General features: G+C 42.5%; 1 protein-coding gene and 1 long non-coding RNA gene across 7 annotated transcripts; one reads left to right on the top strand and one right to left on the bottom strand.

Annotated features, from left to right (window-relative positions):
* Nucleotides 1-226: 226 nt before the first annotated feature.
* CDC42BPB (CDC42 binding protein kinase beta) lies at nt 227-96,220 on the bottom strand. 6 transcript variants are annotated; one of them, XM_081857930.1, is made up of 38 exons: nt 95,479-96,220; nt 69,737-69,828; nt 59,765-59,848; nt 58,102-58,197; nt 55,732-55,880; nt 52,141-52,234; nt 51,376-51,576; nt 50,375-50,623; nt 49,710-49,789; nt 48,286-48,452; nt 48,057-48,176; nt 45,331-45,464; nt 42,594-42,836; nt 41,669-41,779; nt 40,003-40,250; nt 39,710-39,815; nt 39,051-39,175; nt 37,685-37,790; nt 33,785-33,933; nt 32,192-32,286; nt 30,921-31,000; nt 28,048-28,098; nt 26,562-26,657; nt 26,058-26,132; nt 24,505-24,610; nt 23,894-24,030; nt 22,022-22,161; nt 21,465-21,546; nt 18,622-18,838; nt 17,621-17,683; nt 13,791-14,387; nt 9,793-9,890; nt 9,596-9,680; nt 8,957-9,077; nt 8,673-8,790; nt 6,109-6,214; nt 5,954-6,024; nt 227-2,208 (listed from the first exon to the last, which is right to left on the bottom strand). In XM_081857930.1, the coding sequence occupies exons 1-38, from the start codon at nt 95,654-95,656 to the stop codon at nt 2,077-2,079; spliced, it is 5,202 nt and encodes a 1,733-aa protein (XP_081714056.1). In that variant the 5' UTR covers nt 95,657-96,220; the 3' UTR covers nt 227-2,076. The 6 variants fall into 6 exon arrangements, with proteins under 6 accessions (XP_081714056.1, XP_081714057.1, XP_081714059.1 ...); XM_081857931.1 differs by having other exon boundaries at nt 8,957-9,074; XM_081857933.1 differs by lacking the exon at nt 26,058-26,132.
* On the top strand, nt 28,105-28,865 carry LOC309345088. The gene is made up of 2 exons (XR_014158001.1): nt 28,105-28,338; nt 28,487-28,865. It is a non-coding gene; the product is annotated as an uncharacterized lncRNA (long non-coding RNA).
* Nucleotides 96,221-121,896: the final 25,676 nt, after the last annotated feature.

Genomic DNA, 121,896 nt, shown 5'->3' with positions numbered 1-121,896 from the left:
AGCTGCAGGAAGCAACTTCAGGTGCTGATACATTTCTCGTCCTCAGAAGACCACTTAAGAGTTGCTGTTTGTATCGAGGTTGCGTATTTAGTTGGCTGAAGGTGAAACACAGAACACAGGGTTGTTCTTCCCCTTTCAAATCATGTCCTGGTGACTTTCAAATGAACCAGACAGGTATGAGAGGCCAATGCATGCTTGTCCAGAGAAGGAAGACAGGAGCTCCGGGTACTTTTTAAAACCTTCCTCTTCTGCTTTATTGACAAGTAAATTGTTCAAAAATGTTCTCACAATTCAATAATTACAAAGACTTCAGACTTACATTTAAAAAAAAAGGTGTAAAAACCAGAAAACCCCAAAAGCAGTAGTGTCCAGCTCAAATTGAGCTTCATTGATCAAGAGTCTGAGAAAAGAGCAAGTATTGTCAAACACTTAACGTAACAGGATTAAATGTTGACTAGAGCCACTTGATTTAAAACTAGGGATAAGTGCATGTCCTATACAGTGTTTCAGGAAAGAGTATTAGCCATTGGTATAGCATTAGCCCATAGAAACCAGATTTTTTTTTTTTTTAAACAATTGACATCCAACTGTCATCAAATTGGCACAGAAGGCACACTAATGTGACAATGACAAACTGGATATGCCAGCCACAGAATTAATTACACACGCATTTTTAAATGAAACATGATCACAATTCCCCCGCCCCCCGGGAAGGGGGTGTGGAGAGGTGGAGGTGGGGAAGAGGGAAAATTACTAAATGTATAATACATGGAAGCATGAGATTAAATATACACGCAATATGTCACCGCTGCACATGGGCCGTAGCAAAATATACAGGAGTGTGCTGTGCATTTTTCCTTTTTTCTCTACATGATCAATACTTTTGATTAGCAATCATGGGGTCTTCATGCAGGCGAGGATACAATGAACTGGGGAAGGTGGTGGTGGGGAGAAGATGAGGCACCCTCATATACACATCCTTCAACGTTTCCACTTTGGTTACCAATCAAGATAGACCGATGGTTTAAGTACTACTACACAATCCCTTTGCATAAGCAGCCTTCAAGGGAGCGATCCCAAGAGAACGCTCCCTAGCGTATTTTATTTTATTTTATCTTAATGTAGTGTATCTTTAACACTGGAACAAAAGCAAAACAAAAAGAGGAATTACAAGAATGTCCGCGAAGGTGGTAGCAGGAAAAGCAAAGTAAAACCTGTTTCACAGCAGTCTTTTTTTCTTTTCATCTTTTTTTTTAAAGCCCTGCCCCGGCTAATGATGAACTGAAGAGGTCTAAAAAAGCAGGGTAAGGATAAAATGTTACCGGCAATAGTTTTATGTACATGACTAAAAAGTTGGGAGAAGGACATTTACAAAGCTGAGAATGTATGTAATGGCTAAATAAGTTAAAAGGCCACAAACTAGAACCTCGGTTTTGAAGTTCCTGACATATTTCTACTGATGCTGGGAATGGCCCTACAGCTTCCTATCATTCTCCTAAAACTTGAAAAAACACACAACCAGAATATATTTAGAATATATTTAGCCAAGGATGCAACTAGCCTGCTTTTATAGCCTGCTTTTTACTTCACACTCAAAAGGACCATTTCCCCCCCCCTAAAAGGATTTCCTGTTAACGAGACATTACATCATCCTATAGAAAAATATTCCTGACACCGCACTGTAGTAAAAAAAACAACTACCAGCGACTCTTCTCTATTTTCTTTCCAACTTAAATATGAAGACTGTTTACCAAAAGCCTGTAGTGTATGTCACATTAATATCACGTCTGTGCAGAAATTGATCCACCATAGGGTTAAGAACAAACAGTTTTGCATAAAAAACAGTAACAACTTGATCCGTGTCGTAATAAAGAACTCGCTCCTCCTTTTTTTTATTCTCCCAAATCTAGACCTCTAACTATAGAATTTACTTTTGTGAAACACTAGAAATTCAGTATCAAGTCTTGGCACAGTTGCTGGAGACGGGCCTCCTGCTCTTGAATACTCGGTGGAGTAGCTGCTCCTGATGCCGATGGTCCTGAACAGGATTTGGGGAGGGAGGGGGGAGCCGTAGTGTTATGCATCACAGGTCGACTGGTCCAACCCGTCTAGCGTCAGCTGATTCCTATGTGGGGAGTTGGGACTTGGGGGCCCGCTTGGGTTCGAGCTGTTGGAAGGAGTCGAGTGTTTGGTAGAATCTGAGTCAGGCTGCAAAAAAAAAAAAGAAGGGGGGGGGAAATACTGCATGTCAAGCGCCTGAAACCATTAGGATGCTTCTGATGGGAGACAGAGGCAGTGCAGCAAGAGCTCCCGAAAGACCTGGGCCCAAATTGCACCTATTAGTGTGGACAACTGGCTGACAGTGTGATAAGAGGGAAGGGAGAAACAGGAAGAGGAGGAAGGATGAAAAGAAAGCCTGTCTTCTCAGCATAGTCCTATTGTGGAAGGCCTGCCAAGTGTGGTGTTCTCAGGGGCTGTCCGAGAGCAAATCTTCTGAGCCATTTAGATGGTCTTGGGGGAAATTTCCCAGAGTTTCTGGATTTGAGGGCAGGGGACCCTCAACCCAACCTGAGGAGAGCTTTGAAAGACTAGCCCGTCTCTACCATCTTCAGTCAGAAGACAGAGCTCATCATTTCCCAAGTCCTTGCACAGAGAGCATCCAGCCTGCTGTCTTGATAAACATGAAGCCAAAATGGGAGGAAAAGTGTCCTAGGAAGCGGCTGCAGAGGGAAAGAGAAACGGCGGGGTGAGGAGTGTTCAGCACAAACACCCTCCATAGATCCTTCTGTGCTTTATGCTGCAGCCTTCCTACTTTAGAAAGGTTTGAGGCAAAGTCAATTAAAAAGGCAGGCTTGGAACCTAAGACAAATCCTAAGCTCATGGAAGGAAAGTTTCCTGTCTCTTTCTCCCCCAGAACTCCATCCCACGTTGTTCAGGATGGTGCCCTGATGCTTCCAGAGAGGCTTCTCAAGGGTCACAGATTGCTGGAGAGGAGAGGAGAGGATGAGAAGCCTTCCTTCTGTTGTTTGAACTTCTCTCGGGGTCCAAGCCATGAATGTGATAAGCAGCAAATGTAGTTTGGGTCTCAGCTTGTTATGGAACTCCGATTAGTCTCTCTCTCTCTCTCTCTCTCTCTCTCTCTCTCTCTCCCTCTCTCTCTGGGGGGGGGCATAGCAGCACCTCTTTCATCCACAGGGAGAAAACATAATGGGCATACATTCACCCCCACAGGTGGGAAAGGAGTGGGGCAGGATTGGACAATATTAAAGGCAGTGTATCCATCTCTCTTCCTGCTCCTGACAGCAGCCTTGGATGGCTGTTTTACATTAAAAGCAACAACAGCAACACCCCACCACCACAAACCCCAGATAGGGGAAAGGATCACTCGGTTGTGAGTAGTGAGTAGCTTGGAAAAGCAGGGGCAAAGACCGTTATGTAAAACAGCAGATGAATTTGTCCACCGGTTATTTATGTTATGTCCCTAACAGGAAAAAAAAAAAGAAAAAAAAAGAAAGAAAGAAAAAAGAAAAAGAAAATGAAAAAGAAAAGAAAAGAAAAGAAAAGAAAAAGAAAAAAGAAACTGAAGGTTTCTGACTGCAAATGGTGTCAGGGAAGACACAAATGGCAGCCCAAAATGAGGAATTCACTGGACAGTCAGTTGCGCTTATCCAGCCAGTGTTATTTTCTAGATTTGTTGCTGATGGCTCTGTGGTGTAGCCCTTCCCTTTTCACTTCAGCCATTTGCTTGGACATTTTCCCAGCATTTTGGAATGCAGTTAGCTCTTTGCAAAGTACAGCAGAACTGTTGCTGCGCCAGCCCATTTAATTGGGGGAAGAAGAATTTATATTTAGCCAACAGATTAAAAGGCGTTATCACTGAGAGATACCATCAGCAAGGTTTTGCTGTGGGTGTAAACAGCAACTTCAGACAATCATTTAGGCAAGATCTGTTAAGGGAGAGCTGTGGCAAGGCAAGGAGCCACCAAGCAAAATGACCCCGAGTTTCACAACACAATGTTGATATACAGGCAATAGCTCACATGCTCTGATCTTAACTATTGTAAGGATAAACTGAAAATGCCACCTCAAAACCTGACACTTATGGCAACCTGCTGGGCAATTCTTAGGGCTGCAGCTGCAAGCTTTGCCTCTTATTTGGGTCGCCAGGATGGAGTCTGCAGCCGTGTGGTTTCTGCAGTCCTCATGGGGCAAAATCAACAGAATGCTGACCCAAGGTGCAGATGGCAGAAATTTAAAAAAACAACAACCACACACCAGTGACAGCCCACAGCCCAAAGGGTGCTGGATCTTTCCACAAATGCGGCTCTCTCTAGTGCAGTATTCAGTAGGAAAGTGGCAAGGGTCAACAGATATTTGGGGAGTTTTTAGTAGATGCTTTGAAGCTCACTTTCACCCTTTCATATGCACCTTCCCGACACATGCTTCTTTCCCCCATGACACCCACCAGGCACTATTGTATATTTAAAGGTCTTTTTTATTCCACCTCTCTCAAAACTGGAAGCGCCTCCATTAATGGAAGGAACAGGTGGGAAGGAATAGGAGGGTGAGGGAAGCAGATGACAAACATGACCCTCAGAGCCTGATGCAACTGGACTGCCTCGTCCGCCATGGGCAAACTGGAACATAAGATGCCAGCTCCTGCTCCAGCCTGTCTGTTTTGCTTTGAGCATGACATTTGTGGCGTACCCTGCATTTTATAAATACTATAAAGCACTTTCATGACTACAGTTGAAAACTGACATATAAATATACTACCTTAAATTTTGTTTACTATTGGCCGTTACTTTAGTCCCCAATGGCTCCTTCACTAACAAAGAGGCTACAATCACTACATATTCATAAAACAGCCTCGTCACTGCCACTGCTAACAGCGCTAGAGGGTATCGGAGGAGGAGGAGAAGGAGAAGAACAGATTTAAAAGCTGCAGGCTTCTTAAAAAGGTCCAGCCATCCAGCGACTGCTGTATTAGCATTCTATGATACAACTGCAAAAATAATTTTGCAAGAGATGGAAGGAAAGCATTTGTGCGAACCCACAAATTAGGAAACCAGTGCATGGCTATGTTTGCTCCTGATGTCAGTCTCAGAGACATCTTCCACTGGGAAAATTGTTTTCCTTTGATTAGAAAGGGCTGTAGCTAAGGGTAGAACACACACTTTGCATGCAGAAGGTCCCAGGTTCAATCCTTGGCAACTCCAAGCAGGGCTTGGAAAAACTTGACTGAATCCTGGAGAGCTACTGCCAATGAGTGCAGGTGATATAGAGCAGATTAGCCAATGGTCTCAGTCAGTACAAGGCAACCTTTTATGTTCCTTGTACATGTCATTAAAATCAGCCGTGGCAGCTCCTGGGTTTCGATGAATTAGGAACCAATTTCAAAAATGCAGTTGGTACTGTTTGATAACCTCTCTAATACTCCAGGAATGTTGCTAAAAGTTTATGCAAGGTGGCAGAACAACTTGCTGGCAAGAGTGCTCGGATAAGGAATCCAGGCTGTGTTCTTCTAAAGCAGGGCTTGCAAAACTTGGGTCTCCAGCTATTTTTGAACTACAGTTCCCATCCTCTGCTAGCTAGGGATGATGGGAGTTGTAGTCCAAAAACAGCTGGAGACCTAAGTTTGGGAAACACTGTTCTAAAGCTTATCACCTATTTTGGATCCTCAGTTATAAATGTTGCTAAGACACCCACAAAGTGTTTGAGCATGTGTTTCTTGGGAATCAGAGCTTTCAAGACATTTCTCCCTAGTATTTTGTAGTGAAGGAGTCTTCTAGAATCAAGATTCCTGAAGGTCTATGAAACCTGAGATCTGGCACTTGAGATATACACAAACAACCAAACAGCTGCTGTTTACGTAGAAGGCTCTTTTCCAGACTGCATAGAGAGCTATGCACCAATATGAGGAAACCAAAGGATGTCTACAGATAGATCTCACCTCTTTGTCAAACTCCTGGTCTGGATCAGACATACTCCTCAAGGGCATAGCTGCTCCTAGGTCACTGCCACCTGCAAAGCAAATATGTTTGAGACTCTCCACTCCGATAGGTTTACAAAACTGCAGGTTATAAATAGATCCATTTCTACTGTTACCTGAAGATGGCCACGAAATGTAGCTTTTGTTTCTCTGAGGTGCTTGGCGTGAAATGTTGGTGGTGGGAGGACAAGCCTTTTCATCTTGTGAAGGAGGTAAGACACTCTGCAGCAGAAATGTAGCCACAGACAATTAGACAAGACACTTTCAACGTTATTTTCTTTTTCAGTGAAACATTTAGCAGAGTTTTTTTAAAACACTGAAGGAATACTGCTTTCAGAGCTATTGTATGGTGGTATTTTTTACAATCTAAGCTTCGCTTGCTAAAGAGGGCCATTTAACACAAAGACACATCATTCAAATAACCGACAAGGGGGCAATTTATCCCTCTCCCCCCCCCCGCCTCCCAAAAAGCAAGCGAAACAAAACTGAGTCATCAGTCTAAGTTCCTTCCAAGTGCTGGAGGCAGGATAACAGAACTCACCAGTAAACCAGACTGTGTAAAAGAAAAGAATGGAGTTTGACTGCAGATCGTGCCTCAAGGTTTTTTCCAATTACAAACATATGAAAATTGTTTTTGAGCTATGGTATATTTGACACCTGGAACAGTAAATACTGCTTTCAAAGCATTCTCCAGTGAGCTTTCCCTTTGCCACCTGCTGTTGGAAGGACCATAATCTAGTCTGTGTAGGGGTTTAGCAGGACAACCTGCTAACTCGAGTGTAGGATTCAGAGCAGCAAGCACTAGTTTGTGTGTGTGTATATATATATATATATGCTTTCGTAGATTTTCACGGGTACAGGAATGCAGGTTTTGGTGTCCTCGGGTGTCTTCCCGTGTAAAAGTTGGGGTGTCTAGGCGACGTTTCGACGAGGTCTCACTCGTCATCTTCAGGCTGGTGCTTTCGGCTTCTTGTTACTGGAACAGAGCAGGATCTCAGTGTTTGAGTTCCTATAAATACTGTAGAGGGGGTGTGGTGTATAGCCTCCAATGTTCTGGGCAGAGAGGAAGTTCCCAGGTTAGTGTGCCTTTTCTTCTTTTGTTCCTTAATTACTTGAGAGATATCTTGAGTGATTTCTTGAGTGATATCCTGAGTACCACTTAGGTGGGTCATTAGGTGTGGATTAGTTGTTAAAGTCTTTGTGTCTTGACCTCTTGAACTTTGTGAAGAGTTTTCCTGAGAAGATGGCTGTACTGTACTTAGTTGTGCTCTGGCTTGGCTTCGTGTATACACAAGTCAGGCTGACACAAGCCACAGAACCACAGCTCGCCCCTATACACGAAGCCAAGCCAGAGCACAACTAAGTACAGTACAGCCATCTTCTCAGGAAAACTCTTCACAAAGTTCAAGAGGTCAAGACACAAAGACTTTAACAACTAATCCACACCTAATGACCCACCTAAGTGGTACTCAGGATATCACTCAAGAAATCACTCAAGATATCTCTCAAGTAATTAAGGAACAAAAGAAGAAAAGGCACACTAACCTGGGAACTTCCTCTCTGCCCAGAACATTGGAGGCTATACACCACACCCCCTCTACAGTATTTATAGGAACTCAAACACTGAGATCCTGCTCTGTTCCAGTAACAAGAAGCCGAAAGCACCAGCCTGAAGATGACGAGTGAGACCTCGTCGAAACGTCGCCTAGACACCCCAACTTTTACACGGGAAGACACCCGAGGACACCAAAACCTGCATATATATATATATATATATATATATATATATATATATATATATATATACACACAGGTTAGTAATTCCCTGCAAACTGCTAGTGCCCCCTCCCAACTTTTCTTTAATGTTGGCAGAGAGGCATAATGCCCACCGTCACCATCCAGTTCCTAAAGAGCTGCTCCTACCCTTGCTACAGAAGCAGAGGAGGGACAGGAAGAGGAGGAAAGCAGTGAGGAAGAATGGTCACTCTGGAGAAAGATTTCAGCAGAGATAGGGCTCATGTGATAGACGTGCTCAAAGCCTGTTGGAGGTGATATCAGAGCAGAATGTCGGGAGAGTGAAGGGGAAGGAAATTCGTTCTGTTATTTTAGACAAGACAAACAAGAAAAAGGAAGGAGGAGAGAATAGTTATTTAGAAAACACTATTGCACTCTTGGCAGTGATGCCTGCTTACTTTCAGTGCCGTGTGTGTGTGCTGGCATTCTCAAAGAGAGTTTTCACACAGCCTGCTCAGGCATCTGCCTCCCCTCCCCTTCCCCTCCTGGATAAGATTTGTCGCAGGGGTTGGGCTGGCATGCTTGCTCCTCTCACTATGGAAAGACCAGGGGGGTTCCTAGGAGATACAACCCCTTTTAAAAGGGAGTTTGATTTCCCAGGGTTAGAAGACATCCTACAACTGAATAACTATCCTGTCATTCGCATCACTCTACAGTGAAGCGAGCCGAAGAAAAGTAGGGAGAGAGCAGGCATGGCTAAGGCCTCCTCCTGATCCCTTCCAAGACATATATTAGCCCTGATTAAACATTGCAGCTGCCCCTTAGAAAATGAACAGCCGTTCTGCTCCAGCTATAAAGTTCTTCTGCCAGCTTGTTCCCAAGATTTGCGGGTTGTGGCTGAGCATAGGCCTGCCTATCTGCTTTCCCTAGGAACAAGAAGTTTTACCAGAGGGAGATCCATGAGCACTTGCATCCCATCTCCTGGTCCCATATGAGCCACGTGGTTGAAATTGGTCGGATTGGAAATCATTTTGGATCGGAGTTCAGGGTCTCGGAGCATCTCCCTAAACCAACAAAGACATTAAATGATGGGTTTGCAAAAGTAGAGTCTCCTTTACCACCAATTGCGGTGTGTGTGTGTGTGTGTGTGTGTGTGTGTGTGTGAGAGAGAGAGAGAGAGAGAGAGAGAGAGAGAGAGAGAGAGAGAGAAGAAAAAAAGTAAAGCCACACCTTCTTTGTTGTATTCTTTCTTCTTCGGGGACTTTAAAGACAAATCTTCTCTTGCTTCTGGTGCGAAGCATTTGCTTCTTGCTGTTGTCGGATGTCTCCGGCACGCTAAGGGCGGCTCCTGCTGTAACAAGACATAATGCAGCTTATACGGGTTCTTCCCCTCTTTAGTATATCCTCACAACAGAACAGCCCTGAGGCAGGTTAGGCAGAAGGTCTGTACAAGCCCTGCTGCAGTGAAGGAGACTCATGCAGGAGACCTTTGTGGAATCCTTAAGCTCTTTTTGCAGAGGAACCTAGGAATTTACAAAGCATCAGGTGGATTCTTTGCTGAGTGAGGCAGGGTTACAGCTCTCTCTTATCTGATCTACAGAGTTGTGCCCTGCATGCACACATGTGGGGAGTGTGGGCTAACCACATCCACTACCTGCATGCAGCCCCTAGAGGGCAGGCCGAGGCTGAATGTGGCCCTTGGGGCGAAGGAGGCTAGCCACCCATGGCTGCCTCTGTAATTTTTTACACATGGCTGTAATTTTACACAGACTCTACTTGCCTTCCTTGCATCACAAACACATTACAACCACTCTTCTTTATCCCTTTTCCTTTGTATGTCCCCACCCCACCCCGACCGAACGCACTAACCTGAAAACTTGTTCTTGAAATAGATCAGTCGAGGAGGTTCACAGTTAAGGAGATTCAGTGTGCCCATCACATTTAGGGGTCTGATCTGTTATGGAGACAAAGTAAGGGAAGCTTAAAATTCATCCTCAACACACTGCCAAGAAGTTTGCAGTAAACGAATAAGGCACTGTGTTTTACAGTACGGGCAAGCTACTTACCTTTCTTAAGCCGATAGTCTGAACCCATTCCATGGTGCTGACATTAAATACATCAACACCGTATTCACTGTAGACCGTTAAATAGAATGGACTGCAGCCTAGAGAGAAAATAGGAAAGCTGGTTATGGCTGCATACTTCTGAGATAAAACTGAGCACCATCATTATTTCAACTGTTACCGTTTCTCAAGCCATCTCTCAGGTCTAGTTCTCGCTGATATAAGTAAATGAAAAGGCATTGATTCTGGCAGTCAGCATATTAAGAACTCTTCTTCCTGACATTTAGCCTTTTGTGTGGGCAAGATTTATTGTAAAGGGAGCATTCCATCATGAGAACACCCTCCCCCTCCCATCCTGCATTGGTACAGCCTAGACAGATTCATATCTAGGTATTTGTCTATTTGAAACCCTTTTTATACCTCCCATCATTCTATATAGATTTTCAGCACAGTGTGCCATCAGTTATATTGCAACACAAATACAATGACAAAATAGATAAAACCATCAATGACAATAATAAAAAATGCACAAAAAATGAGCAGGTGGACAATTTTTTTTAAGGGGGCACAAAAAAGATAGCAATGTGGCTATACTATATACAATAGTTGGGGGACCAGTGCTGCGAAAGGCCTTTCCTCTGTTGCCACAGACCATACAGAAAAAAGGTCGTGAAGTAGGTTGTAGATCAGGCCTCTCTGGAGCAAGCAATTTTGTTGCAAGTATTTCATTATAGATCATCAGCAGTTTAAATCTGCAGGGTCCTTTCCAATAGCCCCTCTCCACCAGCCTGCAAGGCAGGTCACCCTTCCCATTTAAAGACAGAAAACGGAGGCTGGAAGATTTCTCCCAGGTCCAGCCTAACAATCCACCCTGCTATCTACCAGCTAGGCCTTCAAAGGGTTAATTCTTTGAAGATGGGAGGAGAGACTTATTTTTCCGAGAGAGACTGGAAGGCTACAGGAAAGCCAAGATTGCTTCAGAAGGTGCTTTTAAAGGCATAGTGCTAGATATGTCTAGCAACATATCTAGAACGAGAAAAATATGTAAAAAAAATCAGTTAGAGGTACACAGAGCTAGCTATGCTACACGCCTTCATTTCTGCCTTTTAGGGAAAATACAGCCCTTTGCCTGAGTAGGTGTTTTGATTTACGGCTTCCAAACCCCAGCTGGCTACGACACACTTTCTGGGAGATGCATTTGACTTGCTTTCTGCTGTATAAAAGACACCTGCAAAGAAGAACAAGACTGACAAGTCCTTTTACACGGTAGCAAGGCAGAAATACCTATTCCACTGGCAAGATTATCTGCGTAAATACAGAGGAATAAGGAAAGATGTGGGCAGGGCTGTCACTTCCAAGAGGCAAACTAAGGGAAAGCGAAAGGGCACCCCCTGGGCTCTCCGCCTCAGCCCCTCTGCCATGCCTTGCTCCAAGGAAGGGTCAAGGGGGACCTTCATCAGAGGAAGGCATTCTGGGTATGTCATAAAGTTTAAACAGAATTTCCAACTGCTCTGGAAGAAAGAAAAGGGGGGGGGAGAAGCGAGGAGGAGGAGGAGTGTGGCATAATCTCTTCTGCTGCACCTGGTAGTGAGGGGAATAGAAAGGACATTGCACTCAGTCTCTGAATGAGGATGAGGTGAACTCCAGAAGCTATGGGGTTTCCCCAAAGGGAAGTGTGGTGTGCTATGGTCATAGGAAGTTGCCTATACAAGAAAACCCCTTTCAGAAGTGATTCAGAGGAAACACAGCAGACCATTTCTCCCAACGCGTGGTTGGGTCCCTCGTGAAAAAGAGCCCTCCCCCATAGTTCTACTGTGCAATGGTCTTTACCAATGGTCTTTCAAAATGGAGCGCCTGATAGCAACAGCTCTCCTATTCCCCCCCCCCCCGCCTCCAGCTGGAACCATCACAGCTAGCAGTTACTGCAGGGATGGCACTTTTGTTAAGGACAAGCTCCTGTGCCTTAAATCGTTGAATGAATGAGATGTGCACCAGTTGAAGTATTTCTCATTATTGGAAAAGGTATAGCTGCTGCAGCTATGTTTACCATACAGCTGCTTAAAGCACAGAAGACTCAGGTGGTGCTGTTTTTTTAAGGGAGAAAAAGGAAAAGACGTGGCAAGTCTAAGCCACTCTTTGATTTTGCTGACATTTCTTAAACGTTTCAATGTTTCATCCCCCCCCCCCCGAATAACTTCCGCTTTCTTTCCCAGATCGCAGCTGGGAGGGCAAGCAAATGGCAAGAGAACAAGCCCAGACAGGACTAAGCATGCCATAAAAAAGGTCCACGGACAAGGCTAACAAAGGTTTGCAAAAATGTGGGAGGTCAGGGAGTACCCCCTCTGTGCACTAGCACTATCAACACAACAGGGTACACATTCACACAGTATAGTGATTAGGAGAAGATGGGTTAACAATCTGCCTTTTAGAACAAGACATTTGAAAAGGTCAGTCAGATTTTTTAGGGAGTACACATTTACACACTAAACTACTGGTTATCAACATGAGAAGTACATGTTTTAGGAGGTGGCTCATATCTTACAATTAAGCCTTTACTAGGACAAGAGGCAGTATGTCTGATTGTCAGAACTTAAGAGCAACCACCTATTCCAACTGCCCATCTCACAGAAAAGCATTTTGCTCTAGCTTGTTAAAGCCCATGTATTGGAAGCACAGAATCTGGCCCTGGCCCTTTTCTTGTCATTGGCTTTGCAGCTAAACCAAGGAGAAGCTTGGACAGTGCAAGTGGAACACAATTATTACCAACTTATATTGAAGGTTGTTTGTGTTTTATAACATGTCAAATCATGAAGTCTGATTGCTATACTCTGATATAAGGAAATGATCTACAAGGAGGATGTGAAGAAAAGTAGATGGAAGCTTTCTGTATTTTAAAGATTAATACAGTGGTACCTCTGGTTACAAACTTAATTCATTCTGGAGGTCCATTCTTAACCTGAAACCATTCTTAACCTGAGGGACCACTTTAGTTAATGGGGCCTCCTGCTGTGGCCACGCGATTTCTATTTTCATCCTGGGGTAAAGTTCTTAACCTGAGGTACTACTTCCGGGTTAGTGGAGTCTGTAACCCGAAGTGTTTGTAACCCGAAGTGTTTGTAACCCGAAGTGTTTGTAACCCAAGAAACCACTGTATAGGGTAACCTGTCTTTTGTACTCACCTAAAAGCTAAAAGCTCATGAGCAGAATTATCATTACGAAACTAACAAAAATGAGGTAAAGCAAAGTGGTGGAATTTACATTGCTATTACGGAATTAATTAATAATTAAATTTGTTAGTTGCTTTATTGTGCCAAGAGCAACCCAAAATGACCCACAAACAGACAGACAGACAACATACATATTACTGACAATGTACTCCAAAACTCCAGATGACCCCACTCAGAAGTTTTATTTTGATGCCAAACAGCCGGGGAATGAAATTGAAGGCTCCACATGGCTGAGGAGAACTTCCCAAGCATCACCCTCTGGAAATGACCATAAAAGAAGGACCACAAAGCAGTGCCATCCACCCCTCTCAGTGGTATTAAAAGCCACTGAGAGGTCGAGGAGAATTAACGGGGCCACATTTCCTATCTCTCTTCTGACACAGGTCATCACACAGGGCAACCAAAGCAGTTTCTGCGCCAAAACCAGGCCTAAACCCCCCACTGAAATGAATCTAGAAAATCAGTTTCCTCCAAGAGCACCTGGATTTGGTCTGTGAACACCTGCTTAAGAACCTTGCCCAAGAAGAGGAGATTGGGAACTGGCCGGTAATGAAGGTTTCCTCTCACCCAGCCACCTAGCAGCTGGTATGTAGAGCAATACAGCCTTCACTTAGCTGTCATAATTAGTAGGCACTGAAAGCCCTATTCAACATGTATAGGTCCATCAAAAACAATGGTGGTATAGCGCGATTTAAAACTATGATGGTTAAAACAGTTATTTGCCAATTATTTTTCAGACAAGTGAAGCAGCAACAGAAAAAAACATATACATACTACAGGCAGCAGGAGTTGCAGGCCACATTAGCTCTTGCATGCGTGACCTTCGACCTTGCGCATCAACGTATACTCCCAAAAGGCTGAAGCAAAGCAGGTATTCCTCATTGCTGAGCTCCACAGCACAAAGGGCATCAAGAGGCTGTTGTGAGAGGAATGCAAGCGATGGGTCATTGGAATTTACCAGGTTTATAGATTGTCCATCACCCTGGATGTTCAACAGAGAGAAACCAGATGGGTAGCCAACACAAAGCCTGTCTTTGAACACTGTCATCCACTGTATGCTGCCAGGTGCCTGGATTTCACTGAACTTTTTATGGAAAGGTTTAGTCCTATGAATTTCATAGCACAGAACCTGCCGTTTGACTGCCACAAACAAACTTGTTGAAGAGCTCTTCTTCAGTGTCCCAGTTGTAATGAACTGGCAGCCTTTAGTTTCAGGAAGCTTAACATCAAGACTGCCTTCAGATCCATCCAGAGAGGACCAGGGATACAAGTGAACGTGATGATTCCGGCCACAGATAAGGATAATGATTTTCTCTTTGGGAGCCAGCTCTATCTGGTAGACCTTCTTGCAGTCAGCAGCTCGGATGATCACTGTGAAAACAACAGGTCAATGTGAGTAAGTGATAGGAGTGCAGATAGGCGGAGCCATTTTAAGTGTCAGCAATGTAATTACTTAGGATATATGCATATCTCCATAGTGATAGCAGCCTTCCTCAATCTGATGCCCTCTGGATGTTGTGGTCTACAACACTCACCAGTTCCATGTAGCATGGCCCATGGATAGTGATGATGGGTGTTCTAGTCCTCAACTTTTGGAGGGCCACGGGTTATGGCAGGCTGATGGTAGGAAGACATAGTTTTGACCCAGTCCCACTCTCAACTTTCCCTTAAAACTGTACACCAATATTGCAATATTACAGAGAAAGAATATTTTGACCTCTAAAAAAAAATGCAATTTCCATGGACCACTGGTATGTTTTAAACATACAAAGCAGGAGGTACATACTCTCATCTTTTAACAATAAGGTATAACCAAACTGTGTCAAATGGTCCTATATTTCCCTTTCTGGATTAGCCCATTCAATCCAGTATTTTTGTAGGTAACATAGTACTATGCTGTCCACCATAAATTAGTTAGTGGCCTTCCAATCAATCATCCCTGATGTAGAATGAACATATTTTTAAGGTACCCAGCGCCAACAGACAAAACCTTCCTATTTTCTTATATCCAGGGAAACGCCAAGTGCACTTTACATTATATTTTAAAGGTCAACACACATAAGTTATTATTCTATTAATAACTCATTTTTTATAAAGGAAAGGTTTTTCATTATTAATGAACAAATAGAACGGGGAAGAAAGATAATTCTTTGACCCAGTTGAAGGGGTCTGACAGCAGGCATACACACTGAGTGCAGAAAAAGTGAAGACTGAAAGATAGGATGGAGTTCAACATTACACTGAGCATTACTTCAAATAAAATATTCTGCAATTACAATATATGAAATACTAAAACTGGCCAGATGCAATGTGAATGTCAGTGAATCCCATGAAAGCTAAATGCAGCAATTTAGGTCTGAACTATTTGTACCATTCTGAACATATATTCTAGTAATGCAAACATTGGGAAGAGCATTCCCCAAATGGGGAGCCACGGAAGAAAAGGCCTGTTCTTGTGTTGACACCCTCCAGACCCCTTGTGCAGGAGGCACACAAATAAAGGCCCCAGATTATGATTGCAGAGTCTAGGTCAGTTCATAGGGGGAGAGCTGGTCCTTGAGGTATTGAGGTCCTAAGCCATTTACAGCTTTATAGGTCAAAACCAGCACTTTGAATTGGATCCAAAAACTAATCAGCAGTCAGTACAGTTGGGTCAGGATCTGCAACCACCTGATCTCTGCTCAAGAAGGGGAGATTGGCAACTGGCTGGTAGTTACTTAAATTTTCCAGATCCATGAGGAGTTTCTTGAAGAGTGGTTTTATCACTGCTGCCTTTAAGCAGGAGGGACCACCCACTCGCAGGGAGGCATTAATCACCTCCACGGCCCAGCCAACTGTCCCCTCCCTGTTAGTTTTTATCAGTCAAGAAGGACTGATAAAATCTTCCTTTGTTAACAGCTAACAAAATTATAGCCACTTCTTCACAGTGACTGAGCTATAAGGTAACTTTCTGGTTTTTCTTACTCTCTCTGTCTAGCATTATAAATTCTGCCATAACTTTCATTCTGCTGGTTCTGTTTTTTGTACAACTCATTTCCTTGATAACAGAAGCAAACCTATACAATTCCATAGCAGCAGTAGCATGACACTGCTATTGTTCAGTTTAATCACATGCAGAGAAGCCAGAACGGTTCTCTTGAGCGAGGCTCAGGAAAGTATTCTACTTTTCTTTGGTAGAGAGAAAAATGTGATAAGAGTTTATACTTTGCTATTCATTAGTTTGCCAGAAAACATGGTGCATCATACAATTATTTTCCTCAGGGGCATGCAAGGTGCATACATAAACACACTCTCACTAATTAATTCTAGTATTTAATGAGACTGTTAGAATAAGGAGAGTCACAATGACATGCAGAATATGGCCACAAGATGTACCCATAAAATTAAAATAAAATAAAATTGCCTCTAACCAGGGAAGAATAGATACTGATGTCTATAGACTAGTTATTCACTTGAGATAGTCAGTTTTCTGAAAGGTCGTTGACAAGCCATAAAGATTTTTCACTTCTACTGTAATAAATGAGAGCATGAGAGGAGAAATATTTGTCTGAAAATCACCACTGCCTTCAGACAGCCAAGTGAGAGAAAAGAATCATTATTCCTGTAACCCAGAGAAAATTGTACCTGTTTCCAATTACTCAAGTCTATCAAGAGTGTAGATGGAGCAAACAGCCCGCAAATTTCACTGACATTTAACATGCTTTCAAAAGTCATGTTTACTCCATGGCACTAGCAATCAATGCTGGGTGAACTCAGCAGAGATGGCCTGGACAACTTGTGACTCACAAAAACAACAACATACGGCTGACATCTATGGTTTCACAAAGGGCTCAATAAATCTTCTGGTTTTGCTGCCTGCCTGAGATTACAAAAATGGTGTGTGAGAGCAATACCTGGCAGGTCAAAATATAGTAGGTGTTGATGGGCATGGTGCAGGCCTCCATTAAAGTCTTTATCACCACCACTTCATTCCCCTTTCACCGGGTGATATGTGTGTGTGCTCTATTTGCTATAATATGTAGCAATAAAGCAGGTCTGCAAACTTTTAAAACTTTTGCAATGAAACCCGGCATGGCAAACATGCCCAGTGTTAGCACTAGAGTCGATCACAGTTACATTCTTAAACTGTATTACGCTCCTGCATATTTTGGTTTCAGTGCTAGCATGAGCATGGAAGTGTGCAGAAAGAGGCAAAATAGTAGATACCTTTTCTGGCCCCTCTTTCATAGCCGAAAGGTCATCTGTGCAAACTGTATGGGGAATCCCTGGATGATCATTCTTCTAGGGTGTCAGCTGCCAGGGGCATGTGAATGCTTAGTACTGCAGGAGCGCCTTTGCATTTAGGGAGTTTGGAAATGCACTGTAAGGGACTTCTAAGGTGTCTATAGGGAACTGCAAACAGTCCTTACCTGCCTTCAGTGGTAAGATGACCAATGAGATTCTCTTCTGCCAAAAAGGCAACTGAGAGTGACCAGCTTTTGTCTGATAAACAAGTTTTCTGTACAGGATGGACTGCTGTGTAACCAACTTTAAAATGGAACTTTTAAGTGATGGGGTTCAATAATAATAATAATAAAGCTGATTGTAGAAAGAACTTCACTTACCATCACGGGTCACGTCTACAACATAGAGGCCTTCTTCAGCACCAATTGCTATTCTATCTCGATCTAATGGTAGTAGGGAGAGGGGGAGGAAACCGCTATTAATATAAACAGGTTTGAAAATTGCGGGCTTCTGCTGTTGTAATGGAAGGGACCCATTTGATAGTGATAGTGAGCTGGAGGGACTTCACAACTGTACCGGCTCCCCAATTTATTTCTGGGCACCAATGAAAAGAAATTATTCTAACCTTTAAAATCTCCAGTGGCCAGTCTATCTAATGGAACTAACATTTCTGTACCAGACTCCATGGACACAGAAGTCACTAGAGGATGTTCTACTCTAAATTCCTTCTCTAATTTAAATTGGTGGGGAGAAGGCTTTTTTCTGTAGCAGTGCCCTCCCCCTTTACTAGGCTGGTCTCATCTTCACTTTCTGAAGCAAGGAAGAAATTTCTATCCCAGCAAGCATTCAGAGGGTGAAGAGGATTATTGTTTTAACCAGCCTGGCAATTTACATTGCTACAGCTATACGCTCTATGGTTTTAAGCTGCTCTTAATATTGCATCTTATTTATTGCTCCAAAACTGTTTTTTTATGTGGTGCCATTGTGATAATTTTGGTAGCTGCCCTGAGGCCCATTGTCCAAGAGGCAGGCTATAAATATGAAAATAAATAATACCCCCAAATGAGAAGGCCTGTGGGGAAAATATGCACAATTGCATTTTAAGGCATCATTAGTGTATGAGCTAGCTGTTTTTCCTTAAGCCAAAAAGCAATGGGCATAAGAATAAGACGATTCATTCAAGCACTGCAGATGCCTACTGCAAACAGAGTTAATCATAATTAGCTTTTAAAAATCAATTAGTAAATTTCACACTACTAAGCTTCTCTGGGCACATATGCAGATGAGGAAAAATGCACGAGGATGGCAGCACAGGCAACACATTAGCTCCATCTGCAGCTGTAACAGCAAACATTCAAATGTCTCATTATATTCAACATACCTATAATAGTAGCAGCTAAACTGGCTTTAATGAGAGGAAGTGTGCTATCATAGGCTTCCTGTGGAATATGTACAACTTGGTTTTTGAGTTTATTTTTGTGCAGAATAGATTGCAGCCCCTCTAGGATTCCAACCCACTTTCGCTTCTCGTTCTCATTTTCTGTTAGGATCAGCAGAGAGCAGGTCTTTGAAGGCGAGCCTAAGAGAGAAGCTGTCACCTTGACAGCAAGAGGAAGCAAGATGAAAATATTCAAGTGAAATTTGCTGCCTCTCTATTGCCGGAGAAATACATTGGCTAAAGTAAGTGGCAAATACATCACTCGCAACGGCTTCGTAAAAGTGACAACTTCAATATACACAAGCCCTTCCAGTTCCTCTTAAAGTCTTATGTGTAAAATCCTGTTTCGTGAAACCCTCCGTCTTCCTAACATTTCCCTTAGTACAATGATTTGGCAATCTTTGCAGAATCCATTTTAATGCTGAGCTAAATTCTCACATTTACAGTATTTCGTGAAGTGGATGTTGTTTGTCCACACTGTATTACTTTCAGCATGATGCACGTTTAGGGGGATGATGTGCATTATCTTGTCCCACAACCTTGCATTTCTATCTAAAATGTGATCATTAGAAATATTCTCAAGAATTTACATTCAATGGGGCCAGTGTCATTTCTTGGCAATGCAATCCAAATCCTGGCTGGGGAGAGGCAGTGGCAAAGTTGCATCTGCTGCTCAAAAGATGGTGGCGGGAGCAGGCAAATCACTTCAGAGGTGGGGCTTGGCCAGCCCCACTGCTGTCACATGATAACACCAGCTTGCTCATATGATTGGGGAAACAGCTGGGAGAAAAATGTTAATCTTTGTCTAGAGCCTCATTCCTTATTTCCACTGCTTGGCTGGTATGTTGTGCTCCCCAGAACATTAGGAAGTGGGCCAAAAGCAGCTGGGGGAACAGACTGCACACTTCTGAAAGAGAAACAGTAAAAAAGGCATGTTTCTTGACACTATGCATACTGACTGGAGAATATGAATAGTGCCTGGACAATGCACAAAATGCTATTGAAACAGGCACATTTCCAAGGGGCCTCTTGGAGATTATGGATACTGATCAAGAAATGTCCACAATTCCTTCTTCGTGGATGTATTATGAGGCCTGGTGGCACGATGGCCACCTGCATTAATCGTTCAACTTACATTACCCCTAACATGCTTACTATAAAAAGGTATGAAAGTCCCAACTGTGTTATGACCCAAAGCAAACAAATGAAAGGTTGGTAACATCTGTAGTACCTATGATAACTAGTTGTTGCTAGGGAGGTATATGTAGGTATAGGTCCATTCAATCAATGTATAGGAATCGTTAATGACAAGAGATGCAGTCCCATACAGCAGAGATGGGGAACTGTTGGTCCTCCAGATGTTTTGAATAAAAAAATTCCTTCCAGTAGCACCTTAAAGACCAACTAAGTTAGTTCTTGGTATGAGCTTTCGTGTGCATGCACACTTCTTCAGATACACTGAAATAGAAGTCACCAGACCCTTCTATATAGTGAGAAGGTGGGGAGGGGTATTACTCAGGAGGGTGGTGGGAATGGGTGATTGGCAGATAGCTGTGATGAGCCTGTTGACGACTCTTAACGACTGCAATAGGTCTTACAGGAAAAAGCAAGGGGTGAGAAGGTGAAAAATGGCTTTGTCATGTATAATGAGATAAGAATCCAATGTCTTTGTTCAGACCAGGTCTCTCCATGGTTTTAAGTTTGGTAATAAGTTGCAATTCAGCAGCTTCTCTTTCCAGTCTATTTCTGAAATTCCTTTGTAATAGAACAGCTACTTTGAGATCTTGTATAGAATGTCCTGGGAGATTGAAGTGTTCTCCTACTGGTTTCTCTGTCTTGTGATTGAAGTGTTCTCCTTACTGGTTTCCCTCCTGAGTAATACCCCTCCCCACCTTCTCACTATATAGAAGGGTCTGGTGACTTCTGTTTCAGTGTATATTTTAATACGCTTTTTAAAATTCTTTGTTTATTTGCTCTTTAAAAAGGTGGCCCTTATATGCCAGTTGTCAAAAATTACAATTGCAAGGAAGGGACAGTTAGTTTAGACGCCTACCTGCTACTAGGCAATGCACCCTGCTAATTTATTAGACAAGGACAACAGCCTAGTCTAATGCATGTGTATGGTAGAGTTGTGCAAACCAGGGGTGGGAAATCTTTTTCTGCATTCCCTCAGGGGTAATCTGTTGGGGACCACATACTGGTGTTGATATGGCCAGAGCCCAATATGAGCAGGGACACCCTTTTTCTCTCCCCTCTTCCAGAAGGTTGCTGGGGAAGGAACATGTATCTTTTGCTAGAAGTCTGAAATGCTTGTTTTCAAAGGGATTCTCTTTCCTCCCATGGCTTCATTAATTTCAGCATTCCCACCCCTCCCTTTTTTCCTCTTCTCACTCTCTTCATCTCCCTTGGTGCTCCTTCATTCATATGAAATTAGGGCAGGGCGCTGCAGGTTGCCCACCTCTAGCATAAACCACCTTAATATATTTCAGCAGCGTCCCATTTTTTTTTTTTTTTTTTTGCCAGATACGAGCACTTAATTTTAGTATCTGAAAACACAAATTATTCATATAAAAATTGAATTGTAAACACACAGCCTGTCCTTCACAGATCAGTTACAGCGAATTTATTAATCTTCAAGAAGTGTCCCTCTACCTACATGTTAAATGGATATTTTAAAACTGAGATTTATACTAGGGACAGACAATACAACTATTTATCAGTCATTCACTGAAGCAAGGTATGAGAATAAGAGGTTGCAGTAAAATAAAAGCCGTATTTGAACATACCCTAAATATGCAAGGAATATCTTTGCGGGTTGCATGTATAACATCCGATGCTAGGACAGAGCTCACACAAAAATCTTCATCTCTGGTAAGAAACCAAATAATTCAAGTCATTGGCGTTGGATTTTACACTTATTTAAAAGTACAGCTAAAGCAAAAGCTGTCGGCCTCCTTTCCCTAGGACGTTAACACATGAACTGGTGTTAATACTTGGTTGTGCAGTTCAGGCAGACCCTGGGTACAGATAAGCTAGTTATAGCAACAAGGTAAAACATTAGGTTTTAGCAGGGAGAGCAGGTGAGGGAACAGACGAACACAGTAACAACATGTGCAAATCAAGGCTCACTCTAACGTCGTTTTGTAGACCAACATGGCCATTTTGTCAAATCGTTCCCTGAAATAACAAAGCACAGTACACTATTTTGATGAAAATTAAGGGGTTGTATGCCAATTTCTGATTGCTTAATTGTATCCCCAAAAAAAATCCCGCGTAAATTTACCATGCAAAGGGGGGGGGGGGGGATGGGGTTTATCACCAAAATGACTACACCAATACAAACCTGAGATCCAGGACTTGACTTGCAACCACTCCCGGCTGGGTGGATTTTCCCTCAGGTACATCATAGAGGAATAGTTTACAGTCACAGACAACTGCATAGGCCCGCTGCCATCCTTTCTTCACTCCTGTTGGCTTTGGAACCTGTAAATAAACAAATGCACACATACATCATTCACATCTTAGCAGATAAAGCAGACGCGGGACCCTTGAGGACATTTCCATGCGACATTTGACTCTGATTTTTAGTGCTGCAATTTTTGGTGCTATAATTTTTTTATTATAGTGCTACAATTTCTTGTAGAGAATATGAGTTCCATGAGCTTAGATGCATGTGCAAATGTACTGAGCATTATGCTGTAAACATGATGCGCTTATTGAAGGACCTATGACCTCCATGATGAACTCTGGAGTGCTATGGATCATGGAGCTATAAGAAACCAAACGGCATGCATAGTCATATGTGAATTCAAGCATGGAAATGCTAGTGTGTCTGGAAATATAGATAGGTAAAGAAACTCCAGGGAAGACAGATTTTTTTAAACATTCCTTTTTTACAAAACATTCCCCTTTTACAAAATTAACTTCAGGATGTGTGCACTTCAGCCTTGCAACTGGAAAATATCAAAGAGCGTAAGATGATGAGAACATTTATCTCTCCCATTTAAAGTTTGGCTAGAAACAAACCTCTCTCACCCAGAATTCTTTCTCAACTTTCAGTCTGTGGCAATCCAGCTGCCAGTTTCCAGAACTTTTTATCAAATCACCTGCTGTGCTCACTAGTATAAAGATTAGCACTAAGGGGATTACTATAAATTGTAAACAAAGCCTTGGGGCTTTATCATAATTTGGGAAGATGGATGGATAGAGAGAGAATGGGTTTTCGGGACAATTCTAGGGAAGATCCTCTTATGCAGTTTGCCCCTTCTAGCATGTCAGATACTAGTGCAGAAGATACTAAGCCGTACGCCAAAGGAAAAATATTTTTGTAATATACTAAGATAATCAAATGCCTTCCAGCTACTGCTGCTATAAAGAAGCAGTACGCTAAAATGACACAAGGCAAGATTGTGTGTTTTCTTCCCTTTAGCTTCTGCATAAAGTTTGTATTTTCAGTTGGACTTTTCAGCTTGGAATTCTAATGCCCCATCTTATGTGATATCAAACACACAGAGATTCTTTTCTCATATATACTTGTGCGTCTCTGAAAAGCAACAGTTATTTTTTACACTAGTCTGCTGCTTAGTTAAGTGACAAAGCTATTGACATGTGCATCTTTCCATCTAGCTTTGATGCAGGGTGGGCCTCACGAGTTCATGGAGCACACCACGATTACAGTACATTTTAGGAGATGCAATAGGAACCAAAAGCATACCAAAACCAACAGGAACCAAGAAACACAGATGATTTTGGTACACAGTGTTCTTTCGGTACCCTTGCTTCCTGTTTAACTAAACCAAATCCTTTTTTCTAATCTCTGCATTTTGCTGAAGTGGGGGTATGAAACCTGAAAGAAAGGTGATGTCTTTTTAAAGCAGTAAAGAATAAAATGTATTATATCTCTATGACGTGAAGTGCAGATTAAACAAACAAAGCCCTCCTTTCAGGTTTTATACCCCACCTGAGCAAAATGCAGTGAAGAAATAGTTACACAATATACTGTACTTTTTATTGTACACTTCCATGCTTGAAGATTATTATTTAATACGGCACTGAATGAATTAATTGAGTTTGTACCTAATAACCTATGCCAATCAAACTACTGGATTTTGGGGTAAAAACACAGTAGTGTTTTTAAAGATAGGTGGGATTCAATTAACACTACTGTTAGAATCATAATTCTCTCCCTGCCTCTGCTCCTGTATAATTTTCCTACCTTGACGTAGCCTTTGTAGGCTGTTCCTATGCCTCTTTGAACATCTACCCCAAGGGGTCTCTTGGCTTGCTCTGGAGGTATAGGGCAGACTTGTGGTGCGCTGTCCTTGCAGGAAACATGGCATGCAAATGAACACACTAAGAAAGAAAAGGTGAACTTGTCAAAGTTCTTTGCTGTTACACAATAAAACCTAAAGTTCAGTTAAAAATAAGGAGCACAGCATCATACAAGTACAGTGTATTGCTAGCATGAGGGTTTCTGATTAAAACAGTTGACACATGTGACTGATAACACAGCTTCAACTCTATGGGTCAAAATGGAATTGGAACCCCTGCAATCCTCTCTTAATGCCTCGCCCTTCCTGAAAATTTCATGGGCTCACATTAGTAACGTAAATAACCCGTTTCTGCAGCTGACCCTTCAAATATGGCGCAAATGACAATCACATTCAGCTCCTTTGCAGTCACTTTTAACTTCTATTTTAGATCACCCAGCCTTTTGCTTTAAAGAGGCATAGAACCATTTCCTTAGGGTAACTGTCTTGCTGCAATAAAGATGTAAAATTGATGCTGTTAAGTCTCTGAGTACTTAGAAGACTTAAGCCAACTTACCATCACAAGCGTAGCCCTGTCTAATCAATCCCACCATGAGAGAGGTGCAGTGGCTGCACTGAGTGGGGCTTGAAAAGGATTTGATACTGAGTTGATGAGCTTTAGGCTGGAATATAAATTCAGGGTAAATAACATTTTCAAAAGGTTAATAAAATGACAAGTAATTGTAAAATTGTATCAGTCGCAGAAGTTCCCACTTCAGTGGACCTTGATTTGAAGAGGTGGCCCTGGTTATGCCTTCATTTACTTGCAATGGAATTTCAGCAGGAACCATTACTCCTGAACTGTGTACTGAATATTATTATTATTATTATTATTATTATTATTATTATTATTATTATTATTATTTGGGCATCTTTTTGAAATAATACTCAATGCAACTTACAAAATGTTAAAAATATGTAGAGATCTAGCAGTTCAAATTCTCTCTTGTTAACTATAATACTTGTAGGAAGTAATGCTAAAAAATACACTTAGCTGCATGGTAGAAGGGCAACACAGTTCTGAGACTGGGACTCCCTTGCTCTGCCATTGGGAGATGATCTCACCACCTATATGAAGGCAGAGACGTTTGCCCTTATATAAGTGGCTTGGCTTAGTGCTACATCTGAACCTAGGCTACTGGTTGCTTTGACTTGTTCTAGATTTCAGCCAAGGTGTGCTTTGAGTTCCTGCTCATGGTTTGTCTGAGGGAGGCAAGCCACAGGCCCATGTTCAGATGCAACTCTATGCCATACCACGACTTAGCTAAGAAAGTGATAAGAATACTGCTAGGTCAAGCTAAATGCCCATCTAGTCCACCATCCTGTTCTTATAGCATCCAACCAGATGTCTGTGAAAAGCCCTATGGGAAGCTCTGAGTAGAGTGGAAGCAGCAGGACCAGGACAAGAGTGAAGTGATCAATATTTTTACTAAGCCTTGGTTTTGCTTAGTACACTGATCAAGTGTGTTGAAATTGGTTCTTTCACTGGTTTTTCAGCACTGAAAGCTCTCTCTCGGGGGGGGGGGGCATATTTGCTACCCACTCTTCATGGTGACGGGTGTGTAACAATTTTTAAATGAACACAGAAAATATACTGTGGTGGATTAGCATTGAATAAAGTTTTGCATCATGGCAAATTTTAACTATATGCAGACCAAGCAGACCAGAACTGCAACCTAAAGGAAATCTATTCCGGCACCCCAACAAAACTAAAGCAATGAGTAAGGACACCACACATAATAGCACAAGCCTGCACAACTTGCAGCCTACAAAATCATACACAGTTGATCTGCCCCATACTGGCTTGCTGTGTGTTTAACAACCCCATTGTTTTTACAGTTCCAAGGAGACAGCAGACCTGTTGGGCTGTTGGACACCTGGCAAATGGTCTGCATAAGGCTTTGTACACAGCTATGCAGGACCAATTTGAAATAATCCTAAGAGATGAAAATGACGAACTCAGACAAAATTAACATACAGATGGCTTATGAATGGGATATAATCATTTTCATATCTGCACCCCCCCCAAAAAAAAGCTCTAAGCAAAACAAGTCAACAAGTGCCCCCTACCTTTGGTACAGCTAGAGAAATGGACTGAATGGTGGGGGAAGGAGCAGCAGGCATCCTCTGAAGCCGATTTGGTTCCTGAATTGCAAAAAACTACAGTTGAGCAATTAAAGACTTCCAGGATCCAATATGCATTTGGTTTGGCAACAACTCGAGTATCTTTTTTGAAGGTGAGTAAGAGCCGATATCACAAAACGCAGCATTGTTCCAAATTTACTAGAAGCAGGTTTGCAGATCAAAAAGACTCATAGGAAAGCCTGCACTCTAGCAAGCAGCAGAAGGTAAACAAGGAAGAAGATGGAGCTCAGCGATACACAGGGACCCAGGGAAAGGGGAGCAAAACAAAAGGGAGCTCACAAAGCATGTACATTTAAACACTGACGCAAGTCAACACAGAAAGAAGCTGCGAGGAAAGAAAATGTTTTCTGATGGCTGTAAACATACATTTGTAAATTTAGGGCTCCCCAAAATGCTTTAATCTGGATTAATGAAACAACGGCGGCTTACTTCTTGCTGCTGCTGCTGCTCTGCAGTCACAACAGATGTCGATGGCGAGACCTCTGCTTTAGAACCCTGTGCCTCCTGCTCACTAACGGAATTTGTCTGCAAAGTGGGTTGGAGGAGAGGAGATAGTAAAGGAAGTTAGCTTCCAGCAATGGATCCCTGAGTAGCAGAACAAAACCAAGTTCACCTGGGGCACAAGAGCCTGTCTGCTCAGAAAATGCTTTGTGTAGAGCATTCTGCTGAGCTCTGTAATGTCAAGCTAGTTAACACCTACACTCTAAAAGGAAACCCTCCACCAACAAAGGCCACAGCTATATTAGATAAGTGAAGTTGGCTGATGCTGAAAACCCCCAAATTGTGAAGTTATCAGTTCATTCTGAGATTAAGGTAAAGTATTAATACATGGCCTTCAAATACCCTTTGAAGGTTACTTCTAACTCACTGTAGGAACAGACAAAATCAGATCTGCCTGGCAAGGACTTACCTCCATACAGCAGGTGTGTGATTGCACTGTGCTTGTGTGTTTTTGTCTCTCTGTATGCCCGTGTATGCACCCACCCAATCACCATAAAATAAGACTTACACAGTATCTACTTTGTTCATTATTGTTAAAGGCTCTTTAATGAGCATTAGATATGGAGACAGTACTAATGATTTCTGTATTTTAAAACAAAATGTTAAAAGATGAAATTTCTGGTGGGGAGGGGAGAACAAAACTGAAGACTTAGGAGGAAAATGCAGAAATGCACTATTATGTTGCATCTAAATTAAGGATAGAAAATGTTATAAAAATAACCCTTATTTTGCTGAACTACATGGCCTCCTCATTTAAGATTTAGAACTGGGTTAGGTAATTCACTTAACAAAAAGAAAACACTGTTCAGCAGCTAGAAGATGTAACACACACAAAATTTTATTCAAATTTTAAATGGGAAAATATAGTTATTAGTAGCTGCAGAGCTAAGGTGTATTTAGAAGAATCATTTTTTGACTCTTAGATAATGGGCCTTTAAAAAATGCTAATATTGTTACCAAAATGAAATTCCGCACTTTGGAGCTCTGAAATCTTACATAACAGAGCTAATCTTTAAAAATAATAGTCTTTTATAAGATACTGTTAGAGAAAGAAAGGTCTTAGAAAATACGTATGCTACAGTGGAGTCCATGTGCTGTTCGTCTTATAGCAGGTTTCAATGGAAACAGGAAAAGTTTTGGCCCTGTCACTATTCTGCTGTCCACAATACAAATTGCTCTAAAATGCATAAATCACCTTTAATACACATTGTAATTGCCACAGCAACTTCAAATGAGCAGTTTACAAGAGAACTCTTAGGAAATGAAGCTATTTCTATTTAGTCAGTTAATCTTCAGTATAATTTAATAAGCATGTATAAAGGAAACAAAAAAAAAAAAGGTCACTGGTTTAGGATGGCAATTTTACACATACAGGTTACAGATTAGGGAGGTAAAGCCATCAGCATGAACTTACTTCTTCCCAAAAGGCTAGCAGAGAAGATGAAGACGAGGAAGAAACATTGTCCTTGTTGTAATAGATATGAGAGGATAAAATTGATCACTTTTTACCCAGCAACAAACCATCAGAGCGGTTATTAGCAAACTAACTAGGTAAGTTAGTAACTGGCAAAGTTTGCAGACTGCAAAGGCAACATTTTCCTGATATTCCCAAACTGTGCATTAGCAATATTAAATATTCCTCATAATACATCTGAACAGTGTTTGCTGTCGAATACAACCAACAAAATGTTGCAGTTACAGATGGGTAGCCGTGTTGGTCTGCCATAGTCAAAACAAAATAAAAAAAATCCTTCCAGTAGCACCTTAAAGACCAACTAAGTTAGTTCTAGGTATGAGCTTTCGTGTGCATGCACACTTCTTCAGATACCATTAAATGTTGTCCGAGAAAACAGCAGCTCTGACTCGGTGAGTGGCCTTGGGAAAGTTCCTAGCACTCAGCCTCCTTTTCCCATCTGTAATACTGAAATATACTGATCTGTCTCAGCAGCTATTGCGAGGTCAAATGAGGTAAGGAACTCGAGAGTAAGTGCAACGTACAATAATAAACATGTCCTGCAGATGTATATAATGAAGGCAGATATTTGATCTTCATAAAAAATTCAACGCCTCACTATAAAGGGCTTTTAGATCTAACGTAGCAAAGATCTTTCTACTTCCCAGTTGTCGGTAACAGCTAAGGTTTGGCACAACTTGTGATTGCATTCTAGTTTGTTTTCGAAGAGGCTGCAGAGTGGGTGGAGAGCAGCACACAGCACATCCCTCTGAAACAGCAACAAACCAGCGCCCACTTTCTGTGAGATGCAAGCAGCCTCTCTACAAAGACTTGCAGCCAATTTATCTTTTCCCTGGCAACCAACATGCAGTTTGAAAAGGAAATAAGGAAAGCCAGGAAGTTGCAAGAATAGATATAATTGTAGTTCCAGGGATCGCATGTGAAATCGTAGACCCAAACTCCATACAGGTTTTTATCTGAGCTGGGTTGTGACACATATCCTCTCTGGGCTTTATGAAATTCCAGATGCAGATGACTAGGCACTTGCAAGTAAGTCATACATCCCCCAAGGAAAGCAAAGTGGCATACAGAATTAGTCATGTCAGGTTAAGCACTCTTGATTTCTACTGACTTGGGAGTTTGTTCTATAAAACATGCAGAGTGGAAGAGAATTAAAAATACTTTCATTAAGATTTCATTTTTCACCGTGAATATGATTGTGCTGAATTTGTAATATGACTCTACACTGCATTTATTATATTACTATTGTATCTTGTGACCTTCTCTAAGCTTTTGGCTTGCAACGCATGAATTATATGATCACTTGGTCTGATCAAGCAAGGCAATTGTTAGCATTCTTTTATCTGTTTGTGACGGTCATTCCAATCCCATTCCAATCAACAGATGAATTTCCATACAATAAAACAAATATGCAACCCATTAAGTATTGATAAGGACACTGAATAAAAACTGTGCTCAAGTATGTGTTTCTGACAAACACAGAATTCATTAGTTTAAGTAGGTGAATTTATCAAGAACAGAATATATATATATATATTTTTCCAGTGTCTAGCTACTAATCTTCAGTCACATCACCAAAAAGCTGAAGAAAGGGCCTATGTTTCCTGTCAGGCAAGCTGTAACTGACAGGTTTTGCAGTCTGCTTGGTCTGCTGGATAATTTAGTGGAGTAGCATAGCTTTGGGGATGTTCTTGTGATTTTATTTTTCTATAACCCATCTGTCTTTTAGTAACACTGTCATGTATCTCCTTTCCAACAGAGAGAAATAAATGAATGAATGGAGTTGAGGAACATGTGGGCCTCCAAATGCTGTTATAATACAACTGCCATGATATCGGCCCATTACCAAGGTTGCTGGGACTGATGGGAGTTGTAGTCTAACAACAGTTAACTACTGCTGTATGGGATGAAACACACACACACACACACACAGAGAGAGAGAGAGAGAGAGGGAGGGAGGGAGGGAGGGAGAGAGATGGGAGGTCTGAAAAATGGATAAAGGTGGGCTCTCCCTTTGTTTAGCCTTAATGGGAGGTGGGTTTAATAGACAGCTCAAGGGAGGTGAACAGAGGCTAAATAAGCACGTATATATTAATATTGTAGTAAGTGAGTCTGAGTTAGAAAGAGATGAACCAGTTTTTGAATGTAATTATCTGTATGCACTTTGTTGCATACACTGCTATGATATCCCCACTTACTTGCCTTTCCCCCTAAACTAAAAAGGCTCAAATGTAACCCTTGTAGGGGAGTTACACCAGCCCCTTGGTCATTGTGGCTGCACTCTTCTGAACCTTCCCCAGGTCTAGCAATATCCTTTTCAAGGTGAGACAACCGGAACTGTTAACAGTATTTCAAGTGCAGTCACACCATTGATTGATGAAATGGCATTATGACACGGGCAGTTTTATTTTCAATCCTTTCCCTAATAACCCCTAACATGGAATTCACTTTCCTCACGGGTGCCTTGACATCTTCACTGAACTATCCAATAAACACTAGCCCAGATCCCATTGGCATCTATGCAAAATTAGGATTTTTCTCCCCAATATGCTTAACTTTACACTTGCTGATGTTGAACTGCATTTGCCATTCTACTCCCCGTTCATTCTTTTGGAGATCCCTTTGGACCTCCTTTGGATTCCTTTTTGCAATTCTGATGGTATCATCAGAAAAACACAGCTACCTCACTTCTCACTCGTAACTTTATGTCATTTGTCAGTATAGATCCGGCTATCCTTCTTGCTCCACACTCCTTTTTAACATCCCAACTCACTATGTTTCCTGTGCAAAGGTTTAAGGGTGCTAATACTCACTCTGAAAGTCAGATCGTGAGCAAGAGGTGATGTATTGAAGTATTCAAAAATAGAATCCTGGAAGTCTGAAAGTTTGAGACCTGGAAAAAAAAAGCACAATTAATTAGTCATCATCCCGCTATTTTACGTTTTAAAATTTGCAACAATCATCATGGTGGTGAACAGTATTAAATAAAATTACATTCCTAAAACAACTACAAAGTGCATCACAAATTAGTAACTCAGAGTAAACCATCGGCATACCTGGATCACCCCTCTGGGAAAGCCTGGGTGAAAAGTTGAGTTTTGAGAAGGTGCTTTAATGCCAATACTGTAGGTCCCCGCCTGATGTTTGCTGGAAGCCTATTCCAAAGCCAGGCCTGAGCCTTGTCTGGAATGGGTCTAGATAATGTGTATCTTCCAAGAATGTCTGAATCTTGATCTCCTTCCCCCAAAACAGGGCATTTTCAACTAGTGGATAGCTGTCACAAACTGCTGGTATTGGGGTGACTTTTTTTTTTAAAGGAATGGCCATACCAAAGCCTCTTTAAGGGCAGTGGAGTCCACCCCCTTGTGTAAAGGCATGTAAATCACCTCCAGACCCAACCAGACATACCTTGCTGTCTTGATTTGATTAGTCATGAAGGACAGTGATTGAGAGGGCACTTAGCTGTATGCATAGCTGCAAGCACCTTGAGGTCTAATAATCTGAAACTGACCAAACAAAACAGGGCAAGATGTTGTACTGGCGGCCTGACTAGGAACTGTCATAGTCATGACATCAAGGTGAGTGAGTTCTATCCTCAAAGTGTCATGCAAACATGGCACAACAGACCTTTGAGGAATCCAGTGGTAATCCCTCCATGGACAACTGTTAGACCACCCTGTACAGTTCCACTGGGAGACTACTTGAGGATGCCATGGAGGCACAAGGTATGTTTGCTGTCCTCACAGCCGCACTGAGTAAGAATGATTATAACCAGTGCTCAGTCGACCTCAAAGTTATTTCTGCCACCTGTGTTCTAGTTGTCATCTGGCCTTTTTCATTGCTTCAGAGTCCCCAGAGTACCAGGAAGCTGTACAGTGACAGAGTAGCTGAAGAAGTGTGCATGCACACAAAAGCTTATACCCAGAACAAACTTAGTTGGTCTCTAAGGTGCTACTGGACATTTTTTAAAATTTTTATTTATTTTGACTGCATCAGACTATCACGGCTTCCTGCTTGAATCTAGTATCTACTGTCCATTCTACAGAAAGACAAGGACCTCAACAGGATTTAGTGTCTACGTTACCTGCATCTGTCCTGTATTTCTCTTCCAGCTTCTTTTTTAAAGCTTCAACTTCTTCCAAGAGTTCCCGATTTTTTGTTTCAGATTCCTTTAGTTTGCTAAATGGTGAAATGGAAACCTTGAAACATTTGGAACATAATAAAGCAAAACACTTTTCTTTGCCCTTGGGGGGCTCCAATGGATGTGGATTTGCTCAAGCTCTAGGCTGCTACAATGCCCAGTTTCAGAAAGAGAAGCCACGCGTCAGATGTACAAAACCAACTTCAAAAAAGCTTGCCAAAACTGTGACACTTCCTAACAACACGACACTTTCATGACCCATAATCCTGCACATGCTGGCTGGCTGGAGGAAGCCAGCTGCAAGTCTCTAACAGGGACAGAGATGCCCCAGGGCTTGCAGAAAATAACAACAGGCTAGCTAACCCCCCCCCTCCCCGCACTATGACAAAAGCCAATGCAAGAGCTCTAGGCTCAGGCTGCAGGGTTAGAATGCCTTGGCTTCCTGGCTGGAATTTGACCTAGGGTATCATGAGGAAGGAAATGACTGCTTGCTTGGCCACCTTTTTCCTCCGTCTCTCACAATCCCGATTCTTCCTCATACACAGGAAATTAGGAAAAGGGCTACTTCTTCCCTTGAAAGAGAAGCAGCCATTGTGGTGCAGGTGCTGATGGAAGTGATATGGGAAATGGTGTGGAGGTGTGGGGAGGTGAAAGGTGTACTGGGGAGGGGGGGTAGAAAATATGACTGGATGGGTTCTGCGCTCCATCCACCCATCATGACTTACAACTGAGAAATGAAAAGCAGGCCACAGAATTACATGCTTCTTTCCCCCAGCTTGTGTTGTGTGCAATTCTTCCTCCCTGCCCTTATGCTAATAGCCAAAAACCATGGCTAAGCGTTATGACCATACAAATGTTAACCATGACTAATGCTTGCCCATTTCAACCCCTGGTTTCAAAATGGTTGACATCCCTATAGTTAAAGCTTAAGAAGGTGCTGCAGGAAAAGCAGGGGAAGAAGGAGGAGGAACCCACATCTTGGCAATTTGCTTTCCAAATAGACTTAAGGGCATTAGCCAGCATCCAAAAAGTTATGCAAATTCACCAAAGGGCTTTGCACGGCCAGTGGGATTATTTTTTACTGTTGTTTCTAAGAGCGACAACCCCAATGGCAAATCCCAAACTGCTTTTCAAAGCTTCCCCAAGTTTGAAAGAGTTCCTCGCTTTCCCCTTGGGCAGGAAGGAACTAGTTGCATTGTTCTTTGGATCTAGGTCAACCTTCCCCAACCTCGTGCCTTCTAGACATTTTGGACTACAACTCACCCCTAGCCCAAACTGAACTGGCTGGGGATGACAGAGGCTGGTAGCCCAAAACACCTGGAGGGCACCAGGCTGGTTGAGGGCTAATCCAGGCCGCTATGCTTAAACTGTAATGCAAGGCAGAGGCCTCGGGCTGTTTATTTTGAGTTCTTAGACTCCCTGGCACATACACGTACTTTCAGAAATATGCATCAAAAAGTCAATTACATAAAGAATTACATGAATGCCATATTTTATATCAGAAAAGCAAAATTAAAGAATGATCTGAAACATTACCTTTCAAAGGACAGGTTGGCATCTTTAACCTTCCTTAACTCTTCCTGGACCAGCTGTTTGGCACGTATTTCGGCATCGAGAGCAGATTGCAGCTCCAACCTTGCTGACATATCCAACTTCTGACTACGTCTCACTTTCCAGAGTGGGTCCTATTGCAAAAAGCAATGGTTAATACTGCTAAAGAATTTATCACATGTGTTTAAATATTAAAAGCGATTAAAAAGCTTCAGTTGTATTCATCATCGTTAGTGAGGCTTGGGTGGAGGGGAGATGAGATCTTAAAAGGAAGACGGCATTCAGGGAAGAACAACATTTGTAATGCATTCCAACTTAAAAATTGGAGAGGTGGGGGTGGAGTGCAGCTGGAAAATGTAGCTGAAACACAAACCAAGCAGTTTTACATTGAGAGCAAGAGCTGACCAAAAAATCCCCAGAGAATGAATTGACCAAAATATTGCCCTTGAGGGCCCCTGATGGCCTGGCAGGATGGATGTAAATACAGAAACAAACAAAGCCAAGGAAAAGTTCAAAAATTTGCTTCAAAGGTGCTTCAAAGAGGCAATTATTGGATTGATGATTTGCCAAAATCCATTTCACTGTGGAACTATCTGCTATCCTTTGTAAACAAATAAAATCCCCATTTTCCCATTCTAGCCTTACATTTGACTTTTTTTTTCCTCATATTTTAATGTTTCTATACAGATTAGACTGTTACATTAGAGTCTCTAAAGAGCAACTGAGGCAGTAAACAATGACACTGTCCAAAGGAAACTAGATCTGGGACTCACCCTTCCCCTGGCTTCCAATAGGAGAAACAATTCCTCTCCCTGGGGCCAATTCAGCTGTAACAAGCAGCATGTTGAGAAGGGAGATGGGAATGGGCAAAGGCACCAGCTGTTTAAGCCAATCTATTTCCTGAGAAGGGCTGCTTCCTTCTGCTATTGATTGCCAAGGGCAACGCTCCATCCTCATTTGGAACTTTTCTAAGTTCCATGCTAGATACCATCCCATTCCTGCCTTCTAGAACTCACTGAATGATGTGATTCTTCATTTTCATTGATTCAAACTCTGTACACTCCTCTTCCTTAAAAAAAGGTAGCCCAAACTGGGTTGCATTAAATAAGTAAATACAATGAAAGATAGATAGAAGAACAGCCCAGTAATTTTCAAAAAAATACCCAAGGGGGGTGGGAATCTCAATTATAATGAGAACTGAAACAAGCCAAATATATGGTAACTGGTTCCAGAATCAATTCACAAATAATATACATTAGAATTAGGGAACGCAAAATGGATTCTCTTTGAGATGGCCACCAGTCTCAAAAAGGATATTGTAGCACAGGAAAAAGTGCAGAAAATAACAACTAGAATGATCAGGAGGCTGGGGCACCTTTGATATGAAGAAAGGCTATAGTGTTTGTGGGGAGGCTAGTTTAAAACGAAGTTACCTGGGGAAGGGGAACATGATAGATATTTATAGAATTGTGTATGGCATTGGGAAATCAGTAAGAGAAATTGCCCCCCCCCCAAAGCAGTACAGTACCAATTAAACTTATTGGCAGGAAATTCCATGCAGAAAAAAGGAAGCAGATCTTCACATGGTATATGAGTCATTTGTGGAACTTGGAGACACAAGATGTGGTGACTACCACTAGCTCAGCTGGCTTTTAGGTGAGTCTATCAATGACTACTAGTCACGATGGCTCCACATAACGTGAGACTGAATAGCAGCTGTTGGTGGAATATCAAAAGGAAAGGGCTATAGCTGCTAGTAGGCTGCTGAGGACTACTGGCCTGATCCAGCAAAGCAATTTTTTATGTTCTTATGGTGAATGTGGGAGGGAGGCTTTGGGGGAGGAATGGTCTGCCTTTTCTCTCTATATAACAAAAATATACGAATGTCATCATGCAGCCCCATGGGAAAATCTGTAGTGCAGCATCACAATTCTGAATTTGCACGAAGTCAGGATGGGATAGGGGAGCAACATCAAAGGCAGGTTGCACAACAACATTTGCCATGACGTGGGAGCAAAAAGGGAGGTACGATGAGAAGGGCATGGCTTCATAACTGGGTAGAAGCTGAAAAGGCCGCTTAGTAGTTGCAATGTGTGGGGATGAGGAATATGCAGGTGGTAACCATGAGGTGGAGGGATGTGGGTGGCGCTGTGGGTTAAACCACTGAGCCTAGGACTTGCCAATCAGAAGGTCGGCAGTTCGAATCCCCGCGATGGGGTGAGCTCCAGTTGCTCGGTCCCTGCTCCTGCCAACCTAGCAGTTCGAAAGCACGTCAAAAGTGCAAGTAGATAAATAGGTACCGCTCCGGCGGGAAGGTAAACGGCGTTTCCGTGTGCTGCTCTGGTTTGCCAGAAGTGGCTTATTCATGCTGGCCACATGACCCAGAAGCTGTACGCCAGCTCCCTTGGCCAATAAAGTGAGATGAGCGCCGCAACCCCAGAGTCGGTCACGACTGGACCTAATGGTCAGGGGACCCTTTACCTTTAACCATGGGGTGGGGTGTGTGCGGGGTGGAGACTACACAGAAGGAGGGGGAGGAGGGGTGGACATGAGACTGAAGATTAAAATGGATGCAAAGAAGGGCTGCAGAATAGAAGGGGGTTCAGAAATGGGGCTGAGAAGGTGAAAAGTGAGCATTGTAGTCGCCTAGGGTGGGAAGGGGACGCTATTGTTGGCTAATGTGTGGTGCAGGGGGTTGGCAATTGGAGCGAACGAGGAAACAAACCCTTAATCTGCTGATGGATGGCCACACCGACTCGACCCCGAACACACTGACCAGATGCTTGGAAGCTGTGGCTGGATGGTTTCGTGGGAGCTGATTGAAACTAAATCCTTCGAAGACAGAGGTCCTACGGATGGCATGGGGATGAGGGACCAACTCCCTTCTCTTGCGGGGGCCCAATTAGTGCCATTGCCTTCCGTTAAGAGTTTGGGTGTAATCCTTGACGACTCCCTTTCCATGGAGGCGCAAGTTACAGCAACAGCCAAGGCGAGATTTTTCCACCTTCGCCGCATTAAGCAGTTGGTCCCTTACCTTTCCCGCCCCGACTTGGCCACAGTGATACATGCGACGGTCATCTCCAGGCTTGACTACTGTAATTCGCTCTACGCGGGGCTGCCCTTGAAGCTGTCCCAGAAACTCCAGCGGGTACAGAATGCTGCAGCGAGGCTCCTCACGGGGTCTCTGCCATGGCAGCATATTCATCCAGTGCTTTTCAAGCTGCACTGGCTCCCGGTGGAGTACAGGGTCAGATTTAAGGTGCTGCTTTTTACCTTTAAAGCCCTTCACAGCCTAGTACCCTCGTAGCTACGGGACCGCCTCTCCCGGTATGCCCCACGGAGAGCCTCAAGGTCCATAAATAACAACACCCTAGTGGTCTCAGGCCCTAAGGAAGTTAGATTGGCTTCAACCAGAGCCAGGGCCTTTTCAACTCTGGCTCCGGCCTGGTGGAACGCTCTGCCTCATGAGACCAGGGCCCTGCAGGATCTGATTTCTTTCCGCAGGGCCTGTAAGACAGAGTTGTTCCGCATGGCCTTTGGCTTGCAGCCAATTTGATTCCCTCCCTCCCTCCCTCTCTTTTGTTTTTCTTTTCCTTCTCCTCCTGCGATGAGGCTACATTTTAATATTTTAATGTTCCATTATTTTAATGTTGTATTTTATTTTTGTTTTTAAGTTGTAATCATTCATCTTGTTTTTATTATTGCTTGTAAGCCGCTCTGAGCCCGGCCTTGGCTAGGGAGGGCGGGGTATAAATAAATTATTATTATTATTATTATTATTAATCATTTTTAAAATAACTTCTGGATTCATTGAAGATACACAAAATTGGAGGCCCCTCAAATTGTAAAGCTTTCCAGTTAACCAGTTAAGATATTCATGCTTACCAAAGTCCTTGATCCCAGACTGGAGCTTCTTAAAGATTCAAGTTCTTCTGTCATCTTAGAAGCTAAAGCTTGAAGATAGCCACGGGCATCTTTTTCATCACTCACCCTAGTGCACAATCATAAAGAGTCACTCCTTTATATTGATAAAGGACACAGGCACACACACATTCAATAGCATGTTATCACCCGTCTCAGTGTTCAAACCATAAAATGTTGCTTTTCTTGCATGAAAATTTTCAGGATTAAACTCAGCAGACACAGCCAGGGTAGTTTTCCCTACAACCATCCCAAGGTAGACCTATTCTAACACTCCTGCTGTGGAGATAATTAAGCAGCAAAGTTTATTGACAGGGGAAATTTGGAGTTTGTGATGACCTGTGAATTCCCATCTCTGAGGTACTAAGAATGGGCCAACCTTGTTTGATGAGAGCTACTCTTGATGGACAGGCAGGGTCATGTGAAGACCACTCCAAAGGGAATGAGCTTCCCCTTTAGTTCAAGGAATGTATTAAGAACCTGTAAACGGCCCAAAGCAATAATAAAATAACAATTTGCAACAACCACGAAAGAGCCTAACTGAGATATTGCTGCTTAACAGGCAGTGCTGGTCTGGGAGCAAAGGGAGAAACCGTTTTCTTTGATATTCTTAGCCCACTTGATAGCTCAGTCAGTAGAGCATGAGACTCAGTAGAGTATGAGGCAATCTCAGGGACATGGGTTCGAGTCCCACACTGGGCAAAAGATTCCATTGAAGGACTAGATGACCCTCATGGTCCCTTCCAACTCTACTATTCTCTGATTCTTTTGTGATTCAACAAAAGGAGCTCTTTCCATCAGATAAGACTGCCCTACCCTTAAGGAGAATGTAATTTGTGTTGAGATTATTCGTATGTGGTTGTTAGGAGCATTATAAACTCCTTTTGGAAAAGGCTGTGGCATAATGGTTTCAATCTTCCCCCTACATGTCTGTGTTATGATGTGATTTTTTAAAAAATCTTTGAAGGATCTACACTGCCTCATTTATAAGTCTGGCACAGGAATCATAAGGTTGACTTTAAAAAAGAAGAACTGAAACAAAGAACTGATGAACAGCCAGGCTGCAACCTTTTCATTTAATACAAATTAATTTTTAATGTATGACCTAGACATTCTCACTTTGGTGAAATCAGTTGACATAGAAGGTTAATAAAGTTCCTGTAAGGGTAATAAAAATGAGGGAGCCTGTGTGTATCAATCAATATTTGTGGCTGCATGTGATTTCTGAAGTGTATCATCTACAAGATGACACATTTCTGTTCTATGGGAGCCTTCCCTCTGCTAATACAGCACTAATTTATTTTTCAAAGGATCCTCAAAATGCACATACCACTGAATAATTTCTGCAATTTGAGCTTCCCAGTGGGCAACAGATTCCTTCTTTGCTGCCAAATCCTGAAGCTCATCTTCTAGCTGCCTGTTTTGTGATGTTAGTTTATCCACAAAGGAACAAAGCTGCAATGAGAAAATTAGAAGTTTTCATAACTGTAATTTAATGTAACTTTGAACCTCCTGCAGCAAATGCGTAAAACCGCCTGCAACATTTTGTTTTCCAAACAGTCAAATTAAGCCAGCCCAGTTAAGTGGCAAAGTATGTGTATAAGCAGCACTGAAGGCTTCTTCGGTTTTGATAACAGAGATTAAACACCCAGATTTTCACATTTGACATGGAATAGTCATACTTTCACACACAATTAAAACTACTGTATTATTTTTTTGAAAATTATTTGTAGCCTCTCTTGAATTAGGAGCAGGGCAGGGAACTCTAAAATGGTATTTGAATTATAGAAATAAAACATAAGATATCTTGGGCTAGCCAACGTGCCCTCCAGGTGTTGCTGAACTACAAATCCCATCATCCCTTACCATTTGCCATGCATGCTGGGGCTAATGGGAACTGAAGTCCATAGCATCTGGAGGAAGCCACGTGGGCGATTACTGTTGTATCTGATGAAAAACTGTGCTTCTTCACAGGTTATGACAATTTACCTTCTCATTTTCGGTTGTTATTTTCTTGTTATCTTCAAAGAGCATGGTTCTCTCTCGCTCATATTTCTCTTTCAGAGTTCCCACTGTTTCCTCCATCTCACTGTGCCTACAAGCGTGAAATAATATCATGTAAATGCCATTTCACAAAACAAAGAAACTATTGCTGCTTTTTATGGAGTTGAGTACATAAATCTTATTTAGTTTTTGGATGCCACATTATGTATAGTGACATTTTTTTTGGCGGGGGGGGGGAGGGGAATGTTTCCAAGAAAGCAGTTGTATACAGAACTTACTTCTCCCGTTTGGCCTTATCCAATTTATCTTTTAACATCATGATCTCTTTCTGCAGTGCTAGCTGATGGCTTTCTAAGTCATGCACCTCCTTTTTCACATTTTTTACTTCCAAGACATGGGATGCTTCTCGCCTGACCAGCTCCTCTTCGTAAAACAGGATTTTCTTCTCAAGCTCTGACTTCATTTTGGCCAGTTCCTGCTGATGCTCATGCATGGCCACGCCAGCAGCACGACCTCCCTGCTTTATCTGCACAAGAGCAGGGGGAAAAGCCACACAGACAACACAATACAGTACATTCAATATTAGAGACTTTAGTTTTGTTCAAAGTGACATAAAACACATTTCATCTCCTTAATACCAGAAGAGTTGATCATGAAGTATAAACACATGCATATTTATTTGTCTCTGCATAGCTTAGAGATCTCATTTGCTTCATCATAATCTCTCTGAAAGCCATGAACCGAGAGCAGACTGAAACATGCAGAAAACAGTCCACATCAGACTGCAGTGGGAAGGGGACTGCATGCTTCATTCATTTTGCCTTCATGTAGAAGACTAGCATGTCAAAGTGGAAAGGTTTTACTCTAGTCTCATAATCATGCTGACTTTCCACTTTCTTTAGAACCATGGAGCACACATGAACACACATTATTTGCATCCTGAAGAAGCACAGACCACTACTTAGACATCATTTTAGTTAGCTGTTCCCCATTTATTGAAACTATTTTTCCCAGCACCAGCCATTTGCAGGAGCCCCAATCTGAACATATTCTAGTGAGCATTTAAGGTCCCCATCCCTATTTTGCGGGCTGCCATCTGATTGGATTTCACTTTAATTCTGAGGATGTATTTTAATTGATTGCTTGATATTATGGTAATGTGTCATATATTTGATGTTAGCTGCTCCAAGCCTGGCTTTGGCCAGGGAGTGCAGGGTATAAATAAAATAATAATAATAATAATAATAATAATAATAATAATAATAATTACAGCCAACTTTCAAATGGTGTTTCCCTCCCTTTAATTACTCCTGCACTCCTGGGACTGAAGTGTTAAGAATGATAAAGTCTAAAGAAGTCAAACAACAGAGGCCCTGAAACATATAAGCAAATCTATTCACTGTGGTACAGATTTAGGGTTTTTGGGGGGTGGGGTGACTGTGTAAGAGGATACAGCAAATAAAATCTTGTCTGGGCTCTGTAAGAGGCTAATTCTGAGCTGGTACACATGAGAACAGCCTGCAGTGGTAGCCCCCATGCAGCTTAACATGTGCTATGTGAGGTTTTTTCCTGCACTACTCCAAACTTCCCAAGAAAAACCCATAACATGTATGGCAATCTAAAGGTCTACCAAAAAAAGAATAAAATAAAGTAGTCAAGCTGTGGTGAGGATGAGAAATGTGTCAATATCAATGGTTGCTTCTCACATTAAAATTGTGAGACAGGGAGGATTACTACCTATCCTGCCTAGATCCAAAAATATGTTGTTGGAATGCCCAATATACATTGAAGAACTAAATCTCGGGCCTTGCGCATTCTGGCAAGCTGTTTTTCGGAAGTGAATAAAGTTGCAACTGTCATGGGACACCCTGGAGATCTGGATTTCTATCCCTTGTCAAGTGAAGCTGTTCTTATATGGCTTAGATGCTTTTCAAATAATGTCACCTTTAGGGTCTCCAGTTCATTTTCAAGCTGCTTAGAGAAACTCTCACTGTGCTCTCGAAGCTTACGCTCTTTTGATGCCTCTGCTGCTGCGTCATCAAGTTGGGCTTCTAGCTATAAGAAGGAAAACAGGCCTGGTTATTGAAACCACTATAGCTTAACCCTTATTATTTTTATGACTAGAGCAGCTACAAAAAACAGAAAGGAAGACATATGCCCATCTTGAGGTTTACAATCTATATGACAAGGGTCACAGAAGAGGAGGAGTAGAAGATAAAAACAGTTTTGGAAGATGATATATTACCTTTTATTCCCAATCCTACCAACTTTCAGAAACTTCAAGGGAATACACACACACACACACACACACACACACACACATACGTATCTTTATAACCCATCCTCATGCCTATGACGACTTAACCATCTCGTGGAGGCCTGCACTATAATATTTTGTAGCCAACTAGGAGCCAGTTACTTTAAAAGGGGAAACATGGAATCCAAGATCAACAAGACAGATCTGGATAGCTAGGAAACTTCAGTATAAGGAAAGAATGACTGCGGCATTTAACTATAAATATAATAATTGACTGAAAAAAGTTAGTGCTTCTGGTTCTTTCATTGCTTGCTTTCTCTCCTTTACAGACAGACAAAGGGAAGGAGGGAGAGTAAGATGAAAACAGGAAGCCCAAATTATGGTCCAGAATGTGCTACTGTGATATAGCAGGAGTTTTAGCAAAGTGAATCCATGGAATAGCTGGCTCACACATTATGTTTCTCCACACAACTCCACAGGGCAGAGGGAGTGTGGAAGGACTGCATGAAGAAATAAACCAGCTGCTTGTATGTGTGGAACCCAGCCACAGTAACTATTTCAAGCTAAAATAGCAGCTGAAATCCATTATCCTCAAGTACCCTGCCGAGCTACCTCTTTTCTCGCTTTCTCAGATTTACGGATTTCCTGTCTCATGGAGTCAATTTTCTGCATGATCACTTCCACTTCTTCCTCTTTGTCACGGAGCTGTCGAGATAGTTTCTGCTTGTGGGAGCGCAAGTCTGCCATCCTCTCGTTCAGCTCTGAGAATTCCTGCATTGCTAGCTTTCTTTGTTGATGGGCGTCCTTTAGTTCTTTGGACTGTGCCTTTAATCTTTCAGATGCTTCAATGAGTTGCTGGTGAAAAGAAAGGTCCAAACAAGTGTTTAGAGATCGACACTCTTGAGCATGAAGTTCAATCTTATTGCAAAATCACATTTTGACAATATACGTCCTCATCTCCACCTCTCCCCATCCCTGCTCTCAAAATAATGACAGGCATTTTGGCAGTATATAAGCAGAAGTATTTATATATCACCACTCTGATATCCCAACGTACTGTATGCTTCAATCCTTCTCCCACCTTCCTCTGTTCTCCCTCCCCTTCTTTCATACATTCCCCCTTTCCTCCTCTGTCTCTCCTCATATCTCTTCAACCACTCTTCCCAGCATCATCTCATTACTTCTCTTCCTCTTTTGTCATCTCTGCTTCTTTCTGTTCGCCTTTTCTCCATCTCCCTTCTTCCCTACTCCTCCCTTTCCTCAATCGTACTCAACCTTTAAAAATAAATAAAAAATAAATATCAGGATAAATTCTTTTATCCCTGTGTGTGCTTCTGCTTTGCGGTGTTCACTTGCATGTGGTGGGGATCAGAGCCAGTCCCAGGGGCAAAAGGAGGTTATAAGCTGATGCTTAAGCTTCTGCTGAAATCCCTGGCAGAAGGACGGTCACTCCCACGAGCCAAAGGACACAAAAGGGTTAAACACCACAGGGAACAAGAGCTGATTACTGCTAGTGATTACCCTTTTTCTCTAGAGAGGACACCAGAAACCTGAGCAGCGCTTTAGCAATGCCACCCTCCCTCAAAGGGAAAAGGGGCTGTGAATAGCTTGGGGAGCCCTCAGACACAGCCTACTTCCATCAGCCCTTTAATTTTCTTGTGTTGCCTCTAGCCTTTGCAGTGTACGTCCAGGGTGGGAGGAATGCTTCTCTCTTTTATAGGGCTCAATTTTATTTTATTTTGCTTTAAAAAAAAACATACCCAAACCTTTTGTGCTTTATATTATTATTATTATTATTATTATTATTATTATTATTATTATTAAACATTGTGCATACAGTCTGGCACAGTCAATATGGACAGAATGGGACTGATACTGACACAATAACATATCAGTTCTGAGGGACATTCTTAGTGGAAAAGGTGCTACTGGTCAATCCCTCAAAAGTGCTTAGAAATTCTGCCCTATAAAGCCTTTTTCTCATCTTTTCCCCTTTATAATCCTTTTCTTTAAGTTATTATTTTACATATACAACATATCAACATTTATATTCCATTATAATACAGTCGACTCACAACTTACACAGGGCTTATGTTCTGGGGATTGTGTGTAAAGCCCAAATCACATACAGTATAGCCGGAACAGCCCCCACGCGAGCATCCCTACCTTCTCAGAAGCTTGTGCGTCAAATGGGTCTTGCCCCCTCCTCCCCATGCAAGGTGGAGAGCTTCAATTTACGTGCATTTAATTTCTGTGATTGCAGTTGCAAGTGCCTAACACTACAATTGCACAAGTTAAATGTGTGCAAGCTGCAAGTTGACTGTATTTCAAACCTAAACAAAGCCAGCACGCTTGTATTATGGAGAAAAAAATATTGTTCTGCTAAAGAAACAAAATTACTAATTTCATCTAACATTATTTAGATACTTGGGCATTACACCTGACCACAACCATTTATTTTTGCTGTATTCAGCAAAAGTATTCCATCTCATCTGAAACCTATCATGCCTTTGTTTTTGTTGCCTAAATCTGAGATGGTGGGTTAATTTTGACATAGCAGCAATTTCCCAAAGTTTCTCCATCCATTAAATGATGGATGTGTGTTAGCTGATCTCCATGATTTATGCTCCAACTGTATGCTCACTGAATCCAAACGTAATACTGAGATTCACGTGGGAAGAAAACAACGATATAAGCTGGATACATGCATTCACTGCATTGTTGGTGTGCAGCCAGCAGTCCCTACAACTATGCACCTACAGTAACTGCACCAAGTACCCTATTTGCAATGGGGGGGGGGCCTTCCCGAGTGGCAGGTGGTAACTGGTTTTTCCAATGAACAAGTTTAACTTGTGTCCCTGCCCAACTGTTTTGGGGGAGGGCTATAGCTCAGTGGCAGATGTTTCCAGATCCAATCTGCAGCATCTTCAGGTAGGGCTTGGGAGTCTAGTAGGGAGAAGAGCTGTCAGTCACTGAAGACAAGACTGATCTAGAGATACCAATGGTCAAATGTGGTGTAAAGGCTGCTTTCCCCTATGCTCCTACTACAGCACGTGTGGTCTAATGGATGAGGCGAACTGGATTTGGCTTCTGATTGTTCCCATGAAGCTTGGTAGCATGGACATGTCACTATTACTGAGCCTAGCTTATACTACAAAGTTGATGTAAAATGGGATAATTGCACGTATACTGTCCTGAACTCCATGAAGGAAGGACAGGATACAAGTATGACAAACAACAACTCTCTATATAGTGTGAGTTCCACATAATGTTCCACATTGCTGGCAATACCACCATTATACTTGCATTCCCTAGTCAACACCCACTTTGCTGGACAGAAGAATTTTACCTTATGGAGATCCTCTTTCTCTTGCCGAAATATCCTGCATTGCTTTTCAAGTCCTCTTAACTTGTGGGTGGAGTCTTCATGTTCCTGCCGCAGCGTCACTGCGTCTTCCAGTTGCCGCTCTAGCCTATTTGAGTCTATAGTTTTAAAAGGGAGGATTATTCCATAGCGTTTTTGCTCAGTTGGCATATGCAGCAGTTCTGCATTCTTCTCTGCCAAGAACAATTTACACTGGGTAGTTCAGAGCGAACTCATTCATTCTTCTCTCTAACATAACACACACTGGCAAAACCCCAAGTCCCATCATCACAGCTCAACATACACGGTGTCGACAAATACAAATAAAATCATAATTCTACCTCAGTCCCAGTACCAAAGAATTCCAAGTTCTGAAGGCAGAATAAATTATGCAACATAAGCATTCTTGCCATCTGCTTCTTTCAACAATACTGAACCTGCTTTCAATACTCATGTTTTCAAGGAATGATATCCAAAAAGCTATTTTAGATAAGACCACTGTGGCTTTGCTTGAACAACAGTCCCCATCATATCTCAAATTGTGCTTGAAAGTCCCATTGCTTTTGAAAGCAGCTTGTCACGTGACTTTTAAGTAGCTTTTAAGAGACACACACGTTCAAAACCCATTTGTGCATGCAGAGCTAGAGAAGAGGAAGGGCAAAGAAGAGGAAGGGCAAACATTAAGGTTAGGGTCAGATAAGCAGTACAGGTCATTTAAAGGAACAAGAAACTAGTTCAAGCAATGTAATCACAGCTCCCTGCCTACTCTAGTCAGCCTTAACCTCCCTACCACCAAAGAGATGTCTCCAATCATTGCTGACATATTTTCAAGTTTCCATGCTAGCACAATAGGGCTAGAAACCTTAAAGGAAAAAAGCGGGAGTGGGTATATAAAATGATGTCTCAGAAACTCAAAGTACAATTCATTTTTTCGAGTATAAGAGGGTGGACAGTTCTGGCAGAAGCAGAAGCCCCACTGGATTGCCCCTTTGGAAACTGTTATCTTTCCTTCCCCAATTTTAGCTGCCGCCTGTGAACAGATATAAGCAGGTTACATGATATTACTGTGGTCCTTTCTTTTCCTTTTAAAAGAAAAATTGGATCTTGAATATTCAAAGTAAAATAGAAGATTATAGCAGTGCTGGTTCTACGAACAAAACTTGCAGGTTTGTTGTCTGTGGGTAGCTGTGGGAAAATGTCAGCCCTCCCCCTGCCCCCAGTTCAGAAAATGGTTGATCCCTCAAATTCCATCCATCAGATTTTCACCCAAATTTACAACTATGGCTACTTCAACACAGCTAACTATAAACCAACAAAAAAACAAGTCCGTCCCCCCCCGCAAGTTGAGAGGTACCTCATGGGAGCAGGGAAAGGAAATGCCTCTATGGGGGGGAGAGAGAAACATGGCTACAAGTCTGACAAGTGTTTACTTGTCAGCAACAGCCACCCCTTAGTTTCTAATACTGCAATGTAGCCTATCCATTCAAAAGCAGCTACTTCAGGTAGGAGATTCAGTATTGTATGCAGCCATTTCTTCCACCTCTAGGGAATGTCTCCTCGCGAGGGCTTTGTTGAGCTGCTCAACCTCCCTGTCTAACAGCTGATATGCGGGGCAGCACAGCAGCAGCAGTTGCTTCCCTGCCCATCAGCTGATTGGCTCAGCAAGCCTCCGGGTTGCGAGGAGACCCTCTCTGGAGCCCAAAAGTAATGTCCTCTACAGGCTCTGGAGAGGGTCTCCTTGCAAGACAGGAAGTGCTCCCCATTTCCAGCTTCCACTTCCAGGTTCCCAGCACTGAGTGTGTACACGGTTGCACGCAAAGAGGTCATGCATAAATGGTGTACAATGGTGCCAATTAGCCTGGCCTGTGGATCTGACTTCGAGCCTCTGAGCGAAATGATATGTAAATTATAATTTAACGTTATTTATAAATTAAGATTAATTTAAGGTGTTGAATATATTCAATAACCTTTGATTGTTTTGTGTCCCTGTTAAGGTTGCACCTGGAGCAGGTTCTCCTACTGCCCTGATCTAGTTACCCTACTGTCTCGTAAAAAGAAACTTCAGGTGCATACCGTGGATACCTAATTACCAAACAAAAAGAGAGTCACCAGTTACGAAGGCATAACCCTATAAAACGGAGGGCTCTCAGAATGGTGAATGGATGCAGGACCACATCAAACAGCCACTTTCTCACATTTCCTCATAGCAGATGTAGACATCATAGCGAAATACTGTGCACTGCAGCTTAAAATTTTCCATATGAATGGCACTTGTACAAAGTTCAAAGCTTGCCCCTTTCTGGGAAAAAAATATTAGAAGAGGATATCCTGGGATTTTTATAGAAAGGATAGAAGTCAAAAGAATTATCTAAGTGAAGCCGTACAAATTGCCTTTTATTCTTGGCTCCCCAGTGGGAATAATCTGCTATCAAGTAAAGGAAGCTTTAGAAGAAAGATAAGCTTTTGTTCAAAAATCTAAATGCTGCTTAAGGTTGCACCTGCCACACTTTCCAAAGCTGTATCATAATGTAATATTTCATGCATTTCCACACTGAGCCATCTCGGTACTTGAGCTAAAGATCCAAAAGTAAAAAAGAATGAGGCTCACGTCTAATAGGCTGCTATGAGGATTAGCGCTTTACCACTGGACTTATTTTGTACTTTTTTTTGAGAACTAGAGAGAAACCTATTAAAACATGCCAGACACATACCTGCTATTTTGTTTTTCAAGCGCTCGATTTCCTCATTTAGCTTTTTTATTTCTTTATCCCGGTTTGTGTTTGCTGTTATGCGAGCAGAACCATGAAGGGACTGAACAGCCTGGGTAGATTCTTTAAATTGAACCGAAAGAACAAAGCAAAACAATTTGTTTAGTCCAACCTGAAAAACATTCTGTTGCTCCATTGCAAAGCAACATAAAAGGAAAGCGAGATGGCGTACCTTGCAACTTCCTGCTCAGCTCCAGCTTCTCCTGCTCCAACCTTCGTATTCTCCTTTCATATGCCTCTATTTGCAAGCTGTTGTCCAAGTCACGCTGCACATCCTCATCTTTGGTTATACCACTGGACTGCATGACACTCTTTAGCGAGCCTCTATCAGAAAAACAACTGGAAACCAGAAACATTGGAGAACACGTTTTAATCAATTTATGCTCAACCCTAAGTAGCAGTTTCCTGTTGGAAATTCAACAGAAGCAGAAACCTTGGAACAACTGTGAAGATTATATAACAGAGATCCTTGCTTCAGTACTATCTGAGCTGGCCTGTAAGTAAAATGGCAGCAATGTGCTGTGTGATCTGTTTTTTCTCACTCCAGCCAGCACAGGCTAGCTTATCGGGGAGGAAGCAGCAGCAGCAACTTTTAATTCAGGAGAGACTGGAAATGGAACAATGCTGCTGCTGTGACAATTCTCCCTTAAGTTTAAGAGTATGGACACACTACATTTTCCAGGAAGGGCAGGTAGACTGCCTTTGAAAGCTGAAGGAACCACAGCTCAGAGCAAACACTTTCCAATAAAAAGTATCAGGTTGAACTCCTAGAATCTCCAGCTGAAAGGATCTCTGCCCCAAAACTTGGAGAGCAACGGGCTAGGCAGAATGATGATCTGACTGAACCTCATATAAGCTCGTGTGCATCTATGATATCAGTCTGTCCAGGCCTTTCACCACTCCACACGCACTTTGATCCGCAAGAGAACAAACCACCTCCTCAACATTATTTTCAGTACAAAAACTGGCTTTAAAAAATATTCTGCAACTCGAACCACATGGAAAGCCAGTCTATTGCCCTTCTATTATCACAGCCAGTGCAGTATAGTGGGGAGAACCCAGACAGGGAAATCCTGGTTTAATTCCCTGATCAGCCTTGAAGCTCACTTCTAGGGAAGAAGTATGGTGCTGTTCAATTCACCTTGAGGCTGGAGACTGCAGATGATGGATTCTCTTTGTGTTTAGAACTACTGTTTGGGGCACCAGTTAAGTGATTACCCTGACAAAGTGCTCTCGCTCTCTATTTTACTGCTCAACTCCCTTTGTCCTCGTTCCCAATTTAAATTGTGCTTAAATATGCGGAAGTGTATTTGCTTTAATTTACCCTTTTACCTTACCTTGCCCCTTCCTCACTGCTGAATTGTAGATTTCAAGCTCCCTGGGGCAAAGACCTGTCTTCTGCTGCTCGGATTACTCTTTAAAGCACCATATCCAGTGATGGTGCTCATATAAATAAATCATAAGCAACAAAAAAGCACAGGAGCCCAAGACACTCAGGCCAAGCATTTTAAGCTGCAGTTGAATACGTTAAGAGAAAGGCAAATGACGAGATCTTAGTGTGCGGCTTTCCCATATGCATGAACTTTTTTCACCTACCTCTCAGTTGTGTAGGTAAAGCCAACGAACGGTAAATGCAGTCCAGAAAATCCAGTGTGAGAACCAGGTGGTATCATTTCCTGCACAAAAAGGAATGCAGGATGAAAACCAAGTTGAATCTGGAAGGACATGTTGGCTTTTTTGTCCCTCGCCTCAGGGACAGGGAACAGCGACCATGCTTCTACATCCACATGTATACTGTCCATCTCATGTAAAAAGGGCCATCATCATATAAATGTTATTTAGGAAGATTAAGTATTCAAATTTATTCATTTAAAGTAGGAATACTTCACTCTGGATTTTATCTGCCAGTGTTTTCACTATGCACCAAGGAAATATCAGTGAAATGTTCAACAATGGCAGATCAGTTTTTCTGAAAGCCTATCAGTTTTCGATCTCGCTGATGATCTACTGTAGTCACATGAGAACACACAGCCAATGGTAAGCACTGAATATGTTCTCAACTGCATTCAGTTCATGCAGAGGAAAGATGAGGCCCAAGAGAATTAACATTAACCGGGTGTGCACATTTGAACTGTGCACATTAGAACTGTCCCCAGAATCCCCTGGGACACACAGGAGTCCTGTCAGTGATGAAAAGGTTTGGTTCAAAGAAGCAAGTTTGAAAACTATTGCCTTTAAGAAGAAAATAAATAATCACTCACAGGGTTTCTTAATACATCGTCATCTACATCAAAGTTTGATGTGTCCGAAGGACTGCTAACTTCTGGAATGTAAGGTGCTTCTAAATTTCGGATATTGTCCCAATTTAGCCCTTCAAAAAATGCATGTGCCTTGAAGTCTTCTATTCCGTTCTGCCCCAGACGACGTTCCCTACTGCAAATAAGCCTCTGGATTAGGTCTTTTGCCTCTTCAGACACATCACTAACATGGGATGGAAACTGGAATCTCTCCTAAAGAAAACAGAACGGGGAGGGGAGACATTGTTTCAGACTTCTACAATGAGAAAAGGCTAGCTAGGGGACTGTTTTTGAATGGGCTTATGGTAAGTCAGAATGCAACGGAAAATGTTGTGGAAGTTTGAACAATAATAATAATTAGGGTTCACAAACTGTGCCTAAATTTGGTATCCAGCCATTATTTACACACCAGAATATAATTGTGTTTGAGCACACACAGTTTCCTTTCCATGGGAAGGAACCGCCCATCCATACCCACGCAGAATTAAGGACAAGGTCTTATAGAAGAGACAACAGAAGTTCTTCACAAATTAAACACTGACTCCACTTGCACTCCATACATTAGGGGCAGACAGACCTCATGCTTGCATAGTCTACTCCTGTGTATTTACTAGAACTATCTATCTATCTATCTACAGTGGATGCTCGGGTTGTGAATGTGATCCGTGAAGGAGGCACGTTTGCAACCCACAGCGCCGCGTCTGCGCATACACAGGTTGCGATTCAGTACTTCTGTGTATGCGCAAAGCGCAATTTAGTGTTTCTGCGCATGCGCCGAAACCCGGAAGTAACCCGTTCCGGTACTTCTGGGTTCGGCGCAGTGCGAAACCCGAAGCATCTGTAACCTGAGGTATGACTGTACTGCAAAAATCCCAAAGCTTCCAAAAACATGTAATTATTCAAGATATAATTAGTACATAAGAGGAATGAGCATTTTAGTGAATGCATAGTTAAATAGCTCTTACTTCATGATTCATAATCTTCCCGTAGGTTTCCACCAGCGACTCTGCATAGAAAGGTGTTTCACCATACAACATTTCGTACATGCAGACTCCCAGAGACCACCAGTCGCACTCAGGCCCGTATTTCCCCATGCCATCCTCCATTGCTTGCAGTATTTCAGGGGAAATATAATCAGGTGTGCCCACTGCAACTGAAGATTGCACCTTCAAAAAGTAAAATAAATACCTAAGTCTTAAGATTAATTCATCTACACACACTACCTAGCATGAGAGAGGGCTATGCATCCCTGTGTAATGAAACGTAATGGATTGGATTCTGGGAACCATAAGCAGTAAGGGATTTTCCCATTCTGTCTACTACTCCACCCGGAAGCCCCTTGTACCCCTGGAAAGTCTAGAGGATCAGGAACAATCCTCCTGAACAGTGTGGGATGGGGGTCAGGCAAAGGCACTTTGTGGGTGTGTAAGGGAGGCTTGCAGTTTTCAGGATCCAAGCCAATGTTGCTGAGTTAAGTTCTTAAAATCTTCATTTTGAGTGAACACCTTACCAAAGAAATCCTGGAAGCATGATGTTTTAAATTTCTATTTTGGCCAGCTTAGTGCATAAGGTTCTCCCCGAACCCCCGCCCCAAAATCTCTAGTTTTGTTTTCAGTTTTTACATACTGCATCCTCCCAAAAATGTACAGATTAACATGGAGCAATTACGCCACAAAAATGCACAAAGTTCCATTTGAAATAAGTAATCATAACATTTTATTGATACGTACAGTGCCATCTTCACTCATCTTCAAACACGATCCAAAGTCTGCCAGGCGTATATGGCCGTTCACATCCAATAAAACATTGTCAGGTTTTATATCCCTGATTTGAAAAGAAATTATTATTTTCATACAGTACACACATTAGGTCAAAGCACTAACTTCACTGAGCAGTTAGTAATCTAATTTAGAAATAAACCATATATTTTCTCCAGTAAAGCATTCTGTTTACCTGGCTATAAATGAAAATTATATATACCTCACTACAATTTTATGATGGTACTGGGCATTTAAAAATTGGTATGCAACAACCCACATTGGTTTGAAATATACCCAACTCGCCAATTTCATGGAAATATGTTAATGACATTTAACTAAATATGCAAATATGTAGACTACTGATTACTTTTGAGACATCCTCAACATTAAAGAAATTGCCTTTTCTGTATTTGGGTTAAGAAACCAGGTGTATGCTTCCCATACTTCATAATTCCGTGCGTAAGATAATTGCTTTTCATAGTTTTCTGAGGTGGAAGGTCAGAGCAGAAATGACTATATAAGTTTCCAATATGAAACTACTTTACTTTTCTTCAAAATTAAAGAGATAATGCAATTAATGGGGGGCGGGTAGTGTCACTTTCCACTTTCGCATCATATTGAGGCAACACTGATCAAGTGTTTCGCCTTCTGTTTACCAAAGATTTTTCTGGAACATGCATTGCTAACAGCAGTTCAACAATAAAAATGTACAATGTGTCCTTTGCCTTCCATTTCCTTCCCACAGGAAGGAAGGTGATTAACTATTGGAGAGTGTCAAAAACGAATTCTTCTGTTTTTTTTAAGCTCGTCTTGAACATGCAGGCACCGCCTTTCCTCACAACCACCACGCAAAAACAAGTTTCTTTTTAGTAAAATTAAATACAATCAACCTGGTAACAATGTTCTTGTTATACATCACATTACAGAGTCCCCTCCCCCATGGCATTTTACATTTGTTTACTCAGAAAACTTGACTTAAATGCCAATTTTCTAGCTAGCTCAATCCCAGGCAAAGTCCTCAAGTGATTTCCTGAGGTAGCAGTAATTTAGAAAGGTCATTAAAAGCCATGTTATGTTTTGCAAGATAAAAAATACTTTAATGACAAAATCATGGCACACACATCACAAAGAGATGCCAACACAACGACCAGAAGTGACTTTAAAAAAGGGTTAGACAAATTCATGGCGGATAAGTCTATCAATGGCTATCAGTCATGATGACTGTTATGTTACCAGGATCAGAGTCAGCATGCCTCTGAGTACAAGTTGCTGGGAAACAGCCATGCGAGAGAGATAGTTGCCCTCATGTCCTGCTGTGGGAAGTTGCCCTCATGGTATACTAAACTGTGTTTTAAATCATCCCAACATGAGCCATGCCAACAAAGGTCCGTATAGTAAAAGCCATGGTTTTCCCAGTAGTGATGTATGGAAGTGAGAGCTGGACCATAAAGAAGGCTGATTGCCGAAGAATTGATGCTTTTGAATTATGGTGCTGGAGGAGACTCTTGAGAGTCCCATGGACTGCAAGACGATCAAACATATCCATTCTTAAGGAAATCAGCCCTGAGTGCTCATTGGAAGGACAGATCCTGAAGTTGAGGCTCCAATACTTGGGCCACCTCATGAGAAGAGAAGACTCCCTGGAAAAGACCCTGATGTTGGGAAAGATGGAGGAGGGCACAAGGAGAAGGGGACGGCAGAGGACGAGATGGCTGGATAGCGTCTTCGAAGCTACAAACATGAGTCTGACCAAACTGCGGGAGGCAGTGGAAGACAGAAGTGCCTGGCGTGCTCTGGTCCATGGGGTCACGAAGAGTCGGACACGACTAAACGACTAAACAACAACAACATGAGTCTTGGAATTCAGGGTGCTCATAAGCATCTGGATGACCACTGTGGAAAACACGATGCTTTAATACCTTTTGTGTGATCCATGAACTTCCTATATCTCTCACATCCCCACCAGTGGTGGGGGTTTTTTTGCAATCACCTCAAACACACCGCCATGTTGAAATCTGTCTCATAAAAGAATTCAGAATGGGGGCAACTACCAAATGGCAGACTTGATTTTTGATGGCTGCCATGTTATACCAATGTACACTGAGCCACTTCCCAAAAGAAATTCCATATCCCAACAAGTACGACAGAAGAATAGACAATTGTGCAATTGCCCCAGATTGTAATTAATCCCTATTAGTTGTTCTGATATTCTTAAACTGTAATTAAGCATACAAACATGGAGTTTACTTATCAGTAAATATTGTTAGGCTTAAGCTGTGACATCAAAATACAGAGGAGTGAATAATCTTTATATATATGCCCCAAATTAGTTTGGTAACTTCCAACTCTTCATCTGTAACCCCAAATTATTATTTTTTAAATGGCCACATGGCCTCAGAATCTGTGGGTGTTTCTATTAATACAAAATATTAGCTGATCTGTAGTTTGAGCTTCCTTGCTCACTAATCATGTACTGATACACATTAAGAGGTTTCTAGATGAGACAACTTGACATTTCTGATGCCATGTTGTTAATTTTTCTTTCTTTCTTTTTCTGCATTGATTGTGTTCCAAATGCTATTATTTGCTGTTGTAAGAATAAAGCCATCAAAGCTCAAGAGCACTCTAGCTATCCCCCTCTGTTTCACATATTCAAGCTTTCTTCGTATCATGTACAATTTAACATTCTGGGTGTTCACCCCTTACTAAATGGGATCATTTTCTTATATGTGTAATTTTACAGTTGTGATTATTTGTGCCAAGCGCACACTGCAGACACTTCCACATAATGTCATCCTTCAGTGTGAGGCTCGCCTTAATTATATGCTTGTTTTTCTGCTTATTAATAATTGGGGAAAGAAATATTATTTAGAAGTGAATGAAATGCATATAAACAGTTGCAATCTGGAAGTGCATATAACGTGTTCTCGTCAGGCATACCTAATCTAATTCTCAGGATCAGAACATTCGTTTTGCTGAGTCGTAGCAGCTGCACAAAGTACAGATTGGCCAACATCTATAACGTATCACAAAATCCTCTCCCCTGGAGAAAGACTTGCAGCATTTTAAAATTTGAAGGTGTGTATTTTTTAAAGTAAGTTGGTGAATTACATTTTGACTGTTTAAATATAAAAGCTATGTTTTGGAAAGCTGAAAACATGGGACAAAAAGGACATGATCAACAACAGAACTGGTGGTGGAACCATTGCTATATATGTCTGGAAGAGTTGCTAACTCTTCTATCACTGTGAAGACAGGAAGGAAATAAAAAGCACCCCACAGGAGGGATATCATAGCTATTCCTGTTTTTACTACATCAATCTTATATTTATTTCTAATCTTCAGATGAACATGTCAATGCTTATGAAGCCAAAACTGTACCACTCAAAATAAGAAATATTTATCAGCAGACTTGGTGTAGCCACAATGTATAGAGATGTATAAAATGTTTGGTTGGAGGTGGGGGTTTTCTGTTTTAAGAAAATTGCTTACCCCTAAGTTGTAAGGGTTTCCTCCACAATGTTATTTATTTATTCACAACCAACAAGACAGAATCCTTACCTGTGCACATAATGTAGCTGATGAATGGAATGTATAGCAAGCACCATTTCCCCAATGTAGAACCTGGCCATATCTTCAGGAAGCTTGTCTTCAAACTTGCTAAGTAAGGTCAGTAAATCACCACCCACATAGTAGTCCATTACTAAGTACTGAATAAAAATGCAAAAACAAAATAAACAACATGGGTGAAAATCAATGCAGAATGCGATCCAACTGATCACATTCAGCAACTGCACAACCACAGCACAAAAGATGTGTCTGCAAAAAAAGGAGTCAAAGAGGCTGATGTCTTTAAATTATTACCATCCAATTTACTATAGGTTCTTCAACAGCAGGTCCTAGGGAGGGTTGCAACAATTTAAAATTCAGAATTAAAAGTTAAAGCAAATCAGAGCCATGGAAATAAAACACAGAAATATCGAAATGTATTTAAAATGTGCTTTTAAATTATTAAGTAATGCAGTTACAGGAAAGATGGAAAGTTAAGCTATTTCAAGCTTTCATACAGCCAGTTGCTAAAGTGGCCACAAGCCATCAAACATTTCTCTTCTGCAAGCTTCTGTGAAATATGGGAATGTGTGTGTGAGTGGCATGGTCCCAGCTCAAGAACTGAAGGAAGATGACATTAAGCTAAGCAGCTCTAAGTCTGGTCAGTTCTAGAAACCTACACTACCTTGAGTGCGACAGATGAAAGGTGGGATGCAAATGTAGCTGAATAAATTGATCAAATAGTTGAGTTATAATGAAGGTGCCTGACTTAATTGCATCCAGTGAAAGTTCTATTTATTAACTCACTGTAGGTAACTGAATAGCTTTCAGGAATATTTTAAGCATTTACACAGAAAATTGAGTGGCAATATTTTGCTATGAAAATAGATTCCAAGAGCTATGGTTATAGAGTTGTCCTTAAGACTTGTAAAATGATGCCTTGGAGACAATCTGCTGGGTCAGAAGTTTGGTATCATCAGTTCTTGACAGGCAGTTAACTCAAGAGAGAACAGCTTGAGAATATGGGTCAGCCAACAGTCAAAGATACTGACTGCTTGTCATGTAAGAATTCTGGGACTCTTGATCAATACTGACAAAAATGCTTTCTGGAATTTAAATGATTTTATTTAAACTTTTTTTTAAAAAAACACACATTGTTTTCTCTGTGCTTTCCTGTCTTCCAAACCACAGGATGATCAGCAAAGAAAGATTTTCAAAAAACAATACTTCAAATTAAAAGATACACAGAATAAAATTAAGTGCAGAAACTGCGCAAAGGTGAGAAGGGTTAATTTGATTTGGAAAACATAACTGTAAAAAAGTACAAGAAAATAAAAGGAAATCTGGCTACTCAATCATTTGGGTACAATAACTTTGACCAAGGTTCCCGAGAACTGCATCCATTTTGTATGGATAACGTTCCCTTGTCTGTGCATGTCTGTTCCTCAATAACTCTCTTCAAAGACACAAGCAAGGTAATTTTTTGGTGCAATTTCTCTGCAATAGCCCTTGGACAGTACAGCTGCCCCCTGCTGAGCCCAAGCCCTCCAAACATATGCAATGGCACTGCAAACCTAGGCATAGAATACTAAGAATAAATCCCTTTTAAGTAAGTGAGACTGGCTCCTGGAGAAGCATGCATAGGATTGCACTCTAAAGTTGGAGTTTTTCTGTGTTTTTTCTCAGAAATATTTCAGAGCTGTAACTTAACATTCTAAAAGCCACAGTTGGCCCTCAAATCAGTCGTGCCACCCTGGATTTGAGCAGAAGCCTTGGGATCTTGTGTATAAAATAACACATAATGCAACTGAGCCAAGGTAAATAACTAGAGAATAAAAGCATTTAATGAACAATCTAATTCAAGTTACAGATGGGTAGCCGTGTTGGTCTGCCATAGTCAAAACAAAACAAATTCCTTCCAGTAGCACCTTAAAGACCAACTAAGTCAGTTCTTGGTATGAGCTTTCGTGTGCATGCACACTTCTTCAGATACCCTTCCAGTAGCACCTTAAAGACCAACTAAGTCAGTTCTTGGTATGAGCTTTCGTGTGCATGCACACTTCTTCAGATACGTATCAGATTGGTATCTGAAGAAGTGTGCATGCACACGAAAGCTCATACCAAGAACTGACTTAGTTGGTCTTTAAGGTGCTACTGGAAGGAATCTAATTCAATTCACTCTAGCTCATTATGTTTAATGGCAAATCAACATATCAAAAGAGCAAAATAAAGTGTATATGAATGATGTAGGGAATCTGTTTTTCTTCCACAATAAAGACACAAGCAGGCAGGCAGATAATGCTCTAGATTCAAAAAAGATACCCAACTGAGAAACTAGGAGTCAATGCCCCATTCCTTTAAAGAATTGCAGTTTTCACATACCAAATAGTTTTCATCCTGAAAGGCATAGTGCAATGTAGTAATCCACTGACAGTCTCCATTCACCAAAACATCTCTTTCTTCTCGGAAACAAGCAGTCTAAAATGGGAAAGAGGAGTTCTTTTAAATATTTGACATCTTTGCAGAAAACACAGGTGCAAACACATGTTTACACCATTTCTGCAACACACCAATATTCATAGCAAGGAACCACTTACTACTTACAATATATCAAAATAACATTTCAAGACAAGTCCAAAAGGCTCAGTATCTTATTATATGAATATTTATAAACCACCAAATCATTAAAAAATTGCAGTGTAAAAGTTACATTTTTGTTGTACAAAGTCAAACATTTCTTTGATCACAAAACTCATTAACCATTCCCAACTGACCCATTTATACAATGGGTCTGTTATAGCTTCTTAACTAGTTCAGAATTTTTATTTCTATATTTATTTCCCTCAGAGGGCACATGAACACAGCAAAACCATTTATAAGCCACCCAGAGTGGCTGGGTATAAATATAACAATATAACAACAACAACAACAGTAGTAGTAGTAGTAGTAAGAAAAAGAAGTTGGCACCGTTCAACAGATAGCAAAACCAAGCCATACAGAGTAGGGAAGGAAATTATGTCATTTTCCTTTCAAACATCTGAACAAGCCATGGAACAGGGAAGTGACAGATTTCTAGCAGTAGCTAGGACTATATCTATGTGTGCAGAATAGAAACTATTCCCAGGACTTATTACATGAAAAATAAGTGGTAACTAAAGAACTGGAGAGCTATGAAACTCTAACGATTGATAAAGGTGGTATTGTACCAGAAACTGGATATGGTATCCCCACAATGCAATGCAGCATCCAGTCATATATATGTCTGTCCAATGAAAACTAGGCACTAGACTTGTATGTGAACTTTGCAACCAAATTTCCTTTATACTTCTGAGAGTTCTTGCTAAATGTCATATATGTCTTGTTATAAATTATCATTGTTTAGTTTTTTGCTAATGCATTCTTCACTGATTCTACTGTGATGCGTACTATGCTAAGATGCTTTATTCAGCACATTGTGTCCCCGTCTTTTTAAAAGTATGTAAAGGGTCTATTAAGGAATTTATAACATTTCTGAACCAAGTATTACATTTATTAAGGGAACAACACTGCTTCAGTATTTTCCTTTCACAAATACATTCTGATCTTTTTTAAGGAACTGAAAAAAATCCTCCCTCAATTAACTATCCACCTTGAAGACTTGACTTTCAAATTGCACAAACTTACATTCTTTGTCTTGAATAATGCATTTAGCATGTGGCTCTGTATGTCATAGCAACTGAAATCTGAAGCCTCCATGTAGCCTTTAACTTGGTTTTATAGTAAACAAAAATCTGGCCAATATAATTCATGGTAAAAAAAACTAGGGCAGACTGTCTGGTAAACGAATACACAGTATTGCTGAGAACAACAGATGCCTCGAAGGGACTGTCAGACTTGATTGCATTAAAGCAGCTCACTTTGGGGGGGGGGGGTTGCAGGGAGGAATCAAGCTCCTATATGCTCATGCAGTAATTCTTTCTAATCTGGCTGAAGTTCACTGTGATTTTCTTTAATGCCATTTTTTTTTTTAAAAAAGAAATATATGAATTGGAAATACTGCACTTACCTCTGCCCTTTTAAGCATTTCCCATTTATTTAGAATCTTCATTGCATAAATGCGTTCCGTGCACTTCAATTTAACAACTGCAACCTGGATTTAAAATTTTAAAAAAATGAAGTCAATGACATTTTAACAATTTTGAATGGATTGATAACTTCTGAAATGAAATACATTTTCTGATGAACAAAGTATATCACAATATGAATGTCATCTTACATTACACCCTACTGTAAATTTGGGGGAGATCAACATGCTACTGATAATCAGTTTCATATTTAAATAAGGACTACTAGGAAATATACACATGCAAACCTGCACATCCTTAGGGTAAACAGTGGGTCATGTGCCACCAAATACTTATGAACAAATAAATGGGAAGCCTTTTATATGAAGATGTGGGGGGACTGTACAGGCGACGACCATTTCAGGGGCGATCACCGATGTGGGTGCTTCTGGACCCAAAAGGAGGCTTAATGGGGTAGGGTATGCTTATACATGCTCCACCGACAAACGTCTGCACATTATTTACCAAAAATAGCAGTATTTGTTTACTATGGGATACATATTATTATGTCCTTCCATTCATGAAAGAGTCTTTGATTTAGTAGAAGTGTCCACTAACAGAAGACACCATTCTGGTTGGAATGGCATTACTTATTTTTATAACTGTAATTGTTTTCTTTGTTTTAATAACTGAACATTATATTGGCGAAGCCCACCATCTTATGGTGAAGGGTGTGAAGAATTCTTGTAAATAAATAATTGGGGGAGATTTGTGTGTGTGTGTGTGTGTCGATTCCCACTCCCCCCTGCTGTCCCCTGAACCACTTCCAGCAGGTTCTGGAAGGATTCCCAACCTATGGAATAGATTTTCGGGGTACAGGGGACTGCTATAGTGAGAAGGAATTGATGAAAATCATCTTCCCCTGCATTAGCAGAAGCATCTGTTGGATAAAAGTCCCTTCTGCAAACAGAAAAGCACAACTGGATCCAGCCCTATGTCTCTAGGCAGCAGGGGGGGCTGGATCTGGCCAGCAGGTAAGGTAGTTATTTCCACCGCCCTTTGTGGGCCAGCTGTAAAGCACCTGATATTGACAAGTGGCCTGTTTCTGCATGCACGGTTTGAAATCAAACCACACTGGCAAAGGCATAATTCACAAAGCACTGACGATTAGCTGCTCATTAGATCTTAAGAAACCACCTGGTTATTGTAGCTCGTGAAGCCTGGTACACAGCAATTTGCATAAGGTTTTGCAGGTACCTGCACACCTCCTTCTGGCTCAGCTGCACCTTTACCTGCACCACTCCTGATGTTATATATGACTTCAGGTGTAAGGCAGGTGGGCATGGCTTAGCCAAAATTCCCTTGGGGCCAAATGGGGAAGCCTGCAGGACCTAATTAGGTCCACCAGTTGGAAATTTCACACTGCTCCTCTAGTCAATAAGAAGTTTATGCAGAGTAACCACACAAAATAAGAGCTAGTACCCTAGAAGAAAACAAATTAGACACCAGTTTGAAGGGGGCCAAGTTAAACAAGTATTTGAAAGATATGCACATAATGACCTATATGTGAGTATTTAGTAACAACATGATTTTACTACAAGACCAATAGAAAACATCTGTCCAAGCTTAGGGTGCACACTCCTAATACAGATCTGCAACCTTTATCACTCTGTCATACACAGTTTAGGTGGCTGAAAGAGCCGTAGAGATTATGAACCTGTCCCCATTCTTCAGCAAGTGTCAGATTGGCAAAGCACTGGAAACTCCTAGATCCTAGGGCAGCATACAATTTTTAAATGCCCAAGATTTTTCCAGCTCCAGCTCCATGTTTGCAAATTGTACTTGAGAATTTTCTTTAACGCCATAGACTTGAGCACAAGCACAGAGAAGTTATTCTAGATTAATTCAATTATAATAAAAGTGATCACATACACCCCTCTAAGATGAGCAAAGCAGACAAAAGGTTAAGAGAAAAGCCAGTTGTGACCCACGGATTCAAATCTGGCCCTAAGCATAGACCTTGGATGCAAGGAAACATGTTTTATGTTAAGCACCTTGGTTTCTTTCTAAGATTCCTTTGCCTTTGTCTCAGAAGGAATGGTCAGCCTTTTGGTCAGCCTTTCTGGTCACAGCTAATGCTGATAGAGAATGGATTCAATAATTATTTGCCTTTGTCTTGGATTGCACAGCAAAGTCAGCATTGCTGGCTCTCCATCTCTTGCTTTATTCAAAATATGATTCCATTTAAAACTTAGTTACTAACCCAGGACTTAAAGGATGTTTCACTCATCTCTAACAGCTTTACTTAAAAGGCACCAGGAAGCAAGTGATGCAAGAGACTATGTTGGGTTAGAAGGCCAAATAAATATGACCTGAAATGTGGAAGTTCCCTATATTCCATAGCTCAATAAAAACAACTGTGGATGTCCTGTCACAAAAAGAGAAGAGACTGCTCTTCAATGAAATGCATTTTAGAGACACTTTGGTGGGTGGGGTCGGCGGAACCCTTTGGCTACAGCTAATGTATCATTCACAGGAAGTTGCCTTATACTGAGTCAGACCTACTGGTCCATCTAGCTCAGTATTGTCTACACTGACTGGCAGTGGCCCTCTGGGATTTCAGGCAGGAAGTCTCTCCCCAGGCCTACCAGGAGATGCTGAGGATTGAATGTGGGACCTTCTGCATGCAAGACAGATGTTCTACTACTCAGGGTAGCTCTGCCTCTAGCTACAGCCCTCCCCCAATGATGTTATTTCCTAGGCTAGTATCATCACTTCATCACTAAACAAAGTTAATTTTGGGAGAGAACACACACACTATCTTAAAATCTGGGCAGCTAAGTGGGAGACTCATTACAACACTGTAATGAGTCTTGGCACCTTGACAATTGCACGTTTTCTCGAAATCAGTGAAGCAAGCACTAGCAGGTTCTAAAGAGCAGTAGAAAGTAGGATTAGTTTAGCTTTCCACTACTGCTGACATACAACTATAAGCAGGGCTGCTTATTCTATGAAATTTCTAATACCAACTGCTTATCTGGTATACGACTGTTTTCTTTTTTAAAAATCTAGGTTTCATGGTTGCAGAGCTAAGTTCTAAAACACAGAAGCCACAACTGTGCATGCCAGTAGAAAACAACAAAATGCATTGAAATCCAAATACTACAATTCATAATAAAAAAGCTACTTAAAAGTTTCCAACTATATTCCTTTATCCTACCCTAGCCTTCCAAATTTATTCATTCAAATGTTTATACCCTGGCTTCCTGCCCCATATAACACTGTAACTCTACTGACTAGAATGCCATGATTCTAGAGTCCAGGACACCCAATCAGGATCACTGGACTTAGGAACTCAACTCTGTCTTTGAGACCAACAGTGGTGATCGGAGACCCTCTGAACCAGAGGATGTTAAGTTCAAGGCTGCTGGTGTGGATTCTATATCAACAGAGTCCATAGAACCAGAGCAGGGACCTTTGCATCTGAAGTTTTTCAACTAGTAGGCTGCAGTGCTTTTTTCCCTAGAAAAATGGGTGCCGCTACTCACCATGAGTTGTAAAAGTTAAGTGTCACACTTTTTAATCAGAGAGAGAGAGAGGTGTCAGTACTGTGTGCCCTTGAGTACCCCCCCCCCATTTAAAAGAAAAAACCACAGGAGCCGAAAACTGGAGGCAGAGGCCAAAGAATAATAGGTGACCTCTAGTCCTCATTGGAGCAATTTGCTCCATCGGAGCTCTCTGTGGTGCTGAAGCAACCAGGCTGCCTTGTTGGACCCCATGGACTCCTCTGGAGGACCAAAATACTGAGGAGCACCTCCGTCTGGCCTGCATGGCGGAACCCAATTCCAAATCTTCATTCAAACTCTTCCAGCAGTTCACTATAGATATTAAACAACATGGAAGACGTAACAGAATCCCATAGAGATTTCCTCAGGCCAAGGGAATGAGTAGAAGTTCGCTAGCACCACTTTCTGGAACAGCTTCTCCGGAAAAGAATGGAAGCACCATAAAACGTTTTTAAGTTCCAGCCCAGCCAGGCTATGCAGAAGGATGCCATAATCAATGACAAGCACTAACAGCCAACAAAACCAAGAAAGGCACACTCCCTACTGTCTGGTTTCTAGAGTAGGTCATGAAAGCTGTCTCTTTTCCAAAGCCAGACTTGAAGCCAGATTGAAATGGGTCTACATATCATCCAGAAAGGCCAAGAATTAAGCCTCAGTGTTTCTCTATTTTGCATTTTTAAAACTTTTGTTCCTGTTATATTGTCATGTTATACAGGCAGCCCGTTTACATACGTTCATTTGTGTGCGGACATGTATACATGCATCATGCTGAACTCAGAAACGTCATAAAGGTGTCAATGAAACATCACTAAAGGGGTGGGATAGGGTGCTTGTAGGCTTTTTCTACGGTTTCAATTATACATGATTTCACCGCCGTATGCATAACCCCTGTGTAAACAGGGGCTGCCTGTAACTGAGCATGCTGTATTGAGAAGCTTGCACTAGTGCATGCGGTGGGTCAGTAGTATATTCTTAATTCAGTCCTATGACCTAGCTGTTATACAAACTCTAACCCCCAAATTTGTGAGTTGTCCCCAGACAGCTCATATACTTTGTTAGGTGGCATTTATCTAGCTGAATGAGGAGTAACTCCTTTGTATTAAGATTATTGCCTATAAACCAATTGAGGAGCGTGGAATTATATCCCTCCTCGAACACACACAATTCCAACATAGGAAGACAAGAGAAGAAGTTACTGTAAGGGGTTGGGATAAGGGGTTATGCACAATAAGGTTTTAGGACCCAAGAGGTTAAAACAAAACAGAAATTGATGGATGCCCTATGCCTGTTTCAGCAGCAACAGCAAATGTAGCAGTACATCTTCCATAGCCACTGTCTAAATCTGGGCACTAGATCAGGCAGTCATTACTGCTTAGATTACATGAGGAATTTTCATCAGTATCTCATTCATGAAACTGTGATTGGGCACTTAAGGCATGATCTGCATGGTTCATTATCAGTTTTCTGGCCACTGAAAAGCAATCCAGAAAACACAAAAGCATTTTTAAATCTATCTTCATACTGAGAAAATGGAATAATGATTAGCTATACTGAACTATTGGATTTTTGCTCATATTAGGAATGTATTGTTGCAGAAGTGATAAATAACCTATACAGGCAGCTATCCCTTTATATGATTCCCTGTTCAATCCAATCTGCTGCTTGGTATTTTGAAAAATATACTATTTTTCACATATGCGTGTCATTAATCGTTTAAACTGACAACCAAGCTGCTGCCTGTACTTTGAATAAAATTCACTGTCTAGACTAAAATGTGCAAACAACAGCTACTAAGTGTCCTTTATTTGCTCACAAAATATATAAGAGTTCTTTTGGGGAGGAAAGAACCATTCTGCTCTTTATTCTATAGGGAAAAAATAGATTTGAAGTCATTTTTCCCTCTATGTGCCTGTCCATTTTGTGTGACACAATGGACTTATCAATACAAAGCAGTTGTGGCTTTTAAGGAAGTGGAACCATGGCTGCCCCACACAACCAAAAACCCAAATCCTCTCTGTACCAGAAAATAATGTTTAGAACTTAATGGGAGCAAGCCCAAATACTAGGTGTAAATTGAACATTGTGCTTTAATGTGAAGATCAGGCTGTATTGTTTAACACAGTTGACAAGAGGGGGTAGTTCTGTTTGTTGTTTTTCCTGCAACAAACTTTTGAGCGTTGAAACACTTAACATTTTCTTATGGCATAAAACAGGGACCAGATTGAACTATCAGTAGAAGCCAGCTCAAGGAATTCTGCTATTTCACTGTTGCTTCCTGCCACAACTCCCCCCAAATCTACTCTGAAGGGTCAGGAGAACCCCAGAACAGTGTTAGAAACTGGAGTAGAAAAGCTAGGAGCCAAATGGCTTCTGGGACCTGGGTGGTGGGCACCAAAACAGAATGCCTAGTAGCTGGGGGGGGGCGCGACACTTTTTATCTATTATTTTAGTAAGCATGGATTAATATGCAATTCACAAAAGTGATACATCTTTAATATCATATTTGTAGCCTAAATTGTTAATAGATGTTTAATTTGGTTTTCAAAACACTCTACTCTTTATTGTTAAACTCCTTAACATATTATCTATCCTTAACATATACTTCAAGGCTTCAAAGCGCATACATTTCATTAATCCTTGAGTGTCAGCCAAACACAAAAAATAGCACCCAGACCTTTTGAGGTGCTCACAAATGGAAAATCTTTAGGTGCAAAATGCATCTGGTGCCCTGCTAATTTCGATGCACTGCCCCAGAATAGTGTGTAGAGAGATGATGGAGGAAATTGTTCTGTCAGGCAAGCAGAAATGTTTGCACTGAAGGAATGACCTTTGTTACACTGAATTCTACCTTATGTATTTGAGGTGCTGCATGATTCTTTGTTTTAATATAATGAATTTGTTTGCCTTTACCATGAAATAATGAACACCAATAAACCTAAAATTAGCCTCAGTGGCTTATTTATTTAAAGAATTGTTCTGAAATATTTCTTGGGGGTGTGTGACATTAGCAACTGAAAAAGCCAACATGGGTACACTAACATTTTCATTAAATGCTTATCATACTAATACATATTAATTTTCGGCCTTTTTGAACAAGGTTATTTAATTAAGAAAGCTATATAATGTAAACTAGCACTTGCATAATCTAAAACTGGTCTGAGCATTTTCACAAACATGCTTTACTGTTCTACTGCATTTCAGAATATATCTAACTTGTATGTACTATATTTGGGGGAATCCTTAAAATACTTCTCAGGCTGAATAAATTTCTAATAAACTAAAACTATTTAAGATTCCATGGATTATAGATGTTAAGACAGCTTTCCAGATTAAAGATTAAAGTACAGCAAGAAAACCCGTCTTCCTGGGTTTGTGGACAGAACTTAAGTGCAGAGTTACAATGCAAAACCTCTTCCAATCAAGGAGAGGGATCAGTTGGAGGACTGTTCTGCCCCCCCCCCTCGGGTTAGGGAAGGTAAATCAAAACTATATGTTCTGCTATTTTAAAAATCTTATCATCAATAATAATAAAATAGGTAATCACTCTATTAATTAATGGAAACAACAGAAATGTAGAATAACAGGATGTTTTTCTCTGTTCCTTTCCTCAAATCGGAAGCCACTGAGAGAAAACACAAGGAGAAAAAGAACATATTTTGTTGCAAATGCTATATGAGAGACAAACACATACACCATATACAAGCCAGGAGCTGGTAAAGCTCTAAAATAGGATACACGAACTCCACCAAATTAGAACAGACAGCAACATCAGGAGCAAAAAACTGACCGATTGCTTCATTGATGGGTTCCTATTTAAATGAATTTGAAGCAAATCCTCTCTTTCCAGGACACATTCTACATACTGCATTATAAAAATAGACCATGCGATTATAAGCAGAAATAAAATATCTTGATAGTATAGGTAACTGTGGTCTCTTCTTAATATTTTCTCCTTTATCTAGTCTCTTTTCCAAAACACAGCACCACATATGTCACCTTCTACAGATGACCCAGAGGGTCCCATTCTAAAACACTATAGCACCTAAAGTTAGGTAAACACAGCCACTCTTCATCCACATGGCAGAAAGAGACCACTCCCTTATTGACCAATCAGAAGCCAAAGCAGCACATCATTACCTATACCTTTTCCTAAACATGCAATGAGCATGCACCTGGGCCTTTAACAGTCCTACATATTTACAAGACATGCGCCTGTCCTTTGCACTTTGATGTGGAGAACACCAAAGCAAAATCAGTATCATCATCACAGCAAACATGACTGTTGGGATGTGAGAACATGCATGCTGCTTAGCCACACCATATTAAGCAACATCATTCCACAACCCAAAATGCCATTTTATTAATTCAATAGTGCTGTAATCAATGGTTTCTAAACAAAGGCTTGAGCTTCCCATTCTGAGGATTATGTAAACTTTTTATCTAACAAATATACAATGTAATGGTCTGAATTAAAAGACAGAGTAATAGTTTATTTAGAACAGTGTCACTTAGAACAGGTTAAATAAGTTTGCAAAATGCTATAGAGGGAATCAAAAAATAAAATCCCTAGACTACTGAACCAAAGTATACTCTGAAGAGTATAATGGTCTCTCCTACAAACCACTAGAAGCGTGGAAGTGTAGCTCAGTGGTAGAGCATCTGCCTTGCATGAAGGGGGCCTCGGGTTCAATCCCCAGCCTCTCCAGGTTGGGGAGGAGAGGGCCCCTGTCTGAAACCCTGAAGAACCAATCAGTAAAGACAGGACTGAGCTGGATGGACTAGTGAGTCTGATTCAGTATAGGGCAGCCTCCTAAGTGTTCCCGAGGACTGGAAATGTCCCTTTATAAATTAAAGATCTGATTTGTCAGGGAACCAATACCATGCAATAAACAAAGGCTATTAACCAAAGGCTGGACTTCCAGTTCAGGGTCTAGGACTGGAAATACCACTGATATACAATTTTCAATTCTCTTTCCGTTCAGCTTGTGTTTCCAGAAATCAAGGATGCTGACGCAGGTCAATGATTAAATCTCCCATGGAAATATAATACCAATGCAAGAGATCCAGTTGCACGAGCAATGCCCTTTAGTTTAGAAGCAGCTCCGCATGCTTCCCTAGCAAGTGGTAGCTCCAACCACCTTCAAAACCAGCTTCTGGTGCATTGTAATGAGTTGCTATTGGGAAGGGGGTAGGAAATGAGAACTCCCAGTTCACATACACAAGCCTAGGAAGAACCTAAAGGGATTATGCAGTTGCAGCCAGATTCTGCTGATGAATCCAAAGAACACCCTGAACTCTTTTCAGCATGCAACATTCTCCCAGGATCCAGTACAATTAGTTAAGTGCTGTCTGAGAAGGCAGAAGTACTTGCCCAGACACCGAGATAGCCCTTTTACCAAAATAAATCTCACAGTATTGTATATGACTGAGAAGGCTCTTAAAACATTTATTCCACTCCCATTTATCATGGAAGCATACATTCCCTTGGATTTAACAGAATGCTATCTTCAAGACTAAACATTATGCGTTATGTCTCTTTACCATCACTTTGCTAATTTAGCTACTATTTTTAGATATGATTTCCAAAATCATGCCTCAATAGAAAATAATTAACAAATAATTCTCTACATTTTTCACACTATATCCCCATCAATAAAAGCTAACATTTTTTCCTGTGCACTTTTACAATTCAGATCACTAGCCGCTACAAACTTTTTGCCTCATGCTAGGCTAGCCGGAATTCCAACACATTATGGGTGGAGTCTCCTTCTTTGGAGGTCTTTAAGCAGAGGCTTGACAACCATATGTCAGGAGTGCTCTGATGGTGTTTCCTGCTTGGCAGGGGGTTGGACTCGATGGCCCTTGTGGTCTCTTCCAACTCTATGATTCTATGATTCTACCCAATAGTGTCATGGAAGCATCTTTGATCAACAAGTGGAAGGGAGGGGATTTTTTGCCTATTTCTCCTACTTCTTGCACATGCTGTCTTTCAACTCTCTGGAGCAGATTTTTAGGGTTGCAAGGAAAATCAGTGACAACTGTATTTATTCCTCTTCCATTAGTGGAGGCCTCCATTGGATCAAAAGCCCTTCCACAAAATGAAGGACCCAACTGGATTCAGTCCTATATGTATGAAGTGTTCACCCCTAGGCTATGGCAGCTATAGAGTTAAATATTCTAAAAGGGTGGGGGAATTGGTTTAATTTAGCAAACACAATAAAGATTCCTGAAGCACCTTAAAACCAAGCTATTTTATTGTGCCACAAGCTTTTGTGGTTTGGAGTTCACTTAGTCCAATGAACTAAAAATAGTTAAAAGAGAAACAGTTTGAAAGTAAAGCATGCAGTGTATTTACCAAAAACTTACAATAGACAATGTATCTAAAACTGAGCTCCAATGGCATCTTACCTCTCCAAATGCACCTCTCCCAATCACTTTTATGATTTCAAAGTCATCTCGATGAAGCTGCATTTCTTTCACCAGCTGAGTAAATGGTTTTGCTGTTGAAAATAAAGAGAAAATCACAAATAAAAGTCTGCATAATAGCCCAACCTTGCAAGTAATCCCACAAAGGTTACTGGAATGCCGTCTCACCTATACAGGTATTAGCAACCTATGGCATGTTATCACTAATTTGCAAAAGTTCCCCACCTGAACATCTTCTTTACCTGACACAAGTAACCAGTCACGCAGCTCTTTACAAGCTAACACTAGACAGTTTCAATCAGCATTTTTGTTTCTAATGTTACCTTGAATTAGAAATAGCAACAGAGGCTGCAGGGCCAAATCCAGACCTCTGAAGAGTAACACTTTGCCCCCCACCCCAGTTGTCTGCAGGATGTATTAAGGAAGTGATTGCTAACAGAGAGCTCTAGGAATGAAATTTGTTGAGTTCATGAGGAGTGGGGGAAACAAGCCTGACCTACTATCTTTTAATCTCTCACAAAAACTAGCTGCAGATCAGTGTTGTACAAAGACTAGTCAAATCAGTGTCCAGAAAAATTGCCTTAAAGCATTACATCAGTCACATAAAATACAGAATTAAGCAAATACTTTGAACATTTCAAGTTGTGCTTAAGAATAGGTTTATGCCCTTTCCCCTATTACAGATAGTCTATGTTCCAATAGGCATACGTTCACTCCCTCAGACAAACACACAAAAATAAGGTGCTAAGGGAAGTGTCAAAAATAAGGCAATAGCTATCCCTGGGTGTAGCAGAGAAGTCAGCAGCTTAGCCAACAGGTCTAGCATTCTCTGAGTGTCCTGTCAAAGTTCTCAATTCAAAAGCAATAATAGCACCACTATTATGACAACTGAACATATGCATTAAGTACAGCCCATTGTTTTTACCACAATGGCACTTGGCAAGAAATTTGCAATACAGACAACTAAGAAATTACAGGAAGATGCTAAGATCCAGCAACTGTTGCCGCCTGAGCATATTTCTCTCCCAGGCCTAATAGCCTACAGCAGGGGTGGCGAACCTTTTCTAGCTTGCTAGATCGGTATCATCCTACCAGTCAGGTCAAATTTGACAGATGGGTGGGGTTGCTGACCTGCCAATCACCTGATGTCAGCAGTGATTCCATATATCATGTGGTTGTAGCCAGTGCTAGTCCAACTCAGAACAGACCCACTGAAATTGATGAGCCTAAATTAGTCATGGGTCTCCTCTAAGCCGGACTGGCAAAAGGGATAAAATCCAATGTATTTATACTTCAAAATGAAGTTACTGCTGTGGACTCATCTTATTAAATACAAACAGATATCTTATTGGAGAGGCAGATGTACTCTGTGCATGCCATTTATTTCTGAGGCTCACAATTTTAATTTATCTCACTGTTTAATTTAAACTCCTTAGACTCTATTAAATGCTTTGACTAGATAGAATATTACGTGCAGTTTTTCCTTCTCAGTAAGCCAATTGACAAAAGCTTTGTATGACACCTTTTTGCAAACAAAACAAAACATCCCACCAGAAGATCTGGAGTCTCATGATAAGATAACTCATGTTATTAACTAACTCACTCTGCACTCCCCTCATATTTTCAGACATAGTCACATTTATTTAGGTGAATGAAAAGGGCCCCACAGACCAATTCTGCTGCTGCAACCCATACAGACAAGAAGAGCAGAGGAAAATGCAGGAACCGAAGGCTGCTGTGACTCATTCTCATTAATGCTAAGCCATGGCTTAACAGTACAGCTGAACCAGATCACTGTGGTCTGGTTCACAGTCAAAAAAAAAAATACTCTTCTTACAATGACTGGTAACATAGCTTTGAGTGGGTTTTTAAATACCTAGTGTCCTAGGGCAAATTATCCCCACCCCCTTTGAGCCGAAACAGTAAGTATGATAACATGTTCTTCAAGCTTTAGAATGGAGGTAAAACTTAGTGGAGCCTCCAAACATTATTGCAACACCATTTTAAAAGGTCAGGCTCTCTTGTGAGCCAGAAGGGTACTACTGGAATCAATGTAATTGCACAGATGATAATGTTGACTACTATATAAACTTATATACCACCCTTCATCCGAGGATCACAGAAGGGTTACAGTATAAAAACACAAAAATGGATAACAACAAACAGAACAATCACCCCTTCCACAAATGCAGTTTTAAAAGCCATAGATTGCTTAATTAGCCAAAGGCTTGGGAGAATAGAAATGCTATCTCCTGGACCTAAATATATGTGATGAAGGTGTCAGGCAAGCCTCCCTGGGGAGAGCATTCCACAAACGGGAAGCCACCATAGAAAAGGTCTCTTCTCTCCTTGCTACCCTCCTCAGCTCTTGTGGAGGAAGCAGACAGAGAAGGGCCTCAGAGGTTGCTCACAGATTCAGGGGCTGTTCATATGCAGTGCACAGTCATTCCTATTGAATTACCGTATTTTTCGCAGTATAGGACACACTTTTTCCCCTCCAAAAATGAAGGGGAAATGTGTGTGCGTCCTATGGGGCGAATGCAGGCTTTCACTGAAGCCTGGAGAGCGAGAGGCACCGACCCCTCTCGCTCTCCAGGCTTCAGGAAGCTATCCACAAGCCTTGGGAGCCCGGCGGGAGTTCCCACCGGGCTCCCAAGGCTTGCAGACAGCAGCCTGCAGCCCAAAACCCGGGGAGCGCAGCGGAGCGCATCCCGGGTTTCGGGCAGCTCTCCGCAAGCCTTGGGAGCCCGGTGGAAGTTCCCGCCGGGCTCCCAAGGCTTGCAGATAGCAGCCTGTTCTGGGGGCTGGGGTTGGGGGAAGCTCGGGCTTCCCCCACCCCAGCCCCGCGCCTGGGGGGGGGAGATAAAATTTTTTTTCTTTATCCCCCCCCAAAAAAACTAGGTGCGCCCTATGGGCTGGTGTGCCCTATAGGGTGAAAAATGCGGTAAATGTACATAGGAATAACATAACCTAGTGAAACATGCAACCTATCTTGAGACAGAGAGCAGTCTTTGCAAATAACTTTTAAAAAGAGTTTTGCAGTCAAGCCAGAGCTACATATGCAAGACTTTAGGAACTAGTGCAGGAACACATTAAGATTTTTACTGTGAAAACTGCTGTAAGAGAAGACTCTGGAGGCTGATAAGAATGCTGAACAGATACTGAGGCCATGGAATTAATTATTACTGGGGATAATACCTAAAGTTACAAGAGATTTCAGGGGGAAATATTTTCTGCTTTAACAATCAAAGAACAGAATGCTGCTTTATGCTTTGATTTCTACTGTTACCCCTTCAGAATACTCCAGATCACTGGCCAAGCCTCTTGTTTACATCATATTTTAGTGTGCTTTCTTTTTTAAGAATGTGGAACAGCAGCATCCACAGTATGCAAGATTAGATAGCTGGGTAGGTCTGAATGGGTCTGGCTGCTTCCCCAGGAAGGCATGCTTCAACAGCCTGTTCCATGATATTGCAGTTAATACTTTCCCCATCTGCACAGAGACTCACAAACCTGAAGGTCTTGCGCATGTGGTATTTTCCAGACACTAACTTGCCTCCTAATTAATGTAGTCTAGATCCTAATTAATTCAGCATAGAAGAGTGAGGTGGCAGGCTCTTGAAATGGTGGTATGAATTACACCACTCCAGAGTACAAGCAGAAGACATTTTCGAATACTTCATGGCATGAAAAACTCCCTGAAAACAGAAAACTAGTTCACTCCTCAGAAACAGAGCTAAAACATTTCCCCCTCATGAGCTTATTTACTTGCTGGGGGGGGGGGGGGGGAAGGGAGAGAGAAAAATGAAGAGATGCGGAAGTAGATTTAAAACGTTACCTTAAGTAGCAGTGCATTCTACAACCTGAAGATTCTGCCATTTCAAACTGCTGCATGTATAAGATCAAACTATAGGCAAATCATGATTTAGGACAGAAATCATTTTCCAAGGCATTTTTCCTAGACTTAATATGCAACAGTGATAGCCAACCCCTGCTCTTAACTGCCAGCATGTAGTTAATCAGTGGCATACTGACATTTTTTTCACATTTTCCCGTCAGCTTCAGCAGGAGACACCCATGGGCTGTTTTGCAGTACAGTACAGCCAAATTAGGATTTAAGGGACTAAGATATGGGATTATGTGTATCCTCCCTCTCTTTTGGTGTGTACAACCATCGTCAACTCAAGTTACAATGAAAGCATGTTCAGTTCAATGCTCATTTTATGAACCTTAGAATCTCAAATCTGGGTTCAATTTATCACATGTTACTTACTGCATGATAAGACTGGGTGATTTATCCCTCTTCACTTTCTACACCACACCATTTTATAAGTATCCATTATGTTCTCACTCAATTTTGTTCTAAGTATTTTTTTTTAAAAAAACCTTTCCTAATAAGGAAAACTAACCTTCTGATCATTTCCGCAAATGAAATGAGACCATCAGAAATGCACACTTATATTCTAATTAGGAAATACCATGCTGTTTACACAGTGATACAGAATGTTAAATTTGTAATGTTACTAAGTGGCCTGGATACAGCTACATACGGTACAAATTCAATCAAGCCTATCACACTGAAGAGATGTTAACTTTCCCTCTCCATACCCACACTCAGTGTGAGTAGGGTGTCTGTGTGTGTGTGTTACTGATCTGTACTGACAACACAGAAAAGGCTTAAAATACTTTTAAATTAATTAATAAAAGGAGAGCAAAGTTTCTCAAATTGTTCCCAACTTTGTCTGTCTTCCAAGTCATATCATTTCTGTAATCTATGTCATTGCAGTGACGTACCATACTTTATTGAACCATTTGTACTCAAAGTTATGCAAGTTCACCATTCAGCTAGTATTAATATTTGAGTGTTGATGCTGTAACCTAAAAGAATTTATAGAGGGCTCATTGGCATTCTACAAAGATTTTAACTTTTATTGTGGTTTCAGAAAGGCTGAAATGAGAGCATATTAGAGAACATATGCTATGAGGAAGTATCATGGAAACTAAATCAGAACAAAAGATATACAACTTTAATCTGAGTCTCCTTTCCAAGGGGAAAAAACCCACTCTTTGTAACCAACTCGAAAACTGAATCAGGATTTCCTGGATCTGTCACTGCATCAGTTTACATCCAAGCAACCAACATGCCTACCTTCAACAAATTGCATGCTGTCCGTGTGGCATTATAGATACTGTAGTGGTACCTCGAGTTACAAACGCCTCAGGTTACAAACTCTGCTAACCTGGAAGAGTTACCTTGAGTTGAGAACTTTGCCCCACGATGAGAACGGAAATTGTGTGCCGGTGGCGAGGCAGCAGCGGGAAGCCCCATTAGAGAAAGCACGCCTCTAGTTAAGAACAGTTTCAGGTTAAGAACGGACCTCCAGAATGAATTAAGTTCATAACTAGAGGTATCACTGTACTGAATGACCTCAGAATATCTTCAGAGTGAACTATAGACACATTCATGCTAATTAAGGAATTAATTAGTCCTTATAAATTTAAAATACTGTTTGAAAAGGAACCAAAAGAGATTTGCAAACAAGACTAAGGAAACCCTCACCAATGTTAGCACAGCTGTCTCAAGTGTGTGTGTGAGGGACAGTATTTTCAGTTGTTGTTTTTTTTAACTGATCATAGGAAATTTGCCTTATACCAGACCAAACTCTCTGTCCACCCTAGGGCACTACAGTGTATACAGATCTGCAGCAGTAACTTTTGCTTCTCTACCTGACCCTTTTAACTGGAGATGTCAGCAACTGAACACAAAAGGCCCCAGTTTCAAAGAAGCAGCTCTACAACTGAGCTAAGAGTGACTTTTCTAAATTCACATAGAGGAGGAGGAAAGTACTAAATTTTTTATATCCGGGTTGCCAAACCCTTAAATGAATTGTGTTTTGTGGGTATCAGAGGCATAGCGTGCCACTGACAATATACCTACTGCGTTGTAACTTGCCATATCCTGCTTTAGTTTAATAACCTATCTGATAAACAGTACATCTATACTCATTACTAGTAGCTTTCAAAGCTGTAGGGCAGGCAACTCTCCCTACAGAGGCACAGACAGCTGCCAAGGGAGGCTCAAGCTCCTGTGTATGTCAAAACACCAAACCTTATCTTGATTTATGCACTAGGGTTCAGCAGGAAGGCATGTAACATCTTTGCTCTACCCAGCACCTCCTGTATAGTGTACACCTATAGCACCTCCATGAGGCCTGGGGCTGTGAGGGACATAAAGAGCACCCACCTAGTGAAGAAGTCACGTGGGGGCAAACTTACAGCTGCTTCAACAGCCAGAATGGCATGTGCTGAAACAAAGGAATGGGGAACTTACCTTTGCCCTGCTGGTAGTGACTGTTGTATTGCTGTTTATTTTGTTGTGTTTTAGAGATATTGTAAGCTGCTACAAGAACTTCAGTTAAAAGGTGGGGTATAAATACTCCTAAATAAATAAATAAAGCAGCTGTTTTAAAGCTTTTGGTTTTGCACTTTAAGGTATGTTGTAAGTACGTGGAATACTGTTTCTGCACTTGTCATGACGAGAGAGAAAACAGCAAAATGAACCCTCAGTTGTCTCCAGCCACGACTGTTTGCTATGTCACTGTTTGCTATGAGGAGTGGCATCCTTGTGGTGAGGTTCACATCCCTTCAGACGCATCATCCAGTAAAACTTGCTGCATCAGTTCCAGCCACCACTTAGACAGCTCCCCAGACCAAGTTCTCAGTGCAGGCTGTGACACTCACCACACAAGTGCCCTGAATCGCCCAGGAAGACAGGGTGGGAGGCTTGTCTCCATGTGCTTTGGCAGAGACAGCACAATAAGCCTAGGATCTGACATTTGACTAATATTGAACAGTTCTTTTCTCTAATTAATGAAATCTGAGAACACTTCACTGATAGTCTCTTAATAATAATAAGGTATTTGGCATTCCTTCTGGACTGAACTGATGAGGAATTCTTATGTTGGTATTTTTTGTGAAATGTAACTTTAAATTAGAAACGAAATTAATATTACTTTTTGTAAGAGAGGGGAAAGAACTAAATAATTGCTAAACAGATTTTCTATAGTAGTTGGGAATTACAATACCACTGTCCTGTGCTATAAATATAACTGAGTTTCTGAACAGGTGGGTACTTTATGCTTACAATTCAGTAACACAGCACGATAAATCTGAAACTAGAAGTCAATGAGATTTGAGAATAATCCTCCTTAAAGGAGAAGTTTTCTTTAGAATGCCTGCTGGAAGTAAAAGCAGTTTTGTGTTTACTGTTGGGACACAGTCTAAAGATTTATTACTTAACTTATTTCCTACTAAACATAACTACCGAAGAGCAATGATCAGAGAACACATAGGTGTGGCACACCTTTCTGTTCACTGTACTTTCTCTTAATAAATGGCAATATACAACCAGACATCTTCAACTCTGTCCCACACCCTGTTTCATTTCCTTAGACAGAATTCTAACTGAAAGGTTTGTGAAAGTCAAACCTCTGCCTTGGGCAAAAATCCATGAAGACACATGAGAGGCACTCATTGCTGCTATTAGCTGTAATACTTGCAGTGATGAAAGCTATCCAAAGACTCCAATTGAGGACTTTTACATTTGTGATGAACGTTGGCCAAAAAAAAGAGTTTTACAAGACTTTTTGTTCATTTGTTTAGCAAACTGCAAGTTTCTACAAGGGTGGTGTCCCTTTCTGAGCGTGCTTGTTTGTCCACCATTCTCTGGCTTTTCATGCTAGCCTACCCTTAAGAAATGTTGCTGTTTTTATTGTACATTGCCTTAAGACAATTGTGCAGAAGGCAATTAATAAATTGATGGCAAATTATGTAGGGGTTACATTTTGGGGATTGCGCCTAAAGCCAAAATGGCATATAGTCAAAATACATCGGGCTCAATGCCAGTGGGGTTGTCAAAGTCATTTTTCCTGGAACTCTGGCCCCCTTTCCAATTTTTTACGTTTTTTTTTTTTTGCCACGCACATAAAGATGAATGTGCGTAAGTTAAATGTGTATAAATTGCTGCCCTACCATACAAGGCAACAGCCATAATACAAAAGACTCTGCTAGCAGCAACAGGTACAAAATAGGCCTGGGAGCACCTAAATCAGTGGTTTTCAACCAGCGTGCCGTTGCACCCTAGAGTACCTTAAATGATGGTTGGGGTGTCACGGACAACAATGGCCTCTGTCCCTCTTTCCTTCCCTCCCTCCTCTGATGCCCTCTTGCATCTCTGCCACCCAAAGGCTTACACAGCTGTTTGCTGCAGCAACCCTGGCTACAAGCTCCACAAGCGAATGGTGTCTCAGGAGCTGACCAGGGGGTGCCTACCAGACCCCTGTGGGACAGTGCGAGGCACCTTTCTTTGGGGAGGGGGCCCAGAGGACTCCCAAGGAGAGGGGAGAGGAGAGGAGGCTGAGGGAACACTCCACAAGGGAGGGTGTTTGAAAAAGATTGAAAGGCTGCCAGCTTTGCAGGCAAGGGGTGACATAAGTGGGCTCCTGAGCCCCACAGGGTGCTGAAAAATGTAGATGGTCAAGGGAGCCATAGACTCAAAAAGGCTGAAAACCTCTGACCTAAAGGACTGTCAGCTCCTGTACCACAGATGAGAGAAGGCCTGCTGTGTGTCCCACCTCACTCAGAAGTACAATCTTTGTGTGTGTGCTTTTCAGCTCCTATCTGTGTGATCTTTTCTCCCCCTGGTGCTTTTGTTTGATAGCTGGTGCTTGTTGTGCATTTGAACTTTATTATTGTAATTTTATGTTCTTTTGAGAACATTAGCCTTCTTAAGTGCTCCACTGAGTGAAAAAGCAGGACAGGAAATCATGAAATCACTAACTGTACAACCATGTGGGATGTTCTTCTAATAGTTCCATTTGTCCCACCTCAGTTTGACAATATCTATCTTCAAATCAATCTCACACCCTTCTCTCAATCCTTTGGAATCACCGTAGTTTTCTGATAGTAACCAGCTTTGTTTGTGAGCATCCTATTCCATTCCACCATCTGTCGAACTCAAGCATCAGGAATATAGGAAACTGCCTTATATTGAGCTTGGACCATTGGCCCAACTAGCTCAGCATTGTTGATACGCCAGGGTTTTAGTCAGAGGATATTCAACCTGGGACCTTCTGAATACAAGTCAAATGCTGCACAACTGAGTTACCGCCCTTTCCCAATTCTTAACAACTGTTAAAGGCTTTTACCCTGCTCCTACATTCATAAATCACCTTGAACCTGCATTAGTACCCTACAGAAGCTAACACATTACGTCCTCCAGGCCGTATGTGCTGGAAGAGATGTAACATTACGGGAATATTGCTACATCTATGAACATGTACTGATTTTTCAGGTTCAAGTCTTTGCAGGATTGTCTGAGATTGTTCAGGAAATAATTCTCCCTATTCCAGTGTAGGCATTCTTTGATGATGCAACAGCTAAAGTATAACATAAGGGCCTAGTGCAACTCCTTTTAGCAGTGGGATTAACAGAGAGAGTCAGGCACCGGAAATAAAAAGATTTCATGGAATACAAATGATGTTTCAGAATATCAAGTACTGACCATCCACCATTATTTTTTTAAAATACACATTGCAGTAAATATACAAGGGGATTAGCTAAACAAGACAACTTTTTTACATTTGGTTTTTATTTCTGGCTAGCAGTGGCGTAGCGTGGGTTGTCAGCACCCGGGGCAAGGCAAGTAATTTGCGCCCCCAACCCGTGGATTTGCGCCGCCTAACCCGTGGATTTGCGCCCCCTAACCCTAACTCCCAGATGTTGCACCCGGTGCGGCTGGCCCCCCCTGCACCCCCCACGCTACGCCACTGCTGGCTAGCAGAAACAATGAGAAAACAAAACCACAACTGGCACAAACTAGAGAGACTCTCTATTGTAAAGTGAACTGTAATGGGAACTCACAAAGTAAGACAATGACATTCATTTTGAACAGAAAAGTATCCTGAACAAATTATTCGGAATTGCTTAAGGGGTCTTGGTTCTTGTGAAAATGCCATTAAAAATAGTAATAATGCGGAGCTAAGCATAACTCTTTACAGGGCCCTGTGATGCATGCATTTACTCTACAAGTTGCCCTTCTCCTGATGAGGGCACAAGGACTGTATTTAAAAAGAAAAAGTGATGGCAACTCCAACACATTTCACTACAATGTGCAAGAGCCACAGAAAGTAGCTGAAAGACTTACTAAATTATAATACTGTTATTGCTTGTGCAATCAGAAGAAATGAAAACTTCTTTGTCTGAAGCTGTTCTGCAAACCTTGCTTAAGAGGGAATTTATGGTTAGCAACAAGCCATGGTTAAGCCAAAAGAGGTAAGGAATACTCCTGATCTCTTAACAATGGGTAACAAATGGAGAATATTCTGTTTTCACTAGTCCTTCGAATGGACAGAGAAGGGGATTCAGTGACTATTCTGTAACACACCTCTTTTGGGAACATTGCTAAAGTTCAAATATTTTCAGGAAGCATTATGAGACTTTTCTATTTCAGCAGGTTTTTAGCAGCTGGGATTAAGCCAGCAAAATTATGAGAGTTCACAAGTTCTGGATGCAGCTGGATTTTAATTGAATTGCAACGGGATACAATTACATGATTAATCTATTTCAAATTTACATACACAGAGGAGGAGAGAAGCAACATTTTCCATTGTCCTCTTTTGTTTTCCACAATTCCTTCTCCACAATGATCAGAAGGCAGCAAGAGCTTGTAGGATTCAACACTATTTGCATTTGTGTTTGTGCACTAGTCTCTTTAGAGCACCACTGATTTGCCCTAACGCTTGTTCTTAGTATACACATCATTCCTAGAAAAGCTCTACAGAACTTGAATATAGCTGAGCCATTCCTAAGTTCCTAGCTGCATGTTCCAGAAAACTTTTCACATTAAATTGGGTTTAGGAAAATGCAGCAAGAGAGCCATGAAACTAATGCTTAAGATTACTGCTCAGTTACTCTAAAAATGTGTGGATTAGGTAACTAGTATTTCCTGCCTTCCTACAGCGATACAGATACTCATTTGGGCGCAGCTCAGTGATAGATCATTGCTCTGCATGGAGAAGGTCCCAGGTTTGACCTCTAGCATTTCCAAGTAGGGCTAGGGAAAAACTCCACACTAAAACATACAGAATAATGGCAAGAAGGACCAATAGTCAGCTTACAACTTCCTATGTTCCTGTCCATGTACAAAGTGCTTCTCCCTTGTCCATTCAAAGAGTACTTTAGTTTGGCCAAGCTCTTCTTAGCATTTCTTGTGGACAGGGACTCACAAGTACATAAAAAAAGATTATTTTGCATTTGGAAGGGGGGAACCAGGTGTTAAGTTGATGGCAACACACAGGTTGTGCAATACTTATATATTCTGAGTTTTCTTAGTTTCTGCCTCCCGGGTGGCAATTCAAAAGAATGTCCACATGGAATTTCCAGAACCAAATGCCCTTTGTTGTCATGACTTCTTAAAATGAGATTTCATTCCTGTCCCCAATGAAAAACATGTTCTAAAGGTGTCACAACAAATTTGATGCTCTCAGTTCCAGTAATGATATTGTCTAGTTTCCAATCTAAGGGCTTTGGATTAATGAGTGATCTCATCTTATTTCAATTACGCTTTTCTTGGAAGTGTCTCCCTAGAAAGCTGGCTATGCATTTATCATTAAAAAACTGACCAGTTTCAGCTTTTCATAAGTGGATTAAGAAAAAGCTAAATTTCCAAACGCAGTATATTAACACTATCTGCAGCATTATAAAAAAATTCCTTCCAGTAGCACCTTAAAGACCAACTGAGTTAGTTCTAGGTATGAGCTTTCGTGTGCATGCACACTTCTTCAGATACTGTTGGTCTTTAAGGTGCTACTGGAAGGAATTTTTTTATTTTGTTTTGACCATGGCAGACCAACACGGCTACCTATCTGTAACTGCAGTATTATAGTATGTCATAGAAGGCTCAGTGTAGGGCTGCCATACACCTGGAATTCCCCAGACAAAGACAGGTTTCGTCTGGCAAAAATTGAATTCAGGCGAAATTTTCAAAAATTGGTTAAAATGTCCGAGGGAAACCCGGGCATATGGCAGTCCATATTGGAAGTCTTGTTGTTTTTTGCCAAATTTCCTAAAAATACAATAAAAACTTTTATTTATTTATTTATTTGAGATTTTGCTCAACATCTTTTGTGTCCGGATTTTCATTTTTTGAAATATAGCAACCCTAGCTCAATGTAGACAAAAAAACTATTCCTAGACAATACATATCATTAGAGTAGAATTAATTCAATTTATTCTACAAATTGTTATATCTAATGCAGCAATGTCCAAACGCGATTGACAGGTAGATCCCCAGGGTTTTGCAGGTCGATCACAGGAGTAAAAAAAGAGATTGCCCGGTTGCTCCTTAGCGAACTCGATGTCCCACCGCCAGCGCTATTTCCACTTGCTCAACAACTCTGGTATCTCCCCCCTAAAAAAAGCTCAACAACTATGGTAGATCACTGCCAGTTTTATTATACTCGGAGTAGATTAGTAGATTGCAGTCTCTATAGAGTTGGACATGCCTTATCTAGTGAATATATTATTGTGTCTACATTACATTCCTTATATGTAAAGAAGCTTTAAAGTGAACATTGTACAATTTTTCATCTTTCTCGCTCAAGAACCAGGAAGAATATGCATCCACAAGGATTTCAAGAGGCTGAGAGGGAGGATGCATCCACTCCTCTTCCCCCAACCAAGAAATAATCCATTATCTTCTACCAGCTGTCACCCACTTCAGTCTTCACCAAATGAGCATTTTTTGCAGCAGCCCCAGAGACCTAATGCATTTCAGGGCTTTCATTTTAACATATATTTTGCAGGTCTTAAACACACCTATGCACTTAACACTGGCACCTGCGGAGTGAAAGTGCATGCAATTTTAGAGATTTACAGTATTAAAAAATGGAACTGACTTTTTGGAATGTAAGCAGCAGGAGAGATTCTTAAAAAACAGGTTCACTATCCTAAAATAACTGTAACCAGAAAGAAACTTAATGTGTGCAATGTACCAAATGATCGGTTATTATTACTTATTATTATTATTAATTCGTTTTCTCAACTGCCCTTCACTATAAGGTCCGAGGGTGGGTTACAGCTACTGTATTTTAAAAATCAAAAATGTTGAAAGTGGCATCAAAATGGATAGACTCTTTTATGTAGGAGCAGCCAAGGACTTTTAGCAATGTCAAGATAATATAAAGCTGAATAATCGGATCCAACTGAACAGTAGAATGAAAATGAAGGGTGCTGGCTGCTGTTTTATACTCTTGCTCCAAGCACACAAAGAAGAAAGAACAAGAAGGGCACAGCAACAAATACTCCTGCAAGTTCCAGCATGACAGGTTACACTGCACCCATCCCATCTATGAACTGTAAAATAAATAAATTAATTAACTTATTAAGGCAAACATGGCATTAAGACTATTGTGCTGCCTCAAAAATGTCCAGTTCCACAGTAAAAATAGAATTAAACACGCCTGTATTTTAAATAAGTTGATCAGTTCTAAATTATAACACATTATCTAGGAGAGTACATTACTCCTTTATTTCTGTATTGCAGTACAAGATATTGCTATCTGAACTAGACTCTTTTTTAAAAGCTCTTGTAACCCATCAAGAGTCATTTTTCAATGATCTAAGGCCTATTTCTTCCAGCAAAACCACCTTACACTCTTGGGGGAAAAAGTAAGCAACAGTTTTCCAAGCCTAACGGAAACATGAGATAGGGCATACTCACAAAAAACACATATGAATATATATGAAAATTATTACATAGGGAAAAATGTACTTGTGCAACATTCAACGTACCAATCATCTAATTTAAACTGGATTGCCTCACCTGCATTTGCAGTGTAGCACACTAGACAATAACCGGGTATGCAATTTAAATGTTAAGCTGGCCATGGCACACGACCACAAAGGTACCGTAATTCTTAGTTAAATGTAATCCTGAGCTTTACATCTAACTAAGAATTACATCTAACTAAGCAGTATGAAAATGCCTTTTTAAATTATAACTGTTGCTAGCAAGAAATAGGTGTAGCTATCTGAACATGATCATTATAGCAAACTGTATCACTGCTTTCTTCACAGAATCGGTAATCACTGCTATTTTCCAAGAGGAATTAGCAAAATACAAGGGGAAATGAAGCAAATACTTTTATTTACACTTCTAGTCTTTTGACAAACATATAACTCAACCTTTGCCTATACACAGAGAAAAATCTAAGTTCTACTTTATTAATGGTGGGTAAGATCCAGAGTTCCATGAGTGGGACAATCCTCCTGAAAGCGTAAGGGGAAGTATTTTCATCAGTTCCTCCCCACAACCTCATGCCCCTGTAAAGCTGCTACAGAGAGTTGGGGGGCTCACCAGAACCATATGGGAGATGGAGTGGGAAGAACAAATTTACAAGCAGACTCCCTTCACCCTTCTCAGTTATTTTCATCTGCTGAAAGGATATTCTGTCCATTCCAGTGTGTATGTGTAATTTTACTAATATACTCCCAGTATATTTTGAAGCAGTGCTTCATTATAGGAATAACCTCACTGTACATAAAAATTTGACATTAATCAGATATAAGACATTTGATCATGTGTTCTTGCTTGTGATAATTTAATCATATCAGAAGAAGAAAGAATAGTGTTCAATCATCTGTTTATTCTCATTGTGTGACCTACTTCTTATTTAACTGTTTATACATTTTAAGACTTCACTGTTGAAAGTCTCTTGCAATCAGAGGAGAAATGTTCCTTTATAAACAGATCACCAATCTGAAATCACCCACACACCCATTTTGCAAATATCAGAGCAATAAAATAAAAAATAAATGTGAAATATAGACTAACAGTAAGTTTCCACAAGAAAGGATTTTGCAGCTTCATGTTCCCATCGGCTTTTAAAGGCATCCAAGCTGGTGACCATCACTACATCTTGTAGTAGTAAATTCTATAGTTTAACTACACTCTGTGTGACTTCCTATTCCTTGTGCTGAACCTTCCAGCATGATCCAGCGTATGAATCACCATAAAACATTTCCTTGGAAAAAAGTTTTGCAAACTTCAGAACTGAAATTTAATAAATAATAATACAGGTGGGCATTGTTTTTGTTTGTTATTATGGTTTGTACATATTTTTTGTTTTTATATTGTAAACCGCCCTGTGATCTTTGGATGAAGGGCAGTATAGAAATAATAATAATAATAATAATAATAATAATAATAATAATAATAGTGATTATGTTTTACGTAAAAATCCAACACAAATATTTATAATTAGAACTTTAACATATGATTTAAAATTAAATGTATAATGATATCAAAGTTATGTGATTGATATTCTGAGCTTTATCAGGCATTAGTTTAAGATGCTCCAAACACTATCTTAATAGTCTCCCTTTCTCACCACTTTAGTCTAGGGATTTCCTTCCTTATGAACAACACCAGCTAAATCTACCATGGTTATTGTGCAAACAACGCTAGTGGGGTTTAAAGAAGCACTGTGAAAGTTGAGATATATTGTTAAAAAGAAATAGATAGTGGAAGGGAAGACTAATGGCAATATAAAACAGAAGAAATGCGTAACTGAGAGGTAAACACGGATGATTGTCAGAGAGGCTGAAGGAAGTCCAAACAGAGTTAAATTTGTGAAAATCTGGATAAGATTTTAAATTTGTGTTGAAAATTACTAAAAATTATTTTTTAAAAAATAAATCTACCATGGTTATGTGCTGCTGTGCTTTCACTGGTTCCTATTACAAGAACGATAGATTTCCACAAGACATGGAAGCAACCATTTCTAATGTAGCTTGAAAATAAAATGATGATGGTTTTAGCATTTTGTTCACATTTATATACCACCACCATAATTGTCTCAGCAACATATGATATAAAGTTTGAATAATTATGTGAAGATAATAACTACATTGATGCATGTAAATAAGTATCGTCCAACATATTAAGTAAAAAGGTAATTTCTCAGACACAGATAATACTGATGGCACTTTGCCCCAAATCTCCTAATGACTGCCTCCAGGAGTTTCAAAAAGATATTACATCACACTAGAGATAAAACAGTGCTCTTCTGTATCCCATAGCAAAACTGACAAAGGGCCCAAAAGCACTTTCCCAATGGCACTGTCTGAACTTGGCCATGTAGATAGGACTGGAACCACTGTAGCACCATGCCTCCAATTCCCAGCCCATGGTCTATGTTGTCAATAGCTATGGAGAAGCTGGGGACCAAGGTCACCCTCCCCTTGTCCTGCAGGGTTTCAATCCCTACCCAGCCATGAAGTTCACTGGGTGACCTTGGGTCAGTCACCATTTCTAAGCCTAACCTATCACACAGGGTTGCTGTGAGGATGAAATGGCAAGGAGGAGAATCATGTACACCACCTTGAAACCCCAGTCATCTAAGCGTAAGGGCTGTAAGTGGGAGAACCACCATAAGATGGTGTAAGATGGAAATGACAGCCACAGCCTCATTTTACACCAACTATTATGTAAGCTTTGTTTAAATGTTTATGTTGTATGTTGATGGTTGAATCTTTTATGGCTATGTACTTACTTTCTGTTTCAAGCAAATTACTGACAATTACCGTATTTTTCGCTCTATAACACGCACATCGTTTTTAGAGGAGGAAAACAAGGGAAAAAACATTCTGAATGAAACAGTGGATGTATCATTTTTGTGCTTCATGCTGTGGCCACAGACATGTGATCCGATGGTGAATTTGGGGTGACCCAATGCAAAGATCCTGAGAATCCCTGTGGATCCATGCTTTGTAACCACGTTTTTGCACCACTGCAGCCCCAGGCAACAGTGGGTGTGTGATTTTGGGGGGGGCAGGCTGTAGCCATGGACATGCTATGTGCTCTGATGGTGAATTTGGGCTGACCCAATGCAAAGATCCTGAGAATCCCTGTGGATCCATGCTTTGTAACCACGTTTTTGCACCATTGCAGCCCCAGGCAACAGTGGGTACGTGATTTTTGGGGGCCAGGCTGTAGCCATGGACATGCTATGTGATCTGATGGTGAATTTGGGGTGACCTAATGCAAAGATCCTGAGGATCCATGTAGATCCATGCTTTGTAACCACATTTTTGCACCACTGCAGCCCCAGGCAACAGTGGGTGTGTGATTTGGGGGGGGGGGCAGGCTGTAGCCATGGACATGCTATGTGCTCTGATGGTGAATTTGAGGTGACCCAATGCAAAGATCCTGAGGATCCATGTGGATCCATGCTTTGTAACCACGTTTTTGCACCATTGCAGCCCTGTTTTTGCATCAGATCATTGCTATGTGATCTGATGGTGAATTTGGGATGACCCAATGCAAAGATCCTGAGGATCCATGTGGATCCGTGCTTTCGTTTTAAGTGGGGAGGGAAGGAAAAATATAGAAGGGACAAGGAGCACGAGAGGGGTGTGCGGAGAAGCAGCTGGCTAAGAATGCAGGAGAGGGGTTTAAGGGGGGGGGGAAGGAAGGCAAAAGTCCACCCACCCACTCAAGCCGGCCCTCTCTCTCTCTCATCTGCATGTTTTCCGCTGCCTGCCGAGTCCCCAGACGCAGCAGCAGCAGCACCGGAGCGGACGCTCTGCTTTCCTCTCTACTTGCCTGGAGGGGAGGGGTTGCCTGGAGGGGAGGGGATTTCACTGCTCTTTGTTCCGTCTGAGCAAACAGCAACTGAAACAGAACAGGGTGGGCAGTAAGACCCTGAGGCAAAATGCAGGAAAGCAGCAGCCTTCTCTCCTCCGTGACGGCACAATATGATTTTTGCCTGATTTTTGCCATGCATTTGGGACAAACGGCTCCAGGGACCACACATTCGCTCTATAACACACACAGACATTTCCCCTTACTTTTTAGGAGAAAAAATCTGCGTGTCATAGAGGGAAAAATACGGTACTTGAAATAAATGGGACCTGGGCTCTGTAACTCATACTCTTAGTTGTAAGCAGACTGGACTACTGCAGTGCTTTCTACCTATGGCTGCCTAGATCAGAAACAACAACTTGCATAAAACACAGCTGCCAAAATCCTGGGTCATGCTCAACAATCAATTATAGTGTGATGACTGTGTGTCCACGGTTACTTATACTTTTCAGAGCTCAATCTAAAGTGCTCGTACTCGTTTTTTAACTCCCTTCATGATCCAGAATAAGTTTACCCCCCAAGAACTGCCTTCACCTATCTGAACCAACCTACCTGAATCTTAAAGATGGCCTGCTCTCTATCCCATGAACTGGACAAAACTGAGGACAGGACCTTCTCAGTGATGGCACCACAACTCTTCCTGGAGAACTCTGATAGGGCTCCTCTCTTCCCAGTTTTAGGTGGGCTGTGAAAGTTTCTTTATTTAGACAGACATTTGATGTGCATGTTTTCTATTTTTACCTGTTCCAAGTGCTTTAAAAGTTAGCTTTGTTTCTGTTCATACCAGTTTTAAATTGGTTGTCTTTTATAATAATATTCCTAGAAACAATAGATTATTTTGGTTTGCCATTTCTGAGTACATTTTATGTAGGAAAGCAAGCCAAAATGGCCTCAAATTGCTACCTTTTAAAAAAAACTACTATTAACATAAGCCTCCAGACCATAATTTGAAACTATGGCATGAAATGAGCTTGCAAGCTATGGTTTGACGGTTAGCACTAACCATAATCTCATTTGGACATCACAACAAGCCTCAGTTAGAGAAAATGAAGGAGAAAAATCTGAGCTTCACAAAAAGTGAAACGGAACTATGGCTTACAGTGAACATGCAAGCTCAAAGACAGGAGATCATGATCACTTTGCTCCTCTTCCGGTCCTGCTGCTGCTTCTGTTGCTATCTCCTGTTGCACAGCTGTGTGTTCAGCTATGATTTGGCTTAGCAGTTCACCCAAACACAGGCTTATGGTCTGTCTCACTCCAGACAAGCCATCAGCTGCAAACAAGCTTTGATCTTAGGTTTACAGTTCATGGTTTGTCCAGAGAAAGTCCAACTATAAGCCCGAGAGTAGACAAAATGCTAAGCCACAAAACCATGGCTTGAATCACAGCAAAAGGAATACTGGGAGAGAAGCACAGCAGCCATGCTCTCCTCACACTGAACTCTCATACTATGCCATGGTCTTGTTTAGCACTGTGTGCAAATGAACTGTATTGTGAGAGGGAAGGAGGAAAACGATGGAGCAGGAAGGCACGTAGGGTACTCCCAATCTTCCAAATCATGGTTTGGATAATCAGAATGCAGCATCTAAACAGGCCAATGTATATGACACCTATAAAACCTCAACATACTGTCTTTTCTTGCTTTCTGTGGGTCAGAGTTTCAAACAAGAAATCTTCAAATACTAAACACATATGTTGCTGTAGATTTCCAAATTCTCTTAAATGGCTTAAATAGCAGTTGAACTTTCTGTGCTGGACAGATATTAAATAATGATGCTACACTTAGCTGTATCCTCCAAATAATGGAAGTGCAGATAACCCATCTCATCAAACTATTTTCTGTCCTTCAGCCATCCCCATTCATGTGTATGCCATTCCACCCCACCTCAACTTCCATGCTCCAATACACTCAGATGGTAAAATGAAACATTTTCATGCCTTCGAGTCAACCCTTGCAGAGTAAGAACAACGTAGAATCAAACTGTGCTTAGGCACTGTCCTTCCCCAAAGCACTTCATGCTCCATATTTTAACTTACACAGAAGAGCTCCGAGTTCCATGTGCATGCAGAGGCTACTCAAATCTTCAACATGAAAATAATACACACTCAAATCGTGTAATAGTTTATAAAACCAACCATCAGTTTACTCATCTTTTTTTTGAGTGCTACCACCTGTTCCAATATGCACTGGCTTGGAACCCATGCTACCTTTCTGCAAAAGGAAAGGTGCCTTCCATTCACATAAGGGACACCAACACAGAAAAGGCTCCAGCTGGCAGAAGGGGAGGGAATAATTTTTGCCAGTTTCCTTTTTTCCCTTGCAGCCACCTCCCATGCTATTCCAGAGGGCCCCTGTCCCAATCTCCCAGAGCAGATTTTCATGAAACTACAAAAGCAATTCTAACCTCAACTAACAAATTTAGAGCAATAATTGATATCTACATTCTGCTTCTCTGAACTAATAAAAATAGCTGTTGCTAGTCATACAACTGAACATACGAAGTTGTCCAGTATTGAATCAGACCATTCATTTAGTCCAATATTGACTAGTCCAACTAGCAGCAGCTCTCCAAGGTCTGAGGCAGGAATAATTCCCAATCCTGATAACCCTTCAGTTGTAGAATACCAAGGACTGGAACTGAAATCTTCTAAATGCAAAGTATTCTTCCACTAAGCTATAGCACTTCACTATTTGAAGTATCTTGGTCGCTGGCATCAACCATCTGAATTAATGTTCAACTATTTGCTAACTCTGGCAGAGTGAAACTAAAACTATATGTACCATTTAATAGGTGAAGTAATAGGTTATCAATAAGGTATTTCTTCTAAAAAGACCAAAGAGCTTTGCTAAGGGTTTGTGGCCTGTCACTAATAGTTGCATAGCAGAGTGTTGACAAATTTCAGGATGTTCAACAACTAGGAATTTCCTTGTTGTTTCCTTATAAGCACTAGAAGCCTAATGGGAGATGGCAAGTCACAGAAATAACTTGGGCCTTTAACAGAAATTTCTGTTTAGGTATTAGGATAATAGTTTGAAATGTACTTTTTTGTAATGGGCTTTAAACACATCCAGTTATCCTGTGTAGCACCAGATGGTGGTTCACACATGCATTTCAATTACTTAAAAAAAAAACTACTTTCATTCTGATGCTATAGTCTGCTAAACAAGGCAAATGTGGGTAGAAATGGGTGCTAAGGGTCACAATATGGGTCACTGCCCACATCAGAATTGAATCAGGATGTTGCACCGATGCAAGAGTTCAGGACAGTGTTAATTAACTACACACTAGAACATGATTTTTGTGTGTGGAAAAGCGGCATACAAATAAAATGAATGAATACCTCCAGTTCTTTCAATAACTGCAGTCTTTCTAAATGCTTCACAAGGAACTTTACAGTGCAGATAGTCAGTCTATAAAAAAGGGAACTCCGTGGTTCCTGCAGCAAGGAAGATGGAGTCATGGGTGGTCCTTATGCTTCTGTTCAGAGATTACTGCGGGAATAGCAGGAGGCAAGTAGAAGCTTTGTTATGCTGCTAGATCTGCCCCAGACTGCTGCAGGTTAGAAGACAAAGAACTCTCCTCTCTTTGCTGACATGATCAAACAAACAAAAAATTAAGATGTACTGACAGAATAGTATTCTTGGTTTAATGGGCTATTTAACCAGCCTTGTATTTAAACAGTAGCCTGGTAGTCACAAGTAACTAGAAATTCCATACAGACAAGTGAGTGGACTGGCAAAGGAGGGAATATTCTTTGCATTTCTCCACCACCAGTCAGATTCAGTTTCCATGCTAGTTGTGGGGAAAGCCCATCCCTTAGCCCAGTCCCTCCTTGACCAACCTGTTTTGTAGAACACTTAAAAAGAGCTGCCTGCTAAGAGGGCAGCATCCTGCATATCCATGCTGATCATGGAAAGAGGGTTTCCCCTACTCTCCAGCCAGCAGGGAAACACAGGCTGCTGGCCTCTTATCAGGCTAGGAATTTTTGTGGACTTATTTACAAAACAGCATTGGAGTTCAGTAAAGTGTGTAATCAGTTGACAATATTTCACCAGTTGATTGAAGGGAGTGCCAAACCTAAACACAGAAGTATGCAAGTATTATTAATTTTCACACTCATATATACTTTTGGTGGCCAAGAATAGGATGTGTGTAGGGCAAGATGGGAGTTTAATCAGTGTACCATAATTCATTTTCTTGATTAACCTATGTCACTATCCCAGAGCCTTTAGGATGTAACAAGTCATATATAAAATAAAATTAGTTAGCTAATTTTTCCTTCACTAAGTTACTTCATTTTGAGCTGTAGTAACTGCTTTTAAAATAGTAGCTGTAAATCTTTTCTGCTTTTTTAAAACATTCATCAGTCATACAATGATGACATGGAAGCTACTGCACTGGTATCAGAATATAAAGGTGTTTGTTCACGTCCAGAAATATGCCTGTCAATTTCCTCTGTCAACCAACACACAAAAATGACCTGCACATGCAAAAACACTTTTCCCTTCATGAAACTATATCACAACAATTTATCCACATCAACTGGTTTACACAAATACACAGAACTCATGATGGAGGTGCACCATATTTCTGTCACAAAACAAGCAATCAATGTGGTGGGCTTCCAAAGCAGATGCTGGACAGTGTTTAATTATTCAGTTGGCAATTATTGACGCCAATACAGATGACTCCAGGAAGTGAATCCTCTTAGTTGGTTAATGTATAACAAAGAGCAATGGTCCCTACAGAAATTGAGAGCCAGCTGTTCACATTTTAGAGCACTAAGACTGAGTAAGAAATACTTCTCCAAAATTACATGAAGCTCTTTCTAGGGATGTTCTGACACTTTTTAAAAGAAGTCTTCCAACAAGAACTAACCAAAACAACATTTGGGAGAAAAGGAATAGTTTTTGAAAGAAGCAAAATGGAGCATTAATACTCTTAAATGTTGGTTCTCAACCTGGCAACTTTTTACTGAATGGAAGTTAGTTGTCCTTAGCAATGAATCTTGGTCAAAAACAAATTCTGAAACCATTGCCAGTTTCCTTTGGACTTATCTAGAAGCAGACAAAGTACTTTCAGAATCAAGAAAATGTAACGTTCAGAATTTAAAAACAGTATGCTGATTTATATTTCTATTATTATTATTACTACAAAGTAACTTAAAAAAATAAATTCTCGGTCCATTTTTCCTGCTTCAGTCTGTTTAATTGCTGCACACTTTTCACTGTCATCATGCTTAAAACTATGATCACAAAACACAATTATTGTATATTCTGTATAAAATTTTAAAAATTAAAATAAAGTTAGCAAAAAATATCATGATTGTGCAAAACTGACTTAGTGCATTGAACATTTACTCACAAACATATCCCTAACAAATCTGACAGAATAGGATATGAAATACTGTTGAAACAGTGGAACTTGAGTGGCTGCTTCTCCTTTCCTCTCCCTCCACCCATTCCAGGTAGAACAGGCTAAGAAAGGTCATGGGATTAACTTGGCATTTCAGGCTAAGCTTAGCCTGGCACCAAGCCGAGGATATTTCACTGCTGTGTTTTCTACGTACATTTTTATTTATCTTCATTTTTTTATTTCTTTTGTTGCAAAACACTTTAACCAGTGTTAAATAACATACAGTATCAGCGCAACAACAGTGTCAAGACACAGAAGAACGCATCTGAAAGCATGTATAAACGAAAGCTTTTTTTCTCTCCACAACATCTATATGTTTTCTCAGCAGCACCTCAGCTGTAGGTGCTGTACTTCTGAACTGGCGTCTCCCTCAGTACCATATCCTGGAATTTCCCAAGAAGGGGATTTATGAATTTCATCTCCCCCCTCCTGTTGAATCCTTGCTGATAGGCAGGCTCATTATTGCTTCCAGGCAGGTCAGCTGACAAAAGAAATCACTTGGTCAGTTGCCACATGACCACCATAATTCGTGAAATCTCTTCCCACTTGGAGAATTTGTCACGTGTAACCTCCAGATCAACTTGCAGCCCAAAACTGCAGACAACCAGACTACACACAGTTAGGCCCACATTGTTTCAAAACTCATAAGTAAATCAAATACTTAGCAATGCAACAACTATGAAATCCAGTCCATCAAGTTGTGCTCCAAAAGTTCGATCTCAACCTTTAAGTCACTTGCCTTCAACTGATGGGTAGAGACCCACTACTGGATTGTGATCTGATTTAAGGTGGACTGCAACTGGAACACTTCCACCATGCAAATATGACAAGTATGGTAAGAAAATGCACAGTTTGACTGAAAGGTGGGTCCCACATCTGGAAAAGTTGAAAACTACTGCTGTATATCAAGAGGTCCATTAGCTACAACAGCTTAACTCCCAATCCAGAATGCTGGCAAATGTTATCCTCCTGCTCCCCAATTTGGAAAAGCATCTCTTACTGTAACCAACAGTCAAGAGGGCTTTTTCTCCCCAAATTGGGGAAGGGGAGATAATCATTCATCTATTACCAATATGAAGGCTAATCCTGAATTTACTCTCCCAATATGCCATCCAACTCTGCTATGATAGAATCAGGTTCCCTCACTACCACTCTACCATCGGCCAGTAGGTGAAAATCTTCTTACAACCATATATATATATATATATATATATATATATATATATATATATATATATTTCTGCCTGTATTTCTGTACTCCTACAGAACAGTAGTACTTCCTTGCTGGGAGCTGCTTCTGCTAGGTAATAGCATCAATTATTTCCAATACAATATTTATCCAAACTGCCACCAGCATGCAGCATTTTCACAAACCACGTAACATTCTCCTCAAAAGACCCTCCTTGACCATGATCTTGGCCAGTCCTTGCTTCTACCTTCACGCATTATTGTTCCATATCTAGAAAAATTCCGCTATACAATTCCAGCCCTCCACACCCCAGCAAAGTTCCTGTTCCTGATATTGAATATGCATCACTATCTTTCTTCCATATCCTTGCTACTTCTATTCATGAGTCAATGCTCTTCCTACCCCACCCAACTTCCTCACCCCATCACCAGCAAATCCATAGGCTGACAAAACCCATTGCCGGACAGCTCACTGACTGAGCCCTCTTATTTCAAGGCTCGCTCTAACCTATGTTTGTGCTACTCCTCATCTCCTTAATAATATTGTATCCCATTTCCCACTGCAAGCCCAAGAGGTGCCATTTATCCCTTAGCTGCTCCTAGCCCCATGTCTCCATGTGTAAGATTTTATGCTTAATAATCTGGAAGTATCCCCACACATACTCCAAATCTGGATACCACCTCAGCTTTCGCTTCCTTTATGTACGCCGTGCTTTATAATTTGATGCGTCCTCTGCTTGCCAAGCACCACTAAACACACATTCCCTCACCCTCATTGTTGTCACCATTCCCAGAGTCTCCTAATGGAACAATCATCAACAGGCTATGATGCCGCCCTCCACCCCAATACCTGTGTCTGGGGCTAGGCTAGGCCCTGCAAGAGCAGCAGCTCTCCCTGTTCAATCCCGGCCAACACTTCCTTCATGCAACCACCATGCAGGCCCTGTTGTTGCACCATGCCCATTGTCCCTTCACATCGCTGTCAGATCCCTCTCCCAATCCGCTCCCTAAGAAAAACCACCCCCGAGCACCCGGAAGCATTCTCTAACTCCCAACCCGGTGTGATCAAAACTCGCCTTTCCTTAAAAGTTTGCTCTCTTCCTTACCCTCCCCCCGCCCCGAAACTATCCTGTCCTCTCCAAACAGACCTGGGCCCAACCCTCAGCTGACAGGTCTGCACAAAGTCATCTGCGTGGGTCTGGGGCTACCTGCCCCTCCGTCGAAAACTCCCGTGAGCAAATGTGCGGCGGGCCACCCCCCCCCAAAAAAAACCCTTCGCTCCCCGCCGGAGATTTCCTCGTATTTCTTCTTCGATTCAGGGCCCGAGCCTCGCCGTGGCTCCTCGAGAGCAAGCCCAGGCGATCCCTCCCCAAGACAGCACCCCACCCCCCACCCCTCGCTTCCCCGGCTCTCACCCCACTCGAGGAAGTCGGAGACGAGCCTGTCCCTGCGGAGCGGCGAGTCCCGGCTGCACTCGGTGTAGAGGCCGACCAGGAGGTCCAGCAGCGCCTCGACGCTCAGGACGCCCTCGTTGCGCCGCGGCCCGTCCAGCAGCAGCTGCTCCAGCTTCTTCAGCCGCACCTTGGCCGACATGGTGGCGGCGGCCGCTGCTGAGCGGAGCGGCGGGGCCGAGCCCACCAGGCGGGAAGGAGGGAGAGGCCGCGAGGCTGAGGGAGCGAGAGAGAAGCGAGGCGGCGGGGGGGGGACGAGAGAGAGGAGGGCGACCGAGGAAGAGGGAGCAAAGCAAAGAGGCGCCGCCTCAGGCTCTGGGCAGCGGCGGCGGCAGCATCCGGCTGCTTCCTCCCTCAGCGCTCTCCGGCGAGAGAGCCGGCGCCCCGGGCCCGGCTGAGGCGCTGGCGACGGCCGCTGCGCCTCCGCGCTACGCCCGCATTTCCACAGGCCTTCCTCGAAGGCGGCGGCAGCTCCTCCGGGCTCGGCTCCAGGCCCGGCTGGTCCATGGGCCGGTCCCTCCCCCTTCGGACCCGCCCTCTCGCTTCGCTTGGCAACCGAGGAGGAGGAGGAGGCGGTGCGTGTGTGGATGTGTGGAGAAGAAGCCGGGCGGGGAGGGGGGGGGTGCTGTCGCCGCCGCCGCCGCCGCACCGGTGGTCCCTTCCCAACGGTCTGAGGGAGCTGCCACTAACGCCGGCAGCCTCTCTCTCTCTCTCACACACACACACACACACACACATTCACACACCCCTCCCTGGCGCGCCCGTGCGCACGCGCGCCTGGGATCCCGATGCGTTGGCTGTGGCCATCCGGGCAACGGGAAAGGAGGGCGAGGGGCGGGGCCGGGAGGGGGCGGGGCCGAGTCGTCCCGAGGAAGCTTCCCTCAGGTTGGCCGCTTGCGCAACCGTTGGAAGCCGTTGCCCGGGGAGAAGAAGGGAGCCGCCGAGTCATAGCTGATTATTATTATTATTATTATTATTATTATTATTATTATTATTATTACTATTATTACTATTATTACTATTATTATTAGGGTTTCTTACCTGCCCTTCACTGCAAAGTCCCAGAGCGGGCTGCAACCATATAAAAATACAGTATTAAGTTTCCTCCTTAAAAACAAGCTACGCCTCTGACATCATAAAATGCAGTACGAAAATTAGTCTGAAGGACCGTTCACATTTGTACGGCGCTTTCAAGGGTTTTAAAAGCGCTTCAGGGGCGTTATTTATTTGTTTTGTGAAATTCATACGCTGCTTGGTTTGTTAAAAAAACAAACAAACAAACCATCGCAAAGCAGTTTACGGAAAGATAACACATTAAAAATCAAGAGAGGTTTACAGCCCTGCTTGGAAATACTTAGATTAAAATCGCCTCGGTTTCCTAAGCATCTAGGTGGGCTTGTCTGAACACGGATGTTTTTAGCAAGCGCTGAAAATAGTGCAGAGAAGGCACCTGCTTGGTATTGAGAGGCAGGGTTATGCCGATTTGTATCAGGGGAAAGAGGCTGCTATTTTATGGAAACAATACAGTGGTTTAAGGTTGTTGTTTTTCACCTCTCTCCCACTCCCTGTGACTTGGAACAGCTGCATCAATGGTGGAAATTTTGGTGGGGTGGGAGCAGCAGCCTCTCCCAGCACAGACAGATCACTTTCCCCCTGCTGAATATCTGTCTGTCACACAGTTGTGTGAGGTGAGCTGTTTTCCTTTCCTTTCCTCACCTTGGGGTGAACTCTGCCGCTGCAGGGTAGGATGGGATCTTGCAGTACGCTCAGAGACTCGGGCTGCAAACCCATATCTACACGGGGAGATTAACATCAGAGCAAGCATGTGTAGAATTTTTCTACCTGGTTTAAATGTCATTCATATCCACATTGCACATTCAAAGGTAAAGGGACCCCTCACGATTAGGTCCAGACATGGACGACTCTGGGGTTGTGGCGCTCATCTCGCTTTATTGGCTGAGGGAACTGGCATGATTAAGCACTTCTGGCGAACCAGAGCAGCGCATGGAAACGCCGTTTACCTTCCCGCTGGAGCGGTACCTATTTAACTACTTGCACTTTGACGTGCTTTCGAACTGCTAGGTTGGCAAGAGCAGGGACCGAGCAACGGGAGCTCACCCCATCGCGGGGATTTGAACTGCCGACCTTCTGATCAGCAAGTCCTAGGCTCTGTTGTTTAACCCACAGCTCCACCCGCGTCCCACTGCACATTTAAAGGTAAAGGGACCCCTGACCATTAGGTCCAGTCGTGACCGACTCTGGGGTTGCAGCGCTCATCTCGCTTTATTGGCTGAGGGAGCCGGCGTACAGCTTCCGGGTCATGTGGCCAGCATGACTAAGCCACTTCTGGTGAACCAGAGCAGCGCACGGAAACGCTGTTTACCTTCCTGCTGGAGCGGTACCTATTTATCTACTTGCACTTTGACGTGCTTTCGAACTGCTAGGTTGACAGGAGCAGGGACCGAGCAACGGGAGCTCACCCCATCGCGGGGATTCGAACCGCCGACCTTCTGATCGGCAAGCCCTAGGCTCTGTGGTTTAACCCACAGCGCCACCTGCATCCCCTGTAGCATCCATTGTTATACCACTGTAGCATCCATACTATACTATACGCTATACCACTGTAGCATCCATTGTTTCACAAAAAGGATCCCGGAGGCGGGGGGACGTTTGTAGCTCTTGCAGGGGTGTGGGGTCCTTAAAAGTCTTGAGAGTGAAATTCCTGCATTGCAAGGGGTTAGACTAGTTGACCCTCAGGGTCCTGAGTCCACAATTCTATGATTCTATGAAATACCAGCCATAAGGACATAATAGCTCTTCTGCATCAGGCCAGTGGCCCAACTAGTCCTATTCTCACAGTGGCGATCCAAATCCAAAGCTCACAAGCACTACGTTGATCATTCAGTGTGACTTTCCTTAGTGAAAAGAGTACACCTTGAACTGTTTGAACATGCCCCCCCCCCCAATTCCCAGGGAATAAGGTATACAGGTACCTTGGATCCCGAATGCCTTGCAACTTGAACGTTTTGGCTCTCAAGTGCTGCAAACCCGGAAGTGAGTGTTCCGGTTTGTGAACGTTCTTTGGAACCCAAACATTCAACGGGGCTTCCGCGGATTCCAATTGGCTGCAGGAGCTTCCATTTGACTTCCGAGGTACCACTGTAGTTTGATTTTGAATAAATGTATGTGGGGAAAAGATTGGTGCCAGAATTATCGTAATCTGGAATTCTCCACAGGAGCCCAGTGCTTCCTGGGACCTAGATTAAGGTTACATAGGAAAAGCAGGAGCAAATCTATTTTCTGCATTCCCTATTGTTGCTATAATGGCCAAAGTAGAATACGGATTGTCCCTGTAGCAGATTCTCTGAGCTCTAGAGCAGCTTTGGGGAACCTTGAGTCCTCCAGATGTTGCCAAAACTCCCATCATTCCTAGCCATTGGCCATGCTTGTCATGGTTGATGAGAGCTGCAGTTCAGTAACATCTGGAAGGCCAAAACTTCTCTGTTCCTGCTGTGAACACAATTTAATGAAGGCAAAAGGCCATAACAAATAATACATACAGTGGCACCTCGGGTTAAGTACTTAATTTGTTTCGGAGGTCTGTACTTAACCTGAAACTGTTCTTAACCTGAAGCAACACTTTAGCTAATGGGGCCTCCTGCTGCTACTGCACCGCCAGAGCACAATTTCTGTTCTCATCCTGAAGCAAAGTTCTTAACCTGAAACACTATTTCTGGGTTAGCGGAGTCTGTAACCTGAAGCGTATGTAACCTGAAGCATATGTAACCCGAGGTACCACTGTATTTAAATACAGTTTTAAAATGTGACTATCTAGATTTACAAAGCTAGAGCAACAGTTCTTCTTTCACACATCACCAGCACAACCCACTTTTGTGGTTCCAACAAAATAATACTGGTAAATGGCATATTTGAAAGTAATATAGTATCTGTGTTGCACATAAAATATTTATTTCACTTACTATAAGGTCAATAAATCACTGTCTTGGAGGTACATATAGGCTGCATGCTAAAATGTAATGCAGAGGTTAGTGAACTACCAGCTCCCATCATGACCCTTGGAGACGCTGACTGGGGCTGATGAGAGTTGAGAGTACACCAACATCTAGAGGACCACAAGTTCCCAGTTGTGACATAACACACCCTACCTTTTATTACTGGTGCAGCACAGACACATAATCTGGCCCCTAAGTGTTTTTACTGTATTGGGGTTTCCATCCCATACAATGTGCACAATTTAAAATGATACCCAGTTTTTAAGGTAGGGCATGCCTCTACAGTCTTACCCACCAAGCCAAATACAGGTCACCAAGCATTTACGGCAGCCCAATAATATTATTTTGCTTTTGCAACTAGCCTGGGACTGATGAAAATAAAGAGATTCTCTGAAGCCTGCATTCAACCTGGTGGGTCACAAGTTGTACTGGCCTGGGGTAGGTGTTGTCTGTCTTGAGGGACATGCTAAAAATAAAAGTGACTTGACTAGAAGGAAAGAAAACATGCCCTAACAGTTCCTTTTTCCTGCCTGATGTCTCGGTGGAAAAATACAGACCTCTCTTCCTTGCTCCAGTCCTATGAAATTATGTTCAGTTGTTGCTTTTGTTGAACCAGTGAAAATGAAGAGACTCCTACAGTGTTTTTCCTGAAATGGCCCTTAATATGCAACATTTATGTGAAGTAAAACTGGAGGGATATTCTAAGGCAAGATGCTTGCCCAGGTTTCTTGGCATTGTTCCAAGAAATGGAGTAGATAGCACAAGAGGAATATCCTGTGTTAGATTTTGATGGCAACAGGAAATGGCTGTGTCACTGCTTCAGGAAAATCCACCCAGAGATCAGGGGGTTTGGACCAACAAATGTGAAGTAACCAATAAGGAGATAGAAGAGTACCGATTCTCAAAATGTCAGGATAGCTCATGCTGTGGAGTGGCTGTGGTGAATTCAAGACAATCATTCCCGGAACTCAGGAATAATGTTGGTTCCAGGATCAGAGGGCAGTCTTTGGCACTCTCAGGGAGCCCCCTTAATCTGAAAGAGAGAGGGCGTGCAAACCAATAATTCTCTCTTAGGTCTGAGCTTGGGTTCTCTCTGCAGAATAGGAACAGGAGCATTATTAAGGGGGCCTTGGCAAATGCCCAAACTTGTCATTCTCTGGAGCTCCTCCTGAATAAAACCTGCCATGGGGAGACGCAGGGCCACTTCAAGTGGTTTGATGAGTCAATTAAAAACCTTTCAGCCAGCAGAAAGGTGATTCAAGGCAGCAGCAGCAGACCTCTTTAAGAATTGATGTTTGTTTTTATTCATTCATTCACTTGTGATCCCCCAATAACAGTGTTCTCTGAATGGACTACAACAGTAGAACACTAAAACACAGTAACCACCCGCAATCAATTTTAAAATCAATAAAACAATACAAAAACAGGGTGTCTGCTCTTTTTATATGTGATATGAATAAAAAAAAATGAAAAGAATAATAAAAGGATCAGTTGTAGCAAATAAAGATGCATCGCAACACTAAAATCTGGGAGAGTAAAACTACACAGATATCAGAAGTGTGGCCCTGATGCCAGAAAGAGAATGAGGAAGGTGCCAGATGAGTCTCTGCATAACTCGGGTGCCCAAGCTCAAAAGACCTCTCAGTGGGGACATCCAGAGAAGGGCTCCTAAAGATGATTTCAGGGTCCAGGTAGGTCCACGTGGAAGGCAGTGATCCTTCAGGTAATCTAGTCTCAAGCTGTCAATACAAGACTTTCGAAAACTATGGTTGACTGGCATTGCCTTAAAAGAGGCATTCTTAGAGTGGCTGTGGCTCCCTACCCTGCAAAATAAAGCCCTCCGTTGGAAGTCATACTCTATTTGGAGAGCTGTCCTTTCCAAGGAGATGACAGGGAGAGCAGGAAGGATTTTGAATTGCCCCCCCCCCAACAGCGGGCAACTGGGCAGCAGCCTGAGCAGGCGTACAGACCCACTGTACTCCCTAACCCTTGGAACATGTCGATGCAGCCACTTGCACATACTCAATCTACACAGTAGGTTAAGTGAAGGGCTTTAAATCATTCATTCATTCATTCATTCATTGAAAGCATTTTGACGAGAAGAGCTCTCCTGAGCGCCTTACAGATCAATAAAAAGCAAGAGAGTCCCTGCCCTTAGCCTGACAATCTAAAAGAAGGAAAAGTGAAAGCGAGCTCAAGCACCCAGATCTCCCAAGTTGGGGTGGAAACAGTTCGGCCTTAGGAAGTAGGGAACAACTGAGAGGGCTAAAAGAAGCTAGTTTCTCAACAGAGCTTACCTTCTCTTCCTCTGCTCAGCAGCCTGATGGAATGGCATGGGAGTGACAAAGTTTCACCAACACAATGGGGGTACAGCTCTGAATAAGGAGATGGTCAGTTCCTCACAGAGAGACTGTACCATCCCAAGTTTTCCTTCAAGGTGCATTTCACTCAAATTCCACCTCAAGACCCATCTTCTCCATGAAGATTTTGGCACAGCCAGTTCTCATACCACACTGTAACGAAACCTAAGTGGGCATAAATTAACTTATCAAACATTCTTCTGCTGTGTCAAATGTTAGATTGTAAGCTCTCTGAGGCAGAATCATAGAATCATAGAGTTGGAAGAGACCGCAAGGGCCATCGAGTCCAACCCCCTGCCAAGCAGGAAACACCATCAGAGCACTCCTGACATATGGTTGTCAAGCCTCTGCTTAAAGACCTCCAAAGAAGGAGACTCCACCACACTCATTGGCAGCAAATTCCACTGTTAAACAGCTCTTACTGTCAGGAAGTTCTTCCTAATGTTTAGGTGGAATCTTCTTTCTTGTAGTTTGGAACCATTGCTCCGTGTCCGCTTCTCTAGAGCAGCAGAAAACAACCTTTCTCCCTCCTCTATGTGACATCCTTTTATATATTTGAACATGGCTATCATATCACCCCTTAACCTCCTCTTCTCCAGGCTAAACATGCCCAGCTCCCTTAGCCGTTCCTCATAAGGCATCGTTTCCAGGCCTTTGACCATTTTGGTTGCCCTCCTCTGGACACGTTCCAGTTTGTCAGTGTCCTTCTTGAACTGTGGTGCCCAGAACTGGACACAGTACTCCAGGTGAGGTCTGACCAGAGCAGAATACAGTGGCACTATTACTTCCCTTGATCTAGATGCTATACTCCTATTGATGCAGCCCAGAATTGCATTGGCTTTTTTAGCTGCCGCGTCACACTGTTGGCTCATGTCAAGTTTGTGGTCAACCAAGATTCCTAGATCCTTTTCACATGTACTGCTCTCAAGCCAGGTGTCACCCATCTTGTATTTGTGCCTCTCATTTTTTTTGCCCAAGTGCAATACTTTACATTTCTCCCTGTTAAAATTCATCTTGTTTGTTTTGGCCCAGAGGCCTGCACATTTCTACTCTGTCGAGTGTCGTGCCCATTGATGGTGTTATATGAATGAACGGTTTGAGAGCACCCCATCTCAAAATGACTCCTGTGTCAGTAATTTGCCAGACTGAAGAGAAGGCCACGTAACAGCATGAAAGCCAGAAAATACTGATTAAGAAGCATGTGAGTTGATAAGATTGAACGACTCATACATTTCTCCCTCATTTTGGTCCTGAAGTAAGTACTGCTTCATATTAAGAGGGAAATTGTTCATACCTGTTTCACATTATTATTATTATTAGTTGTAGTAGTAGTAGTAGTAGTAATATTTATACCCTGCCCATCTGGCTGGGTTTCCCCAGCCACTCCGGGCGGCTTCCAACCGAATATCAAAAACACAATACAGCATACAGATAGGTAGCCGTGTTGGTCTGCCATAGTCAAAACAAAACAAATTCCTTCCAGTAGCACCTTAAAGACCAACTAAGTCAGTTCTTGGTATGAGCTTTCGTGTGCATGCACACGAAAGCTCATACCAAGAACTGACTTAGTTGGTCTTTAAGGTGCTACTGGAAGGAATTTGTTTTGTTTTGACAATACAGCACGTAAATCATATAGATGTAATCCCAGATGAGTCTGTGTCTCTCAAGTAGGACTTCCAAGTCTAGGATGCTTTCCTGTCTCCCCCTGGTTTGTTGTATGTGCGTGCAATGGCACACAGCCCAGGAGACCAAGAGTGACCATGACTGGTGGAGCAGTGTACAAATAAAATCCACCATCTCCTTTGCCCATAAAAGTCAACAGCTGCCACAGACATCTGCTGGGTGCCACAACATAAAAGGTCTTGTTCCAAATCATACATATGTACACCTTGCCTTAGAAAACACAAGACATATCCTTCCTGTGTCCCTATTTTCCATGGACAGTCCTGGATTTACAGAAGCCGTCCCAGTTTCTGATTTGATCCCGGAATGTCCTGCTGTTCCTTAGGACGTTCCTATTTTCACTGGAGAAATGTTGGAGGGTATGCAAGGAGCTTGTTATGTACTGAAGTTCTCACCCTGGGCCAGCAGGGGGATAAACCTCTCCTGGTATGCCCCACAGAGAATCCTACGGTCTGCAAATAATAACATCCCCAAGGTCCCAGGCCTCAGAGAGGTTTGGCTGGCCTCAACTAGAGCCAGGGCCTTCTCGGCTGCGGCTCCAATCTGGTGGAACGCTCTGTCACAAGAGACTAGGGCCCTGCGGGACCTGACATCTTTCCGCAGGGCCTGCAAGACAGAGTTGTTCCACCAGGCCTTTGGTCAGGGCTCAGCCTGACTCCCTCCTCTGGCAACCTGCACAGAATTTTGCTTAATCAGTTGCCATTAATTTGATTTTAATTAATTTTTATAATGAAATATTTTTAGAATGTGTGATTATTTGATTGTTTGATTATTTGATTGTTGTTAGCTGCCCTGAGCCCGGCTTCGGCTGGGGAGGGCGGGATATAAATAAAATTTATTATTATTATTATTTATTATACTGTAGATAGTTTTCACTCAGGTCCACATATGCAAATAAGGAATTGAAAGTGACCTTCAGTGATTGGATAGTTACAGAAAGTTGTTACTGTTGCTCTGTAGTGGAGCTCTATATAAGCAGGTTGGTTGAACCCTTCAGTTCAGTTCTGTTCTGGCCTGTGAATAAACAAGAGCTGTCTGAAGAATTGCTGTGTTGTCTGATACGTTCTCGCTACTGGGAGAATCTTAATACCTGGGCAACTGTGTCAACAGAGGCAATCCTTGAAGTATCCTGGTCAACACCAGCACCTCAGATGGGGCACCTCAGATGGGGCCCAGAAACAGTTGTGGGGGGTTTTTTGGTTCTTGCAAGATATGTCCCATATGCCCAGTCCCAGTCATGAACCTAGTTGTCTTACAACAGCTGTCTTTGGGGAGAGGTTCAGTGGTAGAGCATATTTACAGACAGAAGGTTCCATGTTCAATCTTCAGCATCTCCTATTAGGGCTGGAAGACACCCCTGCCAGGGTAAAAGCAAAAAGATGATTGGCAGCACTTCAGGTTTGTTTTCAACTCAGGCACTCAGCCAAGGCCACATGTGTTCTACACCTCCACCCCAACCACCTTTGGGAAGCTGTCTTCCACCAAGTCATAACTTTATCTAGCTCAGTATATTGACTGGTGTTATGTACTGAGTTGAATAGGATCCAAAATGCAGCAGTCTGATTGGTCCTAGAACAATAGGATTCAGAATGCAGCAGTCTGGTTGGTCCACAGGAGCCACCCAATCCAGCTCCAGGTGGAAGTGAATCCGCAACCTGATTGGCCTACAGGAGAATTCTGGAATTAGCCAATCACGTGGGGCCCATTATGTAAATAATGTATATAAAGCAGATACTTTGAGGGGACTTTCATTCCTCCTCACCACTATGAGCTGAATAAAGAGCATGAAATCCACTCTCGACTCTGAGTATATTTCAACTGGCAGTAGCTTTTCAGGGCTTCAAGTGGGCTTCCAGGGCTTCTCTCCCAGCTATACCTGGAAATTGAACCTGAGACCTCCTGCCGGAGCTCTGCCACTGAGCCCTTCCCCAACAGATATTAAACATTTCTCCCGTTATCGCAAACCTCATGCTGTCACCTCTCTGGAATGGGCCTGCCTGACTTGGCAGCTGTGGCGCAGGCGCCAAGACTCTAATCAGCCCTTGGACTAGAAGTTCAAATAAATGCAGGTTTTTAAAGGGGCGTTTTGTTCCGTCTAGAAAGGTGAGACCGAGACTAGAGTCTGAAGAAGGATGGCAGGAGCACTTATACTGCCTCTGTCTCTCGATTCAAGGTGGTGTACAGGGCAGCGACTGGCTTGAGTGAGCTTCATCACCAGGCGGGGATTTGAATCCTGGTCTCCTAAGGTGTTAGTCTGACAGTCTAACCAGGGATCAGCAAACTTTTTCAGCAGGGGGCCAGTCCACTGTCCCTCAGACCTTGTGGGGGGGCCTGACTATATTTTTTTTTGGGGGGGGGAATGAATGAATTCCTATGCCCCACAAACAACCCAGAGATGCATTTTAAATAAAAGCACAAATTCTACTAATGTAAAAGCACACTGATTCCTGGACTGTCCGTGGGCTGGATTTAGAAGGCAATTGGGCCGGATCCAGCCCCCAGGTCTTAGTTTGCCTACCCATGGTCTAACCACTATGCCACATTGACTCACTGGGGTGCACTTCTTTGACAGCCAAGGTGTTTTGTTTTGTGGGGATCCACTTCTCTTGCTGAATCTGTACTGTTCTCTTTTTATTGGGATAGTTTGGCCATTGTGTTGATAACTGCATGCTCACGTTTTTTAACTCACCCTGGGACCTTATGTTTTTTTAAAAAAATTCAGCCAGAGCTTACAGGAACTCCTCCTCACTGCACCTCGCAGGTGGGCGCCATTGTCATTCTAAGACAGGCACCCCCAAACTCAGTCCTCCAGATGTTTTGGGACTACAACTCCCATTATCCCTAGCTAACAGGACTCACTGGTCAGGGATGATGGGAATTGTAGTCCCAAAACGTCTGGAGAGCCAAGTTTGGGGGGGTGCCTGTTCTAAGAGAATGAAGAAGGTGTTCATGGTTAGCTCTGGCACCTCTTTTTCCAGAAAAATAGCACTGGAATAAACAAAGTGGATTTCTTCTGACAGCAAAATTCTGACACCAGTTTCCACAAGTCCAAAATGTTTGGATGCAAGATAGATAGATAGATAGATAGATAGATAGATAGATAGATAGATAGATATAGATAATTTATTACAGTCGGAGACCAACTTATAAAAGACACTTGGGGGTACAATCCCAGAAGGAAAACAAACATTTAAAACAATGTACAACAATAAATTTAAAATTTATAAATGCGATAAGCATATAGACACTTAAAACTTTAAGATAAGCTACCGCAGAGAGATGACCCAGAGTCTCCCATGGAACCGAGTTTGGGGATTTTCTTAACGAACTAGTTTGAGTTGGGGGGTGGTCTGTGCCTACAGATCTGTACACAGAATCTGGCGACCATCCGGGTCATCTTCTGATCTTTGCCTAACAGGAAAAGGTCATATTTTTGCTTTTCTAGGAGGTCAGCGAGCCTCACCAGCAGGGGATCAATGGTCTCACTACGTGCCTCTTCATAAAAGGGACATCTAAAGAACAAGTGCTCTGGGCTTCCTATCTCCCCCAATGAACAGGCGCAAAGTCTTTGAGCATATGGGACTTTTTTAAAGGATCCTCCCAGGACCGGTGAGGGATGCAAGATATTATGGAAGAGACGCCATAGAACGATGTGTGGACATTCTACCTATGACTGCTCTCTTGGGAATGTTCACCTCTAGGCAGCGGCAGAGTGTATGCCCACGCTGCCCAGGGCGTGGCGTGCTCCTGAGGGGGGCGTGGCATGGAGGGTGCCCTCCCAGGCATGGGATAGCCACTTGAATGCCCGGAGCGGCGCGTGCGCCCCGCAGCTGGGGGTGGAGGGAGCCAGCCATGGTGGACATTTGGCACAACACCCGCCCGCGACTCCCAAGCCTCCCAAGCTGTCAAAATGAAGGGGGAAGGGAGGAATGCCACCAGCAAAGTAGCACAGATTCCCCCCCCCCATCCTGACGGCTTGGGGTAGGCTTGGGAGTCGCGGACGCGCAGCACGCCGAATGTCAGCCCCCTCAGTGAGGGCACCTGGGTCGGCCTGCCCCCACCGCCCCCCCTTCCTACGCCCCTGCCTCTAGGCGCATAATGTCACCTTTTGAAAGCTCTGTCAACATGCTGATGAAATTAAGACACACTCTGTACGATATTCCATTCCACTCTTGAAGCTTGTCATTGTAACAGAGCAATCCTAGATAAGCTTTTAATACGAATGATAAGCTTGACTCAGGAAAAAGGTTCTAACATACTTAGAAGGCTGCTTTTTGTGTTGTTGTTCTCCCATCTGAGTGGGAGGTGGTGGGAAATAAATCGTTGCACTTTGGCCAACTCTCTCTCTCTCTCTCTCTCTCTCTCTCACACACACACACACACACACACACACACAGTGGGAAATACTGTATGAAAACCTCTATTGCTTGTTCAATTGGCTGCCTGTTGTGAACTGGCATAAGCCCATCCATTGTTGCTGAAGGCACATAAAACACATTATGGATTTAAAGGAAATACTCAGAAATGTAACAGGCACCGAGATGTGCCTGTCTTTGATGTGTTTACTCATGGCGTTATGTAAGAGTAAATGGATAGCATTGTTTCTCCCGCACCGGAAGAAAATGAGCTCAGTTTTGACATGTCCGTTCGAACAGGCCTGCCAAACTCATTGATTTACTTCCTCAGATCTGTATCCCACCTTTCTTCCAAGGAACTAAGGCAGCCTACCTGCCCCCCCCCCATTTTTTCCTCACAACAATCCTTGCGAGGGAGGCGAGTCTTGAAAGTGAAGGATTTGGGCGCAAGCTTCTGACCCAGTGAGCATCCTGGCTGAGTAGGGATTTGAAGCTGGCACCCCATGGGCATGCTAACCACTACATAACACTGCCTCTCCTTATGGCAGATGTGGGATATCAGTCATAACACACACTTACTGGTTCCTTTTTCAGTCAGCCCTTCTCCCAACGAAGAGGTGTGTGAGAAAATACAGATAAAACTGCAAAAGTCACAATAAAAACACTAACAGCACAGTCCTAGGTAAAGGTAAAGGGACCCCTGATCATTAGGTCCAGTCGTGACCGACTCTGGGGTTGCGGTGCTCATCTTGTTTTATTGTCTGAGGGAGCTGGCGTACTGCTTCTGGGTCATGTGGCCAGCATGACTAAGTCACTTCTGGCGAACCAGAACAGCGCACGGAAACGCCGTTTACCTTCCCACCAGAGCGGTACCTATTTATCTACTTGCACTTTGACGTGCTTTCAAACTGCTAGGTTGGCAGGAGCAGGGACTGAGCAACGGGAGCTCACCCCGTCGCGGGGATTCAAACCGCTGACCTTCTGATCAGCAAGTCCTAGACTCTGCGGTTTAACCCACATCGCCACCCGTGTCCCTAACAGCACAGTCCTATGTATGCTTAATAAATAATAATAATTTTATTAGTTATATGCTCCACCATTCTGGGCGGCTTCCAGCAAAATATAAACATACAATAAAACATCAAGCATTTTAAACTTCCCGACAACAGGGCTGCCTTCAGATGTCTTCTAAAAATTGTGTAGTTTTTTATCTCCTTGACATTTGATGGGAGCGCATTCTACAGGGAGGGCGCCACTGCTGAGAAGGCCCTTTGCTTGGTTACCTGTAACTTCACTTCTCACAGTGAGGGAACCGCCAGAAGGCCCTTGTAGCTGGACCTCAGTGTCTGGGCTAAATGACAGAAAGATTCAGAAGTCTCATTTTCCCCCCACAGATATAGAGCCATAATGTATGTCTGTATATATCTGTAGAATTGTGTTACGACAGTTCACCAAAATTCATGAAATCAGTGTGTTTTAGTTATGTATCATGCCACTCCATATGCTTCATGAAATAAACCCTTTTATCTTTTCTTTTCTTTTTCTAGACTCTGACAACATCTAAGTGGCGGTGCCTCACATTGAAGGGAGCAGGTCCAAGGACCACGAATGTAGTATTGCATGCTTTGCAACACTTTTGTGACTCTTAAGGAGGCCCTTTTTGCGCTGTTGGCAAGAAAGATTAGGAAGAAGGAATTGGACAAAATAATAAGGGAGATTCAGAGGTCTAAATTGAAATGTGCTCTGTGTAGTTGTAGAGGTTCCCCATCTATAGTCTCATTTGCAATACATGGTTCTGTTGGTTCAAGTCGAGGTTCTGGTTTATATTTTATACTGCCTGCATTGTATGGTTTGGCCATGTCCTTTGGCTAGCAGGGGACGCGGGTGGTGATGTGGGTTAAACCACAGAGCCTAGGACCTGCCGATCAGAAGGTCGGCGGTTCGAATCCCCACGACGGGGTGAGCTCCCGTTGCTCGGTCCCAGCTCCTGCCAACCTAGCAGTTTGAAAGCACCTCAAAGTGCAAGTAGATAAATAGGTACTGCTCCGGCGGGAAGGTAAACGGCGTTTGCGTGCGCTGCTCTGGTTCGCCAGAAGCAGCTTAGTCATGCTGGCCACATGACCCGGAAGCTGTACGCCGGCTCCCTCAGCCAATAAAGCGAGATGAGCGCCGCAACCCCAGAGTCTGTCACAACTGGACCTAATGGTCAGGGGCCCCTTTACCTTGGCTAGCACAACTTTCTGAACTGAACCGAACTGAACTGTTTTTATATTTAGGCACACTAGAAAAGGGAGGAGCAAATTTGTGTGTGAGCAGGTCAGGGGTAGCATGCGAGTCTGTAGGCTGCTCCCAGTTGCCTAATCATGGTTTGATTGTGACATCTGAACTAGGCCCGCGTGTCTGTCTCCATGCAAAACAGTCTTATGTCTTTAAAGACATGAAATCTAAACAGTAAGTCTTAGCAGTTTCTTGGCCTTGTGGTTTCCATTTGGGTTGAGATGAAGATGTGTCTTTTTTCGGCTGGATGACTTTTATTTCTGATTAAGGAGAAAGAAAGAAAGAAAGAAAGAAAGAAAGAAAGAAAGAAAGAAAGAGCAACCATAAATCTCTGGAAGAAAGGAGAGAAGGCAGCAACAAAGGCTTCCCTTCCAAGGACCATCTGTGTGTTCAAGGCTCCCATAAGAGAGTCGCCTTCTGCTTGCTCACACCAGAGCAGCCACAAAGCAGGTTGGATGGCTTCTCAAGGCATTGCATAGAAAAAAACCCTACCAATGTCCAGTGCCACTATTACATTTGTAGTGTTATTATTCCTTTCCTGTTGAATAATTGCTACGTCTGTCTAGTGTTATATCCCCAACCACCAGGCCAGTCACATCCCATTTTGCTGTTTGCGGCAAAGTGGGAAGTGTGCCTCTGCTGTCTATGCCACCCGCCCAGACATCTCCACCACTGGCAGAGAAGTGGCTCCAGCATTGGTGCCAATTTCTCGTAGGATCTTGCAGATTTGCAATGAGATATTGCCCAAAATCAGCACTGATGCCAACTCCACTTCGCCACTGGTGGCAGAGGAGAGGGGTGCCCACGGGCAGTGGCGTAGCGTGGGTTGTCAGCACCCGGGGCAAGGCAAGTAATTTGCGCCCCATAACCCTGGATTTGCGCCCCCTAACCCTATCCCTAACCCTATCCCCCAGATGTTGCGCCCGGTGCGGCCGGCACCCCCTGCACCCCCCACGCTACGCCACTGCCCACGGGGGCTTTGTTTTGAGTGCCTCCCCATCACTTTCCTTACAGCTAACTGTCTAGGAGACTCTTGAGAGTACCATGGACTGCAAGAAGATCAAACCTATCCATTCTGAAGGAAATCAGCCCTGAGTGCTCACTGGAAGGACAGATCCTGAAGCTGAGACTCCAATACTTTGGCCACCTCATGAGAAGAGAAGACTCCCTGGAAAAGACCCTGATGCTGGGAAAGATGGAGGGCACAAGGAGAAGGGGACGACAGAGGACGAGGTGGTTGGACAGTGTTCTCGAAGCTACTAACATGAGTTTGACCAAACTGCGGGAGGCAGTGGAAGACAGGAGTGCCTGGCGTGCTCTGGTCCATGGGGTCACGAAGAGTCGGACATGACTAAACGACTGAACAACAACAATAGTCTAATTGCAGGTTTATTGCATGGCAGCACCCAATCCACAACTGCAGGAGGTGAATTTGCCAGTGTGCGATTGAATCCCACCCACAAATTAGCAACAAGTCTTGACCCTACTCGTTTTTAATCCCAACAATTCTGGAAACAGTTGCGCCATCCATCACTTTCCAGACAAAAGGGTGTCACCTTTGTATCTCTAATTATATTACTGGTTATCGGCAACAATTCAGAAAAGACTAGAGAATTTCACAAGTTTCCAAGCCTGTTCCCATTTCCCTCCTCTGGATATGAGACATGAGCTGCTCTCTTTCATGATGCAAATGCTGAATGGATTGAATGGCGAGGGATGGGAGCGCATCCTAACATAGGTTTGTGATGCTTAGAATTTTGGTCCAGCTCCGTAAGCAACCAGCAAAGAGGAGGCAAAAGGCAATTCCCAAATATTGTTTTGCTACTGACCGCAGTGGAGGGAGGGAGAGAGATCATGGTGAGAAGGAACATACATTCCCTAGACAGAGAAGGGAGAACATCTTTTATATGCTCTTTCAAGTGCCAGCTAGTTTCCGGAGCACTTCAGGCATCTTTCGCTGAGTGCATATTATAAGGCTAATTCATAGGGGGGCGGAGTTGGGGGGGTGAAAAGCGAGAGTTCGGAATGTACCATTTTGCAGTAGGATGATGCCTCCTAGTATGCAGACTTAAGCCAGCGGGACAATTGTAAATAATGCGATCTGATGCGATCTAAGGGAAATAATCAGGATATTTTAATTATTATTATTTCATCCCCTCTGAAGGTGCTCGTTAACGTTTCATGATGACATTGAAGGAGCTAATTCGATAAATACCAGTACCAATTAGTGACAATGGCCGGGCAGCTGGCGTGTGGGGAGAGAGGCTTACTAAGCTAATCATAATTGCCTTGCTACTACCTTGTGGTCCTCTGGGCTCTTTGTTCTGTCCATCTGTTGTCTCTCCGCCGCGGCCACAAGGCTTTTCGGGAAGTGACCTCAGCGCTATTCATGTACAGTACCTAGCACAATGGGGACTCTGGCCGGGGCTTTCAGGTGGCAAAAACAGATCAATTGGATGACTCACCTTTTGGTCCCTGAAACGCTTACAACTTGTTGCAAGATAAAATATAAAAACAACAGCAGTGTATGTGTGTGTAGAAAGGGATTCACAAAACCAGCAGATTACAAGAAGCAAAAGTCTAGTTAAACCTGTAAGATAATTCCAAATACCGTATTTTTCGCTCTATAAGACGCACCAGACCACAAGACGCACCTAGTTTTCGGAGGAGGAAAACAAGAAAAAAAATATTCTGAATCTCAGAAGCCAGAACAGCAAGAGGGATCACTGCACAGCGAAAGCAGCGATCCCTCTTGCTGTTCTGGCTTCTGGGATAGCTGCACAGCCTGCATTTGCTCCATAAGGTGCACACACATTTCCCCTTACTTTTTAGGAGGGAAAAGGTGAGTCTTATAGAGCAAAAAATACGGTAACTCAACCAGCTACCAGAGAGATCCAAATGTTCTCGGAAGGAAAACTTGTTTGTTCATGACACTGGAATAGCCATGCACAGTTCCTGTGCGCGGTATGAGAGTATTTCTTCATCTAGCATTCTTTGAATCAGTGGGGATGGGTGCGTTTTTCCAGGTTTGGCTGGTTAGAACATAAGAAAGGGTGCTGGATCAGGCCAATGGCCCACTTTATCCAGCATCCTGTTCCCACAGTGGCCACCCAGGTGTCTGCGGCAAACCCTCCAGCAGGACCCAGCCGCAAGAGCATTCTCTGTGGTTTCCAGCAACCAGCACTCAGAAGCATCACTGCCTCCGACCATGGAGGCAGAGCATGGCCATGGTGGCTACTTGCCATCGATAGCCTCGCCCTCCATAGATTTGTCCAACCCCTTGTAAATCCATAGTTCACCAGCCATGACCTTTCCTGACAAAATCAGATCTTGCCAGAGTCATTCAGGCCCTCCATACTCACCACCATAGCACTGTGGGGCTGCCTTAAGTGGTAGAACATCTTCTTTACATTGGAAGGTCCTGAGTTCAATTTCTGGCATCTCCAGGTCTCGCTGGGAATGTACCCTGTCTGAAAACCCAGACAGAGTAGGCAATACTCAGCTATTACTCCTGCATTTCATGGGATTGGATTAGATGACCCTTAGGATCCCTTCCAAGTATAAATTCTATACAGTGGTACCTTGAGTTACAGATACCTCAGGTTACAGAAATAGTACCTTGGGTTAAGAACTTTGCTTCAGGATGAGAACAGAAATTGCGTGGCAGCGGCATGGAGGCAGCGGGAGGCCCCATTAGCCTCAGGTTAAGAACAGTTTCAGGTTAAGAACGGACCTCCAGAACAAATTAAGTTCTTAACCTGAGGTACCACTGTAATTCTATGAAACCATGGTCTGGCATTTGTTGTTGTTTAGTCGTGTCCGACTCTTCGTGACCCCATGGACCAGAGTACGCCAGGCACTCCTGTCTTCTACTGCCTCCCGCAGTTTGGTCAAACTCATGTTCGTAGCTTCGAGAACACCGTCCAACCATCTCGTCCTCTGTCATCCTCTTCTCCTTGTACCCTCAATCTTTCCCAGCATCAATATCTTTTCCAGGGAGTCTTCTCTTCTCATGAGGTGGCCAAAGTATTGGAGCCTCAGCTTCACGATCTGTCCTTCCAGTGACCACTCAGGGCTGATTTGATCTTCTTGCAGTCCATGGGACTCTCAAGCGTCTCCTCCAGCACCATAATTCAATGCATTAATTCTCCGGCGATCAGCCTTCTTTATGGTCCAGCTCTCACTTCCATACATCACTACTGGGAAAACCATAGCTTTAACTACACGGACCTTTGTTGGCAAGGTGATGTCTCTGCTTTTTAAGATGCTGTCTAGGTTTGTCATTGCTTTTCTCCTAAGCAGCAGGCGTCTTTTAATTTCGTGGCTGCTGTCACCATCTGAAGGGATCATGGAGCCCAAGAAAGTAAAATCTCTCACTGCCTCCATTTCTTCCCCTTCTATTTGCCAGGAGGTGATGGGCCCAGTGGACATGATCTTAGTTTTTTTGATGTTGAGCTTCAGACCATATTTTGCGCTCTCCTCTTTCACCTTCATTAAAAGTTCTTTAATTCCTCCTCACTTTCTGCCATCAAGGTTGTGTCATCTGCATATCTGAGATTGTTGATATTTCTTCCAGCAATGTTAATTCCGGTTTGGGATTCACCCAGTCCAGCCTTTTACATGATGAATTCTGCATATAAGTTAAATAAGCAGGGAGACAATATACAGTCTTGTCGTACTCCTTTCCTAATTTTGAACCAATCAGTTGTTCCATATCCAGTTTTAACTGTAGCTTCTTGTCCCACATAGAGATTTCTCAGGAGACAGATGTGATCAGGAGGTGTTCATCTTTAAGAACTTGCTTTATTACATTTGCTGTTGTTTAGTCGTTTAGTCGTGTCCCCATGGACCAAAGCACGCCAGGCACTCCTGTCTTCCACTGCCTCCCGCAGTTTGGTCAAACTCATGCTGGTAGCTTCGAGAACACTGTCCAGCCATCTCGTCCTCTGTCGTCCCCTTCTCCTTGTGCCCTCCATCTTTCCCAACATCAGGGTCTTTTCCAGGGAGTCTTCTCTTCTTATGAGGTGGCAGTGGCGTAGCGTGGGTTGTCAGCACCCGGGGCAAGGCAAGTAATTTGCGCCCCCTAACCCGTGGATTTGCGCCCCCTAACCCGTGGATTTGCCCTAACCCCAGATGTTGCGCCCGGTGCGGCCGGCCCCCCCTGCACCCCCCACGCTACGCCACTGTGAGGTGGCCAAAGTATTGGAGTCTCAGCTTCAGGATCTGTCCTTCCAGTGAGCACTCAGGGCTAATTTCCTTCAGAATGGATAGGTCTGATCTTCTTGCAGTCCATGGGACTCTCAAGAGTCTCCTCCAGCACCATAATTCTAAAGCATCAATTCTTCGGTGATCAGCCTTCTTTATGGTCCAGCTCTCACTTCCATACATCACTACTGGGAAAACCATAGCTTTAGCTATACGGACCTTTGTTGGCAAGTTATTACATTTATATGCCACCTTTTTCTTTCAAGGAGCTCAAGGTATCATACATAGTTCTCTTCCTCCCCATTTCATCTGCACAACAACCCTGTGAGGTAGGTTAGGCCAAGAGATGGTGGCTGGCCCAAGGTCACCCGGTGAGCTTCATGACTGATTGGGGGGATTCAAACCTTGATCTCCCAGGTCCTAGTCCAACACTCTAACCATTACACCACACTGCCTCTCTATATTGGGCCTGGTAGCTCAGTGTGGTGCTTTTCCAGAGCCAGCAATGCATGGTCCCTTCAGGCTGCTCCACTTGCTATCCTGGCGCCTACATTCTGCACTAGACGAAGCCTCCAGGCTGTCTTCAAGGGCAGCCCCATGAAGAATGCACTACAGTAGTCCAGGCATGAAGTCAACAGAGCACATAGCACTGAAGCTAACCTTCACAGGGGATGAAATAATAATAATTAAAAAGCACTGAGACTCCAGTGGCAAGATAGGACCCAAGAGTGCCCCCAACGAACCTGTTCCTTCAGGGAAAGTGCAGGTCATACACATAATTCAGGAACCTGCTGTCCACAGCACTCTCATCTTATCAGGATCCGGCCTCAATTCATTGGCCCTCCTCCAGCCCATCATTGCTTCCAAACCCCAGTGCAACACCCTCATAGCCTCTCCTGACGCAATGTTCCCATTTTTGGGCAGCGTCTTTCGTAAAGAGCTGATCCTGGCGAGACCAAAACTGTGGTTTGTACACCAATTTCCTTCCATTCAAGTTCCTTTGTATTACACACACGTCTTGCCTTTGTCACCACTTCTCTGTTCCAAATAGAACAGTTCTGAAATAACCTTCCTCGCGACTCCAAATAATGCACGTATATAGCATCGTAGTTAATTTAAGAATGAATGGAGGAAGATGGAATAGAAACCTTTGAGTGCCCTCTAGTGACAGGCTGGATAGTTTATGCCTCAGTCGATTCAACAGTTGCTCCTACAAGTCCCTAGCCTCCACGACTAGCCCAGCCTTAGAGGCAAAGTACCGTAATTCCAGGGGTGGCTAGCCTCATCTATGCAAGTCTCTCGGGAGGAAAAGACAATGCATTTAAATTTTTTAGAGGAGGAGCACAGTAGTAGCTTGGTATTTAGTGATTTCCAGGGGGAACAATTTGCCTTGGGTGCCTTGGGAAGAGATGCAAATGCAAAGAGAAATAAATAAGGAGAAACACATTTCAGCCTGATCTGCCTCCCTCAGCATGCTCCCAATGCTGCTTAGATATTTATTTATTTATTTATTTTTTAAAAAATATTAAGTGGGATATGAATGCTTTTAAGTAAGAAAAGTAAATAAAAATATTTCTGTAGCTGGTAAGAAATGGATATAGATACAGATACAGATATATAGATATTACAAGCACACACAAATCACTTTCAGTGTGCATGATGATCTTCTTTCAGTGCAAGAGGACAGGCCTTCTGCCCCAGGGAGCTTACAATAAGATATAAATTGCTTAGGGCTCATTCACATACTGACATGTGTGCTACTTCTCCCCTGCCCAGTGCATATGACCTTTCATGATCTGTTTATACAGTGGTACCTCAGGTTAAGTACTTAATTCGTTCCGGAGGTCCGCACTTAACCTGAAACTGTTCTTAACCAGAAGCACCACTTTAGCTAATGGGGCCTCCTGCTGCTGCCGCGCCTCCGGAGCACGATTTCTGTTCTCATCCTGAAGCAAAGTACTTAACCCGAGGTAATATTTCTGGGTTAGTGGAGTCTGTAACCTGAAGCGTATGTAACCTGAAGCGTATTTAACCTGAGGTACCACTGTAGACTCAAATGTCTTTAGGCACTACTATGAACGATACATATGCACACAGGCAGTGTGATTCAAGATGAAAACAAATATATTTCCCTTCATGGGTGCAGGCTGAGTTCCCTTTGTCCCCATGCCAGTCTTGAACCTGCTTATCTGAAAAACAGCCATCATTTGAAACTTTCAGTTCTTTGCATTTTGCAATGCAGTTCTCCAGGCAAGTACTCTATACAAATGTGTGTGTGTGTGTGTGTGTGTGTGTGTGTGTGTGTTAGGGATTATCAGTGGTTTCCATTACACCATTGTTTTATTACTATTATTTCTTCTTCTGTATGCCACCTAGAGAACTGATTTTATGAGGCATCCAAGAAATACAAATAGCAACAAAACAGATTTTTATTTTTTCTAAATAGGTATAGGTTTGCTGTGGGTTGGCTGATAGGATCAAGGCATTAATGCGGAGGTGAGATATGGTTATTCAATATCCCACCAGACCAACACACATTAGTTTCCTTCAACTCATAAGTCAGATTTATGAATTAAACATTCAGAATCGCAGCCAAGGAAATATATAGACTAAATCACAGTGTTAGCTTTAGCATCTAAAATATGCCCTGCCTGATAAAATTGGCAGATAAACTCTATCTTTTGTAGCTGTAGAAGAGCTAGAGTACAAAGCAGTACATGAGCCAGAAATCAAAAGCCTCTGTCTACAAGATGCATGAACAGAAGGGAGCAGATTTTCTGCTGACTCTAAACTAAAGAGCCTGAACACAAGACTTAGTTGCATGTTTATAGGAACTTGCCTGTGAAACTGATGCAATGGCATGATCAGCCTAAGTAGAGGTCAAGCCACAGTCAAAGCAATAGTAGCAGGATATAGTAGAGGTCAAGCCACAGTCAAAGCAATAGTAGCAGGATGCACATTTACGGCGCAGGCAGGTTGGAGGTCTGGGCGAAACAAAGGCCAATCAATTGTACAAGAAGCAGACCCTTAGGAAGAGGCAGATTGGGCATTTGAGTAAAACAAAGGTCAGTTATGTATGCAATTTCTGCAATTTAATTGTGCATCCCCAACTCTCCAAGACAGACTTCTGTTTTGTTTTTTAAGGCCAAGTAGGTTTGTGTGTGTGTGTGTGTGTGTGTGTGTGTGTGTGTGTTTCAAACTACAACTGCTCACAAAGTGAGCAGCACTATAATTCAAAAGCATCAATTCTTTGGCAATCAGCCTTCTTTATGGTCCAGGTCTCACTTCCATACATCACTACTGGGAAAACCATTTGGAAGCTTATAGGTTTGCCCAAAAAGGGGTGGGTGCAGATTCACAGCAGGTTCACCACTCATGATATTGTGCAAATCCATTTTCTCATTGGCTCTAGGAAGAATGATTACTGGCATGAGGTCTGAGTAAGAAATAAACTGTGCTTATATGACATGTCTTAAAAGAGCCAAGTTCCTTGATCAGCTAGATACAGATTTTGAATCTCTGCCTGTTGTGTGGTTTTGCCAGTAAAGTCTTGATGAAGGGGAAATAAATGCAGCTATGGAGCTTTTTCAAGAATCCAGCCATGGCTAATATTAGGCAACAGCCAAATTTAAACATTCAGAGCCATTCCTTGGAAATTATTTCAGCATGGGGAAATAGAGCATTTCCCTCTCATTTCATTTGAAGGCATGTTCAGAGCTGCTGCATGAAGTTATCCAGAGCTGCCAAACCCAAAGCCAGCCAGCAATCATTCATTCAGTCATTCATTCATGCATACACTTCCATAATGAAAAAGCGCAAATGAATGGAGTTCCTGAGTTTTGTGGGCCCCAAAGTCCTTGAAATAGAAAAGTGTTGCTTCAGCAAATACCAGGTCATTGACATTTATGAGCTTTGCGTAAGTCGGTGGGCAGCACAAGCACGGCACTTTATGTCTCAGCCGTTCAAAGTTCTAGCACAGGATTTAGGGCACTGGCCTTCAGAATGTAAAGTATTTGAACTGCAGACCCCAGGGAGTGCCATTTTTTAAGAAGTTCAAGATCATGCACTTGTTGGAATCAATAGGAATGTTTTTACTGGGTTCTGTGGGAGTTCGGAGAATAAAGAGCTCCTCTTTGCCACTTCCACAAGCCAAGAGTTCAAGTGGGCTTGCCAAACTCTTGATACAATTCTGCTCAAACAGGTAAGTCATTGGTATTTGGTAGCTGGTTGCTGTTTGCCTTTGTGCCAGGAAATCCAAGTTGCGTGTCTAGACCCCTCAACCACCCCTCGTTGAGGAATAAAACACACCAGGACACAGATATTAGGTTAATGTTACTGGGCAAATTTTGGCCACAACTTTATTGATTACAGAATGTGAGAGGTAATTGGCTTAGGCATTGAATGGACCCGACTGTAGCTGACTCCTGCCCGATGTGCAGCAAGTCCAGTAAGGGGGAGCCCCGTCGATGAAAACCAACTTGAGCCCCCCCGGGTGTTCCTGATGGGGTCATGTCTTGGTCCTAGCCTAGCTCCGGGCTTCGGACAAGATCCACCCCCCCCCCCGATTCCTTACCCTTAAGCTCGGAGGGGCAGGTGATGGCCACACCTCACCTCCCCCATCAAAAGGTCAAACAGCTGTAAATATCTGGATACCGTAAAGATCTAAGAGCATAAGGAGAACCTGCGGGACCAGGCCAATGGGCCACCTAGTCCAGCATCCTGTTTTCACAGTGACCAACCAGATGCTTGTGGGAAGTCCACAAGACTGAGCACAAGAGCACTCTCCCCATTTGTGTTTCCAAGCAACCACAGTAGAGATAGAACGTATTGTTAGATGCCACCCCAATCTCTGAGCAGTGCAAGATTCCAGCTGTGTTTACTGGCGTCTGTGTTTCCTTTTGGACAATGAAGCACCGTAGAGACTGTAGTGATATATGGTTGATTTACACACATATATAGAACCTGAGCCTAGGGTGGAGGTATCCATATACAGATGGCCATTTGTCATGGATGCTTTAGGTGAGATTCCTGCAAGACAGATTGTTGGACAGAAGACCCTCGGGGTCTTTTCTGATTCTACACTTCTATGATTCTATGGTTCTAAGAGTAGCTAGGGCTTGTCATTTTAGAGAGTGAAACTGAATTTTTGTAAGTTTCTTCAGTGAGGGGTCTTAAAAATACGTTTTGGGGTATGAGGAATTCAAATCTGCGATTATTTTTGACAACATTTAGCTTGGTAAATCTAGGTTTGATTTAAAAGTACATAAACTGCTCTCAGAAAAGCAAAGAATTTTAATTTTACGTTCTGAAAATGTCAGGTAATGCTATAAAAATTAGTTCCTCTGCATGAAACATATCCTGCTAAATATACGACATTACCTTGCAATCATAGAACAACATTAGAAAGTAAAGAAATCAGTTAATAAGAAATTTAACCCACAAGTTCAGCTGGTCACAGCGTGGTGCTGATAACATGAAGGTTGCAGGTTCAATCCCTATACAGGACAGCTGCATATTCCTGCATTGCAGGGAGTTGGATTATGAAATATACTCGGAGTCGCGTAACGGTCGCGATGTTTTTGGGTGCGAGGAGGGCTTGGGCGATCTCAAACATTTCTTCTCCGCAGATGCTGAAGAATGTCGCCCTCTTCTTGGCTGTGTCGGTGATGTCCTTTGCCTCCAAGAGGAACTAGAAGTGGGTGCTGTATCCTTCCCAGTCTCCTGAGGCTGGGCTGAATGGCGTGAAGCTGTTGTCGGTTGCCATTCTGGGTCCTTGGGTCCCGGAGCTGTTGCCTGGATGTGTGGTGATGCAGTGGTGTGGCCTGTGCCAGGCTGCGGTGCAGTACGCGGCAGACAGCTCAGCGGGATCCCATCCTCATCGCCAGTGAAATATACTTTATGCTGTTTATTGCAGCTTGTAAAACAGTGGATAATTCCCCCACCCCAAACCTCAGGCTTTATATACATTATTTACACAATGGGTCCTGTCTCCTTGGCTGATTCTGCTTCCCTCCAGGAGCCTGATTGGGATGGTAAGATAAAGGTAAAGCACGCCAGGCACTCCTGTCTTCCACTGCCTCCCGCAGTTTGGTCAAACTCATGCTGGTAGCTTCGAGAACACTGTCCAACCATCTCGTCCTCTGTCGTCCCCTTCTCCTTGTGCCCTCCATATTTCCCAACATCAGGGTCTTTTCTAGGGAGTCTTCTCTTCTCATGAGGTGGCCAAAGTATTGGAGTCTCAGCTTCAGGATCTGTCCTTCCAGTGAGCACTCAGGGCTGATTTCCTTAAGAATGGATAGGTTTGATCTTCTTGCAGTCCATGGGACTCTCGAGTCTCCTCCAGCACCATAATTCAAAAGCATCAATTCTTCAGTGATCAGCCTTCTTTCTGGTCCAGCTCTCACTTCCATACATCACTACTGGGAAAACCATAGCTTGAACTATGCGGACCTTTGTTGGCAAGGTGATGTCTCTGCTTTTAAAGATGCT

Source organism: Podarcis erhardii (genome assembly GCF_964252035.2).
Source record: "Podarcis erhardii genome assembly, chromosome: 1".
Lineage (NCBI taxonomy): Eukaryota > Metazoa > Chordata > Lepidosauria > Squamata > Lacertidae > Podarcis > Podarcis erhardii.
The sequence above is the reverse complement of the archived record's forward strand: the minus strand, read 5'-3'. Positions and strand labels throughout refer to the sequence as shown.

Coding starts and splice junctions, on each gene's coding strand:
- CDC42BPB (XM_081857930.1), bottom strand. CDS start 95,656: ATGTCGGCCAAGGTGCGGCTGAAGAAGCTGGAGCAGCTGCTGCTGGAC. Junction 69,829..95,478: donor CTCCGACTTCCTCGAGTGGG/GTGAGAGCCGGG, acceptor TATTTTCAACAG/CAAAACCATTTACTCAGCTG. Junction 9,681..9,792: donor AGACTATCGGCTTAAGAAAG/GTAAGTAGCTTG, acceptor TCTCCATAACAG/ATCAGACCCCTAAATGTGAT.